This window comes from Pseudopodoces humilis, chromosome 8 (assembly GCF_049639895.1).
Source record: "Pseudopodoces humilis isolate 2021_Gansu_Grassland_sample_001 chromosome 8, ASM4963989v1, whole genome shotgun sequence".
NCBI classification, from domain to species: domain Eukaryota; kingdom Metazoa; phylum Chordata; class Aves; order Passeriformes; family Paridae; genus Pseudopodoces; species Pseudopodoces humilis.
In genome coordinates this window covers 25,892,062-26,013,957 of record NC_142207.1, presented here as the reverse complement: position 1 = coordinate 26,013,957, position 121,896 = coordinate 25,892,062, and the positions used below count along the sequence as shown (strand labels likewise).

The window sequence follows — 121,896 nt, the reverse complement described above, 5'->3', positions numbered from 1 at the left end:
CAAAGACCATGTGGGAAGAGCTGGGCCAGCCATGCAGGGATGCACCCCTCCCAGGACTGCCAGACATTGCCAGCCCATGGGGAACAAATGAAGGTGATCAGCTGGTGTGGGGAATGGAGAGGCCTTAACACACACCACTGGGGTTTCTCTTTTTTTTTTCCTTTTTTGAGGGGCAGTAGAATCCAACAGCTGTACAGAACACACCTTTCACCTTTAACTTTAATTAAAATAGAGTTTATTAGCTTTTCTTTTAATACAAACATGAGAAAGGAAAACCACCTGAAGATGTAGTGTTATTTTCAATATTGAATTGCGATCGATACCTGAAGTGCCAAGTTCCGTGGGTTTGGGAGCCAGGGGCTGGCACATTTGCATACTGCAAAAGGCTGTATGCAGCACTTGAACAGCTGAGTGCAGCCACACTGATGATGGCACTCAGCCCCACTCCCAAAGGCAGATGGACTTGTTGTTCAGTGTATGTTTCTGGGCCTTGGCTGTAAGAGGAAGTGCACAAAACCCGTGTCATTTGGAGGGAGATCTGCTCCTAGGACACTGCCTAGAACCTATTTGGATCCAAGAAAGGAAGATACTACAAAGACTTGTCACAGGAAGAGTCTAATACTTATCCTGTTTAGAGTTCAGTTCAGAGCTTGTAAGTAAGCTCTGTTCCAAAGTCTCAAAAAGAGCAAACCTCAAGCCTCTAGAGCAGTTGCACAAGATAAAATTCACTTTGGGAAAATAAAAAATAAGGTTTATAGAAAGCTTTTTGATAATTCTCAGTTGAACACAATATTTTTCCATCTACCTTGATAGGTAGTCCAGGATTCTCAAACTCATTATTGTCTCATTATGAATGTAACTGCCTCCCAGGAAACTGAAACCCAAGGAGAGCCAGATGGATGCACAACATCAGCTTTAGGAACTCACTGTATATAGCACAAGAGATCTGCAGTAGAACTCGGAGAAGCAGTGCTGCACACACGCCATTCACCACTGGATTGCTACACTGTTTGGGATGGTGATGATGTTTCCAGACCAGCTTTTTCATTCAATGCCTCAGAAAAATACACAGATTACATCTCTTCCAGAGCAATATAAGTATCAGAAAATGAGAGAAGCACCATAATTCACAAGAAATGCAGCATGGACCCTATACATTTTAACAATACATAAAACCATATCTCTGCCCCCAGTCAAAACATTCAAAGTCTTTTGACAATCTTTACTGGAGTGAAGTTGTGGGTGCAGAGATGGAATTCCTTCCTGCTGGGCAGCTTCTTGGTATGAACACATCACCAATAATAGCAGCTTTTAGTAGCCAAACCAGGGAAGAGCCATCAACACATGTCTATGCTACTGTTTTCAGCTCCAGAGTGGCTTTATACTTTTAAGAGTCCCATGTGTTGTTTTTGTTAACACTGCATTGACCTGAAATACAAATGCAGCGCGACTCCGGATGACAGGGGAGAGGAGAGAAGAACATTGTATCTATAGTCATGTGGTTAGTGTTTAAATTCTAAAATTTAAAACTACTTATTATTAAAAACCTCAAGAGTTCACAGCTATAGGCCTACATAGTAAGCAAACATCTGTGGGGGAGAAAAGGAGATAAGTTTGTTTTTGCACCTCTGGATACATTAGAAGGCGGAGAGAGTTGATTTGACAAAGGTCTTGTCTTTTGCACCAAGTATGTTCCTCAAGCTCTGGGCTCCCTTGGCTGATTGGCTCTCCTCGCTTCCTCTTGCTGGAAGACACCATCACCGCTGGCTTGTGTGCATGGAGGGGTGGATTCCTCCGCTTTGTGTGGATGCTGGCTCCTGGTGCTGCAGCTTGCTCTCTCCTCAGGAGAGGATGGCATTAGAACGGCGGATACCAACTAAGTTATCAGCACTGAAAGATCGTCTCATAGCAGCTTTTGACAAGTCTTTGTATTTGTCTTCACACAGCCGGGAGATTGCCTGGGCACCACAGACAGACACAAAATGAAAAGTCTGTATTAGGAAAGCTTGAACATTCCAAGGGAGGTTTCACTAGCAGTGCAATACCAACAGCACAGGTGCTCTGCAGCAGTGACACTCCTGGCTTTTACCCGGAATAACAATAAATAGGGACTACTCTGGAGGGAAAATAGTAATGGGGTCTGTCCCCAGGTCACCATGAACCGCAGCCATCAGAAAGGTAGACCTAAAGAAGGTGAGTGGTTTCCATATGCAAGTATCTTCTTTATTTTACTAGTCTCACTATCTAATGAAAAACTTGGATCCATTTCAGACTTAAGTTTGTGGAAGTTATGCTGAAAATCACCCCTGGTATCTGGGTCTGGTACATGCAGCAGCTCAAAAGAAATATTTTAATAATGCAAAAACACACACAGGCATTTCTCTGAGAGAAAAGGTACAAACTGAAAAGGTTTCTGTGCTTCCTCAGGCATCTTACCCTTGGCTACTCAGGGCAAGCAAGCCAAGGAAATTAATTTCTACTACTTTCTATTTTCTATTAGGGTGTCTGTTTTGCCTTTACCTTTTCTATGCCTTCACTCCCAACATATTCCCATATGGGAGGACAGCCGTGGTACTTTATTATAGCAATTAAATATTAGTACATGTAGACATGTGCTAAGTTTTTTCATCCACTTATTGGTTTGTCTCTGCGCTGCTTATCTAGCTATTCTAGTAACAAGCCTAGTTACTTAAATCCTAATAACACAGTTGTCAAAAAAACGCTGTGTCTCCTCCCCTGCAAGGCCTGTTTCTGATTGGAGCCTTCAGGCATTATCAATGCAAATTAATAAGGATACCTGTAATAAAAAAGTTGAACTGAATTTCAGCCCTGCACATTTACTTCCATTAATAATTTACCACCTATCATCAGATGAACTTTCAGAGTCCTGTGTTCAGCTACAAGCCTACACCTTCCCTTTAAGGCAGCACCCATTCAGCACAGCCCAGTGTTCTGCAAGTTCAAAAGGTGAAAAGCACTCTGAGCATGAATAAAGTTCTAAGTGTATTTTAAAATAATTATTTACATTTATTTCTGCCGACCTTCTGGAGGCATGCATTTGGCTCAAGAGTGGTATTCTTTGAGACACTGGCGGCATGAGCTCCTGGTGCAAGACCAGACAGACTCTCCATCCTGCTTTAATGCTAGCACATCAATCACACAGCAACCTGTGTTGACATATTTAGCCCCAGTTGCCCATATGGTGTAAATCAGTTTTCAGTTTCTGGAATTCACCAATTCACTGCTTTATACAGGCTCCTATCAACGGCTTATGTGCTTCTAACCAAAAGGTAGAATTAAAAAATTTAGCAAATAGTCTAAATATTTATCACATTTTAGAATTAAGCCCCTAAATGTCCAATATGCATGCATTAGTAAGTGCATGATCACAAATTACATACTGTACTGAAAATTACTCTGGTTTTAAATACCAAGCCCCCAAATACTAAGAAAGAAGAAACAAAACAGGCTCACAATCTGTAAATCATCCACTTATGCCCTGGCACTGAGCAGTTCAGTAAACAATTTCCTGTGGACTATGAACTGCCCTACAACCACATTTACAATTAGTGACAGTGTTACCTTAAAGTGCAAGTAACAAGGGTGAGACACAAAGCAGAAGAGCTGCATTGCTTAACTTTAAATAGAGGAATTCATAGGCATATCATACTTACCATTCCAAAGGACCAGAAGGGATCACACTTACTCCTGAAGTTCAGGCACTTATGGGACAAAATAAAATCCCTAGCCCTTGGCAGAATTACTGGGGCTGGACAACAGAACGATATAAGCCAGGAATCCACAGCACACCCCTCTCTGAAAGGGACTATGGTATCAGTGTACACAGGGCCTGTGGTAATGCTTTTGTTGAAAGGTCAACAAAACAACATGCAGAGTCATCAATTAAACCTGGACAGATGAAAGGCTGCATTGATCCAACAAGAAATTTCCCTGGGAACTCAGGTAATTTGTATATTTTCAAAATGTCTTACATATCTCCAGCAACTAGGATGACTGACTCTGCAAAAGTTAAAGCTTTTTAAAATGGTGCCAAGAAGGCTGCAGGGCCTCCCCACAAGGGCAGCCTTTCCCAAGGAGCAGAAAGGGACAGTAATCTGCATTTACACTCCTCTGGGCATTCTGAAGGATTCCCAGGGAGGAGCTATTCCAAAAATTTATCTTAAAGCAACATTTCTCTGGAAAGGTGGGAAGCCACAACTTATTTCTGCAGCTGCCCCCAGACAAGTTGTTTATTAAACCATGAGAGCAGTAAGAGCACTCCCTCTAAATCTAAAAGCAGCTGTGCAGTGGGATGCAGTGGGAAACCTTCAGCTGGTAGTATTTAGAAGGGTCTCAGTGTGACTGTCTCTAGGTGCTTGGAATACAGACTGTGACCAGGGAAGGACAGACAATCCATTCCATACGACACTAATCCTTTCAATCTTAAGTAGCCTAGCTGAACTACGGTTCCCAAAATAACATCCATTTTATTTTGCTATCTGTTAGATTTTTGTAATCTTCTCCAAAACCCTTCCCTTCCTCAGAATTCTAGCTTAGCCTAGGCATGGTTTCAGAAGTGCTAACTGTATTTATAAAGGGGTTAAATTACCCTGTAATAAACTGATCTAAAAGCTTTTTAGTTTTTCTAACTGCCATTTAACATGACTAGCAACAGATGCTCTTACTACTCATACAAGACAGAGGAGTCCCCTAATCAGCCACTCTCAGACCATTTACCTCCAGCTTCTGTGCTCTCTCTTTACTGAGAGGCTCCAGCAGAAAGCTTAGGTTATTGTCATCTGCTAGGGAGCGAAGATCAAAGTAGTATTTGGCGTAAACACTGGCAGGAACATTGATATTAAACTGCAGTAGCTCCAAGAAGTGTCTTTCCATCTCGTTCCTAGGAGGCGTAAGGGACAGGAGACAAAGGAAAAGAAAGATTGTTTTAGCTGGTTGAAAACAGTGAAGAGACCTCAAGCTTGTTTTAAACCCAGCAACTTTGAAACAGGTCACCGAGAGCTCTGCATTATTAGTTTTGAGACAGGTCATTCCCTGGTGCTCAAAACAAGGTGCAGCTTTTGAGTCCTGGCACCTCCGGCTCGGCTCGGAAGGCAATGCCCTGTCGTGCACTCGCTCGGCTGAGCGGGGAGGTTCATTCTTCGGAGTTCCATTAGTGCAGCTGTACAATTCATGCGCCATTCTCACTCTCATACGGCCCCACACTATAGTGATCAGATGAAAGGAATGATGTATGCTGTTTATTAGCTCTGAAGAACTTGCAGACATTTTCACCAGGCTGATAACAGGAAGGGGGTTTATTGAAGTAGAGGCGGACTAACAAAAGGAGTAGGCAGATCACCACGGCAACAAATGGATCTATGAAGAGCTGCTGCTATTATCTCACAGAAAAAAGCCTCTTGAAGCAACATGGATTCATCTCCAATAAATAAATAAATAAGCAGCATTAGGTGGGAGAAGGAATTTTCTCCTCAATAGCATTAGGCAGGATAACAAAGTACTATGTCAAAGGGCACTGTCCAGTTTTTACTCTCTTGTCTGTTTTCACTGGGCAAAACACTTTGAGGAAAGCATGGAGAGTGCCATGACATGAAAAAAACTGCTTCAGCTACTGTAATGTGGTCAGCTAAAGCAGATATTCCACAGAGGAAAAAACATGTTTTACTAATTAACCCAAAAAGAAACTGGTGGTACCCAGAGCGAGCAATTCAGTTCAACAACAACAGCAGTCCCTAACAGGCAGCAAAATCTGTTCCAACAGAATTTAGGAGCTGTATAGGCCAATTGTGAATACACCAGAAAATGCACCAAGTCACTGCCAAAGTTGTTACTGCTTTTTTGGGAGCTTTTAAAATGGATGCTTTACTTATCAATGCGGGGGCAAATAAATCAAGGAATTGTCCGTGTTGTCCTGTATTGGGTGGTGGGTCTCAATATGAATAGCAGCTTTGTGGTTCTTTCTATCATAGCAGACTTGAGTGTCATTGAACCTAGTGCCAAAATTAATTTCCTGTTCATATGGTCATAAGCCTATAGAAATGTAAATCAGATAATGTTTTGATGATCAGCTGATCAGAGCTTGATTTACCCCGTGAGTAAATGCTCTTCACTGCCCCTTTTGTACTCACTAGGCTAATACATTTTAATTCTGTAAAAATACAATTCTTCATTGGATTAACAAGTCTATTAACAGTGGTTTAAAACCTGGAAAAGGATAATGCCCACGTTTTTTCTGTGCCTTATTTACAAATAGATGTAGCCTAAAGAATGAACAGCATGTGTCCCCTCACAAACAATTGTGGCAAGATCAGCAGCTGTACCGTTAATTTTTCAGCAATTATGGATTCAGTCTCATCAAAGCTAGCAAGTTCTGACAAAGGATGACTTCCAAATGTCAACTGAATTTCCTTTGATTTTTTTCCCATTAGAAAAAAGTAAAACAAAACAAAAAACTATCACAGAAAGAAAAATGTCTTTCATTTAAAAACCCCACCTTTGCCTTGGTCAAATAGAAAAGGGCTTGTGATAGAAAAATTTAGGTGACCACTTCAACTATGTTGAGTAGGATAAGGCAAAGGCAAATGACCACATCTGGCAATTGCCAGGCCTGGATCTTGTATCCAGTTGCAGAGCCTGGGATGAACACCCTGTGCCACTGTCAGGAAGGGGGTAGTACAGTGTGTGACCATACCTAAATTCAAAGGTCTAAGTCATCTCAAATGAGATGGGATTACAAAAATCCCATCCTCAAATTGGAGGAAATTCCATCTATTTCCCTTACCATAATCACTGCTTTGAAAATGCAAGTACTGACAATTTCAGGAGACCCAGCATTGGCAATAGAGAATAAATATCCTGCTTGTTATATTTTCAGTGCTATCAATTTGATTTGTCCCAAATAGGGCTAGAAGGAGAGACATCAAAAGAGCAGGATGTACACTCCAGCACTCCTGGCTTTGCTGATCCCACTTCAGCCATCTCAGGGTTATTTGCAGCAACGCTTCAGGTATGTTCCTCAGCTAGATGAGCACTCGGGGCCAGGCTGAGTGAAGACGTACATTGCATAAAATCACTAATTATGCTTTCCCAAAAGCAGGGCTGCCACAGTCCTGCATTTTGAGACAAAGAACTCCCAGGAAAGGGGTATGTATAAAACAAGTAATAGTGGTTGCTCTTTGAGATGTGAAATAATTTGAACAATAAAAATTCTTTTGGTGCAGAAAACTCCCTCATTTTTAGAAATACAGCCCCCCCATCTAAAAGGAAGAAAACTAGATATTCCTCCTCCTAAAGAGGCCCAAATGACTAAATACTTACTGTATTTTAAGCATTAGTTTGGGCTGAATCCAGGGAAGAGAGCAAGGGGCAAGAACACTGCCCCATGACACAGGCAGCCTCCCAGTGCTGTGTGCAGGGCTCTGCCAGCTCAGTTTGCTCCTGTGCTAGAACTGGCTGTCACTGCACAGGTGTGGACACGTGCCCGGGGCACAGCACCATGATTAAACTCAAACACACACAAAGCATGTCAAGAAAGCAAGGCCAGAAAGCCTGTGTTTTAAGCTGGACTTGTATAATTTCTACCTGTCATAGTAAGAGAAATAGGAGAACAAGCTAGCAAATAGAATTAAAACAAAAATGTTGATGTTTCAAAGCTCTGAGATAGAACTTTGTGAGAAGGAATTAAACAGAAAACCTAATGGGCCAACTACAGTCCTCATAAACACACCTCCAGCCCATAGTATGAGCCTGGAGCCATGAGGATGAATATCTTCCCGTACTACAGAATCTGGCTTAAAACTGAGTGCAGCAAGAAAAGACAGCAGATTCAAAATTTCTGAAAAACTGAAATTCACATCTAAGACAAAAATACATCTAAGGAACAGCCTTATAAAAACAAGCAGTAATAAGACTGAGGACTTTGTTTTCAGCACTGTAGGCACATCTAAGAACCTACCCAGAGATGATAAGCTGTAGCAGTAGCTGTGTGTAACACAGGCAACCATAGCTACTCACACAGACAACACCTGCCTGCCAGCAGCAGCACTAGGAGTTCAGACCTTGAGATGCTTAACTGGATACACAAGCACACATGAAAGTCACAAATTATGGTTTACCTTGCAATTCTTCAAATTCTAAAATAGAAAAGGCAGAGGACAAATTTAGTTCACTTTTTTTCCCTTCTAGAAAAATCTTTTGATAAGACTATAAATTTAGTTTAGTACCATGGCTCATGACTGAGATAAAGAAGGTAAAGAAAACTAACTTCGAAGTCACATAAGCAAGTCATTAAAATTATTAGTACAGATTTGTCTCAAAGTAGGGTAATTATCCAAAGTTTCCTGAGGTAAAAATGAAGAAGAATGAGGCCAGACACTAAATATAAACCTTAAATATATATCATAGCAACAGAGAGAGATTTTTTCAGCATGATCACAAAAACTGCTATTTAAAAAACCACAGACAAAAACAGAAAAAATCATATACACAAAAACTGCTCAAAACGTCACCACTGCAGATTACCCAAACATTACAACTTACATGTCCTCAACAGTAATGTCCTTCAGTATTTGGCAATAATCCACATTCCACACAGCTTGATCATCCCAGACTTTAGAAGCAAGCAGAATAGCTCCTAGGACTATCCTCTTCCAGTTACTAGGGCATATGTCAATCTCTGCATAGGTTAAAAGCCTTTCCAAATAAACCTATAGAAAGAAGAATGAAAAAAAAAACTAAGCAAAACCCCAAAAATTGTATGTGGGGAATTACAACCTGGAGTAGAGCTGAGCAGCAAACATGCCAGTCCAGTTTGATTATTTACTACTGTTAAGTGTATCAGTATCAGTGATTACTACTTACACTTAAGAATCCAAATTTTCATGAGTTATGGGTTCCATTTTTTATTATCCCACAAGAGCTGGGCCACCAGGGCACACAATAGCTAGTGAGGTGAGAGTTCTGAGCAGTGAGCACTGCTCCTTCAGGAAGACACAGCTCTGTCACCGAGTCACATTTCACTGACAGGTTCTCATTAGGGCCTACCTGGATAGCAAATCACTCAACATCACATTAGCCTTTCATCATGGTTAAGGTTCAGCACTGTAGCTTAACAGGAAGTGCTAAAACCTGCACTTCGATCTCTAGTGATGGGACAAAGATGTGTTAATTGCTGTCTTTCCACAATGAAAGGGCTTTAGTGCTATTTCTGTTTTACCCTGTATAGAACAGACCTCAGCTCCTTCATCTCCATCACCAACTGCTTTGGCAGTGAGACATACCCAAGTCCAAAGATGTGCCTTGGTCTTTTCCTCCCATGAGGTCTCAAACCAACTCTAGGATGTGGAATCTCTCTTCTCCTTGAAAGTTCTCTATTATTCATGCTCCTATAATGATCTATGTACTATATTACTAAGTAATATGCACTTTCAAATTCTAATATTAATTGTTTTTAATTTTCTATTCCCTCATCTAAATCCAAGTTTCTAATGGAGCTTCACATAAATTAGTGGGTAAGGGAAGCTCCACCTATTAAGGTCTAAGGGAAGACTTAATCTTTGTCATTGAGGTCTCCCCATGCTTTCTTCACATCCTTGGCTTGTAGCCGTCTAATAGCCTAAAGATGTTCCTATAATAACAGGGCCATCTAGTGGTAAAATTCACTCTAAAAACGAACTCCATTTCTTGTAAACACTTCACATAGTTTGCTCAGGGTTAGCTGTCATCTTGTTCTGTCAAAATTGCTTCCCTGTCTTTGAAAAAGCAAAAACCTCCAACTACTTTCTGAGTTTCATTAACTCTTAAATATTCAGCCTTTTTAACTACTAATTTCCTTATTAAAGAGAGTCCTTCAAGCTAAGTTTGCTTAATTGCTATATTGTCTTTTGGTGATAGTTCTGTTCTCCTTTCACCTGTTTTTCAGAAAGAAGTCACAATGAAGACTGAAGTTTAGTGTGCAATGAAGTGCAGTTTAAGAGACAGTCTAAAATATCAATTATATATGTTGTGGTTTTTAAATTTCCTTCCATGTACATATATGCATACACACACATATATAGAAAAATAAAAACTCATTGTCATTGATAAATTTTTAAATGCATCATGCTTTCTGAAATCAAACAACAAACTGTAATGTGATTATTATCTTATTATTGTTTTTAAATTCTAAGTACCCCCAAGTCACCTGGGGAAAAAGTTACAGCCTCTTTGGCTTAATTAAAAAAAAAAAAAAAAGTTTGGTAGAAAGGTGGCAATGATTGAAGAACATAATAATGAGAAAGATCCACTCCCAGAGTTCCTATAGGATTGACTCTTGATCCCTTGAGGCAGTATTACTTCTGGTAATATGTTCTGGTTAAGATGAACTCAAAACTCACACCTTCCCCTCCACACAGCTGAAAGAAAAAGTATCTTTTTGTATGACCTCATCACACCCCACTGTTTACAGCATCCCACTGTTCTGCTCTTCTCAAGCTTCTTCAGTGAGTTCTGTATTACGAAACAAACAGGATTTTATTGGACAAGTAATTAGGCACTACATATTTATATACAGAAAAGGGAATTACCCTTTTATTTAATCACTTCTGTGACTACTTAGAAATCTCTAATGAACTCACTTGTACTGTGCCTTCATTAATAGGGCTTCATGAGATGCTCTTAACTATTTAAATGTCAGTTCAGCATGATTCTCTTACTGAGGAGAGGGGCAAGTCCTCCAAAAGCTCACACTGCAGCACTAGGGCACCTCTTACCAGTGTCACTATTGCACATTCCGCTGTTAGCTGTGCTGCGCTGAAGAGCGTCCGAACAAACCGGTAGATGTGCTTGTGGTCAGGGTCATGCTTGTAGTAGTCATCTGGGACTTCTTCCCGCTGAAAGAAAGTTCTTGGAATTACTGAAAATCTGTCTTACTTAGCCCTGACTCTAAAGACCAGGTTGTTTCTTCTCACTGAGGTGTATACACCCATCTCCTGTCACAGAGGCAGAACAGAGCTATGCACTGAAAGAAGCAGCCTTGCAATATTGAAACATTCCAAACAAAACACACTAGCTTTAGCTAGTATCTCTCTTCTGAACATTTGTTTGATCTGTAGGACCAACAGAAAAGAGCATGAACTACCATCATCACAGCAGGTGCTAACTATTGTCCATGGAACATTCTTCAGACTGAAAGAGATGTAATAAACAAACGCTTCTCCCTGCAAGAAAATTACAGGTATATACACCCCAGGGGAAACAGTGGCTCTTCAAAAGGCAAAATTAACAGACTTCATGAGATTTCTCTTCCAGCTGAGGAAGCGCTGAAGAAGACATGACAATAATTCTGTCACAGGTAGAACCAGATGGTAATTTACACTGTCTTCATAGGACTCATTCTTGAGAGACTCCAGAAAGACAACAAAGCTAATGAACAACTAGATTTAACTCCAACAGGGTGCTAAACTGTTTCTAAACACAGGGGAGAAGTTCAGAAATAAACAGTCTGTAAAAGCAATCCTAAAGTGTTTGAGATACGTTCTCATATTCGGCACTTTTTCTGGAGGGATGAAACTTCAAGAGCTCCAGCTCTGCACACTGGTTCTGTAAGACTGATACTGAATATATTTCTGTTTACAGTCCAAGTTAGACCTGCAGTATGGTTGGCACAGCAGCTGACAACAGCATACCTGCTTGACACTAAGTTAGTAGTTGCAATGTAAGCAAAGCAGCATTTTCCTGTGGTTTTGTAGTTTAAAATAGCCAGGGAGCATTGTCAAGTAAAATGCAGAGTAAAATGTTAATTTTGTACTGCCCACACAGCCTAATACACCACTAACCAACAGAAGTTATCTCTGCAAGGGGGACATGCAATATTAGGAATAGCATGAGCAGGAACACTGCTCATTCCTGTGCTACACATGGTACAAAAACACATCTAGAAGTACATTCTTGCTGATTGAAAGTCCTGAGGTAACCCAAAATGGTATTGTATTCCCCATTATCTGTGCCCAAAAACTGTCATGGTCTCTTTAGGACTCTGCTGTGGGAAGCTGGGGATGGGTAGCTGCTATCCCAGGTGTTTTTAAACTCGGCTCTGGAAGGCAGCTGGGTCCTGCTGCTGTGTGGTCTTGGCTCTGCCAGCTGCTTGGTCTTGCCTTATGCACAGGCTTGGCCCTTTTTGGGTTCTCTTTTTGGTGTTTTTTTTCCTGGTCTCACAGATACTGCAGTTAGTGGCTTTCTCATCTTGGGAAGGGTATTTCTGGCATTTTGGGTCTCTCCTTGTTCCCACAAGGTTCCGCAGTTTGCTATTTATTTACTGTTATATTTCACCTGTTGCTGTTTCATTTGTTAGTAAGCTCTTCTTTTTTTACTTACATCTATTTGTATTCATTCCTTCTTAGTGGAAAGGGATTGTTGAACCTACATAGGGAGGCAACTTATTCCATAGTGTTCTCCTTTTAAATTGTCCTAAACAAGACACTGGACTCAGAAAGGAAGCATCAAGATGGTATTTGTGACTAAATCCATGATACCAGTAACTAGGTCCTGTTAGGGTCAACAGAATTGGTCTGGACTCCTTCTTTAGAAGACAAGGTGTTCAGAGATTTCTTCCTGCTAATTAACCTTTCTGAAGGAACAGTAGGTACCCAGACAAAACACCATTGCTATAGAAACTAACAAGCCGTGTGTGCCTTTCCCTCACAAGGGTGACAATCAGCCATAACTCTATTTCTGTCTGTATGCTGCAGTAAGATAGAATAGACCTTTAAGTGCTCCCTAGAGGACACAATGATTTTCTTCTCATTAAACAGGAGGTAGGCTATATGAAAGGATCAAAGGATGACAGGTTGTTAAATAAAGAAATTGTCTGATGGAGTCCATCTTACATAAATAATTTTGAATGCACAACAGACTCAGGCATTTAAAATAGTTTTGGTTCACACTTACTGTTCTGAAGTGCAACAGTCCATACAACAAATCTTGACTAATATAGCTGTTGTCCTGAAGTTCTCCTTTCTTTTAATTGCGTGAAGAGTTGTATTTATTTATATTGTACTGTACAATTCCTAGCACAATGGGTCAAATTTAGGGATGAAACTCCAACAAACTTAAAATATTAAATTGTTTATTAAAATCTGTCTGTTAACAAACAAAATCTGTGAAATAGGTTGTACTGCATTCACTCAGGTAAGTCCCAGAACAAATTCAAATTTTAAAGCCACTCGATCTTTGCTAAATTAATTTCACATGAAAAACAAAGGAAGTGGTTCTGCAGGACAGGCATTAAGCTAGGAGTGCTCAAAGTGGATGTGAAAAGCACATGCTCCATTCTTAAGCTTCCCTGTACTATGAGGTTTTACATCACTAAGAGTGTCAAAAAAGGTGTACCAGGACCAGTCACATTAAAATCACATCCTGAATGCTCCTTGCTGTTACTGCAAGCAGTCTTAAGCATATATGCTTTAAAATATTGCCTTTATGTTTTTTTAAAGGCCAAATTCACTGTTGCCTACTTTGTGTGATACTTCATGTATTATATTCTCCTGTCTGCAGTCATTTAAAAGGTTAGGCACATACCTACTAACCATGTCCTCCTACAGAAACAGAAAACACTTCTAATAAAGCAGCATTAAGGAGGGGAAGAAAGGAGATGGACAAGAAATTTCAGACATGGAATACGAAAGAATTTGGCACATGCTTATTTCTATTTATAGTCAAAGCATAAAAGTCAAACATAGTTTGTAACATTTATAAAGACTGGGCTCTGTTCATGATCTAGCTGATCTCAAAAGTCACTGTTTGCACTTTGTATTATATATAAAGAGACAATTTAAGATTAATTTGATTGTGGCCTGGTGCTAATACATTTTTATTACTTACAGAATACAATCAAAATGTTATTGATACACATTCATAGGATCCAATAATAACACTTACTGTAAGAGGATGAGATTTTTCATCAAAAATATCCAATGATCTGTCAGAATCTCTACAAAACAAAAATCTCTGGTTTAGCAATAAGAGTTAACTGGCAATGCTGTGCTCTACTAAAAAACATTGTTCGTTAAAGAGGACCGAGAGATATATTTTATAGTTCAGTTTTTCCTAGAGTATGGTATGGAGCTACCCAGTATTTTTGCAAAGCATTTAGTGATGAGTCCTTACAATGAAATATTTAAGGAACTAAACAATGAATAGCTTCCTGTGTTCTTGCATTATGCTTACTACAAATTCTCCCTCCAAATGTGAAACCAGATGAAACTCATTAATAGCATTTACTTCAAACAGTGAGCTGTAATTCAGAAGCATATGCTGGAAATGGCTGTAATGGCAAGAGTGATTTGTACATGGACAGAGTGTTCCTTCACCCATCAAAGCTAATCCTTACCTCTGTGCTCAGGAAAAGCTAAACAAAGGCCAGAGGCTGATCTGTGGTGAGTTAAGTGTGTTTTCCTCCCTCCCTGTTTTGGAGTTTTATGTGCCATTGGATGGGTGCATTACTGACCCTTCCACAGCTGCTCAAGAGGGGGTACAATGAGGAAACAGATACAGCATGAAGTGCTGGAGTTTTCACCTCCTTTAACTTACACCAGCTGTCACTGAAGTGACCAAGACGACATTTGACTCCATGATCTTTAGAGTTTTTTTCCACTCCTAGTGATTCTACCTTTTTATATCCCTGGTTCAAAAAGAAAGTCATATTTCAGGAAAGAAAGAGTTCACTCACCTGTTCTTTATATGGTAGAATATTGCTAATGTTACACTAAAAAACAGAAAAGAAGAATAAAGATTTAACAAAGCATATTCCATGTACACCTTTCCACTGCAAAAGCTGTCATTCAGTGCATAACGTTACAGATCCATTTTGCAGTGACCTCCTCTCACATCCCCAGGTACTACACATCTCATTTCTGATGTTTAACTGTCTGGACAGAAATTGGCCAAATCAAATCTGGCAGCCAAACTACTTTTACATTCATTGTACAGATATTTGTGCAACAAAAGAACTGTTAAGTGGCATTTTCAATATGTACTTTCATTTCCTGATTAGTTGATATTTAGTGAAAATGTGGTCTAGTCCCAACTAAAATGTAAGCTCTCTTTGGTGTTACATATACCATTACGGAGATTCTGCAGATGTTTTAACCCTGTCTGGTTGTCTAATTTAGGAACTGTCTAAAAAAGAGATGGTGTTACGCCAGAATAATCCAAGAAGTGGACAAGAACAGATTTCAGTCTCTGCTAAATGAGGCAATAGGTTTCATATAGTAACACTCATCTGCTGTGGCCAATTTCAGATTCTTTACTCATGGTGATAACACGAATGCTGCCATCACAGGAACCTGTCACAAAACCTTCTGATCTGCTGTCAGCTGTACAACACTTTAAAATGGCACAAGCATAGCTTTTTAGGTTTTTGTTTTTCTCTAGAAAAGGAGAAGTGACATGCTGCATACCTTTGTCTGAAACCACGTTTTAAAGTAACAAATGAACTTAGACATTTCCAAACTCTACAACAATATTAAATCAGTAAAGCTTTCTGGACCTCAACCTACTCAGCCTTCCTTTCCCCTTAAGCACGATAAAACGCTCTTCTCAATTCTCAGCTGGTATCATCTAAGTGCAAATAACTGACTTTCTGGTACCCAGAAAAATAGGCCCAGCAGCCATTTACATTGGAGACCATAATTATCACCTACCTAAAATAACAAGTATGTGAGGAGAAGGCAGAAAGGCCAGCATTAAACCCCAAGTCAGCAACATGCTGTTTTTCCACAACTAGAGGGCAGACTAATACCACTGGCAAGTACCAAACGCAGTCCTGCAACTTCTGCAACTCCACAAAAAATCCATTTCAAGTTTTCCCAGGTCAAGAATTTCTTGATTTGGCTTTCAGTGTGAACTAAACTCCCCACCTCAACACATGCTTTCAAACCCACAATGCTGACACACTTCTGCACTGCCTCATGATGAGAACAACTTCGAAATAGGACAGTCCATGAACTCTGTGACTGAAACAAGAGCTCCCTCCAGCAGTCAATTACCCAGACCTCTACACCCCTTCCATGACCAACCTGCAGAAGCAGTGCTGTGCTTCTCTCATTCAAGGGTGCAGTTGGTTTTGGAACAGACAAGACCCCCAGAAAATCCCAAATAACCCTTACAATGCCACTCAAGCCCTTGTTGATGACAAGGATCCTTACCACTTTATTGTGCTTCTAAGGTTAGGCTGACTGACCGTGCTGTCATCTATAAATATTGTTGAGCATGAGCTGTATTTTTTCGTAAGCTGACCAGGAGAAACCTTGAGGAAAGAAAAAAAGAAGAAAAGAATTGAAATATATTCAAGAAGAGGGATTCTGTAAGCTTCTGTTTAGCACACTGAGTACTGGCTTTACACCTCCAGTGGTTACTGCACAGGTCCCTGTGGATGGCTGCAATGTAAGCTACCCTGTAGCCATCTAGTTCCTTTGTGTAAGATACTTTTACAAACCATCCCTTGTATTACACAACATGATTTTAGATAATTTACATCAGAAATAGCTGAGCTAAAGCAGCAAATCCTGATTTTCTCAGTTCTCTCCCATTCCATTCTTGTCAGTTTGTGTCCCAGTCTTCCCTCTCCATGATGTACTCTATTAGATTTCCCTGTGACTCCATAATCACCATTTCCCTTCCTTTATATCCTATACCTTTCACAGTTTCTGGTTATCCAGTTTAACATTTGGGGCTTTGTCATGTTAGAGTTTCAAAAAAGAGAAACCTTTTCCTGGCATGGGTCCCTTCACACATGTCCTGTTTTAGAATCTGGGATCTGGAAACAGAGTACTGCTATTACTCTTACTTTTGCTATTATTATTTAGAGTTAGCAATATGCTCCACATCACCCATCCTAATCCTGTCCATTCTGTACTGTAAGAAATCTTCCAATATAACCCCACCCAGGCTTCCCTGAGCATTTTCAGAGAATGCCTTGCACTACAGATAGGACATCATAACTGAGGGAGGAATTCTAATCAAACAATTCAACATTCATTAGTTTTCACCAGAATTTTTTTAAACGCCTTGTCTAAAACTTGAAAGTCTTCCATATGAAAATGTTCACACCCTTCAAAACTCAACAGCTGCCTAGGAATATCTCCCCTTCCAGCTGAAGTCTGTCAGCAAAAACACTCCAATCACACTTCACCTTGGTACTGGCAGACCAAAGTTGGAATTGTAACAAAAAAAGAAAGAGAGAAAAAAGGTATAAGGATCATCCCCACTCCTTCTCCTTGCATAATCATGCAAAATAAGAGACCTGAAATACCATTATCTTACCACTGCTTTGTCAGTAGACACTTTTGATACTTTTTTAAACTTTATGTTACTAACTTTCATTCTTCCCTTTACTAGTCAATGATTTTATTCACTTTATTTCACTTATTAATGACATTGCATCTTTTTTGTTTTGGCTGGTTTTTTGGTAAGTGAAGTGTCCAAGCCAAATAATATTCGTGGAAGAAGCTCAGAGCATATTTTCAGATTTTAAAACTAACGGAGTATCACTTGTTCATTACACTGATGATATTTGTTCATTCTCTTTTCATACTGGATACACTTCTTAAAATAAGTCCCATAGCAATACTCAATCAGCAAGTCATTCAAGACTTGCCATCTCAGCTGAGAAATTAATGCAGTTTTATTTCTGTTTAAAAAAAATACAGACAGGTTGGCTTACATTTTCTTCTCTACTGTTCTGAAATGGTTAAGACTGACAACAAAAAAATTCATTTTTATTCTTCTGACATCAGCCATTCTATGCTTTGTGATATTGTGCCTGTTTATTGCTTCGAGATGGGCAAAGATAATTCAGTTTCACCTTTCTAACGAGGATTTGGAACATGTGTAAGACTATATACCTAGAACTAGTACAGTTGTTTCCTTGACCTTGTCTTTGACCCAATATCCTAATATTTACATAGAATACAGTTTACTTACATGATTTATATGGTTACTCTTCCTCTTCTCTCGCACTACAAAGAGGGAAAAAGAATGTGAACTGAAAGGTTTCCCAATTTACGTTCAATAAAGTCACTATATTAACCAAGTTTTCTAAAGTGTGGGAGCATTCAAAGTTTCGAATTTTACTTTAGGTGTCTGGAAAAGTAGTTTGAGAAAAAAAAAAAAGTTTTATCAATGTAGTAAGCAACATACTCCTTCTGTCTACCCACTTGTACACTCAGAAACAGCTACTTCCCATCACACTAAGGGGAAAAGTGTCTCAGCTTTGAAAAGATGTTGTGTATCATGAAAAACAGGATGATTTCAGGTAGTTCAAACAGACAGTGTCCACCATCCAACAGCAAAGAGAAGCAAAACCAGCACACCTTGAGCCTGTCAAATGCACACAAGGAAGAAGTGAGGTGCCCAGCATTATTTACATGTTCTCTCTCCTCCTATTAGACAGCAGAAGGTAAAAGACTATTTCACTATACAGAGGATGCTGGCACAAGCTGTGGTCCTATTTATCATACAACTGCAACCATGTCATTTGATCATTTTAAACTGTGTTAGTCTTTCAAAAGAGACTGCAAGGTTAAACTTCCAGCTGTGACAGCAGCAATTACAGCAGCGTGTGAGGGAGAGCTGAGAGCTGCACACGTGCACAAAGTATACAAATCTGACCAGCATGGACAGGCACCTCTCCAAAGTCCTAACCTCAAATCATTCCCACTCTTCAGCAGGACACGTTCTCTTACATATTTAGAAAAACTGACAATTGGAAAAGAGTATCCACATTTTTTTAGTCTTTTTGCATAAATCAAAACTCATCATCCTGATAGCATCTCACTGAGAGAGAACTTAAGGATATTAATTCTACTAATTCTATGGAAGGTCAACTAAAGAAGAATGAGGGAAATTAGAAAATAAATTATTCTGCCGGACTTCTCCATAAAAATCAATTAATTTAATACAAACTTCACAGAATAGTTTAATAGTTACTACCTCACTAAGAGGAGCCTTTTCCTACATGAACACAAGTCTACACAATTCAATACATTTCATTTAAAGAAAAACAAATGACGTTTGAAAGCAATACTACCCCCAACAAGCCTGTTCACGTAGTTTGAACATTTTCTGCAGCAAGGCTGGAAGACTGCACAGTGAAAGTGTTCATGAACTCTGTCAGCATGTGAGCTGCACCTTCAGCACTGCTCATCTCAGAGGTGTCTGAAACGAGCAGGTCAGAGCCTCTGGCTGTTTGAAGACTGACCTCAGAGGCCCCAAAAAAAGAGGTCTTTACATTTCCTTGGTATCATCTCTTCTGGAGAGCCAGGCTAGTGCTTGCTCCCACTGCTCACAGATTATCTGAGCACTGTAAAGTTGATATGACTGACAATTCTACCACTTGCCACAAGACTGAATAGCAGGACAACAACTGACAGACCTGTCAAAATAATTACTTTCTGTGGCAAAGCTGTGCCAAGTTAAAAGACACACTGCAGCTTTCCATCAACACATCCAACCTCAAGTGCATCACTTTCTTAGCAAAACAGTGCTTCAAACAAGAAACAACTATAAAAGAAACAGAAGCATTTAAAAAATATTATCTTATATATTTTTTTAGTTGCAACTTCAAAATGTCCTGTTGTCAGAATTTGCTTTTATTTGTGCAATATAGAAATGCCCCCACTTCTTGAAAGCCTTTTGGAATGCACAGGCTATAGCAACAGTTTCAAAATTGAGTTATCATGTAAACATTGGATCTGCAAAGAAATTGAAAATCCCAATACATCTATGTAATTAAAACTGGGAATGGAGAGTATTTATCCTCTAAAACTATTCAAACAGTTTAAAACATATTCAGAAGCAACTGATATAGACGAATGGCTTAGGCTTATTATTTAGTACAGAGAATTTAATTATTTTCTCAACTATAGTTTTTTTACTTTAAAACTGTATTTGAAACAGTCCTTGGCCATTAAAAAACCCACCATTGCTTGAAACTTGAATTACACTAATGAAGAGATCCTTGCTCCTTCAGACTATTAGGATCTGCACACTGAAATCTGATGCTTAAGCATTTTAAAGATCAAGTGATTTTAAGTGTTAAGTAAAATGGTCTATAAACACATTTCTGTGTAAATACATAAATTACTAATCCCTATGCTTTGAAAAAATTGAAGCACTGTTCTTGAGCTGTTACATTTGGTTATTTTTCTAATTTTTTCCTGTTTTTTGTTAAATTGGAAAAAACCTTAGCTTACCATCTGTTTGTGACTTGCTCAGGAAAATTGTGCTTGCTCTGGGATGATCAGATGGATTAGATTCCAAGGCTAAATCTGAAATAGAAAGGACAAAAAAAATGAGATACCTTTAATTTAAAGATGAAAACTGCAACAATTCCCACCCAGCCTCCAAGTGCTCAAGCACAGTGATGGAAACAAGATCAAACCCACGTAGAATGGGCTGTCTCTGAAACAAAATCATACTTTTGCCAAGATGAATAAAAATTTTACATTTTCCCTCTGAAAAAAAACCAACAAAGTGGACAGGGAGATCTCAAAAAACCCATTTATCTTCAGAAGTCAATCTGTGGCCCTGCATGTTAAGGTAGCTGGGTGTGGGGCATGTGCCCAGTAGTGAGCAGAAAGCTGGAACTTTATCAAAAAACTAATTAAAAAAAAAAACCACACCAAAACAACAAAAAATTATCACTGCTGATCTTTCCCTCTGTGGTCTTTCCCTCTATGCTTTATGTACCAAATACAGCAGGAAACAATCTCTGTGGTCTTACAAAAGAACCTAATAAGTAACATTTACAATGCTGATAAATATCAAAACATGGAGCTTACACTATTCAGTTCTTTGGGAATTTCAAATAAAACCATGTAAAGCTAAAATAGAGTTATTGAAGAATGAAATAACTGCCTTAATCCTTTGCCACAACAGAGCAGTGATGGCATTAGAAGAGGATATATTACTCCCTTAGATTAAAATGGAAGTGATCACAAAAGTTTGTTGATGAAACTGTGACCATCATGATGAAATTCTGAGCTGCCTTAGTTTTGACAGAAGAAACAGCTGTTCTGAGGAAGTCATGCTACAGACACAGTGACTTATGTGAACACATGAACAGAATAATCTAGGAGTGTGATCCTCTAAGTCCTGGAAAGAGCAATTTTGCACACATTTACAGTGTCATTCTTATGCCATGCCAGTCATACAAGCACACACACTCGTGCATGAGCACTTGCACTTGTAAGTGTTCAAGGTGGAACACCAACACAGCTGCCACACCCCTAAAAAGCAAAGCCATCTAAGAATCGCCATCAACTTTTAATTAAAAAACCATAATCTTTTATGCACCCAACCAACAGAACCCTGCCAAACCACAAACTGCCTGGGTGCTGAAGTTTTGACTGTGTGAATGTTTGTGCACCTCCCCACAACATAGCCACAGCCCCCATGCATCAGCAAGGGAATGTAATTGCAGAAGTACACGAGTTCCCAGAAGTTCTCATTCCAGATTCCCACTGGTGCACAACACTGCCATCCAGACCTCCGTGTTTTCCAAGTACTGGGCTTTACAGTACTGCTGATCTTAGTCCAACCCTGTTGCTCTGGCACTGGTCCAGGATGTGGACCACGGTTATTTTGAATCTCTACTGTTTAAGTAATGTAGCCAACATCTGTTTAGGAACACCAAGACTGTTCAAAAGTGAATTCCCCCTTCCTCTCAAAAAGACCAGAGTCAGCCATGAAAGCAGACCATCTTGTGAAGATTTAAAAAGCTCATTTACAAAACCAGTATTTCTATTGTCACCTTACTGTGCTCATTCACAGCACACAGTGAACAGATACCTGAATTTATTCATACAGTTAAAATGTAAGTCCTGGCTTACATGCCCTAGAGTGAAATTTGCTCACAGCTCATATCTCATGTTCTTCTGACACACAGTTGATTCTCTCTGAAAAAATAAAAGTCCAGCATGCAATAGCACACCATATTGCCACATTTTAAGTACCATTTGTAACATGTTAACAAAATACTATAACTTGTTTAAAACTTGTCCACAGGTCTGGCAAGTTTCTAACACTGATTTAACAAAATCACCTTTAAGAGACAGTATACAGCTTTTAATGCTGGCACTGCACTAACAAACAAACCCAACACAAACAGTGATTCAGAAGTGGAAATATTTTGCCAGCCTACAAGTAACTGAAGTATCATCAACAGACCAAAAAAGACTGCAATATGCAGACTTAAAATACAGACTGTTATCAGCAAGTTATGATGCAAACAGAGCAAACAACTCAGAACTTATTTATTTACAGTTCAGCAGCAACTTTTAGAATAACCGGGTAAGTCAGGTTAGAGGTCTCAGAGGTCTCGAGTTCAACCTCTTGCTGAAAACAGAATCAGCTTTCAGTAGAACATGAGGCTGCTCAAGGCTTTACCGAGCTGAGCCTTGAAAACTTCCAATGAGGGTCCATAGAGCCTAGATCACCTTTCCCATTAGGGGGACTAATGCCTACAGAGCTATGAGATTCACTGTGGAATGGTAGGGAAGGGCTTGTAGGACTGTACAAGTCTTGGGCCATATTTAGGGAAAGGCAGCAAGGAAAACTGGGGAGGAAAAAGTACAGGAAAACTGAAGGAAAAGGGCTACTGAAGTCAGTAACTCCTAACACAGGACTCTGTGTTTCTCCTTGCTGAATTTCTTAAGGTTGGTGCTGGCCCAGTGTCCCTCTGAATATGCAGCCTCCAGCACATTGACTGCTGGCTGTCATCTGCAATTTGGGTATCCTCCATCACCTCCTCCAGGTCACTGATAAATGTTAAACAGGACAGATGCTTTTTTTCCCAGGGAAGAGACTTTCAGGATAACACCCATTTTCCCTCACCTCATTAAAAAAAAAATAAATTCACTACTATCTTGGCTTCCCTATGGTTTTGATTTACTTTGAAACCATGTGACTTGTTAATGCTCACTTCTTACATTGTTTCTGCCTCTTCTTGTGCTCTGCCAGTCCTTATATCCATGTCCCTTACATGTTAGAAATCAGGTCTAGGACTAAAAGCACGAGAATGAATATAACCAACTTTCATCCCAGACAAGAAGTGTCTGCAATATCTTCTTGACATTCCAGGCAAGAAGATGCACAGCAGTACAGCAGGCACCAAGGGACACAAAGTTGACAAGGCCACATGAGTCAACCCCCTGAACCCGGCAGTGTACACATTTAAGGAGAGGAACAGAACTGAAAGGATCGCAGACCTCACTGGCTCCAGTTCCATGATGGCTCTGCCAGACACAAGGAGCTTTCTGCTGGATGATGCCAGGTGTATCATCACCCACAGCACATTAAATCCACAGCACAGATTATACAATCAGAGTTAAGTTAATGAAGTTCAAGACACATCACATGGCTCCCAGTACAAAATCCCACCAGAAATGATCAAGACCAAGCTGGGTGAAAAGCAGTTGGGTTTGTTATTCCAGGATAACGTGGCACGAGCAGACACAGGGTACCTGCTTTGGTCTAGCAAGAGACTGCAAAGAGAAATGTATTTAACAGACCACCTCCCTATAGCTTTCCCCTTATAAGCTGCCTGAGAATTTTAACCATCCTGCCTGTGCCATTTTCCCTGGACAATGCTTTTTTCTAAGCAATGGAAAAAATTGTCATGTGATTTGCTCATCCTAAACTGCCAGTGTTGCTCTTGAAATACCAAAAAGCAACAGCAATACAGCTGATGAAGGAAACATAAGGCAAGAGGCAGATAAGGGCATGAGCAGAGGTAAAATATAATGGGCAACAGCAAAAGGCAGAGGAAGAGATAAATCTGTCTGCAAACAATTTGACTCCCAACCAAGCATAACTCCTAATACTTCATCCTGGTAGCACTTATGAGTCCAAAGCCAAGATACTAGCCCTGAAAGTAAGGGTAACTCTTGTGTAAAAGCTGCAGCAGAAGTTGCATGACAGAAAAGTCAAGCTTCACAGAAAGCTAACAGAAAAAGAAAGCATATATGCCACAGGATAAACAGGAATAATAGGAATTAAAACATGCAGAAACAAGAAGAAGAGAAATGAGAGGAACAACAATGATATAAAAAGCAAGACAGCTCCAGAACATTTTTGTTCTAGAGGCTATTAACTCAATAGAAATCAAAACACTTTATCAGACCCTCACACTCACTGAAAAAAAGGTGAGAAGGGAAGATCACCACCAGAAATTAGGACTGAGGGCAGAACAATAATGCTGCTACACAAGGGCCCTTCACCTGAGAACAGTGCGTTAAAAACAACCTTCACCCTTATTTCTCTGCATCTCTCAGAGCCATTTACTCATGTGTACTACCAAGCTTGTCAAACCAACCCTGACTCCAAGTGGGGCAGAGAGAAGCCTGAACTTGCTTCCCTCTGGCACCGTTCCCCCTCGGAGGAGTCCCCTGCAGCTCGCTTGCACTTCAGACACTCTCAGCCACCTCTGCTGCTGCTGTGCGCACACAGCCCCCCACAGGACACATCACATCCATTTTAAAAGCAATCCTCTGCCCTGGCTCAAGATCTTACATCCTTTCCACAACACAAAATCCCCATGAAGATTTTACTTTTATCCATGCCATGTAAGAATGTGTGTAGGTTTTAGGAATTTATAATGGTAGCTACTTATCTATGGTTTACACACCTCCACGGCCGACTTCTAATTATTACAAACACATTTTACACATTGCATCGTGCTACATGTATTATCCCGTGAATAAATCCCGTCAAAGATGTCACTAAGTAGCAGCCCTTTGATAATTTTACTGCTTCAGAACAATAAACTATTCCTTCAACAGTTTTAGCCCCATCCTTTGCTGTTTTAGACAGCAGTAACATTTTGATACAGCACATATTTAAAGCATTAAATGATACAATAATCTTTGCTGTAAATTGCGTTTTGTCACTTGCTCAATGACTTACTAGCTGTGACTAATGCTTGAGTTTCCCTTTTATTTCATTACCTTATGCTATAAAGATGCAAGCCACTTAACACTCTCAATAAAGATGTAAAAATTGTAACAAATTAGATGAACAAATCTGCCAATCCATTTCAGAAAGTCTGTTATTCCTAACAATAATTCAATATAAAATTATTTCTCCTTCACATTATGTTACTCTAATTCTTTTCCCAAAACCTTTTAGGAAAGTTACAACTCCAGTTTCTAAATTTAACCTGCTTTGCTTATTCGTCTCAGCCACTCCAACTGCACAAAAGAGCCCAGAATGCATAGGTTGCTTTCCATTTGCAACTCTCATTGTTAAAAGATTGTTAAAAGATTATTTCTAAATACTGTGAATTTACACAATAGACACAGAAAGATGTTTTAAAGCTATTTAAAAGCTATCAGTTAATCTTTATGGCAGTACTAGAGAAAAAGTAATATCATTACCAACACCCAGCACATATCTAAGGACACACTGATGTTTTGGAAGGATGCAGAAATTACTTCTATATACAACAAGCTCTCTTAATTAGAAAGAAATTATTCACTCTTTTGCACCACACTCCAGAGCTGGGCTGGAGAAACTGACACAGTAAACATTTCAAATTTGCTACTAAAATCAGAAGAATTTAGAAAGTAAAGTGCAGAATATATATTAAGTACTGGAGACTATGTATGGTTTAAGCAATTTCTTAATTTCTGTGGCTTAAAAAAAAATCAGTATCATATTAATACATGTTGTTTCATTTCTCAAAGTGCAGGAGGATCCACACCACTCTCTACAGCCTCCACAGGACATTCCAACATGATCCTATTGTAGCCCGTTCACAGCCCCTGCTGGGGAAACATGGCTGAGAGATCTGTTCCACACAACACAACCACCATCCTTGCTGGGACCAAACGGAGCCCAGGAGGCTTCCACATGTTTCCTGATGTACCTGCCAAGGTTATAAGCACTTCTACAGATTTTATCCAAGGCAGGGTACCAGGAGTGCCCCAAATTCTACAGCAAAAGCAGGACAAGTTAAAACAGTGGTAAACAAGATGCCCCTAAGATTTTATTTCTGAACTAGAAGGAAAACAGTAGCTCACAAGCTAGATCATAGAAGTAACTAACATTTTGCTAGGGATGTGTTCCTGTACTGCATTTAATTTAGGACCATTTAAAGGACAAGGAGAAAGAATTAGCTCTATGCTGTCACTTTTTATTCCCCACACCGACCTTCACACATAACACAATTCACTATCACCAGAGGCTAAAGTTGAAGTCCACAGCTCTAATTTTCTAACTGATGAGCCAAAACAAAACAAAAAAACCCTCAAAGAACCACCAACTAAACCAAAAATTTTGGTACACATTAAAGAGCAACCCAATTTTAGAATCTTAGATCTATGCTGACAACAGCAAGAGTAAGCTTTCCCATAACAACTCCTCACATGTTCTCTGCCTTACTTCCAAGCCATGGTTCAGAAAGCAGAACAGGTGAGCACCAGAAATTCCAGTCTCAGGTAGTATCTGCAGGTGACCAGACACACTGCAGTGTTTGTTGGTGTCACATGCCACCTGATGGACTGGCACGTGGTATGTTTTTCACCTCTTCCAATTGCTCACATTTGCAAACTTCAGATGAAGCCTGGACCTTACCTGCAGTTTGTTCTGTAAAAGAAAAACAACTACCCATGCAACAAAACATGTCCAAGCGCTTTAGAGAAAAGCTTTTTTTTAGTCTTTGAAAGATACTGGCATTCAGCTGTTTATTACCTGAGCCTCACTGACACATTTCCTAACAAGCCAGTGTTAGTTTTCACACTGGAAAAAAATCAACAATGTTTGATTCGAGACCTTTTCAGAACTCCAAACAGAAGCAAAGCTGTGATATACACAAAAAGCTCATCAAATATTGTAGAATCCTACCTGACAAGGTAATCCTGATATTCACATCACCTGCAAGGAGAATCTTCAATTTTATTAATCTGCCTTTACTACACATTTAAATAAATAGCACCAAGTTTTTTATGTCAGTACTTCCTCACTTATCTATTGAAATCAAAACATTCAGAGTTTTCTTCTTGAAAACATTATTTTTCTGGTGAGTGAAATAAAAGTGTACATTTAAACTCTAGATATAATGAATTAAAAAACAGATAGGTTTAAAAATCTCAACATAAACTTGCTGGCAAGGATCTCCAGATGCAAGGTCTGGGTTCTTAATGTTTGGTAGAATTTCCCTCCTGCCTCCCACAGTAACATCTTCCTTCTCTCTGTATGTGGAAGAAACATTGTTAGGAATGTTCATTTAATGTGCAGTTTGAATCTGGGAGGAGTAGGGTTTTGTGTTTTGTTGGCTGTGCAAGAGTTCATTCCCCTGTTAGTCAGCTTTTTGGTATGACCTCACCACAATGATCACTCTTGAAAGAACACATACTTTTAGCCACAGAACTTTTGTTGTTCTACAACATCTACCCTGCAGGTAGGAGGGAAAACAGCAAATCTAAAGAAAGCCAGCAGAGGAAAAGGATGCTAAAGGTAAGTCACACAGAACCAGTTTTTTAAAAAAGGTAAAGATTAAAATGAATTTGTTTCCTTAGTTCTATAAGTTTCATCAACACCCTTGATTCTATATTTCCTTTCAATACCTGTTATGCTGAAAGCCTGAAGAAACACACCAGAAACACAAATCAGTATTCCTCCACATGAGCTTCATGTTCTATATCAACTACTCTTAAAAACTTAAGGTTTACTTGCTTGCTGCAAGTCTCCAAGACTTATTCAAAAGAAAAAAGGATAGATGATTCTTTAGTTGCCAGCAGCATCCAAGCATAAGAACAGAAATACGAATTCTATACTGCAGCAATGAATTATTTTATTTCCAGTTCCCAAATCTGTAGATCAGTTTCATGGCTGTTTCTGCATGACTTTTGGATTCAGTCATTTCCACTACAGGTACTTCGCAGATTGTTTCTAGAGGCCATGGCATCAAGCTTCTTAAGGCAACAACACGGAAGGTGTTTCAGGCTTACAGAAGGTCCAATAGTTCATATTTGTCAAGACCACAGACTATCTCCAACTGCTATAAATACCTTTGTAATGAATGTCTGGTCAGTTTTTGGAAAGGGATATTGACATATGGGGAGCCAAGACTGAGTCCAAGGTAGGTGAAAAACTCATGTCTACTAGGAAAAACTACAACGAAAAAAGGAGAGGGAACACTAAGGAAAGGCACCAGACCATCATTTGGTTTTTACCTCTGTCTTCATGTTTGTCCAAATAGACAACAGTATTTGTCAACCTATGCAGCTACAGATCTTCAAATAGAGAGGCACAAAAACCAACACAAGATGATTAAATCTTCCCTGTGATGAAAACTGCTGCTGGCATCAAAAAACTGATTCTTTGCACCAAAGTGTTTTAACTTAACTAACATTTTAACTAGGATTTAAAAAACATCCAACAACAAAAAAACCCTGAACTAAAAAAAAAAAAAATAGGAAAAAACCTCCACCCACATGCCTGAAATAAGCTGAAATTATATAAGAGAAACAAATGAACAGTATTTAGACCTTGTGCAAGGAGGTTTATAGACAAGCTGTTATAGACAACCAGATCACAGACAATCAATGTATCAAAATATCTGTTCATCTTCAACACTGTTTAATAACTGCAGCATGCAGGCAACCTGAAGCTTTCAAGTTACTCTAGGCACAAGCCAGGTAAACCTCACTTACTACATTCCTATCAATTCTCCTCTTCAAAGTCCCCTTCCCATCTAACCTGTGTGTGATGATCACATCCCACTCAGCTCCTCTCCTGATCCCATATGCTGTTCCCTCTTATCCCTGACTGTCTTTTCCCTCGTCATTCTCCATCCCCCAGTTATTCAGGTAAGGGTACCAGCTCCTTCACCACTGGACACTTCCTTTGTCCCACCACTTCAGTAGGGCAACACTCTTCTCCTTGGTTTGAGAGAATCAGGCAAACCTCTGCTCAAACTTAGCAAGCAGCAGCAGTGCAGGGAGATGTTTCCCAGTGCAAGTGAGAAACATCTGCCAAGCAAAGTCTTGTTCTAGTTTTATCCAGGGATAAAAGAATTTTTGAAAAAGTAGATCTATGTTTAAACATAGGGATCTAGCAAGAAAGTGTCAGCTGTAAGGTCTTCCTTCAAATAACCAGAAAAAAAAATCTCAGGAAAAAAAAAAAAAAGGAAGCCCAAAATAAAGATTAGCAGACACTCATTTGGGGGGGGAGGGGGGGGGGGAACCCAAACAACCAAACACCAAACCAATCACCACAGCCCAAATGGCACACTAAGATCAAAGAGCTACCATTACTAAAACTAGATAGGAAAGCCTTTTTGGTCAATTCAAACTGTGTTGAACTGTTGATTTAGGGAACACTTAATGCTCAGCTGAAAAGTCAACTAGCTGCTTTATTTTCATGGCAGACTTTGATATTTAATATTAGCAATAGGCATGAACCTATTTGGAAGAAACTTCTGTTTTCAAAGCTATGTTTATTTCCATTTACTTAATCCATCTTGGCTTAGCATATCAAACCACAAATACAGGCTTATTTCTCATTCAAAGAAAGTTTGCACCAGTTTACGGCTCAGGGTCTTGAGACCCATAAAATACAAGGTCATGCTTTACATTCTCTCAGTAGAGGATCTGACAAACCTTTCCTGTTTGAATTAACCTTTGTTGAAACATCAAACTTTCAGTTTTACCATGTGTTTTACCTCCATTCCACCTACCACTGCTTTTTAGTCAACCATAAATACCACATCATAATCTGACCATTTTAAGAAAGTGACAATTTTCTTGTTTAGTTCTGATCTGATACAGACAATCTAAGCAGTGCTGACTGGAAAGTAGCATCTGTTAAGGAGAGTGCTGGAGAAGCTACAAAATAATCCTCACTTAAGAGCACAGACCTGCGAGGAACACATTCCACTTGCTATGAAAGAGCAACACAAAGCTATGAAACAACACAAAATAAAAAGTCCAAAGCTCAGTTGGTAATTTCTGCATTCCTGATACAACCAAAACATTCAATTTTAGCAAAACAAGCGCAAAAAGTACTTGAGACAGACTTTAGGGCAACAAACAATGCAGAGGTAGAAATTTAAGGAATGAAGCATCTCCGTCCCACTTCAATGCAAGCTTTCTGATATATTTAGCTGTTTTCTTAGAAACTCCTAGAACTGAAGAACATGGAACAAAAATAGCCAAAATGATCTTGACTTTTTTCCTTGCAGCTTTCTCCCTGCCAAAGGATTCAAGAAAAGGGCAGTCAGTAGGTTCTCATTATGGACTAAGTTTGCATCTTAGCTAGCCTATGACATTATACAATAATCAATTACAGAGATATGTTTTATCCCCCAAGGGAAACTTATACTTTCCAGTAGTCAACTGCACAGAAACATGCAGGCTGTTTGCTTGGTTTGAGTATGCCAACAGCTTTTACATCCTAGAGTTTAAGAGGAATAAGCATTGCTATCTGGTCTATTATAGATTTATTATTTTGTAGAAGGTATTAAACACATAACTGTCTCACTTCTAACTTCTTCATAAAGCCTGTACCATAACACTTGATTTCAGACTTCACAAATCAAGCTTTACATTTTCAAATCAACTGCTTCAATTCTATCCAGAGAGTGCTTTGTAACATTCAAAAATTAACACAAGAAGTTTTAAGATTGACTACTCAGAATTTTATTTTAATAAAGGTATCAAACTTTGATACTTTCTGTACCCCTAAAGAGTTATATCAATCAGAAAACTTCAAATATCATCTATCACTTGCAGCAGATCAACTTTGGAGGGCAATAGTGACCCACATACCACTGTAAAAGTGATCTTTAAAATCATCTTAAACATATACTTCTTATGCAGTTCTAATTTTAGGATTATCTCCTGTCTCAAGACTAAAGTTTTCATAGCCACAAAAGTAAAATTTGTGACAGCTACTATCTTATTCTTGGACTATATGCTCTTATTCAGGCTTGCAAATTCAAAAAAAATAAATACTTCTCTACTTCAAGGCCAGTCCTGAAACATGGATTAATTCACAATTAAATCTGTTACTCAGCACAGTTGACATGATCACATACTAAAGATTCAAACAAACACAACACTTATTCCTGAGGAGATTTGTTCAGCTTAGGCATTTTTGCTTGGCTTATTAGAATCTTTAGAGAGTTTAGCTCCTCCTCCCCTAATGAGTTGAGAGAGTTCTGTAATAATCTTCCTGCAAAAATAAAGGTTTATTTCTCTTAGGCAGTGAACATAATTTCTACCACTGCACAGCTGTCTCAGAGGGGATCCAAGGGGCTGATTGTTCCATCTCATTTCTGGAACAGCTGCACCATATGGTGCTGTGCAGAACCCTGCAAGTTTAATAATTCCATTTCTGAAGGTCTCCTGACACTCTTCTGCAGTGAGTCTGACAGCAAAAAAAAATAATTTCTTAAGTTCAAGAAGAGTATGGATTACAGTGATTATTGTTATTGCATGCACCGCACATTAAAGATGTCAGGCATCCTATCTTTTTCCAAGGGAATATACTTCGCATAGGTGTGGTTATGATTGCGAAGAGGAACAGCAAGATGTTTGTTAATTAAAGTAAGTTTTGAATATCATGAGGTGCTAGACTGCACCGTGCGGCTGCAGCAGCGCCCGGCCAGACAGGAGCACCCTGAACCTGTTACATGTCTCGGGAATTCCCGCAGCACAGCCCTGCAGCTCTCCCGGCTCGGGAGGAGATGCCTTACAGAGCCAGTCTGTGAGGTACCACTGCTCCGGGTGGAACTGCAAGGAATCTGAGCGGCACACACGTACATTCCCATGAATCCAGGGAAAGCAAATTGGGAACACCGAGCGCTACGCGACAAGGAACGCCAGTGTCATGAGTCCACAGTTACAACCCTGCACAGCCAGAGTACAAATTACCCACGTCCAGCCACGGTGATGTCATATGCACACAATCTTTGTAATTCTTAATTCCCTTGCTCCCCACACACCCTCTTCCTTCCTCCTGTTCAACAGAGACTGGAAATGCAGCAGCTTTTGCGATCTGCCCGAACACTGCGACCGAGTCACGACTCCATAGTTAAGGAGAAACGAGCAGCCAGGCTTCTCCACCCCAGCCAGGAGCACCCGGGGGCTCCGCCACGTTCTCTTCTCGTTCCCCGAGCTCCTCTCCGGGACCCGAACAGGGCCGGGCGCTGCCGGGCAGGGGAGGTACTCCTGGCCCGGGCGGGGACTCGCCGAGCGGCCCCAGGCTTGTCCCGCGGGCGGAGGTCCCGGCCCGACCCCCGCCTCGCCGGGGCCGTGACAGCCACGGGGAACTTTGCCTGGGGTGCGGCGCGGGCCGAGCCCCGCGGGGCCGGCGGGACCGCGCTGCCCCCGCCGCCGGACAAAGGGGCCGCGCCTCGGGCCGCCAGTGCCCGCCGGGTGCCCACCCGGGCGGAGCGGGGGCACCGAGGGGACGGGGATGCGGTGCCCGGCGCTCCCCGCCCGCCCGCTCGCCGCTCACCATCCGGGAACTCCCGGTCGCTGATGTGCTGGAGGTGGGGGCCGCCGCCGCCGCCGGGATCCGAGTCCCCCGACTCGGCCTCCGCCGACCCCGAGCCGCCGCCGCCGCCGCCGCCCGCCGCCGCCGCCTGGTACGCGTCCGCCCAGCGATCGGGCCCCGGCGCTGCCCCGCCGCCGCCGCCGCGGGCCCGGCTGAGCTTGGGGCTGGCGTCCGGGGATACGCAGCAGGTGACGGTGTTGCCCATGGAGCTCGGAGCTCCCCCGCCGGGCCCCGGCTGCGCGGCTCCGGGCTGGGCCGGGGGAGGGGAGGCGGGCGCAGGGCGGGTCGCAGCGCGGGGCGGGCTCAGCGCCGCCGCCCCCGCCCCGGCCGCGCGCGGCCCCGCCCGCCCCCACGGCCGCGCGACCGCCCCGCCGCCTCCTGCGCGCGGCGAGCACGGGCCTCGCGCGAGCGGCCGCAGGGGGGAGCCCGGCCCCCGCCCGGCAACCGCCCAATCGCCTCCCGCCGCCGCGCCGCGTGGCGGCCGCTCCGCCAATGGGCGCGGGGGTCGTCACGCGGGGCCGCCGCGCCCTCCCCCGGCCCGTGTTTCCCCCCCTTCCCTCTCCCCTCGCCTCTCCACGCGCACGCGCGCACGCACCGCCGGCCGCGAGGTCTCAGACGCGCCCCCACGGCCACGCCCCCTCGGCGCCGCGCGCTCGGCCCCGCCCCCGGGGTCTCGCGCTGGCCGGGCGTGCACGTGCTGCGGGCGCGAGCGGGAATGCGGGACAGGCAGGGGACAGCGGCGGCCACTGCGCCGCGCACGAACACGAGCCACAACAGCAGCGTTGTCCCGCCGGCAGCCCCGCCGCCGCTCCTGAGAGTTGGAGCAGCCCGTGGCCGGCTTCACCCCTCCCTTGAAAGGGCTGGAGGGCTCCCGGGCCGCCGGCAGCAGAGCCTCAGCTGTGCCGCTCCCGCCGCTCGCTGGGCGCTCAGATCGCTGCTCTGAGCGGTACCTGCCAGCAGTCCGGGAAAGGGACACGGCACGGGGCCGCCGGCATCCCCAGGGACCACTGAAAGTCCCCAGCAGCTGTGTATTTGCTTGCTGAGTTTCAGCTACCTGAGAACTCCTCAGAGGACTGGAATGTTCAAATACACTCCAGGGTAGATGGATTAGAGGGCGAGATACCCACAGCAGTCAGAGGCCCTGATAAACACAAACATGCGTTGTTCTGCAATGAAACAACCTGATATTGCTACAGAAATTTAACTCTGGCCCCTGATAAGAATGGCTCTGCAGAAGACCTGGGAACACAAAAGTATCACAAAGTTCTGCTATCATGCTGGCATTTAGTCCAAAGATAAGCAGGCTCAGGGTTTTACTCAATTTTGTAGGAAAAATCCTAGTGTTGGCTCTCCCATGTGACGGCAAACATGGAGTTTTTGGGTCAGCTGTGTGTAGTTTCTTTGAAGAGAGGAAGTCAAATGCTGTGTTTCCAGAATTTGTACAACTTAATCCTAGGCACAATAAAGGGACAAACCAAATGATTTATAGTCTTATATGAGGATTATTCCCTCGGACTGATCAATGATACCTTTTCATTTACCAGCAATTTCTCTAAATTGTGTTAGCTAAGTCTGTCTCTACGTGTTACTGACAGTTTGCAAGCCTTGTTACTCCAGAGAAATCTGACCTTGCTGTGGATTACACGAGGGCCGTGAGGGGAAGATTTGCTTTCAGCACTTCTTGAACCACTTCAGGCCAACTGAAATCCCTCTGCAGCCTCTGCATTCTTCCTGGAAAGCTGTAGGCCAGCTGTCCTGCTCTCAGCTGTAGGAAGAGCCAGTCTCCTGTTGGGTGGAACAGGAGCCACTGACCTGAGCCAGGGAGGGGAAAAAGGGGCTTCATGCAAAATAGCCATTCAGAGACTGGTGTTTTCTTCCCTCTGGCATTGCACCCACTGATTTTTTGTGAGGATGGTGAGGAAAGAGAAGAAGCTAGAGGGTTAGTGTGGCTTACTGAAGCAATTCATTCTCAAGCAAGAGTAAGAGTTGGCTTGCATCTGCGCTATATAATATGAAAACTGGCATAATGTACTCTTGCAGGAGAAGAGGAATACCTTCCCTCACTCTTTGCACCTGGCTGACTATTTTCAGAAGCTGGAGCAGCGGAGCAAGCTGCACTCATGCTGCACTGCTGGCCCTTCCAGTGGCTCTATGCCGATGGAGGTGAGCTGCTCTATCCAGAGCAGTGATAGGAGCCACAGGCAAATCTGCACACCTCAGCCAGCCAGCAGCCATGCTGAGTGTCCGCGTCTAAAGCCAGGTTTGCTCCTTGCAGCCGTGCTAGCATGTCCTGTGGGGCTGCCTGGCTTCAGCAAAGGGAGGTGCAGCTGCAGCAAGGGCCTCAGGGGATCCCAGCAGCAAGCTGGGACCTCTACTGACTCTCAGCATTGGAGCAGCCTAAAGGGAATCCTTTGCCAAAGCTGCGGTTTGGGGCAGTGGGAAATCCTTGTTCAAGGGTGAGGAAGTGAGCAAAAGTGGCTCACCAGGCAGCTGAGCACCAGGGCCCAGCCATCGGGGCAAACAGCCAGAACCCCACATACTTGTGCCGACAGGTGAAAAATGCTGGGAACTTGGAGTGGCTGGAGTATGTGACGTGCCTCACTGCTATTTGGGTGTGAAGGTTTTGGTTCCTCTGCTTCCCAGAGGCTGAAGTTTCCCATGGTTTCATACTTGTTCTCAGTGTGTAATTCTGCAACAGGGGAGAGATGAAGACTGCTCTTCCCCTGCACTAGTGCTGTTGTAGAGTATCGAGATTTATACAAACATGCAGAGGGAGGAAAGAAATCTGTAGTCTGTTTCCCTGTTAGGACTTATTCATGTAGGTCTTAAGCAAGAGGAAGCTGACTTTTATCCCTGGAAGTCACAGAAAACAGCAAACTGTCCCACCTCCCTGTCATTCCAGCAGAAGTTAAGCTTCTGCTTCCACATACCTCAATACACCAGTAGAGAGTAATTTTCCATATCTGTGCATGATTTCCTTAGCTGCAGTGATGAGGAATATTCATTTCCTTCTCCATTTTGGCAAAGTAACTCTTAAAATCTTAATTCATATCTGATTTATCAGGATAATATGACAAAACTTGTTGCTGTGTGTATTTTCTGCAGAACCAGGCGATCCTGTTAATAGGTGTAGTCTGAGCAACACCCTGCAGAAATTAAACACATTATCTTGTATTTATGCAGCTTAACATTCTATTGACTTACTGCTATAGCAATACACTGAATACCCTCTATCATGATTTATTACTGGTCCTGGTTCTCTTCCTATTTTTTGCATCATCTTTCTACTGTTCTGCTTGATTTACCCCAGTGAATCATCAGACAGTTTCCATTATTAAAAAAATCAATTACTTTGATGTACAATGGGCAGCACATACCTAGTTCCACATTTTGCATAAGCAGGCATTTTGGATGGCAGATCATGGCAATAATGAATGCCTGAGCTGAAAATAGCTTACTACAGACTGTTGGGATCCAAACTCTTTTTCTCCTGCTCCAGAAAGAGAGGTGTGTGCCATGGGACTCTCATTACCACCCCTTGCTTCTGAGCAGGGCACCCAGTGTGCAGCAACCCTCCCATGCTTTAATTTTCACAAAAGGGAAAGTAAAGTAACTTTCAAAAATGTGGGAAACAAATCTTAATTTAAGCCCTCACGTGAAGTTGCTGCAAACTTCAGGAGAACTCCAACACAGCCTTTAAAGAAGGCCATAAAGCATCTTGAAACAAACCCTAAATCAGATTGTGATGACAGCCAAATGAGTAGTGACCTCTGCTCCTAATATGCAGAGATTAGAAAGACCTGTGGTTTATTCTGAATATACAAAGGACCAGACTTGCTCCTCCTGTTAGTCTAATGAGGTCAGAGGAGCAATACCCTGCCAACTACTCCAAGTGAGGAGCATACCCTGCCAACCACTAAATGCAGCTTCTGAGCTATAAACTTAACTAGATGTATAATTATTTGCAAGATGTATAATAAATGAAGACTACCAGGCTTGACAGGACTAATATTAGTGCTACCAGCTGTGTTTTGGCTTGTGGGCTTACAGGGGGAGGTAATTCTGTCTCTTTACTTGGCCCATTTGCTGAGTACATGTGAGCTGCGTTCGAAGGAACCCCACTTCTCAGACAAGTCTTTGCATTTCCTGTGATGGTTCCTTGTAGGCAGAGTTGTGCAGGTTTTTATTTAACTCCCTCTCTGAAATCTCAGCACTTGCATTCACAACCACACAACCCTGTCGTCCTTTGCCTCATGATGCAAAACCGGGCTTCCCTTCATCAGCAAGCAGCAGTATTCCTAAGAGGAGATGTCTGAAACCAAAGTTACCAGCTTCTTTATGAGTAATAACTCTTGAAAAATTCCCAACTCCAAGCATATGTCCTTGTCCACACCAACTACAACAAGAAGATGAGAGTCTTCTAAAAGGCTTGAAATTAAATTGCAGGATTTCCCGTAAGCCATCCAGCTTCACAGTCACCATCAGTCCCAGAAATGGAGAATGGCTTGTTGCACACACTTGGCTATGCTTCACACGACCAAGAATCTTAAATCTTGTAAACTCTGCTGTTATCTTCACCCTGACTTGGTACTGCACATGCCTTTCCAAGGTCATGTACCTCCTTCCCTGTCTGCAGGGTGATGACACCAACTCTGGGATGTGTTTTGTTCAATTTCTCCCTTCTTAGAAAGTGTCACAGCTGGGGGAGGAGTGCTTTCTGATCCTACTTGGATAACTTGGAGAAGAGCCAGGGCTTTGTCTTTTCCTGGAAATGTAGCTGCAGGAAGAATGAATCACCAGGTTGAACCTGTATAACCAACTGAAAACAAAAGCTCAGACTTCTGTGTCTCACTTGGAAATAATTGGGGGAAAAATAGGCATCCTGTTTTGAAAACCACTACCAGCTGACAGGACAAAAATGTTGCACGTGTGATGTCTTTTGAAGCTGACAAGTAACCTAAGACTACAGCCATTTAAGGGAAAAATCCCTGAGCAAAACAGTAGTTAGGGAAATAGAATATTCCAATGTTTGGGGGAGAAAAGTAACCTGGGAGGTTATTCAGAACACCCAAGGTGGATTTTTAATAGCCCTAAAGTTTCACACACTATTAAATCTCCTGTACTACCTTGGCTAGCAGTGAATACAAGCAAACCAGGGCTGGGGAACCTGTGTTTGATAGCATAAGGACAGACTGCAGTGCTGCTGTCATTGATTAAATCCCTCCTTTTGCCTTTGCTGCAATCTAAGATGTCATTACAGGCAACGCAGTAGCTGCTTGGCTGGCATGAGAGCATCTGGATCGCTGCAGGGGTACCAACGGCATTGGCATGTGGGAGTAAACCTTTATCTTAGCTTCTCTCTTCTGCTCCTACCTTTGTTTTGTCTTCAGGTAAAATAAAACCAGCTTGACAGTTACCAAAGACTAGGTTAGACTTAATGGAGGCTTAGTACCTGAGAAGAAAATTTGAGATGTGCTGGAGCCAAGATGGAGGCCTGCAAAGCTGTACTCTGGGCTTGGCAGAACCACCACATCAATTTATCGAGTATTAGAAATAGTTGTTACTGCAGGTCAGGGATACAGATTTCTTATGTGGAAAAGGAAAATGCTTTTCAGTATTTTAACACAAATATTAACATGAATAGTGGGTTTATTCATAACTGTGCATGTGTAAGTCCTGCAGCAAGTTTATTTAGGGTAACCTTCTGCAGTTCTAATTCCAGCTCTGGGCCACCAAAGCCTGGACAGTGGTGCTAAGGGGCCCTCCCTCTTAGTTTGAAGGTACCTGAAATTGTTTAGACTCAACTCTTCCATCTTCTCTATCCTCTGATGGATTTTCTTTCTAAGGATTCAAGAAGAAAACACTGACAATACCATTGGAAATAACAAAAAAATCCCCCACATTACTTGTACATTACAGGTACTTGGATTCTTCCTTCTTTTAAAAGAGTAACATCTGCACTGAGGGAAATGCCTTTGCATCTATATGAATGCTAAGCTGTCTGCCTGTCCATATAAATTTATTTTAAATTGTTTAAAATTAGTTGTTGCTAACTAGTTTTAAATTAATACAGTGCATTGCTTGCACTGTAATTTCCTCTCCAATTGCAAAACACTGCAACTAAAGAGCCTATCATAAATTTCTCCACTTAATGTTAAGCCTCTAGATACACACTCAGACTCCAAAAAAGGAAGGTTCTTGTAGCATTTTCCCTGCCCCGTGTCTGTTCCAGTTCCTCACCAGAGCCCTGCGCTCCCAGGAGCGCTGCTGGAGCAGCCTTTCCCAGGGTGCACCCACATCTGCTCACCTGTCAGTCTTGCTCCGTGCGTTATGGACTCTCCCCTCCCAAGACCCGACACTGGCATCTCGTGGCCTGCAAGTTCAGCAGCTGGAGATGTGGGTAAGGCTGTAGGTCTGTGAACATCTGAAAGTGGGGGGAGGTTGCCAGCAAATGAAGTGCAGCTGGCAATCCAGTGGTTGGTTGTGAAGAAGAGATTACTCGATTTGCTTTTTCCTTGACTAAAACTTCAGAACAATGTCTGCTTTCAGACCTGCAAGGCCATTGAGAGCTCACTCACATAATTCTACTAAAAGCTAAGTGGTCTTTCTGTAACAAGACACTTTAATAAATGTGCCACTTATATGTGGCAGTTTATCAAGAAGCAAGGTTGAAGGGATGAATGTAGTATTACTGATGGGAACAATTCTCTCTTCAGAGGTTCCAGAAACTTCCTGTGTTTCAGCTCAAGCACTTATGAAATCATACATCTTCATATTTTTGATCATTACTTCCACTGTTTAATGTAACTCATTGTGTAAAGGAAATTAAACACTAGATCATTGGATTATACATTTATTTCAATATTTCACATTTTTTGCAAGGATCTTTCAGAAGCAGCAAGTTCTAAGGTCTACTGATAACCCACCATTTTCTGCAGAAACTTGTTTTTATTTTTAATTCACCCCATCAGTTTCAAAGATGATCCAAATCACTTCAAGCTGAGACTGTCTTGATTCTGCAACTGCAAGCTGTCATCAACCAAATTAATCTCTGCTTTATTCCCTTTGTATTTAACAGCAAGTGATTCACCACCCCATCTATTTTATTGGTGTGGAGAATCTGGAAGATTCTTCTACTGGTGAGGATGAAAATGTAAAACTTGTTAAATCATTTCAGTGCTAGTCATTTGAATGGCTACATAGAGTGATACATAGAGAGAAAGACTGCTTTCTTTTCTGGGTTTTCCTGCACACTTTGTGTTAGCTCTTGTTCATTTGGTTGATGAAAGCTCTTAGCAAAGCAGATATCTGTCCAAACTTTACTTCTAAGACAATTTTCATACTTGAGTGGAATGACAACCAGAAGTAGCTGCTGTTTATTTTGGGAGGAAAGGATTAAACCAGAAGTTTCCACACAAATGTAGAACAGAAACATTTGGAATAAGGCGTTGCTGTCAAAGGGTTATCAACAACACAGGTTTCTAGATAGAGTTTAAAAAAAAAATCAGATTGTTTCTATTTATACCTGCCTTTGCCTTGGTAACCAGAGACTGTGTGAGGGATGCAGTATTTTCCCATCATGGATGTCTCCAAAATCCATGCGCAGACATGCGGTGCATCCAGTGTCTGCAGAGCTATCGCAAGAAGTGTCACTTTCATTTCTAAGAGAGGATTTTGCATGCTAAGCAGCAAAGTGAAGATTGCAGAAAGAGAGTTATATTAGTATAGATTCAAAATAATTTGTACTCATTTCTATCTCACCTACTTTGTTCTTTGATCTTTTAAGTATTTCAAGGACCATTGCGCTTAAACACTTTTTCTTAATTACCCCAAGCAGCTTACCCAAATCCGAAGTGGCAGGATTTACTCATAATTGGCTACATTATGCCTGCTTTATCAAGTAGTTGAATGAGGTAAGAATGGATTTGAAATCGGTGTTTTTTCATGCTTTAAATCATTCCGCTTACCTTAAAATCAGCTGTTTCCTACTTCACAAGATTACCTGCAGCTTAGGTGTCCTTACAGCCCTCTGCAGTGCTCAAAAGCCAAACCAGGCTATGTTCTCACCACTTCATTGCTATGCTGAGCTTTAGTCCTGCTGGGAGAAAGCATTTCAGCTCTGGGCATCTTTTTTAGCCGTAGTTCTGTGTTGTTTTGTTTTCCTTATCCTTTACTGTCAAGAAAGGTAAAAGAAACCAAGCGTGTCTCTCTGCCACTATAAAATCCAGGTACTCTATTTTCTTAGAAAATGGATGTGGGAAGGTGAAGAGAAGGTAAATATAGGCTCAGAATGAATATGGGGAATCAGGGCCCTCATTAAACTTCTAGTGGACTTGCTTCTCCCTTAATAGCTTCACTATCCAGTTATGATCTGGAAGGTAATTTCTGATCTTCTGGCTAAGGCTCGAGGAAGTCAGTGCCAGAGCAACTTTATCAGGGAAGAAGGGGAAATATTTCTGGGAAGCAGGGCAGGATTGGTAGAGAACCTGCTGCACTCCAGAGATATTCAGGGATATCTGACTAACAAAATCACATTACTGGGATAAAAGCACTCACTGCATTATCATCTTTGGGAACAATACATTTTCACATGCAGCCTTTTTTTTACTCTAGTTGCTATTCAGCCACTTGGTCTTATGAAATCCTGCAGGGGAAGAAAACTCATCTGGGGGCAGAAAGGAGGCAGTTGGGAGCACTGGAGCCCTGCTACTCCTCCATATTCTGGTTGGAGATCCCAGGGCTGGCATGTGGTACAGGAGGTGGAGGTGAAAGCTTTGTACCATTTGGGAGTTTCCCCCTATTTGCCTGCTGGTGTAGTTTAGGCAGAGTGTAGGTGACTCAAAAAGTCATTCAAACAGAGTTCTCATTTCAAAGGTAATTCTCTCATTGCTTTTCCCACACCGCTGATATAAATAATTAAAAAAAAAAAAATTATCGAGATAATAGCACAAGCAATTTCAAACTCTCAAAAGCAGGAATAGTGGCAAAGGACCAGCACTTTAGGACATAAAACCACAGAAAACTGAATCATCACACATGTTCTGGCATATTTATAGGGAGAAGTCTGAGTTGCCATAAGACAAGTATGGACTGGTTTGGGACTAGTGAAATTTTGGGTTCCATTCTCCTACAGTAGCAGAACCTTAAAAATAAGCTTTACTTTCTGCTACCCCTGTGCAACCTCTAATGATCCTCCACAGAGGTTTTAATGAATCTTGAGCCACTCTGTTGAAACTGACAGCTTTTAGATGTAACCACATTTGCCTTTGTCTGCCAGAGAGATTTGCTGGTCCCTATGGGAAAGACAGGGAAGGTTTTCTGGAGCTGGTTACGGTCCCCAGCTTCGAGGGGCCAGCCTTACCCCATCGGTGGTGTCACCGGGAGCTGCCAGGGCACAGAGCCACGAGAGATGGGGCAGAGAAGATGTGTCGCCTGCCCCTGCTGCCCCACGCTCCTCTCAGGGGCTGAGGAGCGTGGCTGCAGGCACTGCGCCTTTCTGTGGGGGACCTGCAGCAGTGTCTCCAGACAGCCAGAGCAAGAGTGCCGCCAGGACCCTTCCCTGGCTGTCCCCTGGCCTTTAGCAGTCTTTGGAGCTAGTTCAAGTAACGCAGGAGAGGAGCACTGTGTTGTTTTGCCAAACAAGAGATTAAATGGAGCCAAAGGTGAAGAGAAGCCCATGCACAAAGCGGCGGGGAGCGTTCCGCCACACGGCCGGGCGAGAGCTGCCTCGGCTGTGCTGCCTTGGTCAGTGCTCGACTGAGATGCAGAACCGCAGTGTTTCTGCGCGGGTTGCCCAGCGCTTGAGGGAGCGGTTCCAGGCTGCGATGAGCACTTGCAGAGATAATATTCTCCGTGACAGAAATGGAGGACGAAGCTTCCTGGGCTGCACAAATGCTTTTCCCCGGCACTGACTTCAAACCCCCCGAAGCAAAAGCTAGAGGCTGGCACCACAGGGAGGCTGCGGGGACAGCTGACAATGTCCCAGGGGGCGTGGGACCGTTCTTCCCGTAGCTTTCCGTGCGGCAGTGGCTGTGAGCAGCCAGGAGCCCCTCCGGGCCCCGGCCTCCCGCAGGAGGCAGCGCGGCGCTCCCCCCCTCGGGCCGCCCCGGGGCTCTCCCCGGGCACGGCCCCTCTCCCGCCTTTGCCCCTGTTCCTGCCGCGGCCGCGGGGCAGGAGCGCTCCGGGGACCTTCCAGCCCAGCCCCGCCCAGCCCAGCCCAGCCCAGCGCTGCGTTCCCGGGACGGCCGCCCTGGCTGGGCCGCTGAGCGCCGCCGTTCCCCGCGGAGAGGCCGCGCCCGGCCCTGGCTGAGGCGGCGGGGGCCGGGCCGGGCACTGCGCGGCGGCCCCGGGGCTGCGGCGCGGGCGGGGCGGGCGGGCCGGGGCCCAGCGGGGGGCCGGGCCTGTCCCGCGGCGGCCCCGGGCCTCTCCCTGCCCGCAGCGCGGGGCAGCTCGGGCACGGCCTTGCCGGCGGCGAGGCCGCGGTGGGCTGGGGCCCGGGGCGCGGCGGCCGGCGGAGGGATGGCCCTGCTGCCCTACGAGGAGGGAGGCGGCTGGGCAGCGCGGCAGCTGCACAGCCCTTCGGCCACCTTCCACTTCGCCAGCCGCACCATCCACCTCCAGCAGGACTGGCGGCGGCTGGGGGTAGCGGCCGTGGTCTGGGACGCGGTAGGTGTTCATGGCAAGCGCAGCTTTTCTGCACTCGGTGGCTTCCTATGCCTCTCGCCGAGCTTTCAGATTCACCATAGAAAAGTATTATTTACCGTAGAATTGTAAAGGGAAGGCTTTAAATTTTATTAATCAATTAATAAATTAATTAATAAATTTTAATGTTAGGAAAGCAAATGTTAAGCTGTGCTTTACTTTTCCCTCTTCCCCCATAAGAGATCCTGCAGGAACGCAAGGGAGACGTGCAACCTAAACCCTGCACAGCCAGTGCCCGGTGCAGGAAATATTCTGGGTAACTCTCAACTCTTTCTTTACGGTGGCTGGTGATGTTCGCTTGGCACCCTTCAGAGCACAGCATGGATCCCACCGCTTGTAGCCTCAAGCAGGATTGCTGATAGACTTTATCTTGGGGATAAGAAGCATCCAAAAGAGAGGAATTTGTGGTCGGCCCAAGGCTGCAGGGCAGTTGCTCACAGCATCATTGTAGGAATCCAAGGGCTTCCCATCGGGTTGGATCTCAGTCTACACATACTGAATTTTTACCTCTAGTTTAAAAGAAGGACTGTAGCATTTTTTGCAAACTTCTCAAATTAATTGGTATACAGGGTTGCTGATCTTTCTGGACATCAACTTTGACAGAACTTGCTGGGGGAGAGTTTCTTATCAAGATTTATATTACATATAACATGCTAGATTCAACCAGTGAGAAGTGTCATTAGTTTACTTTCTCTCTTTCCTGAGGGCATACCAGTGTTGTGCAGAAACCATTTGAAATACTGTGCAAGATACTAAGAAACCTTATTCTGGACTTTTGCAATACTTTGTTCATTTGCTTGGCAATCCCTCAGTTTCTCCTTTCCAAATAGAACTTTTTCAACCTTCTGTTATGTTTGGGGATTCATGGAGCAGTTACCACATCCAAGTTGTAACCTCTGTGGTTCTTTTTTCCTTTGGCCAGTAGGAGCCTTCCATAAAACTCAATAAAAACCTTCCATAAAGAATAAAAAGACTACATGTGCACACAGGAGGTGGAGAAGGGCTGAACAAAGTCTTGCTGCAGACCTGAAGCACCTGACCCTTCCCATAACCTTCTCTCTCAGGTTAAACCAGAAACCCCGTGTTCAGTATGACTGAAACCCTGTGCTTAACCGCCCTTGTCTCCTGGCTTAGGCTGTTGTCCTGTGTGCTTATCTGGAGATGGAAAGCATTGATCTGAAGGATCGGTCTGTGATCGAGCTGGGAGCTGGAACTGGATTGCTGGGAATAGTGGTCACATTACTAGGTAAGGGCTCTTTTGTTGTCTCATTTAAAGCAAATCGCAACTGTAGTAAAACTAGCTCTTTCACTTGGACATGCCTGGTACAGAAGTGAGCACCTAAGCTGCATGCATGAACTGTGATGGTTCTTCTCTGAGTCATCTTACTTCCTTGTTAGACTTGAGAGCCTGCTGTGATATTTGTTGTAGTGATGGTGCCACTGCAGTTTATGGCGGGACCCTGTTGAGGCTGACGCCTGTTGCCATGGTAGGCAGCTCAGCAGAATTCAGCTCTGCAGCTATTCCCCTCCAGGGAACAAGAGCTGTGCTTCCCTTCTTCTACTTGTCCTCCCATGCAGATAAAGCTACAGACAGAAACCACTCTCCAGGCTTGCATAAGCCTTTTGTTAGTCTGTCTTGCAGACAGGGCATGGAGAAATGAAGTGATTTGCTGCTGATCTGTCTGTAGCTGAAGCAGGAACTGGGTACTGTGTTAAATGTGTGCTATCTTTCCCAGATTAACTTGGTAATTCAAAGCTCTAGTGGCTGTTAAAGGTGCCTATTGAAATCATAGAAACAGTTTGACAAAATACAGTCATGCCATGCAAAATCATACAGGCATAACTTTTGTCTGACCAGTGGAAGAGGCTCTCTAGCTGCCTCTCTCCTACAAAAAAATATGGAATTGGAGTAGGTTAATTGTAACACCCCCTGTAATTTATTCTTTTGTCACATATGGAAGGGCCAAAAGTAACTCCTTGACTTTCATGCATTAAGAAAAAGCACCAGAAAACATGTTTTTTTCCCTACCCAACTTAATCTTCACGTAGAGTACACTTTATATTCTTAAGTGACTGCTGAAGGCTGGGATGTCTGTAGACAGGGGGTTTTGCTTGTTTTGTTTGTTTTGTTTGTTTGTTTTTAATCAGGCAGCTCAGGGGAGCTGTTAATGTTTAACAGGAATTAAGGAGCCTGCTGGAGTTAGAGCACTGTATTCCATTTGCTGTCTTGAGGGACATGGACTGTGAGTGTGAGCCATGTCCTCCTGTCCCCTTAGGTGCCCGTGTTACCATCACAGACAGGGCAGCAGCACTGGAGTTCCTGGAGTCAAATGTGCAGGCGAACTTACCCCCTGAACTACGTCCCAGAGCGGTGGTGAAGGAGCTGACGTGGGGAAAAGACCTGGATAATTTCCCTCCAGGAGCATTTGACTTTGTCCTGGGTGCAGACATTGTTTATCTGGAAGAAACATTTGCAGAACTGCTTCAGACGCTGGAGCACCTGTGCTCAGAGCGAACAGTGATTCTTCTTTCCTGTCGTATCCGCTATGAGCGGGATCTCAAGTTCTTGAAGATGCTGAGAGAGCATTTCTCTGTATCCGAGGTCCATTATGATTCCAGTAAGGATGTTCATATCTACAAAGCACAGAGGGGTAGTCGCAAGGATGACTTTTGACTCTCTGCTTTGTTAATAATAAGCCAGTGATGCTGTTCAATTCCCCCCTTTGTTTCTACTCAATACACTTGTTCCTAAGCATGAAGTTGCAGTTGTGTTATTTCACTGGCTTCTTGTTCTGATGGTCATGTCTGATCACTGGGTCTGATACAGCAAGGATTGTACTTCTGTTCTGAATACTGAACCTCTCCTTCCTTTCTGAATAGAGCCGTATAGGGTGTTCCACCGTCTTTTTATCAAATGTAATTTTTGAAACTGATTCAAGTTGCAGAAATCTCCAGCATCAAAATTGTTATATCAAATGTTATATCCAGCATCTGAAATCAAAGCATATTTAACTTCTGGGGGAAACTTATAGACATTACAGTGGGTTTTTTTCCCTTTATCACTTTCGTAACTCTAGGAAAGTAAGAATGGATGAAATGAAAGCTAATGCTCCAGCTCTAAATTCTTTAATTCTTCAGGACTTCTGTATCTTAGAAGTTGTGGTAAAAGAAACCACTTAAAAGGCAAAAAGAACCAAAGGCAGATGCTATGAAGTTGTTCTATTGTTGTCACTGCTGTGTTGAGGAGACACAGTGAAACAAAGAACAAAATCTGTAGGGGTCTGGGAACAGGGATTGCCAAGTAAGCCAACTTAGAAATCAGTGGTATTTTTACCTGACTTGCAAGCAAGTGGGCTACGCCTGCAGTACTGAAGCAGTTGTGGTTTCTGAGTTGTCCCTAACAAGTCTGCCTCACACAGATCAAGGCTCCCTGGAGGAGATACACATGCACATGTGCCGCCAAAAAAGTGCAACAAGGAGACTCAAGCTGTTCTTAAAATATCAGATCAGCCCTTGACTCTCAAAGTACCGCTAGATAATGTTCTACTTTGTGCCTTTGCTTGTGCTCCCTCTGTCTCTGAGAGCTGTTATTTAGGAAAGGAGGGTGCTCTGTAAAGTCTTTGTAGCAGGGGAAGTACTTACTCTTGCATTACTTGGGACCTTGGGGCAGTGTCTGGGTTTCAGTGTGTTTTCAGTGCACAGTGGTAGTTAAGACAGTTTTAAGTAACAGGTATCATACCTTGAGCTTCTAAAACACATCTGTGTGTTTATCCCACAAGATCCGGGAGTCCAGCTCACACCAGCAGCAGACTTCCTTCTCTTTCTAGTGGTGGAAGAATGAAACTGATTAAAACAATGGGCTAACAGAAGACAGCTACACCTCTGAATGCAGGAATTGCTTTACTAACATTTTTTAAAAAATTTGTGTGGATGTGGAACTTTTTTTGTGATAAACTTAAAAAGCCTCAGCTCAGGCTTAGACGTTGGGCATGTGCATGTATTTGGCACTAGCAAGAGCAAACACCTTTGCACAACAAAGCAGCAGCAGCTTTGGGTTATGGACATTTTGGAAGTTTTTGTCACTTTTGCTCCCATCCTACTTCCTGGTCGGTGGTCCAGAACTGCTGTGCTGACTGTAATGTGGAAACGACACATTTATCATTAAGGTTTGTGCTTCATCCCTGGCACATTTCTTGCATGTTTGCAGCGAAGTTCCTTGCTTGGCTACGGACCCCGCCTGGGTGTTGCTGCTCTGAAACACTTGCTGTAACAGTATCCTCAGAAGCCACATGGTGTCACTAAAACAGTAGTTAGGCAGCTGGCTGGGAATTCGCAGCCGGAAAATGGAGTTGGAGTCAGTTTGAGGGAAGGAAAACAACACCTTTAGTTGAAAACAGATCATGAGATGAGCTCTCATGTGTCAGGCGTAGCTTCTTGTGTCTTATCAGCTGGGTGAGCAGTGTTTGAAAAGAATTATGAGCTCTCCCCCATCTCTCTGGCTCTAGGTTTCCAAGTGTGGCTGTAAGTTCTCACCTCTTCTCTTCCTTTTCCTCCCCACTGGTGTTTCCTGGTCTCCAAGCTCTTCTGGGCTCATGTGTAGCTCAGGCTCCCCTTGGGCTGAGCTGGCAGAAAGCAGTGTGCTGGTACCTGGGCTTGTGAGTGCCCAAGGGAACTTTTTTGTGGGAAAAGCCTGGTGGTGCTGGGCCCTCACAAGAGGCTGGAGCTGGCAGCACTGACAGCCATAGCAGCTTGCACTGTTGCCATAGCAGGAACACGCTAAAAAGCCTGCTTAAATAGCACAGAATAAAGCACAAAGTAAAGGCTGGTGCAGCAACCTGCACACATCTAAGAAGGGGGTTTTGCCCCAGGCCTTGCTTTGACGGTAGAAACAATTTTGTACTTTTAAAACAAATCAGTTTAATTCCATCTCTTTCTAATTAAGTTTTCAGTGTGTCAGATTTCCCACTGCTGCTGTTACAGCCCACAGTCATCCTGCCAGCGCAGGCATGTGCCAGTAGAGACCAGGCTTGGCTTCTCTGGCTGTGCTGCTGTTACACAGCAGCTGTAGGTACACCCAAGGGAGTATGTTTGAAGGCTGAAGTGATGCTACTGCCCAGAAATAATTGTGGAGAAAAGCATGAGATGACACTGGCAGCTCAGGTGAGTGCCTTGCCCCTGACCACCAGCTCTTGGTGGCGCCTCCCCAGCTCAGCAAGTGACACCCCCCAAGAGGATACTTGCTCCTCTGACTGCTACTGGGGGGCAGGTGATGTTAGATTTAGACCAGATCCAGAAATACTGCAGTTAGACCACAACCATGTGCATGCCTGTTGTGGTTGCATTTAAAGCTTCAATGTTTAGGGGCAGGCAGCGAGAATGTAAGTCAGCTGAAACCCACAGTCCATCCCCCCGGGCAGTGCTGACACCCATGTGCACCAGGCAGCGAGCGCTGCCTTCTGTTGTCCATGTTGGGCTTCACAAGTTTTCTGTATTCCCATCACACCTTGAGGGAGAGGTCAGGAGTGAGTCAGGCCGTGAGCAGGCGTGCAGGACAAGTAGCAGAGGTGTAACTGCTGGTGAGTGAGCACAGGGAGCAGCCCTCTGCAGTGACACCTGCAAACTCAGGTGTCCCAACCCAGGGTCCCATGTGAGCTCCTGCTCTAGTATGAGATGCTGCTGTTGCTGTTTGGCCATCATACTGACACCCTGGCCAAGCACTTTCTGTCACCCTGTTCATCCCAGCACTCCATCCCACAGAGAATCCCACTCTCCTTCAGCTGGTTCCATTGCACGATCCTGTTTTCTAACATGATCTGAGCTCACCTGTAGAAGGACGTGTTTGGCATGCATCCCTGAGTAGCAGGGCAATGCACAAGTAAGTTTCTTCAGAAATCCACTTGCTCTAGGGAGTGGGTCCCAGCCACAGGAAAGTGACCACGTAAGACACAACGATGCTGTGATAATGAGGAACCATCCCTGAAACATGCGAAGGAGAACAAGCTTTTCTGAAGTATCATTGCAACCAAGGTTATGTTTGATTGATATTAAGACAAACAGCTGACTACACAGGGATCTGTGTTACCCAGTCCTTTTCAGTGCAAAGTTTAAGCCAAACTGCATTTTTATCTCAGGGACTAACCCCTGTTTGGGATTCTCTCTCATTACTGTAGATTTTTCTCAGCAAAAACGTGAATGGCACTATAAAAACTAGAAAATCCCAGCTGTAATGAGCTGACCTTACTGCTTCCTCTTGATTTCACTGGAGGTGTGTTTACCTCAGAGCTGAGTTTGTTCTCCTGGCTTCCATCCCTGTGTTTGGATCCAGCCTTGCAGATTACATAATAGGGTTGTGATCCTTGCAGTGTTGGCTGCCTTCTGTTTCTGTTCTGTTCTAAAGACCTGTAGTACATAGTTTACAGGAATGCTTGAAAGTGAGACATGCAGCATATTTAAACTGTGAAAGGCATAAGTGTTTCAAACATTATTAAACAACAGAACTGCCACCAGAATGGATATTGGAAAGCAGGTTTAAAAATATCAGGAGGAAGAGAAACTTTGTTTTTCAGGACTTAACCTCTGACTAATTCAATGATGATAAAAAAGCCTTCTCTTTGGGGAGAATACTTTATGAATACTTAGGACAGGGCACAGATTGAGAGGATACCACAGACTGCTCAATATATGCCTTTTCCCATATTCCTCTAGCTAGCATTTGCCACTAAATTAAATTAGTGTAAATGGAACATCCTGCTCAAAAAAGAGACTTTGTAGAGTTTTTTAAAGCATGTTTATGTGACTGCACATAAATGTTTGTGTAAAAAGGGAGTTATGACAGTTTATACCACAAAGGTTACAGTAAGAAAAAGCACTTCTTTATGACAATAATTCACAAATTCACAAGAATCACTTTAATATACAAAGCAATTACTACCATTCTGAAACACAAAGCAGCTAATATGTACATAGTGTTAATAAAATGCATTATAACCCAGTACATTTTTAAAACACAGATAAAGCACAAAAAAAAAAAAAAAGAAAAAAAAAAAGAAAGAAAACAACACAACAGGGATGTTTCTAGATTTTCGGGGAGATGAAAAAAGCATTTATTTTCCCCCAATGCTGGATCTTCATTTAGTCTTTTAACTTCCACAAGTATGTGAGAGTCAAGCTCAAATACCCTGTTCTGTACTGACATGGTTTGGGTAAAGAATCAGAAATGCAGATGAGGTGAACATACTCTTTCCAGCTTACACTACAAAGGGAGAATAATAACCTTCGCTCTGGAAGCTTCCCTGAAAAACATTGTTTGAAAACAATTTCAAATGATAAATCCAGAGTAGAAACAACTAATTTCTGAAGTGAACAACCAATTTGTGGACAAAAGTCTGTGGAGGGGTTGGCTGCCAACTAGCACCTCTTCTTGCCCAGTTCAAATCCCAAGAAGTCCATTTTAAGCAGCACAGTTTCAAATCTCATATAAGCTTGAAGTTGTAGAACTTTTTAAAATTAGTATTTTAATATAAATAAATGTAATTAAACACACACAAAATGGAGTGGCACCTGGATAAAACACAACTTGTGGAGAGCACCCAAACATCCTTAATTATTAAGAGTGGCCATTTCCAGATCAGCAACTGGCTCAAGGCCTGTCCCCATGCTCTCACTCAGCTATCCCCTAATTTAGAGAAACAAACAGCTGAGGCCGAGTGAACTGCTCAAGTCCTGAGTGCAGTGACTGCTCAGCTTATAGACTGTGCCAGCCATGGCTCACTCCAGCCTGTCCCTGGCCCTTTCTCTGCCAGCACACAGCTCCCAAGGACAGCTGACTGCTCCTGCCTCTCCTGCTGAAAGCGAGCCCTGAACTCACCACAGAGCAAGTCACAAACTTGCACCTGCGGTGCCAGAAAGCAAACAGGTCACTCACTCTCTTCAATTTGTGCCAACCAGCCCAAGCATATCTCTTTGCAGGCCACAGCTCAAATATATTTTAAAACACATTCCAAGGCAAAACACTTGAAATGCAAACCCTCTTTACACCACCTGGATCTGGTCCCTTTTCCCCAAAGATTCACACACTGAAGTCTATCTATCCACAGACCTGAACCTGTCACAAGCACACAGTAGGCGGATTTCAGCACCCTCTCTTCACCAGTTTGGCTCCTTCCAGACCAACTGAACTTCAGGATACATTCAGGCTTTTGTAAAATCAGTGTCTTTTACAGCTAGCAAATCACACAGCTCACAAAAATGAGTTCCCAGGCAGACGACAGGGAACCATCAATGTACTGTATGCTTTTTAAAACCTGCTCACACTGACAGTCTTCAGGGTTAAATTATCATCATTCCTGCAAAATAAAGGTGGTTGTGCTTTTCTTTTCAAGCAGGGTGACACACTGTTAATGTACCTTTACCTCCTGGTGTCAAATTATTGGAAAGCCTTTTGATTTATTTTCTTAGAACGCAGCTTGTAAAATCTGCAGACAAATCTCAAATTAAGAAAAGGGAAATAAAGTGGCTGAAAAATAGTTTAGCTTTCCTTCCAAATTAACCTCCCTTTCCCACATGGGATCACTGAACTAGTTCTACTCTAAAAATAGTTTCACATCCATCCTCTACGTACTGCTCCGAGACACCACAGGCTTGATTCTTACCCCTTCAGCTCTCCTGCCCTTCTGAAGCAAAGCCTGCTGGGCACCAGGTGCTGATCCGCAAGTTCAATTAGCGAAGGAGTCAACTGCTGGGCAGGAGTGAATTGTGTGCAGGCAGCAGGATCACAACAATTATGCCAGAAATCTTCTCAAGCAAACCAAATTTATCTTAATTTTTTTTTTTTTTTGTTCTCTGTGTTTTGTTTGGGTTTTTTTTGGGTTTTTTTCTTTTTTTTTTAAAAGTGCACATTTTAATTAAACATTTACAAAGAACATAGTGTAACAAAAATAAATACATGACCTTTTGGTTGGATCACTGGCAAATGTTACATCACTAACCAGGCTCCAGGGTGAAAAAATTACAATAAAATCAAGGTCTTAAAAAATCAATTAAATCCTCTATCAACTGTCATAGATTTGAAACCACTGATATAGAACCTGCTTTGATGTGTGGACTTGTCTTTAAACCACAAAAAGCACTGCCTGCCATAAATGAAAAGACAAAATAAAAAGCATGTACCAGTTTTCATTAACAGATGACTACTTGCTGCTGCAGTTTACTGGAAGCCCAGATTTTAAAAAAGTAACCTGTGGTACAAACTTAGGTCAGAAACTATCAGGGCTGTTTTTCCTTATTAAATATTTTTTTTTCTTTTTTTTTTTCCTGAGCCTCTTAATGATTCCAAACACCCCACCAATTTTCTGACCAATGTACATGTACCAGAGAAGACAGTGATCTACAATGCAAATGCCAACTCCAGGCTAGCCAGAACTACAGGTGTCTGAGCAGTCCTGACAAGCACAACAGGTTAAAATTGTGCTTTCGGATACAAGCAACGGTGCCGGCAACTACCCAGTGCTGGTGAAATTGCTGCCTAAGGAAGAATGCATCGCCACTATCCCAGGAGGAAAACAGAAGTCTTACCAGTGGTTCCTTTAGAAAATAACATCTTAACAACCTTTCCAAATGTTTTGCCTTTGATATATAGCTGCCAAAGAGAAAAAGCACAAAGGTGAATTACTCTGGGTGGTGGTGGTTGTAAAACAACTGTTTACATAATTTCAAAAATCTTCATCAATAAAAAACAAACTTCACAAAAGCCACAAAAGATGAAATAAAATTCTTGAAAATGGATAACTGAGAGACAGCACAAAACAAATCAATAATAAGCGCTAGAATAATGCAGCCCAGAGCTACTGGGGTTAAGGGAAGCTTTCACACACACACACACACACACACACACACACACACACACACACACACACACACACATCCACACATACCCAGACACACAGAAAAGTAAAAATTCTTTTTCTGACCTCCATATACTATAATACTCAGCATTCCTGACTTAAAAGCTCTCAGAGCTGTAGATTATATACTGTGTGTATATATATATATATGTACATATATTATACATATGTATTTTCCAAGAATATCTAAATTAAAAGAGCACCTTTGACAATATCTTAACTGCCTGATTGGTGCTGTTGTTTTGCAAAATAATGACATTACAAAAATTATATTTCAAACCAATTCTTGTTTATTATGAACATAACGGATCTAGCCCTTTCTAACCCTCTCTTCAGGTAAAACAGTCTATCAGTTCTTGAAAACTCACAACCGTGAGATATAAAACTAATCCTCCCTCCCCCTTGTCAGCATAATTCCATCCTACTTCCAAATGGCCTTAGTTTATAGAAGCTTATTACCCCAACCTCACTACTTGGTAAATAACATAGGAATGGATTCCTGTGTCACATTCTTTCCCTTTTTGGGTCAATATGAATAGTAAAGCATGTATGGGTAGCCTAGCCAGCCCTGTACTTGGTCTAATACATTTTTTATTATTGTAATCTATAATTTTCATTAAATAAATTTGTGTCCCTAAATCCTCAGTGCAGCATAAATAAAAATAAAGATTCTTGCAGACCCCTATGTACTTTGAATTACATTCCTTTTCTTAGTAAAACTTTATTTGCTAATGAAGTCTAGGCTAAAACCACTACAGGCCACTTGCAGACCACACACAGACAAACAGGTAACACAGTTCTCCTCTCACAGCCACACAAATTTGCAGAAACTGTGTACTAGGAGAACCCCACCTGGGCACTGTTTTAGGCTCCCATGCCCATTCAGCCCCCAGGCTTTGTGCCCAAGTGATTATCAGCAAGCTCTGGACAGTGTTCATTACCCACTAGACACAGCTCTCAGTGCCCAGCTCGCCTTGCCCAGGTTCACAGCAAAACCTCACGTTTTTGCAAACAAACGTTCTACAAAAGAAACAGCCTTAATGTGGGCATATACAGCCTTTTTGATGTTTCTCAAAGCTGGAGGAACCATTCCACGTAATTGCAAATGAAGCCACCATGAGCTTCATGTTTTACAAGAATGATTCCTGTATTATCAACATTTCTACTTCAGTACTCGTTCTGGAAAATGTAACCGTTTTATGCATTTGTATTCGCCGATTTTAAGAATCAGATAGTTTTTATAAAAGCACTGCTGAGAACTTAGGCTCTTCTTTAAATCTGCATGGCTAAACTAATAGATTCCTCTCCCATTAAATAAAACCACAAAAATCAACTCTCTATGGCAGATAAAAATAGACCATTTATAAACATCCACAAAACTTGTGAAAATGAATTATTTAATATTTCTGATGCTTATGTTATCTTCTTGAAATACGAGTGTAATTTGAATTTCCTGATAACTTCAGATTTAACGATAATTCTGTAAGTTTAACCCTGCTCCTTTTAAATTAAGTCTCTTGGAAAGTGAATGCCCTCTGAAATGAAAAATCTAGAACTTTTAATACTGCTTAGGTGTTTGAGACTCAACTACCCAGAGTCTTCCAAGTATTTTTCTTATAACGTCACACTGACTGTATAACCTTTTAGAAGCTAATGTATGAAATTTATCTTAAAAAGAGATAGAGTGAATGGGAAAAAATATTAGCTAATACTCTGCTAGGCAAGGCATTAGTATAGACCAGAGCCTTATCCATATCTTTCTAGACATAAAAGTTTGACCAAAAGCCCAAAGTAAACTTATTCCATCAAATGACCCAAGTTAACACAATGAGAGAGACTGGCTTCAAGAGGGCCAGTACACAAACCATCCATGATTCTTTTGGACAACTTCTTGATGTTCTTTTTTGGTTCCTTTTGAGCATGATTATTTTGAAGTCCAAATGCTTAGTACAGAGGTTTTTTTTAAATATTAACTACCTTTTTTAACACCATAAATATGGGAAAGATCACAGTTCCTCAGTGCACAGAAAAAAAAATTGATCTTGCAAACATCTGAGGCACATGTGTAATTTTAGTTGCAGGAATAGATTACTCAGTGAATTTGACCCTTTCCATGAAAAAATACCTCAAATAAATTAAGAGTTTAGCTAACCTGGCCAGGCTCAAATAATCAGTATTGTCCCTTGCAAAGCACAAGTTGGAATATCTGTGTTTGAAGTCCTCTTTAATATTTGAGGTTGTCCTAGTAGCTGTCATACTGCAAATTAATTTATGTATAGAAGGTAGCCTCAAAAGAATTTAGCAAACCAGGCTGATATTTCTATTCAGTACAATAATTTCCATTGCATAAGTCAGCGGCAGGAAAATAAAAACAACCTCATTGCGTGAGAGGACTTGGGACACAGACCATACTATCGTCAGGGAGTACTTAAGTGGAGTTGGCCATGCTTCAACTGCTTAGTTGTTCTGCATACAAATAGGTAGTGCTTTCATGTGTTACCCCTGTTTACTATGTGACTGTTTTCAGAACATCACGATTGCATCTTTTTAAAACAATTTTCTTTCCCATCCAAATATCACTTCCCAACCTATATCCTATGAATTTGGTGTCTGTTTTCTGTGTGTTCAGAATGCTGAATGCACTTGCACACATAAACTATGAGAAGCAACAACTGACCAGTGAAGCTCATCTCAATGCATTTGTTTCTGAGGTATGGAGAAGGTTTTACTAGTCCAGGAGGGCTTAATACAGACTGCAAATCAAACCCCTTCCTGGGCTAGTCTGAAAAAGGTCTGTTATCTCCACACCAAGAACGGGACAGTGAAGTGCCCTTTGTCTGGCATGCTGCTCAGCTGTGTATTTGTGCAGTTCAGCATGAACGTGTGAAACCAATTTGGCAACCATTGCTTCTTCATTGTACCATGCATGCTCCACCTATGCGGCCCACAGTTCTCTGGACCAAGAGGCTGGGGTGGTTCTGTCTCTAAGGCAATGGAAAGAGCTCAGCACAAATTCTTGACATCTTTACAAAAGGACCCTCCCCACAGTAACTTCCCAAGTGACCACTGTTACTCCTTGAAGAGGATCGGGAGACGAGAAAGAAGCCTGTTCTTCTTCACGCTGAGATTGATGATGAAATTCATCTTGTAAGGGGAGAAGTGGAGGCAAGTACTTGAACATTCACAGTTTGATGCAAAGCACAAATGAAGTATATTCTGTAGTTGCTTCAGGCAGTTTTGCGCATAGAAAAAAAGAAATGTTTAGAAAATAAAAAGTTTACTTTGTCTTTCTGGGTATAGCCAGAACCAGTCTCTATCCCACCTGGACAAGTGAAAATGAGAATCCAAAATTAATCTGATTTGTGGCAGTAAAGGTCCTTAAGTGCTTTCAACTCCTCAATCAGTGTCTTGTTTTGGTTTTCAAGCACAGCCACTCGATTTTCTAGACATTTCACATACTCCTTTTTCTTCCTGCGACATTCACGTGCTGCCTCTCTGCAAAGCAAAAAAAGGCCATTCAAATCCAGAACAATCATTTGCAGACATGGGCTACCTAACTGCTTTCAGGCAAACCTTCACTAGTACTGCCATTTTCAGAATATGGAGGCATTGTTAAGAAATGCAAGTGAGGAAAAAACACTGAGTTCATAACACCTGCTCCTCACAAATCTCACACACACTCAAGATCCATGTATCATTTCAACATGCAGATGCCAGTAAGACAGCACCAATAAATTATTATTTATGTGAGCAAAGGATCCTACTCAGTGATAAAATTTTTCTTGCAGGATTTACATTGGAGCCTTTAGGCTGAGTCAAATGCTGCTGCAATACTTTGACTTTATTATCATCTATTATTCTTTTTACAGTTTTAACTTTTCCCTTTGCTGCAGTCCAACAAGATGATCAACTGGTGTAAAAAGTGCTGTATTTAGAGCACTCATGTATTTGCTCTTGAGCAATTCTTTCATTTTAATAATGATGTCTGCATCACTGCAATGATAATATTAATGACTGAAATAAAAGCAAAAAATAAAAATATCATGAAATTAACAGTAGAAACCATGTAGTTCTTTAGTCCCTGTCAACTATGCCAAAAACAGACCTCAAGATAGTCAAACTTCTTAGTCTTTCTTATAAAGAGTGAGCTGCCTGTAGATAACTTGGTTACATACCAAGAACACCAGTGAAAAGTACCAGAAGGTATTAATGTGCTGCTGAGCATCCTGAAGGCAGGAACACCAAGGCAGGAACTACCCTGCACAGCAATATAATGGCACCAACGTGCAAAGTAAGCACAAGGCTAAATGCCACGGGCAGATGGGAGCTCAGGCAGAGGGATCTCCTCCTGCAGTGCAACTTGTCCAAGCAGCACTCTGCAGACACATGGAAATAAACACTTATTTGCCCTGAACCTTTAGGTGCAAAGCAGAACAGCTTCAAAAATAAGAGTCTGTGTGCCCCTTCATTGCAAACACTACACAGACTGATGAGACAGTCAGTGTTCTGGGAAATGACAGGAGAAATCAGAACCCCTTACTCCCCTTACTATGTAAATAGTAGCTGTAAAAACAGAATGCATTCCAGGACCTAACTGATAAGAAGCCTCTAAGGTAGTTTTTGAAATTCAGCTCCACAAATGAGACAGGATGAAGGAAACATAGCCTGTAAGCCCTGAAGGGACTCAGGTATTCATCTGTCACTCCCACAAATACAATTTCACATGCTTGCAGTGCTTCAGTAAACCATGTGTAACATTCAGAATTTAAGTAATTTTGGGCTGTTACCAAAAGATTAAGTACTGGTGGATCAGGAAGTGCCTCCCAGTGCAAACTACTAACATGACTCCTTGGACGATAACATTTTCTTTCTGTGATTTTTTTCCAGCTTAGGCTGTGTATATTAAGAAACCCCAAGTCTCTGTGTGCTAGTTGTTCATTATGAACAGCCAGAGTTCTACTGAATTACAACAGAGCTTTAAAAATGTAAAATTTATACAGAAAATTTGCACAATAATATCTATGAATATTTACACTATAATCCTGCAGTAAGTGCCACCTTACCATCTGCCTCTCTATCCTTTTTCCCCACTTTGCTATGGAGCTTAGATTTACAAATATCTATTAAGCAGACAGGCTAAAAGCACCCCATGCAACATGATACTGTTGCAAAAGCTGTCAATTTAACTCAAGTGGGGTAATTCCCCATTGTTTTCACAAACACAAAAGCTTTCTTTTACTGGAATAAGACTGATGACTAAATGAGGGTATTCTGTGATTCTAACTAATTTTTTTTTCAAATGCAGAGCCTGAAAGGGTGATATCTACTATTCACTGGTATGAGAAAACTATATGAAAAGGGAGATGGATGACATTCTGTACAAAAACCTTTTTAAAAAAGTGAACTCTGCTGTTCATCATTATTTGCTTCATTAAAGGCCCTCGTATAAGCACTGAGTCTGCTAAGTAAGTTTCTATTGTGTTCACAGCATAGCAACCTACAGAAGATAAATGAACCTGTACAACATCAGTTTTTTCAGACTGACAGATGAAGTTAACAAGGCTTCCAGGGGGCTTCCTCTGCTCAGAAGGGCCAGGCGCACTGGGTCAGTGTCACAGTTTAACACACAGGCTCCAATCTGTGGCCCGTGGGTAAGAGTACAAGCTTGGTGTGATGGGCTAATTCAAGTCTGCCCCTTCCCACTCCCACAGCAACAGGCTTCATGAGCATCAACTGCTCAGCTTTTCCCTACTGCTCCTTTCCTTTGCTACCTCCACCCACTCCCACCCCTAAGCTTAGCTGTTCCTCCTCACACACTGAATCCTACAGGATCAAGTCTTTACCTTTCTTTTAGCCCCTCTGCTGCCACTACTGGCTCCACAGGACTTCAATTAAAACGAATAGCTGCTCATTTAGCCTTTGCTTGAGCCCTTCTGCCCCTGGAGGAGAAAACCCAAAGCAGCTAAAAGAACAAGTGAGACAATCAATAAAGTACTCAGGAAGAGCACACGTGGGCCCAGCAGCAAGGAGAATGCATGCAGAAGGCTAAGGGAAAGAATTCAGGAAAAGTTAAACCACATGAATTTAACTCCTAAAAAGCAACTCATCTTGGTGTTTATAAGGACATATCTGCAGTCATAAAAGAATCTCACCAACTGCTTTTCTCCTTACTGCAACAATCAAATTCACACACCTCACAGAATGAGTCTGACACTTTACTCAAGGTTTCAGGCGCAACACACAGCACTAGTAGATGTGCATTTTTGCTCTGCATCTTTAAATAAAGGCAAATTCTTCATAAAGCATTTCATAATGCAACTAGGAAAGATCAGGACTCTTAGTGCTTGACACACTAGGCCTATGCAGAGCTGACTGGGAAAAAAAAAGTGATCTGAGTGTACGTGCCTGTTCTTCATTAGACGCACTTCTCTCTTCCGTGCAGCCTCTTCTGCCGGCTGGGTTGGAAGTGCTGGGGAGGATGCCATGACTACTCCTGGTGCAATGGTGCTGGTCGGGGCGGTGCGGATCTGGTAGGTCTGCACATCTCCTGAGGCAGCTGCAGGGACACACATGACATCAGTCTGGTGACAGTGCTGTCACACGTGCTGTGGAGAGCATCTACTCATGTCTCTAAGCTGTCACATCTCTAACACAGTCACCTCTCTGACCCAGTCACCTCTCTAACTGTGCACCTTGGGCCACAGCTCAGGAGGGATGGCCATCATCTGGGTCATCACTGCTACCTCAGGCTTAGTCTGTTAATACATGCAAGGTTTTGGGCATTCCTCCTGGAGAAGTCTTCACTTGTGCTTGACAAATTGATTTGTCTTGTGGTATAGCCGTGCTTCTTTCTCCCTTACTGTATTTCTTTGTACTTCTCTGGTTTTCAGGCAGTTCTAGCATTTCTAGAGAAGGATGCTGTCACTATTTCTAGTTATGCTCCAAATGTCTGCCTGGAAAAGGAGGAACTGCACGTGTAGGTATCTAGCATAGAAAAAAAGGTGTAAAAATGTAGCATTTACTCCCACAAGAGATGGACAGTGCACTCTACTGCCTCTCCAGAATGAGTAAGGTCTTGGCTTTCTTTTATTTCACACACTTAGGAGAGTGTTAATATTGCCTGAGCTTATAAAAAACCACAATACTACCTAAAGAAATCATATGTCCTAAAGAACATAAAAACTCAAAGATCAATGCAAACTGGTAAATTCTTCACTGGATAACTTTCAAATCAACTACTTAACAACCATAGAAGGAGGGGTACACTTCTGTTATTTTCAGTAAAAATTCTGTAACACTCCTCAATTTTTAATTAACCAAAATATGTATTTTGACACAATAGCTCCCCACAACTTATTCTATGCAAAAGTAACTCTGCCAAGTTGAGGGCTAGACCAAATGATCACTTAAGGTACTCTCCTAATTGTTCTGATTCCAAGACTCACCAACTGAGAGTCACTCAGTGACTAGCTACAAAAGTCACAGTAGGAAGAAATTATGACTTGCAATTGAAAAAGGGGAGAAATTGCTAATAAATTAAAAAGTGCCCCTTTAGAAAGAATCAAATATCCTTCTATCTTTAATGCTTGCTTTAAATTTCCTATTGTTGCACATATGAGAGAACTCAAAAAGCAAAAATGCAGCATGAAAAAGCAAAAATAAATATATTAAACCTCAAATATCCACAGTTCTACCAATCTAAAGGGAAAGGCTTCAAGAAAATATGACGAACAGCTTTGTCCAGAACTTCAGTAATTTTATGGACTTATCTGTGACAAAGCTGTTAATTCTGTTTCCTGACACATTTGAAGGGGTCAGATTCGCAACTTATATCAGCATAGAGAAAATGTTACACAGAATGACTGGCTGTGAAGTTTCTCACCTTGTACAACAACTTGGTTGCTGGGTACAAGTATCTGTTGTCCATCTGTGGTCTGTGCATATTGTAAAATGGTGGTGCCAGGTTGGGTTGCAGCTGCATTGGTCATCGTCAATGTCTGGAGACCTTGTACTCCATCTGTGCCATTGTTAGACAACTGTATTGCTCCTCCCTGGGTGATGGCAACTGCAGACAGAAAAAATGAACCCAGCGTTTAAGACACTAATTCACTCATTAACTTACAGTATTAAACCTAATTATGGAAGAATACTAATCTAAGATAAATCCTTTGAACCCTTACATACCCCTAAATAAAACCCATGGCTTCAACGTACATGAAAGAAATCATCCTTTGAAAGGTAAGTTTTCAAACGTTTGCGAGGCCCAAAACCCACAGCCTGAAATACAAATCAGTTTCTCTAGTAAAACAGAATCACACAGAATAGCTACAATCCATTCCCAAGGAATACTTTTTAATTTGTTAAGATTTTCTTCTTGGTTGGTTTAGGTGTTTTTCTCAGTCCTTACTTTTTCTTCTCATCTGAAACTCCTCTCATCTTCTGTGCTTTATGCCCTTCAGTCTCCTCTGCTGCTAGTGCTATCCATCTTGTTTTTCACTTTCTTCTTGATTTGGCGCTTTTTTTTTTTCTTCTGATTGTGTCCCCCCTTCGCTACAACTTCCTCAGACCCTTCCTAGCTGTTTTTTCATTCATAAAAGTACAGCTTGGTTCAGGCAGTCTTAACTTTGCTGGATTTTCTCCTTTCTTTCTCTCAATCCTGTCATGCAGGCATACTGGGACATTGCCCCTTTTGTGACTCATGGAATTTCACTGCGTTCCTATATGCAGACACACCAAAATCTCAAGTGTCTGCAGTTGACACGCAGTTATTTTACAGTTATAATAGGAATCAGAATTAACCACATCCGTTTCAATAAAATTAAGCAGGGTACAAGGCAAAGGGGTTAAGGAGTAAACAGAGATACAAAATTTTAAAGAGATTTTAAGAGACAGATGTAAACATGTAGCTCTTTCTCTCTTTTGTATGTGTTGTGTATGTCTCCTACTGTATGTGTTAGTGTGAGACAGCATGGGTCTTATCTTTACTGCCATTCTTCAAGCCAAAACACTGTATCTATAAAATCTAACAAATAAAGAAAACACAGAAATATGTATTTATGACATATATTAAGGTTGTTGATGTCCTTATTTTTTCAGGACTTTCTGAAAATGTAATTGCAGACTGTAACAGTTTTTTCTAATGATGATGTTACAGTTTGTGAACAAGTGTTAATGATCTGCCAAGAAAAAGAAGAAACTTCTGAATTCCCCCATCTAGTTCCTGAAGTGAAGAAGTTTATAATAGCATTATGGTTAGTTCCTGTTTTGTCCCAGGATGCATATTTGCTGCACCAAGTGGAAGGCAGTCCCAGAATGTTAATCAAGCCTTTCAAACACTTACAATAGAAATGTCTTTAAAAGGTCTGGTTAACAGTCAAAATAAATATTTTTTTCACCTCCTGCTTTGTCCTAGTCCAAACAACAGTTAAAGAAATAATAGTTCTTCATCTTCTCATCCCCACTTACTAGCACCACTGAGAAATTCAGACTACATACTGTACTGCCCACTGCTGGTTTGGTAAATGGGAGTTGGCACCGTAACAGTGGCGATGGCAGGTGCTGCTGTTTCCTCTTCAGACTTTTCTTCTTCGATCCTTGGCACTCCTGGGGCGTCTGAGGACAAGTCATTCAAAATTTTTCTGGCAAAGACAGTGTGTTGTAGAGATTTTAATAAAAATTGGGGGAGAAAAATAGTCTATCTGATACACAGTGCTGGGGAAAACTGTGAAGTGCAGCAAGCCAACAAGGAAAATATGAGTGGAGAATGAAAACCACACACTATCTTCAAACTCTTATTGGAGAGGATCGTTCAAAATGCCAAGCACTGATGGGCAAGGGAGCCAGCACAGAACAGCTGTGCTTGTCAAAACCCACTATATAGCTATTACAACCTTCCCTTTTTCTTCAGAGCATGTTTCTCTCATCCATTTTTATTTGTTTCCTGCTTTTAGCTATATAAACATTTGAAAAAAAAGTCAGAACCTGTCTCCTCACACTGGGGGAACTGCTCCGTTTCAAAGACTATAAACACCTCAGCCAGAGAGCTGAGTACCAAGGGAGTTAGCAGGAATGCTTGCAGAGAGCCAGCAGTTCATCATTTAACACCTGCCTGGGAGACAATACCCAATGTTTGAGAACAGTCTCGCAGTTATGTTCACAGGTGCCCTGCCTGAGAAAGTTCATGGGTAAAGAACGGATTGTTTCATTATTTCTATGAGCTAATTATCCAAAGTCAAAACTTCTACAACATCACTGCTACAGGTGCCACTCAACATGACAGTGGACTGACCACAGCAGTCATTGCAATTTGCATCACTGACATCAAACGCTGTCCATCCTCAGAGGACTGCCAAGCCCTTTTCGCTGCTGGCACATTCTATTATGTCACTGCAAAATGCAGTAAATGCCCTTGGGTAAATGTAATGCTCTTAGGTAAAAGGCAATTATTTTTTGTAATTCTCCTTCTATGTTTTCCAGTGGATTGGCACAGGAACTCAATGGAATGAAGTGAACAGAGCTGTAGACCCCAAGTTCCAAGACAACACTACTTTCTTACACAAGCCTCCTAAGGCTGTGGGAGCCAGAACACTTGTATGAAGCTATGTGGGGAGAGCAGTCATCCTGCTTAGCAGCTTGACCAAAAGAGCTTTGCTGTTGCTGTTTTGACTTTGTGTGCATGCAAGAAACCCCAGCACTGCACAACACTGTGCGAAAAATCACTTGGACAAATAAAAAAATCCCATACAAAGAGTTTGCAATCTACGTGTTAGACCAGAAACTAGTGAATGAAACATATGAAAAAATATGGAGAAAGCAGGGATGATGAAGAACAAAATCCAAGGAAATAAAAAATCACCTTTTAACCTCCTGTCATTATGACACAGTGGTTAAAACGATGGATTTAAGGTAAAGGATAAGACGGCAGCTTTACAAATGTAGGAGCTATGAACTGACATGGAATACATGAGATACTTTAGTAGCAGAAGCACAGAGAAGTTTTTGTGGAAGAGGTATAGCTTTCAATTCTGTGAACATATCTGCACCTATCTTGTATCTGGGGCCAGTTACAGCAGATTGAATAATGCCAGCTGGGAAGTCACCAAAGACAGCAGTGATCTGGCAAAGCCTTTCTGACCTAACCAACACCAGCTCAGAGTCTGAGCTTCATACAGAAGTTTTGCATCTACCAAGTGTTGCTGTGTCACCACAATCTGGATTGAAAACAGAGGCTGTGTTGTGCCACCAGTGTGTGCAAAGGAGTTCATCTCAATGAGAAGCCAGCATGCACAAGCACCCTCTTCTCAGTTTTGCTGCTTGTTTACTTAGGTCTGTTTTCTCACCATATACAGCCACTCTTCCATATATAGTAAAATCAAGTGTCTTGCTGCAGAAGCAGACTAAAGGGAACCTGTGGCAGCCTTGAAGTTAACACTACTCCTTGCAAATGAAAATATTTTCCCTTAAGATCTATTATGGCTAGGGATCTTCAGCAACAATTTTCACTATTTTGGGCAGAACAGCCTTGAAGGCTGCTGGACAAGGCAGACAATAATCTCCCAAGTGCTAAAAAAGCATCATGGTTGAGATATGCTCAGGCCTACAGCCCAGCTTCTATTTCCAAGGCTATGCTCATAATGGAAAAAGGTGCATCTGAATTTTCTAAAGCAGAAGGAAGTCAGAGGTCACTTAAAATCTACTGAACCCCAGAGCTGTTCCTTATGGCTATTTAGCATATTTTAAGAATGAAAGTGAGATTTAGTACAGACACAAAAAGCTGTACAAAGGCTTAGTTAATAAAGTAACATGACACACCATGTGAAGGAGAACCTCAGCTGGTTTTGCCAGAGGTACTTGCTATGAGAAAAAGAGACACTAGATGCTTTTCACTCTATTCAACTCATACTTAAAACACGCTTTCATGAACTTTAAACACAAACTATTTTGCTCAAGCAGAAATTTCCTCTGAGCTATGAGACCTAACTTCCTTAGGTCTTCCTTAGGTCTCATGGGAGAAAGGAATTAAGTTTGATTGCTGCTAGCATTTCAACAATAATGAAAAGCAGTAGTTGATTTTTTGCAGACTGCAGATTACACAGAAGTCACTTTTTGCAAAGCTTCAGTGTATTTTGTGTATTAAGTATTCATTAAAGCTATTTCTAAGGCATCTATCACAATGATACCTCAATTCTGTGAAAAGTGGCAATTAGCATATTCTCAGCTCACTTCTGTCTTTAGTGAGTACAACTGCTGAGGTTTCTTCTTCCTCCTATTTGCTTATCTCTTTACATCCTATTCCATGGACACATTCCATATTCCAATGCCAAGACTTCACAGAAGAGAGATATCAGTTAAATGGTAAAGATAAAAATAATAAAAATACAACCCCACTGTTTGTATCTCCATGTGAATGCACCCATCCATTAAGCAAGATGCTTCTGCTTTAACCTCCATACCTGTAGGAGGGTCGTCTGGACAGAATTTCTCTTCGTTTCTGTGAGTCTGTGACACTGTCTACTGATTCTTGTGAATCTTCACTTTCTGCTATAGTGGAGATCTGTAAATAAGAACAGCAATCAAATTTAACAAGACACTTCCAATGCCTTTATTTTAAGGAAATGTTGACATCCTGTGAAAAACACCACAATGCAAGTACTCTATCTAGACAATGAACAGAAAGTTACTGCTTAATAATAGATCCAGTAAAGAATGACCAGTCAGTGATTTGCCCATCAGAACGTTCTTTATAATTTAAATACCCCAAAAAGAAAACAAAAGTTAACACCATGCGGTTTTTGCCTCCATAATGTTTTGTTTTCATCCATTGCATGGAAAGAAGGATTTTTTTAGTAAAACTTACAGAGAGAATAACTAAACCAAATTAAGGTAGCAGAGACATTTGGAAACAAAGAATAAAATACTGAAAAAATATGAGTTGATAAATAATGAAGTAGATATGCTAAAGAGAGACTGCCTTTTACGGGGGAAATTGCCAGGAAAATGTCATACATGAAGATATTAAAAAATAACATAACGATGCAATTCTGAATATCTGTGCTAAACAAAGCAAAATGTTTAGGCAGGAAAGCTAAAATAAAAAAAAAATAAATTAAAATAATTTAGATAATTTTAAATTAAAAATGTGCATGACCAAATCTATAAAAGCTAATGATGCTTATGTGAGAAACAGAGCTCACATACTGACAATTTGTGCACTGTAGAGAAGGTTCCTAAAGGCTCAAAAATCTCGCTGGCACCCACATCTCACAACTGTCAGATAGAGGGCCTGAATATGTCCAAGGCTGACTGTGAACTACTGGGCTCTGAATATCAAAACACAATAGATCTGCATTGAAGCAGGTGAATTCCAAGTATGGCTTCATTGTCAGTCTCTTATCTTCTACCTCCAGGGTAGCAACCTGTACACGTATATCAAAACTGCTCACCTCTGATAAATTAAAACTCTAAACTCTAAAACTGCAATGGCTGAGGATGGTAGAGCCTGGCACAAACCCAGTACTGAAGTTGAGAAGGAAAAAAAAAGATTATTATCAGAATGGCCTAGTTTTAAAATATGCATACCTTATTTTTTTAAATAATATCCAGTTGAATATCTGTATCAAAAAGTCATAGTACCTACTTTTTGAAAGTAAACTTTTTTTGCGCTTATTGTTCTAACCAGCAAATGAATAATGTACAGTCCTTGTCTTGTGTAGCTGCTGTACATCAAAAAATTTCTGCATTTAGAAACACCGAACTTCAAGTGAATAAAAAGCAAGTTAGAGGTTTTAACGATTTCAGACTACTTGTCTCCTCTATCTTCAGGCTACCTCACCATATTGCACTACCTGTCTTGCTTTACAGAAAAGAAAATGCTAAGGCTTTACAAAGCACACAACACTCAACCAGCACATTTTAAAACCATTTCAATGTAGCAACTGATGGGTTTGTTTTAAGAACCAGTACCATATAGAGACCAATGCAAAGCAATTTTTCTTCTTATGGAGCAAAGACTCTCATTCTAGAATACTGGCCTCATTAATTATTAAAAATTACATTATTTAAAAAAAAAATCATCCTTTTGTTTGCTTCAGGATAGTATGAACTCTTACTCAATAAAAATGTATGGAAACACAGTAGAGAGAAAGTGTAGAGTAACACTGTAAGAAAAACCATAAAGCTGTTAAACTCACCAAACAAACTCTAGAGGGAAATGAAACTCAGCCATGTTTGAAAATGAAAAGTGGTTAAGCCAGAACAGAAAACAGTCAGAGTAGCAAATACTGTACAGATTTGCAAAAACACAATCCAGGACACAAACACATTAAAACCAGTGCAATGACAGGCCTATTTCAAAGGCCCAATTCACATATTAGGAATTTCTTCAGTCAGTACCTGAACTGTCTGGACTTGTGGAGACTGAATAACTGATGGCTGGGCAGCCTGAATTACTCCATGCACTTGAACCGTCTGCCCATTGGGCAGCTGAACTAAGGTCACCGTGGGTGCAGAAGATGTTGCATGAGCTGCTGGCATAGATACCTGCAAAGAAGAGACAGTGAGCATAAATTAGGTTATTGCAAAAGCTCCTTAGCTCAGTATTTGTTTTGGTGAAAGAACTATGTCTCTTCGAGACCCCAGTCAGATGACCCAAATGTTTCAGTGTAATATAAAACCCCCTGAACTGCCTGAGCCCAATACCTGACCTACTTCACAAAATAATCTAATGCAGAATTTCTGCAGGCTCAAACATAATTTGTAAAATCACTGACAAGAATAAGAAAAACACAAGTGCCTCTATTTTGAGGTAACCTGATACAAACACATCATTACCTTTTACTTCACTTAGATACTGCTCAGACTCAAGTGTACTCCTACAGACACTGCTGAGTCAGAGGCAGAAACATATGGGAGTGGAGCTATTTTTGTTCTCACTCAGAAAAATGCAAAGAGTTTGCCAGATGCAAGAACTTAACATTTTTAGGGAATCATACCTTTCACTTTCTACAGATTAAGCCATATGAGTAGCTAGCAAAATGCATGTAAATGAAGAAAACTGACCATGTGTTCAGATAGAAAAACCCCATGAGTTTGCAGTGGAACTAAGCATTTTGTAGGCAGTCGTGATCATTGTGTAACAGGTTAAAGCAAACTCTAGTTTCAAGAGTTATTTCTATGAGGAAAAACTACCCATGTTTTAAACCCAACCGTGTTTCTCCAGCACAGACCTGCATGGAACGGCAGCTATGCCAACAGGGATACACTGCTGACCCCAGCATGGCACATTATGGCTTGGGCTTCAGGGACAGCAGTAGCCGCACAAAGCTGTTCACGCTGCACAGGGCTGTCTCACCCTGGCAGGCCACAGGAACTACTTTGGGTGGCTGAAGTGCCATATACCAAGGATGCTCCATGGCTGGGCCAATGCCCAGTGCACATGAAGAACTCACAACTGTCTGCTGACATGATGCCTGTGTGGGGCTGGTGCTCCTGGAAGGCTGCAGTGTGCCAGGGCTGCGGTGCCAGCACACCCAGCCCTCAGCGTGCATTCCTCCCACATGACACGGTCCTCAGGGAAGGACTGCAGGCAAGCGTGAGCTGCTCTGGCAGACCTCATCCAGGTCATGGGTCACTGACTCACCAGCTTTCTTCTAGTCACCCAAGTCTGGAAAACCTAACAATCCTCCAGGGTTCAACAGTGTTTTAAAAAAAATCGATCCACATAGCTGCAGTGCAAGAGAGCGCTGCGCTGCTGTCCTACCTAATCTCAAAGGGCTGCTATGTACTGGATGCAGAAGGAAATCCTCTGCTGTCCCTTTGAACACGTGGTTCTCAAAAAGCTGCAATAGCTGATCTCTGAATTTCCATAAACATCCACCACTTAAAATGAAATGTTGCTTAACAACAAAATTAAAGGGAATTACACGTAGACCTCTCTCCTCCACAGCTGTCTCTCCCTAATCCACCAATTTGCTTTTGCTTTTACCTTCCTTCTTCAGGAAAGCAGCTGCAGCATTACATGGTGCTACTTAACTCATATCTGAGAGAAACTGGGGCTGAGATTAACGAGAGCACTTTCCTCTAGCAAATTATATTTCTTACCAAGCGACCTTTCTTAATAATGCACATCTGACTAAACAGTCCTTGGCAATGACAGCAAAGCTGATCAACTGGAAGCCACTGTGGTTGGATTAAGCCCACAGCAGAGTGTAACTTCCGCACATGTCTCTGACTCATACCTTGTGGAACTGGGACGAGTTTCCTTTTGACTCTGAAAACTACCCTGAACTCACTTAAAACACAGCAATTAAACTAAGCTTGCAAGAGGGGTGACCTTACAAGAGATAATACAAGAGATAATGGAAGAATTAAATTGTTATAATTAGTTATTTAGATTTGGCTAGGCCTCTGAGCGCACTCCCTAATGCCAAACACTGCAACTTCACTTATTAAAAATATCATAGTAACATAACACTGATGTGAACAACACAAGGAATTATGTTTAGACTATTTTATCACCTCCACAAACTCTACAGGCTGGGGAAAAACCAAGGTGTAAATTATATAGTGAATGACAACATGGTGGTTCACATGGATTTTAACCATACCTGTATAGTGTTTTCTTACTTGGAAAAAAGTCTCATTCAAGTACTGGGATAATTATGTCCAAGTAAAGTGCATTTCACCCACTACATACTTGTAAGTTCAGCTCCCTAAAGGTTAGCATGTTAGCATATAAACGTAAAACATTCTTGGTTCTCTGGACTAAACCTTAAAGCACATCAAGTGAGCAGCAGTTAACTGGTTTTGCAAGAGAAATAAACTACTTCCACTCAGTTCACACTGAAGTGTTATTCACACCACCTACATCCTGTGCCTAAGTTAGACAGTGAGAAAACTGCCCAAAGAGGCAAGCTGGTGCAGGGCAGCTGGTGACTTGTAAATTCACACTACAGCTTCACCCAACAAAATCAGCCTGTGCATTTAAACAGCTCCAATCCCTGCACTATCACTTGAATGGAAGTGTATGGACTACAGAGGGCAGGACTTGTTTGGAAGTTTGCATTGCACCAAAAGGTGCAATGACTTTAAAAACATTTATAAAATGTTAAGTGTTTTAACACTTGAGCCACTTAAATGACATTTAATTCCATAAACTATGAGATCAAAAACACCTGCATGCTCTTTGCAGAATACAATTAGTTTTCAATTTAAATGGTTAAAGAAGAGAGACAAACAGGTTCTGTAGTCATTTATACAATGGGGTTGCTTCTGCCAACCACCAGTGTATAAGAAAATGAAACTCGGTTCCAAAATCAGAGATGTAGCTGGGATTGTGTTTCTTGTCTCTCCAAAATAATTTGGGGACAACAAATCATCTACTTTTGTCCCTCTAACTTGCCAACAATTCTGTGAAACTGTGGAGACAGCAGGATAACATGAGCTGTCAAGTGCCAGATTGTTCCACTTGATTATGATGCTCATAATATTAATCCCATCTGATAAAATGTTGTGTTTGCTGCATTATTTATCTACATATTCAGTTCATTTTCTTCAGAATTAAACTGATTACTATGGAGTTTTTAAGAGAAAACACAATAGCAAGACAATCAATCCAGTCAATATAAAAAAGACAGTAGATTACATATATTGAGAAGAATACCTTTCAGTGGTATGGTTGCAGTAAAGAATGCAAGAAATATTTTCATTCATTACTGTGTTAACATTACACAATTTACACACACACAGTTCTTTAGAACTAACACAGCCTAATGTGATGGGAAGTCAAAAATCTCTACTGCTTTAAAAATGTGAAGACAAATATTAAAAGAACTATACATCACATGTGTTTCAGAATGGTATCAATCTTCTCTCAGGCCCATGAGCAGACATTATCCCTCTTAAAAATATTAATCATAAGTAAAACTATTACACCATATGATTTTTATACCTGGGCTAACGTTGCAATCTGTGGTTGTGCCTGTACTGTCATCTGTTGGGTTTCTGCCTCTGTACCGGCTGCATCTCCACTCTGCTGGTTCTCTGCTCCAGATTCCATGGTCATTTAGTTACCTACAATCACAATATTTGTCGTAAGTCTGGGTTGGTATGCAAGTCCATTATTCTTGGTGGATCTGGCAGTAATCACTGCAGCTGAATTCCCATTACTACATACTGTTTTAATTTGCTTATTAAATGTTGCCAAACTATTAGTATTCAGGCAAATTCTTTTCATGCCAGGTGTTTGCCTCAGATTGATTTTCCTGTGTGTAATGTTTCTGAAAAAGAAGTCCAGTCTCCTCCAACAATGAGAGCAGAAAAAATGCATTTTTCTCATCCTAAAAAAACTGAGCAATTGCACTCTGATGACCTAGCACCTCTGCAATTTGGAATAAAGACCTGTTGGTATGTCAGGAAGGGCACTCCCTCAGTGGCAAGGTGACAATGTGCCCTGTTGCAGCCCTCCCTCTCCCCCCAGCTGCAGTCTGCAGGTATCCAATAGCAATTGTTTCTGTGCTGGGTGCTCAGTTCTCAGCCATCTTTCCCTGAACTAAATATGCAACATCTCCATGCAAGTTCTTTCCATCACCACACTGTGTATGGGTCTACGTCACAGCAACTTAGCCTCTTCCACCTAGTAATTTTAAAGCCAGTATACAAAATGATGGAAGCCATTTCTACTTGAACCTTACCACAAATGTTTTTATACTTAGAGGTACACATTAGTTTGTCATGACCTAAGTTTTTTATCATATATAGCTCCTAATACACTGGTATTTCTAAACACTGACTGAGATCCTAGATCACCAGAACACACAACTCTATAAAAAGAGGTTGCATAACTTCCAAACCCATGCACGTAGGCAGAGTGCAATGCCTGTTAAAATTCTGCACTGATCTGACAAAATCACTTTTCAGTTCTTCTTTAAGTACTGATATGAAAATATTTGATATAAAAAAGAACTTCAAAATACAAGGAAATTATATAGCAATGCTACTGTATTATACAGAACTCCAAATACCAAATATTAAGAATGGGTATTACCTCCATAGCCACAACACTTCTGTGTACCACCCTGTGCCCAATCTATTCAGGCCTCTGGCTACCCTAGGGCAGCACACCTCTCTTCAGAGTTGGTCCAAAACAAGCACTAGAGCATTTCTGCTTTGGGAAGAGGCCTGGAGGCAGAGAATGCTCAGAGCAGAAGAAAGTTGGAAAGAAGCAAAAATACCCCTCTCCCTCCTTGGCCCTCCAAGGAAGACTTAGAAGCATCAATACAGGTGGCAGTACCATGTCCACACTCCAGACACTTCATTTGAAACATAAAGTCAGGGAAACTTCCATTTCAATGCAAACTGTATCTCAGTGTTACAGGCAAGAGAACACCTTTTATACTGCCTAAAACAGTAGTCACACTTCAACCCTAAGTATGAAATGTCTTACAGTAAATGATTGATAATCAAAAAAGATAAAACAGCTTTTCACAGTAGTAACTGCATCATACATCAAAAGAAAGCAAGTCAGTGTACATAAATCAAAATTTCTACACTTCCTATTGAAAGTAACCATTCAAATGAGTTTGTGTGTCAACACTGAAATGTAAAGTATCAAATATTTGGTTCTAACATCAGTAAAGAAGTAACATCAGTAAAAGAATGAAACCTGATTTTCCTTGAAAATTGACAATAAAAGAAAGTATACTTTTTTTTAAAGCACATTAAATTATTCCAAGCAGTGGGATTTTGTTCTGCCCCTCTCTAGCCAAGATTTCTGCGCTACAAACCAAGTCTTTCCCATGTTGTGTTTCACATTTCAAATAGCACACAAGAAAACCCATGCACTACTAGTATTTGCAATATATGTTACCAAACAGCTTTTAAAGACTTATTTACAACAGTTTAAGTGTTTTTCTATCTCAACTTTAACACACAAGTAATGTTTTAATGCTTAGTTCTCCATGCTACATGCCCATTTTTGAGTATCCTGTAATTTGAAAACTACAAATCAGACTACCATAGGTTTCTCTTTGATTTTTACCATTTCCATTACCATTTCACTATTTGTCCAAGTTAAGCAAATCAACAACTTTTTCCCAACTCTATGCATGTATCATGGTGACTCCAGCCAAAAGACTACCTCATCGGAACCATTTCAGAAGCAGATCCTTTACTTTACAGCAACATCTCCCAGCCAAGTCTCACCAATGAACTTTAAAACTCAACTTCCCAGCTATAAATCTAAGTATATTGCAAAACTAATAATGCTTCTGTTTGCTGATAGAAGTCCTGACTCCAGTATGGAGTCAACTGGGATTAGAAATGGATGAAATGTGCAAGTATCAGGTATTTAGCAATGTTCACAAAGGTAAATGTGTTGCCAAATTCCTGCTGATAAATGCAATGTTTTCCTAGGAACAATTTCCAATCCTCTCATACACTATTCAGCAAAGGCCCTATGTCTTTACAAGCTTCCACAGTTACATCATCTTTTGCATATGTAATCAGCAAAAGGATTAACTGTTTGAGATACTCTCTCTTCTACATCAATGTTTCAGAAATCAAATTCCTAACATGAATTGCAAACACCCAAAAGGATCTTCCTTATTTCATAATGTAAGAACCAAGCAATGCAGGAAGCTGCCTGCAAGATTTGTATCTTGACACGTGCAGTTTAAGTGAGTTTCCAACAACCTGCAGTTTTTTGACAAGCTCTCAGTTTCACGTTATTTACAGGTTCTAAGGACTCTGGTTCAATTTAGCTTGTACTTATACATCACAGTATTTGAATTCTAACAGCTTTGCTTTACCCTTTACAGTAATTTGTGAGAAAAAAGAGGAATCAGATTTTTGAGCCTCAAGGCATCATATTCCAGAAACACTGGTCACTACTAACGTTTGGGTATGATCAAGACTGACAAAATGCACAGGACCATGCACACAGAACATAAACAATTACTAAGTTGTGTGTATGGGTAAGGCCATGATGGCTGAAATTAAGGTTGTCAATTCCTATTATTGCAATTTATAGTGTAACAGATGAAAAAACATTTGGTTTGAAACCTTAACCTCCCAACGCATATAAATGAATGCAAATCTATACATCTCCTTTCTAAGCTTTCATACCCCTAGTCTAGACAAGCTTTGCTGATGAGTATGCCAGCATCTTTCTGTTCTTGTGGGTTCCACCACCTCCTTTTATTTCACCTGCCCTCTTCACAGCGGCCCACCCTGCTACCTGGCACTGATTTCCCCAGCAGGCACCACACCAGGACTTCACACCTGAAGACAGGGATCTGAAAAGTGTCCTAGTGGGAAATAAGTCTCCAGAGCATGGACAGCATATGGGAGCCAAGGGAGCACACTTCTCATATTTCCTTGCTTCCAGGCTACTTTCCAACTTGTCAGGAGAGGACACCCACATGCACATACTTAAAGAAAAGATTAGTAACTGCAGTATTGAACCAAGTATTCTATATGAAATTAACTGAAAACAGCAGCTATTAATAACCAGAGTTGGAAAACTAAGGACTGCTTGCCTAAAACATCCTGGGTATGAACTTTGAACACCAGAAAGCTGATGGGACTACCTGGTTAGAGATGGTTTAACTCATGACTTTTGTAGCACACAGCTTTCTTCATTAGTCCAAAAGTGGCAGCAGTATTATATTTGCTAATGTTTTCTATTAATAACTTACTTACTAATGATCTCAAACTCTGGAAGTGAAGAGTCAAAGAGAGAAACATTCAGCTCAAAGATTGGTATTTATTTTAGCTAAATCAAGACTGGGAGAAAGGAGTTCAGCAGAGGATAACTAACTGTCCCAGATGAACTTACACCATGGCCACAGAAGACAGATGCAACTAAAACCAAATAGTTGCAGAACGCAACTTAACTACAAACAGTGCAGAAAAATGCAAATAAACCTGTCTCCTTACTTGCATTAGCCTGGAAGGGGCACTTAGGTAAGGACTACTGCAGAGAGATCACTTCAGATTTCTGACATTTCTGACAAGAAAAGCTAGAAAGTTAGACTGCAACAATAATAAGAAACAGGGTAATCTTTAACTACTGTATTTGTGTAGCTGGACCCTATATATCAGCTGGATTGCAGTGCAGAGGCTGGGAACCCATATTAAAAATGGGTTCTGTGAAATTTGGGCATTCAGAGAAAGCAAGTACTTGGAGGAGTGAAAACCTGTTTTATGAAGAGACTAGACAGATTTTTATTATTTATCCAAGAAAGGAGAAAAAATATTCAAAACCTAGAAAATAAATTATTAACAGGGTAAGTAAACTAGAAATATGGACTGTATGATTATAAAACCAGAAAAGCTTAAAGATGTCAAATTTTAAAGTATAAAAATGAAAAATAAAAAAATCTATTAAAAAGTTACGAACATTGATACTTCGTGTACTGCATAAATGGAGCAATGATGCTACTGATGATACGAAATTTATTAGGACTTAAATATGGGTTAGACATGCACTGGGGTAAAAGGAATATCCAAGAATATGTTGAATTAGTAGTTTTGTCATACCAAAAAAAGTGCTGAACAAAAAGGAAGATAAAAACCTAATGAGCTGGGATTTAAACTGATTTCTGATCTTTAAAAATTCAAAATGTTTTTATGAGGGGGGAAGATTATATCCCATGTAATTTTTGCAGGTTCCAGTAGTCTTTTGAGGTACCTACTCATCTTTACTATCTTGAAGCCAGGATGCTGAACAAAGTGCTACAGGTAATGCTAACTCCTATAATCCCTGTTAATTAAGTGAGCATCAGTACTGTGTATTCAGAGCACAGGCTGTTAGTTACCACCCCTCCCACCTCCCTAGAGTCAAGATAAAACAGAATTGTTTTCCAACAGCTCTCATCTTCTTCACTCTTTACTATCCTCCCCTTAGTACATCTGTGGTCTGTCTACTCTATTTTGCTTCCCTACATCTTTTTCTATCTCTAGTCTGATTTACCCCCATGAATTTTAGCATATCTCCTAAAGATTAGGCTCTGCTCCTTGGTCTCCCCTTGCTCATACAAGCCACGGAGCTTTCCTACTCTGCAGACAGGCTGCTTTTTGTCTCCCAAGGCAGACTGAACAAAAGAAAGGTGGAGATCCATTCCCAAGCACCATGAAATCCAAGGACCAAAGTACCACACTGTGGCTGCTAGAGCCAGATAAAACTTCCTATCCATTTTCATATGCAAAAGTCCTTAATACCCCAAAGCTTTCTCGGCTTTTCAGCTGGACAGTTGGCACAGTAAAACACGGCACCTCTCCTCGCAAGCCTTTGTCTTCTCTCTTTATTAGCTTTGTGGTAGCAATTCACTGGCAGAAGTTCAAGCTTACACTGACAGTTACTGCCCATAGGACATTGCTGCACCTCCAGGAAACACGGTTCACTTTATGCCTCAGAAGTACTGTCACACCTGCTGCCCAGCAAGCACAGCTTCACCAGGTGACACGCTGTGAGGAATCTTCCTCTGACTTCTGGATTTGTTTAATTGAAGTATACACACAGATTTTGAAGGAAATCAACTGTCTCCAGAAACAGTGCAGAGCAGAGACTCAACAGACTCATGCCCATTCTGAGCCTGACTTGCACGACACCCAGTCATCTGCTCACCCAACACCTTCAGAGACCACTCTACTGCCACATGAGGCTCCTGATCCAGGGAAATATGCAGCCACCCAGCTGCTCATGGCAGTGAAGGACGAGAGCAGCTGAGGGAAGGGAAATTGAGGCAATGCCTGTTTCTAAAGCCCTGTATTCACAGCAGGTGTACTAGTACAATTGTTCAGGAAGCAAGCACATCTCCAGTATCCAAAGTTCAGGAGTTTGACTTATTCCATATTTAATGCATGTGGCTTTATAAAGCCACCAATCCACCATGAAAGGACTGAGAGGACCATCAAACACCACTCTGGTACACAATTGTTTTCATGTTTCTGGGAATGTTGACCTGCAATCTGTAAACATTCCCACTGTCACCTTGCAGCCCTTTCAGCCACAACTCAACAGCCACTTTATGAACTCCATTCAGTGACTCCAAGACTGAAAATGTTCAGAGAAAAATCATTTTATTTACAGCTAACACATGGGACTTCAAATAACCAGTAATAAATACTTAACAGGACAAGACAGGCCCATAATTATCTCTCTTTGCCACTAATGACTATAGTGGGTTGGCAGAAGAATTGCAATTTATACCACAGTTTCTTTTGTCATCCCAAGCTGGCACTGTCACTGCTCCTGGGTATTTGCTCCCTGTGTCTTCTCCCTTGGGTGACCAGTCTGTGCATCATACTGTGAACACAACGTATGTTTGCTGCTTAATCTGAAATCTATCTTTTATCACTTCACAGAATGGGTTCTCCACAAAGCCATTTGATGATCACACCAGCTTCTGGGTCAGGGAAGCCCAAAGGCTGGGCAAACCAAGTAGAAGTGGAAATAAAAGAATGGCAGCAACAATCAATGCCACTAAAAATGCCAAAAATGAAGAAGAGTCTTCTGATCGTGTTCTGCAAATAATCTGCAATAAATCAATCTGCCAGGCAAACTGAAGAATAAAAAGCTGGAAAAGCTCCTCTTGTCACTGAAGTTAAAGTATTTCGTCTTGAACACACAAGAAAAATTTAATCTCACTGTCAAAATATCTTGCACAAAGCAGAGTCATTCTATCAACGGAATGTAATATCTGTAGTCCCACCCTCTGTCTCCATCAATGTGACACTCAGAGCAGTGTCTAAAAACTCTCTGCTGACTTAATACAGCCTGTAACAGCCACTGCAAGAGATGTGAACAAGGTAGTATTTTCATAAAGGACACAGAAGAAATGTAACCAGGACTCTTAATTAAAATTAACAAACTTTCCTGGCTCACAACTTTTTCAACGTAACTTTTGTTACATTTCTAAAGTCAGTGAAAATTTCTCACACTTACCAGATTTAGATATATGAATGGTAAAAGTATTGGAAATTATTTGTGTTGCATGCTCAATCTCCGTTTCACTAAAGAAAATAAGAAAATGCAGTGGCAGATTTTAAAACAAGGGCAGAAGACCAAAAATGTAATCTCAGAGCTACAGTGTTGAGCACCCAAACCAGCAATCTCCTCTAGATTTTGCTCCCTGTTTGCATAACTCAAGAAAGCTGACATTTACCAGGCAGATGGTGAATCAGGTAAGGTGTATGAGAGAAAGTTGCTTGAACTCTCCTCACTGCTGTATCCTCCTGATTTGACTCTATACTCCTGGCATTGTACTAGAAACTGGTGTTTCTGCCTTCAAGCTTTTTAAAAGGAAAAAAGGCTCTGCCAGCTATTAACTGCAATTAGTTTCTTGTATCATAAGTTACATGAATAAATACAAAAGCATCCAGCAAGTATTTGGTACACACACATAATTTAATTCAAGTTTAACCCATACTGCCTTTTTTGTTCAATATGAATTATAAATAAATAAATATAACTCCCATCCCTTTTTATTAATCTTATCTAAGATAAGATAATAGATGGGACAGGTCTTATGTGAATACATGAGCAGAGCCCAGTAGAAGCACCCAAGGGGAGACACCAGAGCAAGCATTTCCTAAGGCATTAACAGTGAAAAGCAAACAAATGACTCTCCACTGTCTTATCCCCTTCCCATTCAGAAATGCCCCCAAAATACTGCCAGACTTCACTTAGACAAAACAAAATGTCAAAACAAATCCCAGGAAGGTTGCAAAGTCATTAGGTAACTATTATTATTATTGAAAACAATCCATAAATATGTTCTATTTATAAATGCTCTGTGGTCCTATTAAAGGCACTTAGGGTATTAAAAGACTAATTCACATGCTCTAAGTCTGTGTTCCTCAACATGTAGAATAGAATTGTGATAACTACAAACACCCTTATTAGTGCAGTAAAAAAATCCAAAACCCACTGGAAGATAGCTGCAAACTGAATTTTAGAGAAGCAAGACATTTTTAAGAATGTCCTGGCCAAAATATTTGATGTATTCATGGAGACTTCTGAGAACTCTGCCCATTTTGTCATTCTTAACACATTCATTGCCAATATAATATTTATGCATTTCAGTTACTTACAAACTGACTGCACTTTACTACAGCTTACCATCTGTTCTCCGGCTTTATTTTTAGAACATAAAACTCACCTAATTTTCAATCTATGAAGATTTCTTTTAATTCCTACCAATTGTAAAAGCTTTCCTTTCTCAAAAATGAAATGGCATGAAATTGCCAAAATACACTTTTCTTTTCTCCCAGTGACTGCTGAAAGTACAGTGGCTCACCTCATCAACTTAGCTGCTGGTTACTTAATAAAATCCATCACAACATTGTATCTGAACGGTATCATTGGCAGACATCTTTAATGCAATATAAAATACAGGCCCCAAGTGATTTTTTTATCATGCTGTTGGGGAGCTAATGCTCCTGCTGAATACACCACAACTCCAGGAACAGGCTCTTTGCAATTGGTACGGGCCCAGCAAGTGAATAATCAGCACAGCCACTTGTGACGAACTTTAATTTCTGGCCCTAATCAAATTCTGATTTCACCTTTGACTTTAACAGCTGTGGGTGGAGAAGTGAGGGATACACAATTCCATGGGATTTGAAGGTGACCTCAGCCCAAATGAGGGCAGCTACCTGAAGCCAGCCACTCCTCCTATGTGCCCTTCTCACTCCAGTGCTGAACTGTGACCGCACACCAGTCTGATGGCAGCTTTTATTTAAAAAGGATGACATGATTACATCCATACTATGACAAGTGAGGTAGTTCTGCTGAGCCCACGGTGAAAGCTTGCTGGATGGATACAGCACCCATCTAAGAGCCTATTAATGCAGCCTGGCCCCAGGCAACAGGAGTACAGGTGGGTACAATAAAGTAACACTGCTTCTGCTAAGGAGGCCCTGTGCCTGAGCTAGTACACCCTGCTCTTAGCACGGGCTGACAGCTCGGGCTCAGCACCACACTGGAGAAGCTCTACAATCCCTCTAAGGAGGCAGGTTGTACCTGGCTGGCACAGTGAGCAATGCAGAAACTGTTCTCTCCTACCACCCAGATATCTAGATATGACAAGTAAATAATTTACCCTGCTGTACTGGTCAACCAGCAGAACATTTTGAGCCACTTCCTTGCACAGCAAACACTGGCATGTGAAGGTGTTCCAGAAGAAGAGCTAAGGCAGCCCAGAGTGACAGAAAGGAGTGCTAATTCTGCAAGTGGTCAGAGACCGTCTCCTTTCCAACTAACAGGGAGAAAAGAGGACTGTCACTACAATAATTACAGAAGTATCTCAGAGCAGAAAATGATGCCAAGTTAGCAAGGCTAAGATCCATCTAAAAGAAGGTGCACGTGTTCCCTTTTTCCACTGGGTAGAGCTGTCAGAACTTGAGATTTCCACCTGACCTGCCAGAGTCATTCAGATGAATATTATCTTTGTTCTCCTCCATATGTATTTCTATATTTTATGGTCTTTTACTGCCTCACCATACATTCTGGCAGAATAAGAACTACCTAAATGCTGCATGACATATTTTTGACAACCTTTTGATTTGTTGTAAGGATCTCTGTCCATTTGCCAAGCAACCTTTAAACATTCCAGGTCTGAGGCATCAGCTGGAAGAACGGTTGCAATTCCAAGCCTGGGGCAGCCTGCAAGTATGTAGGGAGAGTCTCTACATATTTTTATTAAATAAAGGGTTATCTCTGAGGTGAAGGAACTACTGAAACTTGTTTCCAGCAATCAGCTACAGGAGTGATGACTGACTGCTCAGCAGAGTCACTCTCCTAAAGTAGAGAACTAAGATGTTGTTAGGACAAGGGTATTTAATATAGGACTGCCTCCTGCACAGGCTGTGCTCTATAGATGTGCTAGGGAAATCCACAGGCTCGGTCACTAGGTCTGTGACAAACACTTATGCAAGCAAAGCTAAAGCTACTTTGAAGCTATACAGCTCACCCAGCTCTCTTTTGGTGCTCTGAGCAGGTCATGAACAACTTAAAAAAAGACACAAATAAAAGCATTACACAGAGCATTACACAGGCCTACACCAGTGGTTAATGTGAGTGCTCCAAGCCCAAGGGTCAAAAATACAGTATGTAGTAATCTCAGACCTGTAAGAGAAAAAGGAATCACCTCCATACAGGTGTTTCCTTAATAGTATTAATTTAAATTAATACCAGGTATGATTTAATGGAATAATGTGATAAACCAGAGAACCACATAAACATGTTTATTATTACCTGAAATCTCTTTATTCCAAATAAATGTTTTCAGAGTCTCTGTTACAGTGTGAAAATATTAATAGACACATGTAATTTATCAGAATAGATACTATAAGACTGGACCAAAGGCTCTTAGAGATCACACTGATTAAATATGACATTCTAAAGCAATATGAATGTAAATTTACATTTCTGAAACACAAATCTTCTGGGAAGTCCCAGGTATTCAGGAGACTTTCCTGTTAATAAAGTAAACGTTTCCTTTTCCACCCTGTAATGAAGGAGAGCAACTGTCAGTATTTAGAGTTCTTCGTATGGTTTCAAATGTTAAATTAGAGACCTGAATTTTATAATCCATCTGTAATAATAATAATAACAATAATAATAATAACAATAATAATAATAATAACAATAATAACAATAATAATGCTGAGGTTTAAATAATGTAGGTCACCTCAGCAAAATACTGCACACTGAAAAGGGTCAGATAATGGAATCCCAAAGTGACGCGTATTGCACTTGCTTTCACACCATTCTTCTGTTTCAGAGAATATCAAATCAGTTGGGGAACTTAGGGCAAGCAAGTTTCAGGTATTTATAAGCTGCACAGTTATGCTCTACTTGAGAATTTTAGGTAGAATTTGTGTCTGCTGAGGTTTTGTCTGTTGGTGAGAAGGGACAGTTCCATGGCTAATGTTTCTAATCTACTTCTGAATGTCAGTGACCAAAGCATCAACTCATAAAAAATGTTACTTCAGATATTTATGCTGCAAGCTTGACAGACATGAAGTATTTAAACAAACACTACTCATTCTGATTGATACTTGGAAAATATGTGGTATTTTTAGAGTTCAACCCATAGTATAAAAGCATGAAGTTATATAACTTAGTAAATATTAGAAAGTCTTGTTTTAAAAAAACTGGAACACCTCTAACGAGTTCAGAAAGAAAACACAACAAAATGGATGTTTCAGACCAATACTTTCACTATTTTATTATTAAGTATCTTTAGAAATGGTCACCTGAAAGTAAGACCGAGTTATTCATACAACGCTGACAATTACCAAATATCAAGTCAGATCTCTGAAAAAAAAAAATAGAAATAACCTGTATTCTCAAAAGCAACATAGTTTTGGGGTTTTTTTCCCCTCTTATGATTTAACAGCTTTGTTTCATTTTTAACAGGCAGTGTAAAACATTTTTTGCTTTCCTTCCAGGAAGAGAAAACCTTTGAATTCTTTCTGAGGCTGGAGTGCTAGAGTAGACTATGCCCAAGTATGCCCAAGAAAAACAGCACTTCCTTACAAACCTTGCCCTTGTCAATTTCTGTGCATCCTATTCACAAAACTAATTGCAACACTAAAACCAAAATATCTAGGTCTTAAACCACAGCTTAGACTTGGAAATATTTTTAAATCCTAAAATTGCTCTGGCTTTACTAGTTTTATTGAAAACATTGTTGCTTGGTCAATTAGCACTAGTTTTGAAGCACCATCAGACTATGCTGCTTAATGCACCAAAATTAAACCCAGCCTCTCTCTATAAACCAACTGAAATGCAATAGTGATGAAACTTTATAGCAAAATAATTCTGACTAACATTATCAACCAAGGGATTCTAGTTTATTTTTCATGTACTTTTTAAATTTGCCTTGGAAGTGCAGGAGGGCCTTTTAAAGAATGATCACATATATGCCTGCCAGGCAGATCTACTCCACAAAAGCATCATCTCCAAAGAAAGAGTAATGTTTCTCAAATTAACTGGAGTTTAAGACCTCCATTACCTGTGAGCAACGTGGCTGTCCCCATGGAACAAATCACGTGGGGTGTGATTTGCTGGTAATGCTGAAGGTCTGCAATGACCGGAGTAAGCAATGGGAACTTACAAGCTGACGTACCAGAAAGGGCAAGAGAAAGAAATAGAATCCATGTTTTACATCAATGTGTTGCACACTAAAGAAAATCTCCATTTTGCTTTCTGCAACTACAGTCTTGCAAGCATTTCTGCTGGCAGCACTGCCAGCTCAGGCTCTGGTTTCTTCTAAATTTTTTCTTTCTTATACCTTTACACTTGTCTGTGAAGGTGTCTAGTAAATGGAACTGGGCAACCAATTTGCACTACAGACAAGGAAACACAACTAATTTCAAGCCTGGAGCAGTTCTCTGATCCAGTTCACAGGCAGTCGTACTGGTGCTACTGGCACAGGAACAGGAGCAGGAACAGGGAAGGTGGAGCAGAGTCTACCCTGCTGCAGCCAGGCCTGTCAATGAAAGCAAAGTAGATCAAATCATGAGTACAGGTGTCACAAGACTGTGGCAAGCCAACAAAGATACTGAAAAAAACACCTCTATTCTATAATTTGATTACTGTTGTGATGACTCTGGTTAAGAGTGGGAGGCTGGAAACAGGATGAGTATTTTTTTATATAATCAGCATTAGCTTTCTGAGGACTGAAATGTGATTTTCAAACAGCCACATTACTAACAAAGCAGCTATCTGCAGCAGGTAACATACTTTTTCCTCTCCCCAGTCCAGGGTAATGTGCGCTGGTTACACATGCCACATTAACTTTACACTACAACTTCCAGGCCAGTAGTTTCAGCCACCATTAATTATTTTACAATCCGGAAGTCAGGCCAAGGCACTTATCAGTTTGTAGCAACAGTGACACTAGAGTGAGACACCACAGCCAGCTCACTGCCCAGGTGCCTTGGGCCAACTGACAGGATGTGCACGTAATTGCTGGACCCGGACCCCTTCTGGAGCTTCATATTTCAACTAGGGCTTCATTAAAAATATCTTATATATAATTCCACCCTGTTGACTGGGCTCTCCATAGTGAAAGGTACCTAAGAGGTACACTGACCTAACCTCTTGAGAAGACTGAACTCTGCCTCTGATAAGGAGCAGTTAGCTCAGTCACACAGGTGTCACCAGGCTTTTAAAACAAGGAAATTTCCCTAGTTTGGTTTGTTGTTGCTATTGTTTATTTTTTGACTTACTGCATTCTTAGTTTTCCTAGCTGCAAAGACAAACTCATGTAGCTGATTGCTATGGACAGAGTCCAACTCTTCCTTCTTTCACTCTAAGTCATGGATATGCTGCCATTCCCCAAGATGGGTCTGCTGACACAGCTCTCTGCTGCTGAAGGGAGAAAGCTGTGACCCCCTCCTTCCCTCCCCTACTGTCATTGCAAATCTGCACTGGTGCTTGTGCTAACAGCATCTCAATCACCAGGCAATTCAGCTCACTCATGCAGGAGAAAATGATCTACTAAAAAGGACAGTTCTGTCCTGGGTTAGTGATTTGAAATGGCTTATTACATTTTATATATAGTCAACACTACAGACAATGTAAAGGGACGGTCCAGCACCAGGAGGGAGAGGGCAAGAGGTCTGTCACCTGAGAGCCAGACAGTTGTATCAGCTCAGACAAAACCACAGCAACAGATTACTTCTGTTGGTTACACAGTACCCTTCTTCACACATTCCCTCCCTTTTTGTCTCCCAGATTTTTCCTATCATCACAATAAGAAAATGTGGATGAGTTTCACAAAGAGGGAAGGGGTCCCACACCTACAGTAATGCCCTAGGGTTTGTTTTTTTTTCAAGAGAAAGAAAGCTCACTACAATCCAGAAAGGTGCAAATGTACAAATCCTGCTCATATTGCATGCTACTTGGAGCAATGGACAGGCACCAGTGGATTTTGAGGCCAGGCCAGCTACACACAGCCAGATGATGTGTCATCAGAAAAAACAGGCAAGAAAATAATGCTTCCCATCCATTATTTAATGGCGTATAAAAGATAATGAGAGAGATTTTACAGATGAGAAGATGTTTTGACATTCAAGCCCCAGGAAAGGTACAAGGAAAAGTAAAATCCAATTGATACTGGAAAAGCATAGAGAATCAGACATTTAGGGTAGCACCTATAAAAAAAGTGCACATAATATTGGACCCAAAATGTCACAGGAGGTTGCCGTTTTGGAAGAGATGGTTAAAATATTGCAGCAAAGAGCTGCAGTGAACAGCCACAGACAAATTCACAATGTGAAGAATAAAAAAAAAAGGAAGTAAAGGATGTGCACAGAGAATTTGCTAAAAAAACATACACAAAAGGCATTTAAGACAAGTAAATAAGCAGCACAACAAATCAGTTTAATACATGATATTGAAGTTTGGGAACAGTTGTTGCTTATGTTCATTTGCTCATGGTTACCACATGTAAGAACTCAGACTTAGCTGAATGATCCAGCTCTGTGGCAAGAAGAAAACTCTAGCAGGATCTATGCCATCCAGCTTAGTTATAAATACAGCAATAATTTAAAAATTTTTACATAGGCTGCGTTTTCTTATTTAGCAGCAGAGCTGCTTGAGCTGCCTTTATCTCCCTGCTCATTCCAGCCCCATCCCTTCCCCTGATTACACTGGTACTGCAGCATCAGGGAAAGGAATGATCCACATGAAAATGAACCAGGCTCCACACCTCTCAAACAGCTGGATCATTTCCCCACGCAGTAGCCCAAGCATTTGCGTAAGTGCAATGGAAAAGACATGGAAGATGCTTTGGCCAGTATTACTACCCAAAAATGCTATGAGGAGCTATGGTTCCAGCTCATCAGCCAGTAGATAAGCTTAAAGAATTCCTGGATTTCTTAGGCTACGTGCTCTTTTGTAAGTTTAGAAATCTATCTGAAAAAGCTTCTGCCTAAAGAAGAAAATACAACCCAGCTTTAGTTCTGCCATGTGCATGGAAAAGGAGTTTTCCTGATTTCCTCATTGACTAAACAGACTATCACTGTACACTTAGAAGATCAGAGATTTTCACAAATCACTTTAACTATCCCCTCCAAAAACTGTGCAAGCATCAAAGATAGAGATTTTTATTTCAGTTTCCTGCACTAAGGTAGCTTCAAAACAGTTCACTGCAAGGCTTCCTGCAACTGTGTCTCAAGTAGCCAGGGCAGTCTCCCATCAGAGAACATCTGAAAAGTAACAAAATCCAGAACAGCAATTGGCAGGACTCTCTTACCTTCAGAACTATTTTTCCATCTTTCACCTAATGGTCTTTTTTTTTTTTTCCACAAAGTATCAACTCTTTTTAACAAATCTCAGGACAAAAACAGGAATGCTTATTCTCTTAGGATAATATCCTGTACCTCTCTGCACTCCACTCAAAAATCACTGCAAGTACTACCAAGTATCAGCGCTTCTCTAAACTTGTGCGTATGTACATATTTTACGTAAACCATATACATGTATCCAAACAGGAACATGCTTCCTCCAAATTCTTTATCCTCTCGTCTTAAAGTGGCTCTTCCAACACTGAGTTTTCTTTTTTTGCACTTGACACATAATACTATAAATCCAGCACTGCCAGACAAAAACAGCAGCAGAGAACCCTTGGCTGTTTTTGAGTGCTTTTTTTACCTGAAAGGCCAACTAGAGCCAGGCACATTTTCACCTCCTGCGCAGCTGAAAAGGCTGTTTTAGAAATCTGGAAAGCTGGAAGGTGTTGTATCCATTCTCACTCACCTTTTTAATTGCAGTACAATAAAGTGATCAAAAAGCTTTGAAGAACAAAATAGGTATCAATGCTTTCATGCTGGGGGATGTACATAGATCATTAATGGCAGGCTGCTCAGGTTTTCCTAATCACTACAAAATATGATCTCACAGGCTACAGATGAGGCAACACAATTTCTGATTCAGTTAAAAAAAAAATAAAAAATAAAATCACTGCCTTGTCATGAACTTCAGCTGTATGCAGGTAAGGTACCAGGGAACTCAAACTGAATTGGGTAGATCTGTAGATGAGGACTGCTGTCACGTCCCATGAAACTAACTTTAGTTAGATTAGTGGCAGAAAGCTAACACGGCCTTCTCTCTGCACCAAGGCCTTGAGAAGTGTGACATGAGTAACTGATCTCCACTTGCTTCCAGAGATCCAAAAATAGAGGTGAAGTGTGAATATCCCATTTGTTTCAAAATGGTGCCAACAGAAATTCCGAGTTGGGGCCTTGTCTTCTATCAAAATACGCACCTACAGAGCTGCAGCTGCACTTAGGCAATAAGAGGCTGCCTCTTAATGCAGCAGAACAGCTACTCTGCAGAGTAAGATCTACAGATTTTGTATAGCAATGGCTGTGCTGGTGCAGGTTTCCAAGAAAAAGCCAGATTGATGACTTGACATGAGATGTTTTTGAATCTTCTGTATCAGCAAACCCCTCTCCTCCTTCCAGACCCTTGGGGTGTTTTTTGTGTTGGATTTTTTAATGTTTGACTGGTTCTTTATTTTTTTTTTACCCAGATTAGTAGACACACCTATCACCAAACATATGAGAAAAAAACTGATTAGATGCAGACCATTCAGTGCAGATACAAACACCATATTTAGAGTACAAATCTGAATACTGGTGTTCTCTCAATTAAATGAAAGCATTAAAAATGATTACACTCTTCTTTAGTACATGCAACAATTTCATTTTAGGTCTGCTGTAAGTGGTGCTTAGCAAATACACAAGCACCTCTCTGTTCCCTTTTCTCTCTGACCTGTGAGGGGACAAAGCTTGTGAGGAAATGCAGAGATCTGTGTTTGAAAATATGGATCTGAGAGTCTTTCACTCTATTATGAAATAGAATAAAATAAAATGCTTTTTTTCTAAAACCAGCAAGGATTTTCTGTCCCATTTTTGTATTTAAAATGTAGTGCGTATTCCATCAAACGAAGAATGAATGAAATACACCAACAATTACACTCTCTTTAATCACTATCAGCAGCTACATTTCTTACTGAATGTCTATTAATCAATTAAAAGTTTAGAAACCCTCTTCTCATGTTGGTATTACACAGTGAAGTGATGTAGAGCATCTTTGGCCTTCATCTCAAAAGATGTGGTGGAAGTGAAAGAAAACAAAGTCACATACAAGGAAGTATACATGTGAATCACAAATATCCATTTTGAACAAAACCTATTTCAGTGGCTTCGTATTTTACTGTATAAATCCACATTTGTTGATACAAGGAAGAAAGGATGCAAGTAGTCTCATCATTCCTATATTCTAAAATAGTGTTTAGTGATGGTCACAAAGGGACTAAACAGAGATACATGATATTTCTAAGAAGTCTCTGGTCTTTTATTTAAGAAATAGGAAGCACATTCCTAACCCCAGGGGGAAAAAAAAAAAAAAGAAAAAAAAAAGACAGGTGTTATTCTAGAAGCAGATTGTGAGCAGGCATTCCAATATTTAGGAGGAAGACACAAAAATTTAAAAATTGTTTCATGAACAAAAATCATATCGCCATTATTTAAAACTTTTTATCTTTGTATTCATTTAAGAGGTGTAACAATCTTTGCTTAAAAAGTTTTTGAAGTCTGCCACGTTGTTTTTGCTTACTACTGTAACACAAAATTGCAGATATCCAGGATTTGAACGTAGAACAAAGTCAAAACACTGCCTTCTATTCTAGGCAAGAAAAGAGGAAAAAAAAAGCCCCCCAGCTGCAGCAAGGCAAGGCTGGTGTAAGGCGGAAAAAGGCATTTGAGCTGACATTTGTTATAAAAGCTGGGATAGAGGTCAAATCCTGTTCGCTGTGCAGCACCCAAGTCTGTGGAAAACTGGCAAAAGCAAATCCCAAACCGAGATTTACCAGCCGCAGTCTGGCTCAAGTTCACTTTGGGTTAAAAATACTACCAGGGGAGAAGCAGCGCGGCAAGAGGGAACCGTATCCCTGTTACGTGACCTGCGCGCCGGGCTCGGGCTCTGCCCGCGGGTCCCGCCCGGAGCGCGGTGTTGGGTGACCGGCACCGCCGCCCGGCGCGGCCTCCCGGAGACGGAGTAACAGCGAACCACCAGACCAAGCGCTGCCCCGGCTTCCGAGCACAGATTTTATTAAAAGCTTCTCGTTACAGAGCCGGGCAGCGCCCCACGCATTCGTGTCCATCACGGCGGGAGTCTGTTTGTTTATCCGTACAGCACGCTCGGGGCGCCGGGGAAGCGGAACTCCGGCGGGCGCGGGGGGCCGCGGCGGCCCCGCGGGAGGGTCCCCGGAGCCCGGCGGGGCCGGGGGACGGCAGCGGGGGAGCGAGAGCAGGAGCGCACACGGCGGGGCGGGGAGGGGGCGCGGGCGGGAGCGCGGCCGCCCCCCGCCGCCGCCGCTCCCCCCCGTCGTCGTCCTCCGCCGCCTCCTCCGGGGGCCGGGGGGCGCGGTGCCCCTTCCCCGCCGCACTGAGCGCCGCCGCTGGCTGCCGACAGAGCCGCCGCCGCCCGGCTGTGGCGGGCACCGCCGGGCCCGCTCCCATCCGCCATTATCCTTTGTTCGCGGCGCGGCGGCGGCGGGGATGTTGCAGGGCCCGGCTCCATCTTTAAGGCGGGCGCCCCTCCCGCGGGCGGTGCGCGGCCGGGCCCCCGTGTCCTGCCGCCCGGCGGCTCCCCTGGTCCCCGCCGGGCTCCATTTCCTTCCCTCCCCCCCGCCCCTGTTTGCTGGGCGCCGTCCTCCTCTTACCGGTTACCAGGCTGCTCCGTCACTGCTTTCGTTCGCGCCTGGGATCTCGCCGCAGTTTTATTCTCTCCCCCACGTAACACACCGCGTCAAACTACACCTCCGCCGCGTCACTCACACACACAGGCGCTCCCAGCCCGGCGACAGGCAGGCAGCGGCCGACTGAGGAGCGCCAGCCAGGGAGCAAGCGCCGAGCGCGCCCGGCCCCGCACGGAAACCGCCGAGCGGTCACGGAAAGCGCCGAGCGCCCGCCAGGCGGCGGGAACGGCCGAGCGCGCCGCCGGCCGCAGCGGAAAGAGCCGAGCGGCCGCGGAAACGAACGAAGCGCCCCGGAGGGGGAGGCGGAAAGAGCCGAGCGGCCCGCGGGAAGGCGCGAGCGGCGCTTCCGCCCCGGGGTGGCCCGCGCGGGAAGCACCGAGCGGGGCTGCAGGGAGGGGAGGGGGGGCGCGCGCTCCCCCCGCCCGCTCCCCCCGCCCCCGCCGTGCGCGCGGCCGAGGCGGCCGGAAACTCGCGAGCGCTCACGGAAGTAGCTGAGGGGAGCTGGAGGTTCGTGTCCGAGCGCCCAGGGTTAGGGTTACACCTAGGGGTGGGGTTCAGAAAACCACAAAGCCCAGAGTTCCAGGGACTGTGCAGCTACAATAGACCTGCCAAAATGAAAAGAAAACTGCCACTAAATAGCTCGTCCATATCTTTTTGCGTTGCAACTGACTCAGCGCTGTCGCTGTTGAACACGAAGAGTGGATTCCATGCAACACCCGAAGGAGATGGTCAGAAAAATCTTTATTATCCGAACTTTTCAGCTTTTTATAGGGTATTGCGCTACAGGTTTAACATGATAGGTGAAGGGAACACCACCTCTCTGTCCCATTGGTGGGACAAGAGAAAACATACCTGTACAGAACTGTTTTGAGAAAAAAGAGTATTTACAGTAATAGTTCTTGTGGTAGAACTGCTCTCAAGAGACTTTCCCTTGGGAACAGATCAGCCACTGACAGGCTGTAAATCTCTCGGAATCAGAAAAATCAGGTCCACATCGCACCCTTTCTTTCTATAAAAAAAAAAAAAAGAAAAAATGAGCAAGATGTTTAATGCCTACTTGTAGCGGGACCATCCGAGTAATCACTCACATCTGCGTCTGTGTCATCACTTGAAGATTCCTCCACTTGATGACTTTCCTCCTGGTCACGGCCTGTGGTTTGCTTGTTGGCTCAGTTCTGCCTTTGTGATTGCAGGTCAGGTCGGACACACTTTGTAGGTACCCAGTGCTCCCCAGTATCTGTGGATACACATGCATACTCACAACCTGAAACCATAAGTTCAAACGGGCCCTCCCACTGCTTGGTGGTTAAATTTTGCACCCGAACTTTTGCTTGGGGCTGATGTGTCTGCCTGAAGCCTGTAAGAAAAGGTGATGGTTCAAGATGACCGGGTTATTTGAATTCTGCAGCACCGTAAGGTGATTTATCGTGTACAAAGCTTTTGCCAATCGACTTTGAGGAGTTTCACCCTGCATTCCCCATTTTTGTTTCTGAAGAACCTGCTTCAGAGTACCATGAGCACGTTCAGCAATGGCTTGGCCAGTTGGAGAATGTGGAATGCCGAATTTGTGTGAAACACCCCACATCTGCATAAACTGCCGCACCTTCTGTGATGTGTATGCCGGGCCATTATCGGTTTTCACAGTAGAAGGTATCCCTAGCACGGCAAAAGCTTGCCTCCAGCCTCCAATGGGTGATAGCACTGCGTGTTTTTTCTCCAGTGTGAGGAGAAGCCCACATTGCAGAGGAGAAAATGTCAATAGACACAAGCACATACTTGACCCTTCTGAATTTGGCAATTTCAATTTTTTTTGGCAATTTTTGATAAATTTCCAAGGCCTTGAGACCTCTAGTGTTTACGCCCACTGGTAAAGGCAGAGCAAGTGCATGACAGTCATCAGAGGAATTGACAATGTCACTAGCCTCAGCTGGAGTCAACTGAAACCCCTTCTGCAATGTACGTGCGTTTTGATGAAAGAATCCATGCAATGCTCTGGCCTGTGCTAGCACATCAGGCACCCAGGCAGAGTTAGCCCACTTTTCAGCCCTAGCATTACCTTCTGCTATGGAACTTAGGAGATTGGCATAGCTTGTACCTTTCTCTTGAACCAAATCTGGAAGGGCAACTACATTTTCTTTTTGGAGGGACCACTGGTTTTCCCAGATGCGTTTGTCCCCACACCCCTGTAAGGGAGGCGTGGAGCACAGTGCGCCCTTCGTCGCAGTGGTCCCCACTAAAAATCTGTCCCGATCCGAACCTCCCAAACTGCCAGTACATCCCAGCCCCAGAGGTTAGCAATCGCCATGGTAACATAAACCCAAACCATAGCCAATTGTCCCTCTGAATTTGTGATCTGCACCGGCTGCTGGCTAATGAAGCATTTGGCCGTTCCACCCAACCCTGCGACAGGTGACTCCACCGGATTCAGAGACCACTGTGGGAACCACGCAGAGAAGACCAGGATGGTGATGTCGGCACCCGTGTCGATCAGACCTTGCGGGTGGATTTCTGTCAGGGTAGCAGCCAGGAGGCACAGGGTACATCACATCTCCGGCCTTTTGTCAGTCAGTGTTTTAGACCAGTGCACCTGAGGTGGTCCAGTTGATCCAAAGCAACCGTCCCCTTGATACCGGCTCACAGCCCTAGAAACTGAGGACTTGAAAGGCACAAGTTGAGCAAGGTATGTTTTCTTGGGAATGGTGAGGGAAGGGGTGGGTGTGGAAACCATAGCAGAAATTTGTCCTGAATAATCAGCATCAATAAGCCCCAGATGCACAATGATACCTTGGAGGGTGGCACTTGACCTTCCCATTAGGAGAGCACTTTTACCCTCCCCCAGGGGTCCATAGGCATCCAAATGAACTCTACGCACTGTACAAGAGTTCAGGACTACTGTTGCTGCTGTGCAGACATCAAGTCCAGCTGAGCCAGAGCTGCTGGCCACAAGCTGGCTGAGTAAGCCCGCATCAGCTTCAGGACCTGGGGAAATGCTTATGTCTGAGCACGTTTCCCCTTCGTGCTCAACTTTGTGTGTCCCTGATCTGGCAAAGGCTGGTCCTTGGCGTCATATTTCACTGTGCAAGCCTCTGCAAATTGGTTTGGCTTTCCACACCAAGCACACAGAAACAACGGAGCTTTCCCTTTCTGCTTCTGTTTCCCCTGCTTTTTGGTGGCTTGTGCTGTTTCCTGCTTCTGCTGCTTACCTTTTGGCCCTTTTGAGGACGCTGGTAAGGCAGTAGCCAAGGCTGCCATCCTGCAATCTGGGGTGCCTATGTTTGCACAAGCCTGAGCCATCTGTGCCACAGATGGGTCACCTGGGAGGGCCTGTATTACTCTCTTACAGTCATCATTGGTATTGCTTCTTGCCAACTGTGTGAGCAGTATGCGCCTCAATTCTGGTTCGTCCACTTGCTTCTCTAAAGAGGCAGAGAGTTTCTCAATAAACTGCATGTATGGCTCCCTTGGTCCCTGGACAATAGTAGCAAACTTTTGCTTTGGAGCAGAAAGCTCTATTGTTGTCATCAGAACTGCAAAACCAGTCTTCTGGCACTGCTCTAACATCAGGAGGTGGAATGTGACCTGGAAAGCAGGGTTAGAGAAATTTCCAATCCCTGTCAAAAGGTCAAGTCCAACCCCAAATCTAGGGTCCTGTTGAGGCAATTGACTATTTTGTCCAGCCACCTCTGTGGTCAGCTGACTCCAATTGTCCTCAAAAATCTCAGATTGAATAGGCTGAAACAACACCTCAGCAAGGTGACTAATATCATATGGTACCAGTGGCTCAGAATTAAGAATGCAAATCATGTGCATTACTTCCTGAGACCCCAGTCCACGCTGTGCAACCTTGTCCCTAATACCCGTCACCGTTTTTGTGGTCAGGGCACGGTGTGTGTTAGGCAGGCCTGTTCCAGGATTTACTTTTATTACAGGAAAAGCCTGAACACCTCCCTGCGAGGTCACAGCATCTCTGTGATCCTGCCCCTTAGACATCACAGGAGCAGAGACAGGCCCCTACCTGGAGCTCGTCTCTCCTGCACCATACTGTCCATTCCTGGCAGAATCTGAAAAATCAAGGAAACTGTGTCCAATGCTTCTAAATCTTTCCATTAGCTCCCAGTCCCCCATCTCCATTGCTTCTTCCTTTACTTCGTCCCAAAATTTCCTGGGATCCCGAAGCCGTACTGTAACCTGACACGGGGATAAAGTCCAGCGTGTACTCAAGTGAGGGCCGTCTCTGTGCCCTGCACTTCGAGCAGACACTCGCCCTGACAATCCAGAGTCACTGCGAGTCCCTATGGTAAACAAAGAAGACTCGTTTGCCCCTGCCCGGTAGCACCAGCAGCCAGGGGGGCGTTCTCTGCCGGCTCCCATGCCGAGCCGGCAGGCGGGGCTCATCGCCGGGGGAAAGGGCGGCGCCGCCTGAGGGCTGCCTCTGCCCCTTCCGGCGCCGCTCGCCGTGCCGGGACAGCCCCGGCCGGGCTGTCAGAAGCGGCGGCACCGCCTCCCTAGGCGGCGCCAGCTTTTGCCGTCCCTGCCGAGCCCGCGCCGGTCGGAGGGGCGGCGTCGCTCCGCCCGCAGTTTGCTCCGCTGGTGCCCTCCGCAGTAAGGTTCGCGCCGCTTGCCCCCACCTCCTTCCCGCGGGGGTTCGCAGCGGCGCCCACTGGGCCGGCCCGGCGCCAGCCGCTGCCTCAGCCGCGCCGCGGCGAGCGGCGCTTTTCCCATCAGCCCCTGCGGCTGCCCCCCGGCGGCGGCAGGCCCCGCATTCCCGCCGTCCCGTGGCGCAGAGCCGCGGGGATCGGCCCCCTGCCCGCGCCGCGGGGCCACTGCGTCCGTGAAGTCCATCAGCGGTCCCACGGCGCCGGTCGTGGCCTGAGCATACGCAGAGGGGCCGGTCCCCGCGGGACTCCGCGGCGCGGATGGGACCCCGCCCCCACCGACCGCGGGGTCCGAGTGCGGAAAAAGGAGCAGGACGCAAACCCCCGAGTTCGTGCACGGCACGGGGAGGGCGTTGAACCACTCCGTTGGCGCTTCCAGTGGTGGGCTGTGTTCCCACCGCGGGGAGCGCCACAGGAATGTTTAGTTCCCCCTCTTCCCGTGGCTTCCCGAACCCCGGGTAGGTCGATCCCCGCCGGGCAGGGAGGGAGGGGCCGCGGTCCGAATCTCCCCCGTCCCCCTCCCCCTTGTCAGACGCCCCTGGGGACTCGAGATAAAGGGGACCTACCCCCACACTCGGATCACTAAAGGATAGGGCAGGGGAAAGGCTCCCGTCTGAACCGACCTGGACCACTCCCACTGCGGTTTCCCGTGTGTCATGGTCCAGGAGAACGTCTTCTGGTTCAGACCAGTCTCCTGGGTCGGAACCGGCGTCTGAGATGGCTCGTGAAGACATTGTGGAGCTGGCGGCTTCTATCACATCCATGAATTGCTCCTTTACCTTCTAGCCAGTTGCTGCAATACCACGGTGAGCGCCGGATGTCGCAGTTGGACACGAAGTAGAAGTGTGGATTCCGTGCAGCACGCGAAGGAGATGGTCAAAAAAGCTTTATTATCCGAACTTTTCAGCTTTTTATAGGGTATTACGCTACAGGTTTAACATGATAGGTAAAGGGAACACCACCTCTCTGTCCCATTGGTGGGACAAAAGAAAACACACTAACCGCAGCTGCACAGAACTGTTTTGAGAAAAATTAGAGTATTTACAATAATAGTCCTTGATCGAGAGCTGCTCTTGAGACTCTCCCTTGGGAACAGATCAGCCACTGACAGGCTGAAACTCTCTCAGACTTACAGAAATCAGGTCCACACAGCACAATCATCTTTTCACTGCCCCACCTTGGGTTAGGGTTATGCCTAGGGTTAGGGTTCCGAAAACCTCAAAGCCCAGAGCTCCAGGAACTGCGCAGCTACAATTGACCTGCCAAACGGAGAAGAAAACTGCCACTAAATAGCTCTCTCCATAAGTTTTTGTTTGGCGACTTACTCAGCCCAAGGCTCTTTTCACTGCTCCACCTAGAGACATGGTTACATCTAACTTACTCCCATCAGGCAGCTGTGCCCCCCTCGCCCCTGTAGCATCACAGAGTCACAGAATCGATTAGGTTGGAAGAGACCTGTGAAATCATCGAGTCTCACCTGTGACTGAACACCACCAGGTCAACTAGACCATAGCGCTAAATGTTTAAGTTCCTTAAACACCTCCAGGGATGGTGACTCTACCACCTCCCTGAGCAGTCCATTCCAATAGATAATCACTCTCTCTGACGAGCTTCTCCCTGATGTCCAACCTAAATCTCCCCAGGATCAGCTTAAGTCCTGTTACTGGCTGCCTGGGAAAGAAATGGACCCTCATCTGGCTACACCCTCCTTTCAGGCTGTTGTTGGGAGCGAGAAGGTCCCCCCAGGCCTCCTTTTCTCCAGGATAGACCCCAGCTCCTTCGGCCACTTCTCAGACAAGTTGTGCTCCAGCCTCTTCACCAGCTCCATTTCCCTTCTCTGGACACACTCCAGCACCTCAAAGCCTTTCCTGAATAGAAAGGCCCAGGACTGGACACAACATTCAAGGAGTGGCCTTATCAGTGTCAAGTACGGGGAGACAATCACTGTCCTGATCCTGCTGGCCACACTATTCTGGATACAAGTCAGGATGCCATTGGCCTCCCTGGTCACCTGGGCTCATGTTCAGCAGCTGTTGACCAGCACCCCAGGAACTTTTCTGCTGAGCTGCTTTCCAGCTGCTCTGCCACAGCTTGTTGAGCTGCATGGGGTTGTCATGACCCAAGTGCAGTACCTGGCACTTGGCCTTGTTGAACCTCATGCCACTTGTCTCACCAGTCCAGCCTGCCCAGATAGCCTTCCTGCCCTCCAGCAGATCAGCACTCTCACCCAACTTGGTGTTGTCTGCTAATTTGCTAATGGTACCATCAACCCCTCACCCAGATCATCAATAAGTATATTGAATTGAACTGGGCCATATGATATCCTTGGGGACACCACTAGTGACAGGATCCCAGCTGGATGCAGCACCATTTACCACCACTCTCTGGGCCCCCCTCTCCAGCCAGTTCTTAGCCCAGTGAAGAGTGCACCTGTCTAAATCATGGGCTGCCAGCTTTTCCAGGAGTATGCCATGGGAGATGGTATCAAAGGACCAGACATGTCCCCACAAACACACTGGTGCCATGGGGGACCTGCTACCTCCAGCTCCACAGGGCTGTATTCCTCCATGGGCACCCCCCTCCCTCTGTGCTCCACTGCTCAGACCCCCTTCCTCAGCCCCCCAGTGTCACCCCAAGACACAACTACTCTTCCCTTTGCAGGCATAGTATGGCAGGTGAGGTGCCATGGATAGACCATGCTGCCCCTCAATGCACCCCATCTCCCTGGTGTCCCCGCTGTGCCCTCCCCCTATGCGGTCCATCAGGTTATTTCTCTAAACTTTCTTCTGCTGCCTTGTTTTTACTCCAGCCTGTGACTCCTGTCCTGCTGCCTGCCTTCTCTGGCCCCATGGCCAGCTCTTGCAGCCCAAAATCAGGCACAGGGTGACTGCTGCTCCATCATGGCACAATATTGCCATGGAAAACCCCATTCCTGAGCCACTGCCCTCACCAGTGCTGGAGATGGCAGAGGTGTGGCCACCAGGCACCTAAGCTATCAAACCACCATATCTAGAGTAGCTGGGGGCTGGTGGCACACATGGCACCAGCTTCCTGCTTTGCCACCTCTCAAGGCACCACAGGGCAGAGGAGCAGCTATGTGTGCCGTGTCAGAGAAGAGGAGCAGCCATGTGCTGTGGTCTTCAATCTCATCTGCAGTGCCTGTCATGTCTGTCGCTGGGGCTTTTAAATGCTGTATAGGTGAACTGTTTCTGGGAAAGGCGTTTCAAAGAGCTGGTGCCACAGGAAGCAGGGAAAGAACCAGTGGTGCTTCATCCAGGTGAGTCCATCCCCATCTTCTGTTCACAAACCCAGCTGAATGCACTTGATTGTACACCCTGAAGAACGGACTGCTCCAGCTACAACCAGAAAAAAACTGTAGTCAGATAGTAAAATGCTTTTAATTTTCCAATGCCTCAAGATGGCACTACATAACAAGATTTGAAGCTCCAAAGGCTTCATTTTGCAGCTGGCCTGGCACGACACCGCTGCCAGGTGCACCACATGACATGGCACTGGTGTGCCATTTAGTTCAGTTCATCTCAAGTCTTGTTTTCTCAAAAAGGTTGAAATGGTTTTCCTTATACTGAGTTTCATCTAATTCCCCGCAAAATTGCAGGAGATGATGCAAGGAGTGATTACAGCTGTGCCTTGCCTTAGGTTTTGTTGATTACAGTTATTCTAAAATACATCTTTGAAAAGAAAAAAGGGTAGCTCAGGTTAAACAGCTAAAACATTGTTTTATTGCCAACATGTATTATGGCTTGGGCTACAGCTCATTTTCTGCTTCTGCTGCACTTTTCCCCTCTGCCCTGCTGCAGACAGGAGCTCCAAGGTTGCAGGACAGCGTAGCCTTGGCTGCCACCCATTTGTGCCCCAGCTGTTGTGGACCTCTGCTGTGCTTTTGGCTCATACTCGTTCCTGTCTGCAGTGTATGGCTGACATAACTTTTGGAAATTAGTTTTTCCTTTTTAGAGTCTGCTAGGATATGAAAATGTCCATTCACTAAATAGGTCTTTTACAACTGCTTTTGGGAGCAGAATGCTTCTTCTACTTAAAGCTTTTGAGATGAGCAAGAAATCTAAACTCAGTGTTCTTGATTTGGTCCATTCATTGGCAGTGAATGGAAATGCTTCTCATTCCAAATCACCAACAGAGGTGCAAAAGGCTTGTCTTACCATCACATCCTTCTCATTTCACAGGATACTGAGGTAGAGGGCTCTTTTTGATACTGTTTTGACATTTGAATTCTAGCCCCATTGCTCAGTTTTAATTTTTTGATGTGTGTTTAATAAAGTATCTTCTCTGCATTTTGTTATCATATACAGATGTAAATCAAACTAGGTAACTAAAAATATGTTTTAATTTGTCTAAAACATGAACATTTTTACATTTTGCTAGAACTTCTGCATTTCCAGAAGCGATTCCAAGATCTAGCCTTTGTGCTCCTTTTAGTAGTAAAGCATTTTGTGTGCGAAAATATTTATGATGAGCAGAACAAATGTAGCCATCTGAGTGTCTCTTGTTTGACTCATGGATTTCTTTAACTATTTTCTCACCCTTCTCTTTGCCCTTTATGTTAATGTTTGTGTTTCATCAGCTTTTTTTGCTCACGAGTGACAAAAATCACATACATTTACCACCCATACTTGTTTCACAGAACTGATTTGCTTGCCCCTGTGCAGCAAGCCTAAAGAATCACAGCAATCAGAATTTAAGGGAATAAATTCTGGTCCTTGAAAGGTGACTAAAGTGTAATAATCAGATCTCAGCGAATGGCTCCCATTAGAAACCTGGGCAACACTGCCAGCCTGAGTGCTGAGAGTGCCACTGGTGTTCCTCCAGACCAGGCAGGACTGTCTTTATGCAGCTACACAGCTCCTCAGTGGCTCTGATCCTGCTGGCCCTTTGGGTTGGTACCCTGCACCCTGCTGACTCTGCCAGTCCTGCTCTCGCTAAAGCTCCCTAGCAGCTCCTCAGCCCTTCTCTGAGAGTCTGTCAGCTCACTGATGAGTTTGCACAGGGCATCTTGAGCAGTGGCTACTTCTCTGCCAGCCAGTGTAGACTCCTCATAGACAGCCCAAGAGAACAATTGATCTCAAACTAAAACAAATGCCTCCGATGAGCCAGATGCCTGAAGGGCATTGAGATGACACCCAGTGTTGTGTCTCCCTCTCTTGCACCATCACAGAGGCTTAAACCATGGATGGATGTGAGCTGGATTCATGCTTGCCTCATACTGGCTCAGTGGCAGGGCTGTGTGGACATTGCATACAAAACTGCTGTGGAATCTTCTGACAGCTGTTTTGCACGTTCCTCCTTCCCTTCTGAGCAAAACTGGGGCACTAAGCAAACTTGGAACTTCTTTGGGAAAGGGAACAAAAGTCTGAGTTGCAAAACCCCCTTCTCTCACTGACATTGATACCTTCCTTTCGGGGATGCATCTTGGGGAATCTGTAGAAAATAGGATAGCAGCGTCGTGCCAATTACCCACAAAGTCCAACAGGGAGGGGTTGACTTGGAGAGTGAATTGGAATGTTCAGCAGTTTTCTTCTTCATCAGCAAAAGTTTGCTGGATGATGAGTGAACCCCAGCAAGATTAATTACTTTCCTTACAATTAAGCCTCACAGGCAAATTCATTAGTTTTCAGCTTCCAGGTTGGTTACCCTGGGCAGTGGACTCCTTGCACACAGCATTGCAATTGATTGCCCATGGCCCAGGGCCCATGGAGGCTAAAGAGTGATGTGTAGATCAAGAAAGGTTTGTGCTTGGCTGTGTGGGGTGGCAGAATCACAATTCGCACAATGTCGTCTGGAGCAGTCAATGCTGCTGCACCGGTAGCATGAAATACAATATTTATTGTGGAAACACAGAAGCACATGTGTTCTCAGTCTACATACAACTGTACAACACAAAAATATTTTTTGCAGGCCACAGCGGTCTTTGGGAGTGATTTATAACAAAATAATCTTTCAGCATCAAACACTCACTAACAATTTCTAGAGGACCACTGTGCTCTGCCAGTGCAGAAACAGAGAGAGTGTGTTTTGTACAAATATGACATTAAGCATAAGTATTGCTGGGGAGGAAAAAGGGCAAAGAAGGCGGAGTGTGCTCTGGGGCTTTGCAGCTGCATACACTAATGGATATTCTCCCAAGGAAATGGAGAGTATTTGCAAAAAATGAATGTGGAGGGCGACAGATATTATATTAAACAGTAAAGCATCCAGCACTTGTCACTGTACAGAGTATTGCATTGCAATTTCCAGCCTATACAAACTGAGCGACTGATTTTAAAGCAGATGTAAGAGAAGGCTGGGGTGCATCCATACCCCTGTGATGGACATGGCCATTCAGTAGCACAGACAAAGCTCTGAACTGGTGCTGACTTTCTGAGGACGATGAAGGTAATAAAGAGGGGTTATTCTGAAATCCAATGACAAAGGCGTGCCAGTCCTCCATTTTGGCCTGTGAGATAGATGGAGGCTTAACTTCAAACTCTCATACAGAGCAGTCTTCTATCACTTCATAGCCTCTCAGAATCAGCTAGAACTGCTGACTCATCAGGATATGGACAAAACCCTACAGGTTTAGTATCTGCCACAGAGAACAAGATTCACTGGGCTCCCTGAGCACTTTATTACAGAACTAGGTCTAAATTCACAGTTAACTCAGAACAAAGTAACCGATAATATAAATGGTTTTTCAACATCATCCCACTTAAAGTTAATGATCTGCAGCTCAGGTCTGCCCTTACTGCTCTTGGACATTCATCATTGCTAATAGTAATAAATCTTCCTGGCCAAATACAGGCTTTACAAGCAGGCAGATTGCATGCTCAATTAGCCCAAGGAAATTGGTCACTTTGCTTAACCCCTGCTGTTTGAAATATGGAGTCCCACTGCTGCACCATCCTGCTGGAGCAGCATCATGTCTCTTCCACTGATGGAGCAGCCAGGGAGGGGAAATCTTCTGCCCTGAGTGGGCGATTCAGCTGTTCCCCACCACACATCTCCTTGTGTGGAACAGAGGACCTTCCCAGCTCACAGGCTGCTGCAGCAGGGTTTGCCTGCTCTGGCCATCGTAGCCATTACTTAGGGAGCTCTGAGTGCTTTGGCTACATTCTGTGCTAAATAACAGCCCATTTCTAAATTACCAAATATCACCTCTCCCAGAAGCAGAGGGGATGTTTCAAGGGCAGAAGTGTGGGAACAGATGAGCACAAGCAGCTTTTTGACACGTGTTTTGACAGTGTGCTGTGTTTTCTAAGGGTAGCCAGAAAAATAAATCTTCTGGCTTTTTGAGCACCCTGCAGAGAGCTCAGCCCACCCCACTGTCTGAACTTCATGCAGACTAGGAAAAAGTCTAAGCTTTTCCTTCAATCCATTAAAAATGCCTCCTGAATATTTTCTTCCCATTATAACTTCCCTTTTCTCCGTCTTCCTCATTAAGCTGAATTTCTTCTCACTTTGCTTGAGGCTTCTTTAATGATTTCTCATTTTGGTTACTTTGTTCTGAGAATGTAGACCAGATTCTTCACACAGTGTCTTCTCATTGCAGAGACATCCTAGCTTATATATCCCAGGCTTCCAGGGACCCCCCACTCCTTATCCAAAGATGAAGGATGACTTATTTTCTCACAAAACCCCCTTTTCACCAGGCTGCCTCCTTTGCCCCTACCTCCATTCTCCCCTAACTTAGGCTCAGCACTGCAGGGCCCACTCAGGTACAACCTGTTGGCCTCCCTCTTCTGTGCTGCTTTCCCTGCCTTAGGATAGACAGATGCTGGCCCTGCAGAAGTGTGGTTGTTGTTGTTATCCCATCTTATGGCAAGTCCCTCATGTGCCAGATGTCAGCAAAACTGCTTTGGGCTGAACCTCTAAAGGTCACATAAGCTTTAAAGAGCATCTTGTGTTTTCATGTGACAGATTGTGACACAGAAGGGAGAATTGAAATTATTTGGTGACCAAGGAGGGGCTTAGACATGCTGTAAATACCTGGTACCTCTCCAAACAATGGTGACTGTTTTCTTGTCTATTAAGCCCTTTTATCACATACTTCATGGCTTGGGGGCCTGGCTGTGCTCAAAAACTTTTTGTTGCTTCAAGAGCTCGAAAAAGCTATGGTTGGTATAATTAGCATTCAAGAAAGTACCAGGCATGGCAAATATAAAATGAACCGGATACTGAACTGGCACTGTAGTGTGCCTGGGACCCTGCATGCCACGAAGCAATTGCTGTCATGAGGCCACATTGGCCCTACACACGAGGAAGAAGGAGCTGGGGCTTCTCAGTAACACACCAATAGGACTGCTTTTCCTTTCAAAAAGGAATGGGGTTTCATCTGCTTGACATGGAGAAAAAAGCTATTGGATGAGACACAATGGAAACAAAAGCCAAAATGAGAAACCAAACCAAACACAGTAAATTCTGTCAGGATGAAAAGGGGAGAGAAGGGGAAATTGGGGAATAATTCCTGGAAATACCCTCAGCTTTGGCCCTGAGTGCCCACATTTTAACTCAGAGATGGATGTTGAGGGTGGTACATTCTATATTGCTCTGATGATAAATACCCCATTTGCACAGCCTGCTGGTTTTGAGCCAGTTCCTATCATATAGAAATTATTATTTAGACTGACTCTACAATTTGAAAAAGAGAAATCTTACCCCTCAAGAAGCTAGCAAACACTAATTTGGTAAATAATTGTGATTCTGGAAGAAAGAGAAGAGCCTGTGTGTAGTGTTTGGTTTCAGTATCACTATCTCACAGTCTTGGTTAAACAAAAGTCCATGTAAATTCAGCAGCTCCATTTCTTAGCATAAACTCAGGTTGCAGGAGTTAGGGAAAGGAGGGAGAGGTTGTTTAAAAATAAAAATATAGTGAAAACATTGAAAAAGTACAGGTTAATCTGAAACAAAATGCAGCCAAAAAAGAGGGTGGGTGGGTGGAAGAAAATGATGATTACCATTAGCCCTCTTTGGTTTCCATAACAGGCGTGTGCTATCTATTACTAATTTAGCTGATGAGAGAGCCACAATTTCTTTAAAACATGCCAGGACTCCAGTCTGTCTCTCAGCCTGTAATATCCAAACAACAAATTGGGTCCCAGCTGGGATGTGTTTATCAGCTTAAAAAGAACTGATTTTCTCTTCCACAGTCAGAAGGAAAGCGTTGTCTGACAACATGAACCAAGATCAGTGCTCTCCCCAAACTCCCTGCAAATGGGCAGTTTTGGCTATTGGATTGTCCAAATACTGATTCTGGCTCTGCAGCTTATCTCTGCCCTGTTTCTGGCAGCCCATCACCACTGTCCATCCCCATCCCCATCCCCATCATCCATCCCACCAGCAGGGTCCATCATCACCCTTTATCCACCTCCCACATCTTCTGCAGCACTAATTATGCTCTGACCTCTCTGCCCAGAGGCACTGGCTTAAGTGAAAATGAGTCTAAGCTGCTTTGAATCGGAAACAGGCAAGCAGGAAGTCTTGGTCCAGATAACTGGGTTTAGCCTTTTTGTGTGTGTGTGCTTGTTCTTGCCTATTGTCTTTCAGGTTGATTTTTATGGACTGCTAACTGTTAAAGCACAGTGATTTGTACAATACTTCCATTAGCCTTGCTATTATGTGTAGGTAAGAACGAGATACCGCATCTTATCACAAGTATTTATTTATCCAATGATATAACATATTTACTTGTGTGGCTATATAACATACAATTTAATTTGTTCTATGAAAATAGTGAGCCTTCCTTACTAGATTTGTGTCAAAGCATCTGAACATAAACTGGAATTCAAATAAAAAATCACACTACTTTAAAGTATTCTTATTTAACTATTGATAAAATAGCTCAGATGGGCACAGTGTAAATGACAGTAAAATTGGCATTTACAACAGCACTATTAGACAAAAGGGAATTGGACTGAGAGAAGCAAATCGATTTTTTTCTACACTGTGCTTGAAGCAAAAACTGTACATAGAGAGGAATCTACTAATTTAGAAAATCTTAATCAGTTAATTGGGGTACAAATGTTTGCTTTCTCCTTCTGTCTCCCCCTGTGGGGGTGATCTCCCTGGGGTGTAGGTGAAGGCTGTGATGGGAAGTGGCCTTGAGCCCTCACCAAGGACCCTGTCTGACCTGGTGTCCCCTCTTTGGGATGATGAACCCTCACTGAAGTGACCCTCACTGCTGGGAACATGCTCAGCAGCATTTTCAGCACTGCCTGGGGGCTCCTGATGCTTCACCTGCCTTTTCTGCTGCTCCTGGGCAGCCCCAGTGAGCCACTGCTGAGAGCCAGGGAAATGGCCCAGGGATGTCTGCATGAAAATAAAATCTGCACGAAAAATCAGTACCCAAAAGGCAGCTCCTCACCTCAATTTACATGCAAAACATCCTTTTTTTGGACAGCCCCTGCATATATCATACAGCTGTGGAAATGCTTGTTTCCCTCACGTTCTGCAGTTCTCCCAAACCCCGAGGGTACAAAGGTTTTGTGTTTCCAAGCCCCCAGCCACAACCACTGGCTGGCTGTGAGGTGCTCCAAGGGTGTCCAGCCATGGGTTGTACCTGCTGCCCAACTGTGGGTGTGGAGCCGTGGGATTCACAGCACCAGCCTGGCTGGGGAGCAGTGAGTGGGAGCTGGCTCTGCGTGCAGGAAAAGTGGAGGCTACTGACTGCAGATCCCCTTGGCAAGATAACTATTGATTGCCCCCCTTTCCCCCCTCCCTTAACTGGTAAGGTTTGATATAAATTAGTTGCCATGCAGAGCTGTATACAAAAGGATATTATACGATGGGGAAAAGGCAAAGCCAAGCATTTGGCTGAGTTTAGGCTGTTCTGTGCCTTTCCAAGCACAATAAAATTAACAGAATTATCTCTGTGTGTGCTAGTGCTTGTGGAAGGCTAATGGTGTCAAAATGGCAAAAGAAAATGAGAACAGGTTTGGGAAGGCAGCAGAGTGTTATCCCTAGATGAGAAGATTTGTAGTTTAATTTGAACAGCTTCACCTTGGAAAGACCCTGTTCTGAATGGAGAGTAAGCTCTTCTGGGAGAGGAACTCTCCTGCCCACTTCAATCAGTAGGAAGAGAGTAAGAATAACAGTGGGAAGGATGCTGCTGTATCTTGATGCAGCACATGGAGAGCTGACTTTCCTTAGCAGAGAATATTTCCTCACTTTTATTTATCTCTGAAGCATGGATGATCTCTAGTCCTGCGGCCATCACACCTGTCTCGATCTGCCAATACTTTTGGGAGCATAAGTACACAAGTAAAACCAATTTAAAGATCCAGTTTGGTTTCATTCATGGATGCTTTTAGCATAGGAGGAGCAAACTGGACACTACCTATCCAGATTTCTTTCCTCAGTTTGGAGTTTCTGCTGAACCTCATCTGGATGAATCTTGATTTCTGCAAAATGGAGATGCAGTGGGAACTTTGTAGCTTACAAAGCCATAGTCAGGTCTGATCTTGCTCCTAATGTCTCCCACCACTGATTCCCATAGTGAACATGAGACCTGCCTTGAATTAAAGCAGTTCTTGTGTTTCTAAGCTCTGAATTTCATCCTCCTCTCATTCTCTGGGCTTGCCATCACTGTCACTTTGATCACGGCTACATCAACTACATGTCCAAGAAGAAGGTGGGATAAATATCCCAAAGCTGCTTTTCTCTTTGAGCCTTGACAGCCCTTATTGTAACTGTGACTTGAGAGGAACGAGAGGCATCATGAACTGGAGAGCAAGAAAACAAAGCAGCACAGTACCACTTCAGTGCCAAATTTCCATGAGCTGGCTGACACAAACATCTCAGCAAGGCAGAAGCGTGGGAGCCACGGGAACCTGAAAATGCAAGAGAAAGCACCAAACTACAGCACTAACTCCTAGTGAACAGAAACAAGCTTTTTCTGTAAGCACAATGCCAGAGCTCTATTAGAGTGTGGCAACCACAGTCCACGAGGAATAACCTGAGATTAAACAGCTGCACAGGCCAGATAACCTGGGGGTGGCTTCTGCTGCAGAGGGAAGTGGGCTGGATGCCAGTTACTTAACCAAGTTAAAATTTGGGTGATGGTGTCTGCTCTGTTAGGCAAGCTCACATGAACCACCCCAGGTCAGACACCTCTGGGGAGGAAATCTGTTTTTTCCCAGCACTGATTTCTTTGTGCAGGATCCCTGCTTGTTAAGGACATCTCACTTAGCACAGGCTGCTATGGCCTGTCAGTGCTCCAGAGCAGTGTCTGCCATGTCTACATTTGGAATGACAGCACAGCTGCCAAAAATCCTGATGACAGTGTTCGTTGACCTTTCCTTTCCCATCATTTCTCTTAGGTCATCTCTGAGGGGAGGTATCTCAGGTGATGAAAGGTTTGTAGGGAGGGATGATTTTTCTGATCTGAACAAAGAATACAGTTGGAAAAACCAGGCAGACTTTGGTGAAGCCCTCCTTCATGCTGCTGTGCAGTGTGGGACAGGGGTGGCTGCAGAGTGGTCTGTGGGATATCAGTGGCTCCAAAACTCCTCCACCAGCTTTTGCCACAGCAGAGAGTCTAACAGAGGATATCACCTTTCCCTGAAGATCTGGTCTTGCTTTTGGGATGGAAGACTGGGTTTGTGTGGCAAAGTCTTGGTAATGGAGGGCTACAAGGGTGATTTCTCTGAGAAGCTGCCAGAAGCTTCCCTTATGTCCGATGGAGACAATGCCACTCGGCTCCAAGACAGACGTGCCTCTGGCCAAAGCTGAGCCCATCAGCAAAGGCTGGTAGTGCCTCTGGGATTACATATTTACTAGCTACAGAGACACAGGCGTTCCTGCTACAGGGAAGAAAAGCTGCTACGGGAAAAGGTTTGGTTAATTATTAGATTTTCCTGTGACCACCTGCAAGTAAAATCAAACCCTTGGAGTCCTGTATAAGATGGGCTTCATGCAAGAAATGTTGGAGTGCCATGACCAATACTACGTAGGATGACATAGGTATCTGGGGTTTGGAACACTGCCATGAGAAGCTATATGTGTACCTTGAGTTACTCTGATAATTCTTTTTGAGTGTGCCACCCTGCTGGGACACCAGCATGATTTCTCTCCCCAGCCTGAGACAGCTTCTGGGAGATCAAGATTGTTATTTTTTTTTTTTCTCCTTTTAAATCTTCTGAACAAGAACTTATGTGCAGCCTAAGCAAAAAGTCTTGAGGCTGCAAATAGCAGAGAAAGGAGCTATAATGACCATATATGTTTAATGGCAGGTTGTAAATGACTGGCAATGTTTCAGCTGGAGGTCTTCAGCAGTGGAAGACTTGATCTCAGAGCGGTAGCTGCCACCCATTATCTGCAATGAAACAAATGGAAAGACTTCCGTGTCTTTGCTTGATGCCTTTTTCATGTCCCAGGTTTGGAGATTTCCCTTGTTCCTGTGAAACAGACTGTGCTGATGAAAAGGAGAATGGCTGGCAGCTGGCTTCAGTGTGGGAGTCACGCTGCTAGTGCAGCCTGCATGTTCCCAGACTGCTCTCTGGGGCCTGGATTCTGCTGCCCTACTCCCATTGCAGTCGGGAAAGACAGAGCCAAGCTCCTTCACCCCTTGCTCCTTACTAATTCCTTGTGTGGACAGTCCTGTCCCAAGGGGATAACACTGGCCAGCTGCTTCAACTGAACATGAGTGCTGATGATAGCATCTGCTGTAACCTTGGTCAGACCAGGTCATATCTGTTCCCTTTATCTGCCTTCTTATCTTTGACCTTCTCCACCTGGATTTGTGCTCATAAAGAAAACAGTACTTTCTTACTGTGTGTTTTTTTTCCACGCAGTCTGTGGAGTCACACAATTTCTAACCAAGTCAGGAAAAAGATGTAGTTCAGATCAGTCTAGATTGTTTAGCTGGTACAGACCCTCATTGGAGTTATTTCACCCTTTCTAAAAAATTTTGTTTATATACAATGCAATAGTAAAAAATTCTGTTCTGAAGAAAAAGCAGAACATTTTGATGCTTTGCTCTGTCACTGTGAATGCTTTATGAGAGGCATACTTCTTGAGATTTCAAACTATTTATCTCTTGAGTGTTGATTTTGGGCTGGTGTTCATCCGGTGCAGCTCTCTGGCTCAGCAGCCAGCATTCACTCCTGACAGCACCAGCTGCTCTTCCCATGAGCAGCCAGGACAGGGGTCTGCCTGTGGGAATTTTGGAGGCTGTGGGTTACCCAGTGTGCTGCCCCTGCACAGCCCTACTGCAATGCATTATCAGGGCAGAGCTGAAGATGGCAGCAGGAATTTGGTTTCTCTTCCTGTGTTTTGTCTCCTTGGGAAGCGCAGCGCAGGGCTGCTGCAAATGGGGCTGTGATATGGGTTTAGTGACATTGTTCCAGGGGTCACTGCAGAGAAAGAAACTTTTCTTCTTTTGCATTTAACCGTATTTCATGCACTAAGGACACTGAAAAAAACCAGAAATCTCCATGTGGGTCTTGAACTTAGGTGACTGCCCTCTGCAGGAATCCTGCATTTGATGAGGGGACACAGGCTGTAACCCCAGACCCATGAGCTGCCTGTGCTCCCAGACAGACTGACTATCCATGCTATCTCTGATGGACTTCAGGAACGGACACCACGTGGGTTTGCTGTGCACAGACAGAAAAAGAAGAAAAAACATTCCAGAGAAATCTGCACTTGCATGCTGGATGCCTTGCATACCCACAGGGCTGAGGGGCTGGCAGCAGGTGACTGGGGAGGGGGCACTGCCAGGGGTACTGGGGACTGGGGCTTTGCCTTCTCTACCAAGGGGGAATCACAGCATAAGATCTGCTTGTACTAGTAGCAGTAGGCAAAGGAGGGATGCCTGGTGCTCTGCCAAGTTTTCAGTCGTGAGCACTTGACTCTCAAGCCAACAAGAGAGAGGCCAGGGTAAACAGCAGGAACTTTATTCTACATCTTAATTTATTGATGTTTCCTTAATCCTCTCACAAACCTCATCTGTTTGAAAAATCAGGTTCATATGTCACCTGTAATGTCTCCTTCCAGACAAATAGCACCACAGCATCTGCAATTTTCATAAGTGTGTTGCACTTTGAAGACGAAGATACATGGGACACTTCAGCATAGATTGCTTTTAAGTGCTGCAGGATTTGCCTCATCAACATGAAGGTCTGCTCACTGTACAGTGCATGCTGGTATTAGTTTCAAGTTGCTCAGATGCATCAAAAGCAGAAGAGCCCATTGCTTAAGGCAGGCACTGTCAGCTGATGCATTGCCCAGATCCTCATTTAGAAGGCAGAAATTGAGAGGAGGCCTCAAAAAAGGAAGGGGAAAAGAAAAGCAACCCTGCAAACTTTACATAATTTCCTGTGTTTCATTCATTTTACTGTAATTTTACACATGTCTTCACATTAAGAGCTTATATTGTCAGAGGAGCACTCAGGGTAAGTAATGTCACTCAGCGAGTCACAAATGGAAGCCATGTCGGATGGCATTGCAAAATGGATCTATAACTGGCTTTTTGTCCCTCAATTTGACGTGATTTAATTTGATTTCTGTGATTTATGGCTGGGAGGAGGATGCTTGCTGTTCCCCCATCTCCTCGAAGCACCCAGGCTTGATGTCTTCTCCTCTTCTGAATACTCTGGCTTTTGGAGGTAATGAGTGACTGAAAGGGCAGTGCACGTATTTTCTGCCTGAACTGATTTTTAAAGCAGTAACTGTGAGAGGGAATTTTTTTACCTGTCCTTGCTGACATCCCAGGATAACACGTATCACTCATGCCAGCCCTGAATTTGGAGATTATGGCAAAACTACATTTGTAAGAAAAATGAGTGAGGCATTTGGGATGAGTTATGGAGACCTGCAAGAATTTACCGGCACAACACGGAGCTGCCAGTGACAGTAGTGGCACCTGGTGCCTCCCCAGGCTGCTGCTGCTTGGAAGGCTCCTCTGCATGTTTATTTACTCACTTAGCTCTGACACAAAACTGGCCATGTCAGTGAGTTTCCGTGGGCTTCGGTGGGATCAAAGCTGTGACATACAACAATAAACTGTCTGTAAAATCTCACAAGCTGCTACTTGGGCAAAGAAAGAACTATCACGGATTTAGCAAGAGGTGTTGCATGCCAGTATCAAATACAATAAAATTCAAGATAATCATGCACATATAGCAGAGGGCCAACACATTCAGCTTTGTGGACACAGTGTGTTACGGTCCCTGCAGCCAGCTGAGGCACTCCTATTCTTGCTGCCAGTGCAGAGGCAACAGCCTTGATACACCATGTGCACCTGAAAGATGGGGCTCTTTGCAGCTCACCCCGACTAGAGGCCTGAGCATCAATGAAATCCATTCACTTTAACATCCCCTCTTCCCCTGTGCCTGTGCTGGCCACTGCAATCTCCCATTCCCTGGAGAGGAGCAGCGAGCCCTTGGCTCCCAGCTACCAGGCCTGCAGGCTGTGTGTTGGTGTGGTGTGCAGGACAGGGGCCAACCCTGGGCACACAGGGGCTCTGCCCTCACCTGGGCACTGCTGTGCCACACACGCTTACACATGTGCACACGGGTGCACGCAAGCACTGCTCCTCTGAACTGACCCCAGCTGGCAGCACTGGCACAGTGAATCCATGCTGCCAATCTGAAACCTCTCTTCCTGCTCACCAAATGCAGTGCTCTCCCTCTCTTGTGCTGTGACAGGGTGTGGACATGAGCTGCTCACCAGCTGCGGGTCCCAGCAATGATGGTTTTGGCACTCAAGGAGCTCCTTGGAGCTGCTGGGGTGGAGGCGCCCCATGAAAGGAGAAATGATCATCCTTCATCTTGCTCATCCCACAGACACTCATGTCACTAGCTCTGTGAACAGCCCCAGGTAAGCTCCATCCTAACCTTGCCAGTCAGGATTTTAGGAAGAAAACATTCAAGGCTGTCATTGTGCACCCTGTGCCCAGGCCACCCACCGGGCCCCCACACCACGCACCTGTAAAATCTGGGCAAAATTTACTTCTGGCTTTGCAGTAGTAGGACAGACAGACTACTGCCATGACCCTGCTGGGTCATTTACAGCTTCCTGTTACTCTCTTTCCTTGCTACATTATTCTTGAGTCATGAATATATGTATTAACCACAGAATAGTCTTAAGCAAACATTTATCTTGCGGAGCAATGGCTGTTGTTAAAGACACTGGGGATGGATGTCTAGGAAAACAAGCCCATTTGAGCACAGCACTGGAAATGAGGACGTCCTCACAATAATTTCTTCCTTGGGTTAACAGTTTCCAAATAAGCAGGTGAAATGGTCTGAGGTGATTAAAGCAATAGAGAAGATTAGTTTTGTTATATGTAATCACCTTTGCTTCTCTTTTATGTGTGGAGTGATTTTCTCAGCAGGATGTGTTATCTATTTTAGGGAATGCTAGTCTTTTTGTTATTCCCCCTTTTTTTTTTTTTTAATGTAAATCAGCTTTTAAATATTTTTGTGTCAATTTGATAGACTGTAATAGCAAGTCTGTTTGGTAGTAGATTCCCCCCTTCCCCAAGCACTTCTTTGCCTTTAATTGCCTTAATTGTTCTAATTTGAATAAATCTGGGATCACACCTTGGCTTGTGGAAATTTCCTGCAGATCTGCTGTGTTCTGCATGGAGTCACTCCTTCATATTTCTCTGTCAGTTCTCTTAGATGGGATGGCAGGGGATGGGGGGAAGGTGGAAAACCCACGTGGTGCCTGATCTTGGCAGTGAGAGGGTACAAATGCTTGTCTAGGTTGGGCTACATATTCATCTCAACTCTATTTTGCTCCTGCTCCTACAGTGAGTGGAAACATCCTGCTCCCCTGGCTGCCCCCATCTTCTCAAAGAGATGAAGTTTTGAGTTAAATCAGGCAAACCTCAAAACATACATGCTTTTTTTTACTGTTGCAACTTCTTTTTGGGGTATGTGCAGTGCTGGGGCACTAGTTTCTGCAGGATTTCCTCTCCCTGTGCCTCAAAGGAAGGCATGGATTTAAAGTGCTTATTTGAAGTGACACAAAGTAGTAGTGGCCTTTCTCACCAATGCTTAGCTCTGGTGCTCTCAGCACTCTCCTCATTTTGGAGGGAGGATGCTCATAGGGGATGTTCTGTCTGAACCCCTGTGCTGTTCATTGCCTCGGGAAGCTGCAGACCTCAAGCTGTTGCTCCACTTTGGATCACAGACAGAAAGAAGGGAAAGGTGTAATTTGGCATCCTTGTGCATTTCGTTGGTGAGCTGAGATAATTTTACCCTGACAAAAATACATATCTCCATCAATCCCTAGACTTTGGTGGGGCATCCTCACTGAAAGAGGCAACAAGGAGATAATGCCTCCATCAGTACGGGATGTGTTCATGCTGGCGTGTGAGCTGATACAGCCTGTCAGGTACATGACAGGGTGGAGAAGAGCCTGAGAAATTATTTCTTATAGATCACTTGGAAAACAGTCCCCAGAGCAGCCCAGATGAGAAGGGCTCCCTTGGGAACACTGGGAAATGAGCATTCATCTGTCAGGGATGTCTTCAGGAGGTGGAGACGGCTGTGGGCCTCCTGCACTCCCTGGCTCAGACAGGGGGACCTGCGGATGGTGACGGGTCCCTGCTCTGGGCTCCAAAATCAGTGAGAAGCTAGAGAGGGGTATTATTTCCAAGGAAATTGTGCCCAGAAGGCACAGGGCAGCACAGAAGAGTCAGTCCTCCTTGCTGAGTCTGTCCCTGTGACACCCAACTCGAAAGCTGCCGGGACTGGGGGGAAGAGCTCTTTTGACTAAACTGCCATGGAGGCACTTGCCAGCTGTGGGGTCACTGCCTGCTTGCATAGAGCAGTTAAATGTTATTGGGAAGTAAAGAAGGAAAACGCTAGATGATTACTGTGGAGAAAAAAAAGGTTACAGTAAAAAAATGAATTAAGATACAAGTAACAAGTTGACCATTATTAGGATGGGAGATGCAAAAAGATAATGGGGGGAACAAACATCTAGTACAGTATATTAGACTTGGGTGCGGATGTAAGTATAAAATGCTCCACAAGTCCTGTAATTGAGAAAATCCATCAAATGTCCTGACAGCTGTTCCAGCATTTCCAGAAGCGATAAAACTTGAATTTATTTCACTTCTGGAAAGGGGGCAGTATCACCTTCTGGCGGCTCTAATGAAATGCTATAAAATTTGAGGAAAAACTGTGCTGTAAAGTAATAAAAAAGGGCAGTCAGCATCGAGTTGTTTGCTGAAACACTGTGGTAAGGGACATGGTGGGGCGGATCTGCTCCCACTGGTCACAGCACCCAAGCTGGGGGGATGGCCCCGTTCCCTGCAGCCACAGTGCTTGCAAGTGACCAAAGCAGAGCTGAGCACAACTGGGTCTTGGCCCTGGTCAGGAGGCACAGAGGTTCCAGAATAATCATCAGCTTGTGCCAAGTTCAGGCAGGGCTGCAGAGGAGCTGGGAGAGGCTTGTGTGGCATCCCCCAGCACCTGGGCCAGTTCTGGGCAGAGGAGGGCTGCAGAGTGCAAGCCCTAAGGAAATTTTCTTAATTTGGGTTTTTTATTAACTGAGTCATTTGGTGACAGGAGAGAAGGTCATTGCTGTTTAGCTTCTATGGTAGCTGCTAGGAAATAAGCTTGTTTTCCCATTTAATTCGTTAATTGAAACTAAATTTGTAATACAGTATGTAAGTTACTTGAAGGCTCTTGGACTCTGTAATTTAACCTTAATTTGTTGGCAGGAGAGCACACCTTTTGCATACAGTTTTCTTTTTGGCTCACCATCATCTCTCACGTAATTGCTGAGATGGTTTTCTTCCATTGCCTAATTTCATGTAAATGCCGCAGGCACCTTGGGAGCCAGTGTTACTACCCCCAGCTGGCAAATACTAGGGATCTAGGTAATATATTTAAACAAGAGTGGGAGGAGACATCTAAAAATAGAAGGGAAGGAAGAGCGGCGCTCGCTGTGCAGAGGGACCCCTCTCCTCCTTCTCACCACTGTCAGGGGCTGGGGCACAGGGGTGACCAGTCACACCTTGTCTTCCCTGGGTGACACAAGGGAAAACTGGCCAGGAAAGCAGACAAAGAGCCACCAACTTGCTGCCACTTAAAGGTTAGTAATGTAAAATCCTCCGTGCCAGATGAAAAGCTTTGGATGAGGCCATAAGGATGACCTGGCTAATACATCCTGGTCCTTACAAGCGGTAAAGCACTGTGCACCGCTGGTTTCTGTTCTGTGAAACCCTGTGCCCAGGCACTACAACCATGGTCAGTACTGCGTTTCCACCAGCGTCTCCCACTCTTGGATGCCTGCTGTGGCTGGTGGACCTTTTAGGGGGTAACTGGGACAACTGTATAGGATGAGAAGTCTGTACTTTGTTCCTGTGGTTCCCAGTAGCTTGGCTGGAGGATGAATTGTGGGAGTAATGGGATTAGGAATCTGCTGGAGGGGGCTCAGGTAGAGGGAAGCATCTCATTGCCATTGTGCAGGAGGTGCAGCTGCTCCTGCTGCACAGCATACTGAGCATTTTACTCCACAAACCAGAAAATAAAGAAAGACAAAAAGGTGATTGGTGAAAGCAATATAAAATTCCTAAGTGGGCTTGTCCTTTCACACACACAGTGCTGTATATTGGCCAAATTGGAGAGGCTGAGCTCTGCTGATAACCTGTGTGCTTTATTCTGTACTCTCAGCCAAAGTCCCTGCTGCTTACAGAGGTGTTGAAATGAGCATGTTGAATGATTGTCTTCAGCCCACCATGAGAATTCAGAGCCCTTTTCTCCCAGCAGGCTGCTCGTGGTCTCTGTTCTCTTGCTTGGCACTGTGTGCAGTGGGAACCAGAGGCATCCTGTGGTGTCTGACCAGGTGGCACAGACATTTCCTAGACTGCTTGCTGAAAAGAGCTTTCTCCACAGTGAGTACTCTGAGGCAGCCCAGGACTCCTAGTAGGAATTACCTGAGTTAGGGAGAGGATTTCTCAAAGCTTAGGTGACAGTGTATTAGAGGCTGATACTAAAATAACCTCCAGCAGGGCAGAGCAAACCCCTTTGCAAGGAACAGTGCTGGCACAGCACGGGGGGGAAAGCCCAGCTCCTGCCCAGCCGGGAGAAGGATCCTTCTGATTAACCCAAAGTCCAGATTTCTACACGAGGGTTCCCATGGCAACCAGGCTGCATAGATTAAATATTTAAAAATATGGAAGTGATGCTGGTGTGAGAGGCGAATGAAGGAACTTTAGGGCAAGTGGTGTCCCTCTGTTCCATCCACATGGATGGTTTGTGGCCCACACCATTGTCCTGCAGCCCAGCCACTGCCATGTCACCTGGCAAGGCTTCTCCAGGCTGGGAGCAGCCACTCTGCCCATCATCCTGCCCATCAGCATCGCTGTCCACACCGTCTGCAAGACAACCCCTCTCTCAAAATGATTTTCCACACCAAAAACTTCAGGACATGAGGCTGGCCCCTTTTGGCAGTTGCTTCCTTTGATACCAGTGCTCTTTAAAAAAGAAAGATGGAAAATGCAATTTAAATGTTGAACAAACCTTCCCCAAGCTTCTGCCCAATGAAACATCATTTGTAGAAAACTTCAAAGTGGTTGCCAATAATTTGGGTTGGGAGGGGAGCAAAGCAAAGAACACTGCTGATTTGCCTTCATTGTACAGCTGTTGGAAAGCAAATGCTCTGTGGGAAGTGATCAGTTTAATGATGTTTTGATGGAAAATTTCTAATCCACTAGAAAGGAGTGATGTACTTTGACCTTGTTTTGCTTCTGACATACTGTTTTACACAATGTGAGTGGCTTAGGTGGCACTGGCCCTGCTCACTGCACTAAGATTATTCTGCCAGCTCCAGCAGTATGCATCCTGTGGTAAACCAAAAAATACCACTTACAGCAACACAGGATCTTTACTGGGAGTTGCACATTTCAAGCTTAGCATAGTCATGTCTTTTACCACTAGTCAACGGTAATTTATTGATCCAGCAACTGAGTAATAGTGGCAATACTGAAGGAAGGTGGTGCCAGCATCGGAGCATCCGCAGGGAGGTACAGATGGCCTCTCCAGACACAGTGGAGGTTTAACAGCACCACAGTTTCAGCTCCCGTCTTTGGAAAAGAGATATCTCATCTCTGAAATGACTGGAAAGTTAGGGAAGTTGAGTTTTTAATGGCACCCACCATACCTATATCCACTTTTAACATTTCAGCCTTGTCTCTAAGGTAAAGAAGAGTGAGGCTCATTAGAGCCCTCTTCCTAATTAGCTGCTGCAAACAGATTTTATTTTATAAATGCCTGAATGTAAAGTTATTTGTGTACCTAATTTCTTTTTTATGTTACATTTATTTTTAAGTGTAATTCACAAGGGCTTCACATTTATAATTCTTTCAGGGGCATTACAACCAGCGATGCACATTTATTACAACCCCTTAATTTGCTGCATTTTATTTCCATATGCTTTTGAATTGCTATTGAGCTTGTTTCATGCTCTTCCCATCGTTAAATTGTATTTTTTTATTGTACATAAATGGTAAATAATTGATACCTGCCATCTGGTGCTAATCATCCTGCCAGTCCTATGTCTCCACCCTGTCCTTTCATTTCTTGCTAGCTCTCCCCATCAGTTCTTCCCCTTTCTTTCCCAATTTTCTCTGCATCTTTGCTCCCTGGAGGTGCTTGCAGTGACGTGGTGCCAAGAAATGCACTGCCCTTCATCTCTGCTCAGTCCATCTCTGCTCCTGACACCTTCCAGGGGAGGCAGTTTCCCTAGGGATACTCAATCTGCCATCCTTACCCAAGCTCCCCTCATCCTCATGGTCTGTCCAGTCCCATCACCCAGGGATTGCTGCAGACCCCTCAGCTGGAGCCACTCTGCCCCAGCAGTGCTGGGCTTTGCAGGGCATCTTGTGTGCTGCCCATGTGCCTCATTGCTTCCTTGCCAGCATTTCCTCCTGCATTGGACCCCTAAGAGATGAACACTGAACTGCTGGGCTGGGTTTCTCTCAGTGTAGACTGGGCTGGAAGAAAATCAGCCAGACATTAGAGATCAATGCCAGCAAACCTCCAGTGCTGGTGGCTTCAGAGAGAAGCAGCAAGCCAGAAGCCACGATGCTGTGACTACCTGCTGCCCTGTCACAAAGTTCCTCTGACTCCTGAGATTGCTCAGCAGTGAGTTACATGGGTTATGTACTCTAAAAATCACATTTGTGAAGTATCCAGTTGCCAAAGTAGGGAAAGCCCAGAGCTGCCGAAAACTAGAGTCCTTTCCATGAGCAAAAGCCACTTCTTTGTCTTAGCCTGAATGAAATCTTTCTAGACATAAAAAAAAACAACTCCTTGTCAGCAGATTATTGGGATGGAGAATGTCTGTCTAAATGGTTAACTGCTGGGAGTTCAGCAACCTTGTGAGTAACCAAAAGCAAGGCTTGAAGATGGGGAATACCTGGGAAAATTAGGAGCCACCATTATTGCCAGCCCAGCCGATAATAACAGCTGGTGCTGTGCAGATATGTGACCATCCGTGCTGAGCTAATTGTTGATAAAATCCTAGGAGTTATAATTAGCCCCTGTGGGACTCCTCATGCTGCTAAAATGAAGCACATGCCTCCCTGTTTGCAGGGAAGAGCTGCAGGGCAGGGGGTGGCCCAGCACCCTCAGGGTATGGGGTGCAACCTGGCGGTGCAGACCCTGCCAGGCAGTGCTCCCCCAAAGGAAGGAAGGCTGGGGTATTGGAGGGGATTGGAATAGAGGAACAATAGAAAAGAACCCACCTTTCCACATGATGGCCAAAATGGGCTGTTATAGGACAATCTTTCCCTTGCCAGAGCACAAGCCCTCCCACTGCTTCTACTGCTGCAGGACAAAAAGATGTTGGGATGCTGTACCTGAGCATCCATCTGTCCATCTGTGTGAGCTCTCCAAAGGGGAGGGCACTGCCAGCCCTGGGTCAGAGGCAACAGCCTCTGTTACGACCAGTGGTCCTAAAAGATGGAAAATTGGCTGAAGGCTAAAGGCATCACTCCTGAGGGATTGATGCCTGCAGTGTATTTAGTAAAGAACCAGGCTCCTTTCTATTCTGCCTGTATTTTAGTGCACAGGGAACAGCCCTACTGAATGTGCCTTGAGCAACTAACACCCAGAGAGACACAGATGGGCTTTACTCTGTCCTGAAACCTCATTTTTGGCAATCTCGCTTCACTGGGGGGACCAATCAATCAATAATTAAAACACAGGATAATTAAAATCTCATAAAAACCTTCTCTGGGTCCTCAAAGTGAAATATATCAGTGTTTCCACTAGCTACACTGCTTCTCCTGATTTTGTGACATCCCCCACACATGGTGATCTGACCACCGTTTTTTGCTTCTATGGAGAGCAGGAGCTGATAGCCTCCAGGAGCACCAGTCGCCAGCGGCCCCCTCTGGGGCTCTGATGCATTTCCAGCAGTGGTTGCATCATTTGCAGTGTGGCTGTGTGTGGGGATGTGCTCATGTGCGTGCATGCCAGCTTTTGTTTGGGAAACAGGGCAGTTTTAGCTGCTTACATGTACCAGAAACTGCAAGCTCTGGGGCTCCTCGCAGCTCAGTGAAGCCCCCACCAGACCTGAGCAGAGTCACTGCAAGAGCGCAAAGTGAAATCCCACCATGACAGAGGAAGATTAAAGGTATTTTATCTTTTTACTGCCAGGTAAAAGGTGACCATTCTAAGAGCTGAACTTGTAACATGGGCCATTTTCTAGGTGTTCATAAATCTAGTGATGAAAATAAAATGGCAGTTTTCCTACAGAAAGCATTGACCTTTTCCAGCCATCTAAGGGTTAACACACATCAAGCAGACTTAGAGCCCTGAAAGAAAGCCCCTCTGCCCAGGGAGCTTTCCTGGGCACATTCAGGGCTCTGACACACTCTAGCTAAATGGCATTCATTAGCTCAGAGGAATTTCTTTAGAGGAAAAAGCCCTGTACTGGAGCCAGGTGCTGCCAACGCGTGATTAATAGCAAGTGGTGGGGTCTGTGCTCGTCAGCTGAGCAGGGGGACGTGGGGGGATAGAAAGCTCTTTCCAAATGTCTTTGGCACAAGCCTCGGCAGCTCTTTCTAAGCTTTTCCTGAAACCTAGCTCACATGTGGGATTAAAAAATGCTGCTGTATCAATAGCTGTGTTTACGGGAGCAGGTGAGACGCAGCACTGACACTTCGAGGTTATCCAACACTATCGAGGTTATTCAGGACAGTTCCTGAGCGCAGCTTCGCCTGGATGCTGACGCTGGCTGTCCCCGGATCCCCCAGGCACGCAGAGGAATAAGCTGCGGGCTGGGGAGCTGTCGCCCTCCTCCAGCCGCCCGGCCACGAGTGCTGCTGCGGGTCCCGCCGGGGCCGGGCTGTGAGCCCTGCAGCCTCCTCATCTCTGCGGGCCACGGCAATCTGAAGAAACGGCTGTCATTGCCAGAGCTGCTGGTGCCCAGAGCTGGCACCGGGGCTGCTGCCGCGTCCAAATCCTCCCACGCCCCCGGCGAGGCTGCGAGGCTGGCACGGTACCCGGCGGCTTCGCGGCGCGCTCGCAGGGAGGGGGAGTGTGCCGGCTCACGGGCCTGAATTTTCTCACTTGTGTCTGATGGGCTAATTATTATTGATTGACGTTTTTGGAGGTTTTGGGGCACTTTGGGGAAGCGTAGAGTGTGGGAAGAGGAATATGTTGACAACTTTTTCACATAATCCTTTCCAGCCCCCTCATTTTTCAGTCAGCCGTGGAACGTGTCCAAATATCTGGGATTTTAATGAAATTAAAAGCAAGCGGACTTTCAAAAATCCCTTGAAAAATACAACAAACCACACACAAATTTCTGTTTCCTTCCTCTCCAGCTCCCATACCACAAGGCTGGGGTGGATATCTGAGGAGGTTTGGCGGTGATCTAGGGAGGCTGTCCTGGCCCTCGCTCCCAGCCCCACAGCAGGGCAGCTGTCCTGCAGCCATGGCACTGCATGGCCACCCTACTTGGGTGATCATGTGGTGTTTGGTGAGAGCATCTTTCCCTCCTCCCATGGTCTGCCACCTGTGATAAGGACTATTTATGTGACAGTCCTGCTCACACCGACAACTGCATGGCACCCTAAGTAGTGTTCTGAGGGAAAGTCCAGCACTCCTGTGTGCTGAGCTTAAGCTTAAGGAACATTTCAGGAGTTACAGCTGCTGCTGTGTATTTATCCTAAGCCCTGAGTGAAACCCCACCGGGAGCTGCACCTCAGCACACGTTGCTCAGGATCCCCAGAGGGCTTCAAGCATGTTTGTCACAAGAAAAAAAGATAGCTCTCGATATTAATAACAGCCTACTTTAGCTTAACTGAACTGAAGCAAGCAATTTGCATGGCATGTGCTGTAACAAAGCAGTTAAAGCTGGTTACAAGAGACAAGCAGTCACAGGCGGCACACAGGAGCGCTGGCACGTGCAGCCTTCTGCCTCAGCTGCAGTAAATGCATTCACACAGGTTTAGCCACCGCTGCAGGAGGTAACTCTCCTACTGCATTGTGAATGATGAAAACTGTTGTACAGTAAATACCTAACCGGCAAGCTGGGTTTTAAACTCATTTTCCTTGCAAATGGCAACCCAAACTGCCTGCATGGCTGGGAGCATTGCTGCTTCCTCGCTGCTGTGGAAGAGCCAGCATGGCGACGTCTCCAAAAGATGCTCCCGTTGCGTGCTAATACTGCGAAGGTACAATCCAGACACAGCTGGAGCTCTGGCTCCTACAAGATATTCAAACCTCAGCCTGAAAACACATATTCTTTCTATTTTCCCCGGGCAGCTTGCTTAGCCTTTAGGCTTCCTGGGTTTTGAATTGACTCTGCCTTTTGAGTGGGAGTTTTAAGAAAAAAAAACCCCAGCAGGTTGAAAGCAAAGGAGCCGGCTGTGCTGACTAACCTTTTTGATTTAAGGCAAATGTGGGGAATACTGAGGGGAGAAGCAAAGCCTGTGCTTTGTGGAGAGCGCAACAGCAGTCAGTGCAGCACGCACTTAAAATGGATCCCAATGCCTGCTGTCCTCAGCTCAACATTATTAATGTTATTTAACCTAAACAGGACCGGACAGGAGGATTTTCCCCCAGTATGGATTAGTGAGTCAGGAGAAAAACGAAATTCAGCAGAAATCCTCTTACTCATTTTTATCAGGGATAGATTTTCACATCTGAATCTCAGCTGCCAATTTGCATGGATAATCTCAGATTAGTTTTAGTCCATGGCTCATTTTTTTGTTTCCCCCCTAAATAAGCCCACTTTTGCAGGGACAAAGGAGGCGAACAATTCTTTAGAAGAATGGCTGTGACATCTAAATAACAATGATAAAAAAGTCCATCTAAAAGCGAGCAG

General features: G+C 43.4%; 3 protein-coding genes and 2 long non-coding RNA genes across 9 annotated transcripts; 1 reads left to right on the top strand and 4 right to left on the bottom strand.

Annotated features, from left to right (window-relative positions):
* Positions 1-218: 218 nt before the first annotated feature.
* On the bottom strand, positions 219-32,758 carry CCNYL1 (cyclin Y like 1). Its single transcript, XM_005519891.3, has 10 exons — positions 32,515-32,758; positions 20,247-20,321; positions 17,977-18,011; positions 16,200-16,300; positions 14,723-14,758; positions 13,933-13,984; positions 10,767-10,886; positions 8,557-8,723; positions 4,738-4,900; positions 219-1,958 (listed from the first exon to the last, which is right to left on the bottom strand). Exons 1-10 carry the CDS (start codon positions 32,756-32,758, stop codon positions 1,842-1,844), a joined length of 1,110 nt encoding a protein of 369 aa, XP_005519948.1. The 3' UTR covers positions 219-1,841.
* Positions 32,759-36,637: 3,879 nt separating this feature from the next.
* On the bottom strand, positions 36,638-41,518 carry LOC148183861 (uncharacterized). The gene is made up of 4 exons (XR_015773110.1): positions 40,079-41,518; positions 38,861-38,977; positions 38,338-38,394; positions 36,638-37,330 (listed from the first exon to the last, which is right to left on the bottom strand). It is a non-coding gene; the product is annotated as an uncharacterized LOC148183861 (long non-coding RNA).
* A 1,458-nt stretch (positions 41,519-42,976) lies between these two features.
* On the top strand, positions 42,977-46,013 carry METTL21A (methyltransferase 21A, HSPA lysine). Its single transcript, XM_005519890.3, has 3 exons — positions 42,977-43,218; positions 44,389-44,500; positions 45,531-46,013. Exons 1-3 carry the CDS (start codon positions 43,072-43,074, stop codon positions 45,926-45,928), a joined length of 657 nt encoding a protein of 218 aa, XP_005519947.2. The 5' UTR covers positions 42,977-43,071; the 3' UTR covers positions 45,929-46,013.
* Positions 46,014-50,057: 4,044 nt separating this feature from the next.
* CREB1 (cAMP responsive element binding protein 1) lies at positions 50,058-90,175 on the bottom strand. 5 transcript variants are annotated; one of them, XM_014249368.2, is made up of 9 exons: positions 89,900-90,174; positions 83,456-83,653; positions 83,177-83,281; positions 71,104-71,225; positions 67,548-67,694; positions 65,609-65,709; positions 62,652-62,794; positions 61,039-61,221; positions 59,312-59,712 (listed from the first exon to the last, which is right to left on the bottom strand). In XM_014249368.2, exons 4-9 carry the CDS (start codon positions 71,215-71,217, stop codon positions 59,384-59,386), a joined length of 1,017 nt encoding a protein of 338 aa, XP_014104843.2. In that variant the 5' UTR covers positions 71,218-71,225; positions 83,177-83,281; positions 83,456-83,653; positions 89,900-90,174; the 3' UTR covers positions 59,312-59,383. The 5 variants fall into 5 exon arrangements, with proteins under 5 accessions (XP_005519946.1, XP_087915091.1, XP_014104843.2 ...); XM_005519889.3 differs by lacking the exons at positions 83,177-83,281; positions 83,456-83,653 and adding an exon at positions 50,058-56,651 and having other exon boundaries at positions 59,562-59,712; positions 89,900-90,099; XM_088058964.1 differs by having other exon boundaries at positions 83,177-83,653.
* Positions 90,176-90,659: 484 nt separating this feature from the next.
* LOC148183860 (uncharacterized) lies at positions 90,660-95,480 on the bottom strand. The gene is made up of 3 exons (XR_015773098.1): positions 95,214-95,480; positions 91,024-91,172; positions 90,660-90,944 (listed from the first exon to the last, which is right to left on the bottom strand). It is a non-coding gene; the product is annotated as an uncharacterized LOC148183860 (long non-coding RNA).
* Positions 95,481-121,896: the final 26,416 nt, after the last annotated feature.

What these genes read in the sequence shown, in the direction of transcription:
- CCNYL1 (XM_005519891.3), bottom strand. Translation starts at nt 32,758, where the DNA reads ATGGGCAACACCGTCACCTGCTGCGTATCCCCGGACGCCAGCCCCAAG. An exon ending in AGAGTAACCATATAAATCAT is followed by an intron (nt 16,301 to 17,976) that starts GTAAGTAAACTG and finishes TCTTTCCTCAAG; the next exon opens with GTTTCTCCTGGTCAGCTTAC. An exon ending in GACATTACTGTTGAGGACAT is followed by an intron (nt 4,901 to 8,556) that starts GTAAGTTGTAAT and finishes TACGCCTCCTAG; the next exon opens with GAACGAGATGGAAAGACACT.
- METTL21A (XM_005519890.3), top strand. Translation starts at nt 43,072, where the DNA reads ATGGCCCTGCTGCCCTACGAGGAGGGAGGCGGCTGGGCAGCGCGGCAG. An exon ending in CGGCCGTGGTCTGGGACGCG is followed by an intron (nt 43,219 to 44,388) that starts GTAGGTGTTCAT and finishes CTCCTGGCTTAG; the next exon opens with GCTGTTGTCCTGTGTGCTTA. An exon ending in AATAGTGGTCACATTACTAG is followed by an intron (nt 44,501 to 45,530) that starts GTAAGGGCTCTT and finishes CTGTCCCCTTAG; the next exon opens with GTGCCCGTGTTACCATCACA.
- CREB1 (XM_088058964.1), bottom strand. Translation starts at nt 71,217, where the DNA reads ATGACCATGGAATCTGGAGCAGAGAACCAGCAGAGTGGAGATGCAGCC. An exon ending in TCCAGACGACCCTCCTACAG is followed by an intron (nt 62,795 to 65,608) that starts GTATGGAGGTTA and finishes TGTCTTTGCCAG; the next exon opens with AAAAATTTTGAATGACTTGT. An exon ending in CAACCAAGTTGTTGTACAAG is followed by an intron (nt 59,713 to 61,038) that starts GTGAGAAACTTC and finishes GTGTCCCTGCAG; the next exon opens with CTGCCTCAGGAGATGTGCAG.